Genomic DNA, 144,179 nt, shown 5'->3' on the forward strand with positions numbered 1-144,179 from the left:
AGACTTCTGAGTTCATGATCATTCGTTAATATTATAGACTAACTATGTGCCATAAAGGAAAAGTATAAATTAATTTGAATTTCATAAAAATAAAAATGTTTGAATGGCAGTCTACCATAACAATATACAGACACGAATAAAAGGTACATGGAATATAGATACAGAGTTAAATAAGAAATTTACATTTTATTAAATGATGAGCAAAAGTTAGACAAAATAGCATACAAATCACGTCAAAGAAAACTCAAACTCAGTAATTTCCCTTATGGTGGGAACATGTAAATTAAAACACAGTGAGACAATGCTTCAGGATAAATCCTTATTTAGACAAAGGTGGGAAGAAATGGTGAATTACCACAGAGTCAGTGGGCGTATGAACTGGCAGCACTATTTTGACATCTATCAATAATACTGAGTAAAGTCAAGATATGCATGATCTATAACCAAGAAATATTTTGTATAAATATAGGGAGATGACTTCTCATTTAATAAGGTAATGTGTACACATGTCTCATACTTTAGTATTTTTAAGTATCTTGGAGTATAAATAACCTAAGTATTACAGAATGAACAAAAAGCATATTTCAGTTGGTTGGTATACTGATTAATATATAACATACTTATTACATAAGTGCATAGCTATGTATATGAACATTATTAACAGCTAAATAGAGGATTATATTACATGATATTTGCGTGCATTTTAAGTAATATTCAAAAGTCCTTATACTTTAGACACCTAAAGCATGTCATATGTAATTCACAATATTATTTTATTGAGTGAGAAAAAATGAATAAGGGAAGTTGTACATGCATGTGCAAGCCTGAGGACCCGAGTACAAAATCTTGGCATCCACAGTACTACTCTGTAATCCCAACATTGAGAGATGGAGTCAGATAGATCCGGGGGTGCACTGGCTAGCCAGTCTTGCCATGCAATGACCTCCTGGTCCACTAACAGATATTATCTTCAAACAAGTAAGATTAAAAGCAATGGAGGAAGACTTCCTATTATTAACCCTCTGGTGTTCACATGCCCCTATGTGCTTGCGCGCATACACACACACATACACACACACACACACACACACACACAAACACATATACACACACATACATACATACACACAAACACACACACACAAACACATACACACACACATACACATACACACACACAAACACATACACACACAAACACATACACACACAAACACATACACACACAAACACATACACACACAAACACATACACACATACACACACAAACACATACACACACAAACACACACACACATACACATACACACACACATACACACACATACACATACACACACACACATACACCACCACCACCAGCATCACCCACAAATATGCCTACTACTACTACTACTACTACTACTACTATTACTAAACTGAAGCAAATTCTTCTGGTAGTTGTACAATCTTGCTGAAAGCAAGGGAATTATATTGTTTGTGATATTTTTTGGTATTTTTGTATGTGTTTTAATGTGATTTGATGTTTAATACTAAATCTAGGGAGAGTATAACAGTATAAGTAACAAAGCATCTGCCTTAGTCACTGAGAGCATGAATTTTAGTCCTTGGGCAAAGGCTGTCATGCTCAGAAAATATTTTTCCTCGCTGTTGTTTGTTTGTTTGTTTGTTTGCTTTTGCCTAGTCTTCAGCCCTGCATGGAATACACAGACAATGACGGTTTAAGACAAATACATAGTTACCTCAAATGGGAAATGAATGACCTTATAATCTGGACCCAAATGCCATGAAAGGAAGAAAGGAGAAACATAGCTAGATCTTTCTTTTCATGGTGTGGCTACTCTTCCATCACACCTTTCTATGATGAATTGGCTGAAGACAAGAGTAAACCAGATCCTTGCTGTTTGTCTTTTACTTAGGCTAGGTACCCATCACAGCAAGGACAAAAGCAAGGAAATCCCACCTAGGAAAAGCTCCTTACTCTTAATTACTTCTATTCCCCTTGGACTATGTACTGAGGATTTTCTTCTGCTCCGCCCATGAAAATTAACCCCTTCGTTAACTTCCTTTGCATTGCATTCCCAGTACTTAGGATACAGCATTTAAAGAAAAGAAACTCTTGGCAGCTTTTTGCTGAAACTTGCGTTGAACTGCATTTTGTTCTAGAGTTCCCTGCAAGTCCTGCCTTCTAAAAGTTGACAATTTCATTAACAGGGAGATTTTAGAATAATGTAATCAGTTGTACCAAGTGAACACTGAGAATCGGCAGAAGTCAGCCTGAATTGATTTATGAAGCTTCCAGGAGGAAGGAAAGGGAGTTGATGGCATATTCCCCAAACTTCCTGTCATAAGCAAGTTACCTCAACATGTAATTTTTCTTCTCCTGTTAAAATTGAGATGACACTTGGAGAGAATGTGGTAAGCATATACTATATACTACATGGTGCACTATCAATCTTTGCCTATGATTTACATTGTGCCCCTGTATAAGGTGTACTCAAAATATTTTTGTATAAAGAAAAATGTCTGGCTTGCATTTTTTATTTTAATTAATTCCTAAATTGTTCCTAGGAAACATTAAAGGAACTTGTTTTCCTTCACACTTGCAGAGAGGGACAGTAGTCTTCTATTTTTGGCATTGTTTGTTCTTTAAGATAAGACAGGATCTCCCATTGCCCAGGCTAGTTTCAAACACATTATGTATCTGAGGTTGACCTTGTGCTAGTGATTCTCCTGCCCTCGCCTCTAGTGCTGGAGTTACTGGCAGGTGGCATTGCATTGCACCTTATTTTGTGTTCTAAAGGGTCCAAAAATGCTAACCGAATTGGAGAACAAAAGAAAAGGAAAGTTATTGGTAGTACTGACAAAGTTGTGCCACCATGGAGAATAAATTCAAACCCAGCAAGAATAGTAGCTACAGGACTCCAGGCAACTACAGGAAGAAAAGTTCTATGTTGAGGCAAACCCTTTCTGAAAAACGACAGTGCGGAAAGAATCACAAAAAGCTGTGGAAGTAGTATTCGTGAGAGTGTGAGGAGACAGGATAAAGGGGATGAGACAGATATGTTGCCAAGGCTGCTGTGGCTCCTTAAGCACAGTTCTTGTAAATGAGAAGCTCCTTTCTGACTTGCAGCTACAGTCACAGGTAGTGAGGCACATTTCCTCAGCCAAGAGGAGAAGGAGATTAAAGTAAAAGCATTACATAAGGAGAAAGACAATCCAAGATGAGACAGCTGCCAAGGACCTGGTGCACACTTCCTGTTCCTGAAGCAAAAGGCATTTCTAGAGAAACAGCTGCAGTGAGCCAGACAGGATGTAGTTGGGAGGTAGCAGAACGAGGAGCCGAAGAGGAAGGCACAGACATTGGAGCTGACAGCCAGGCAAGCTCATCTTGAATTCTGCCTGATGTCAACTGACAGATGCAGGCAGGAATTACAGGGGAAAGGGAGTTACAGCAGCTCCTGCAGAAGTACTGAGTTGGAGCCTACAGGAAGGTAGTTAGGGGAAGCAGAAGCAGCAGCTGAAAGAGGGATGGAGGAACCTTGAGAAGGATTGACTACAGAGTTTCTGTTTGACCATGATTGGTCCACAGAGATCACATGGATCTAGGCTGACCATTCTGAATCTAATCATAATCAGGACTTTGGTTTCCAGACGCTGGCCTTTCCTTAATGTCATATTCGAAACTTCCATAGACTTGTACTTAGGGAACATACACTTTTCATAAATATGACAGGCTGTAAAAAAAACCCAATAATTATTGATCTGTGAATTTTCAGAAGGTTGTTTGATTCCAGGTTTTGCTAATGTTCCTAAAAGGTTAGAGTCATCTTTCTCTTTTCTAGAAATCGTTACTCATGGAAAAGAATTTTAAAATAACTTCTCATTTTATTCATATGTAAAACCAGCTAATTAAGACAAAAATCTCCTCGGTGAGTCTTTAACCTGTATTTTAACTCTTTTGTGTGAAATATGATCTTTGATTTTTAACAGTATTGTTTTTTTTTAAATAAGCTGACCAGTGATAAAGTAGGTATATGTTGATGGTCTGCCATCCTCTGGGAGGAGGTGGTGGTGACTGGCTGCATTTGAGTTCTCAGAGTTTTGAGCAATGTTTTATTCATGTGACTATGTTTGGAGATGACTCTCAGTATAGTTTAAAGGCGATAGTCTTTCCTCCCAGGTTTTTGTATTGCCTTCGGAGCATTAAGAAACATCTCTAACTTTCTTACAGAGTCCATAAGCTCCTGTCACAGAACTCTGGATGGGTGCCCCCAAACTTAGAAGCCTTTCTGGTAAATACTTGACTGTTTCTGACATTAAGGATTTGAGTTCTATTCATGAAGAGAATTTGTTTTTACAAGTTTTGATATAATGGTTGAACATCAAATACTGAGAAAATTGCTCTAAAATGAACCCAAACAGCTTCTCCCCTTCTAAAGTTCCATTTTGTCTCCCACTCTCCATTGTATAAATCAAGTAAATAAATTCAGAATTCTTAGGAAATTACAACTGGAGAGAAAATCCAGCATGAATTCAAGTAAAGACAGAAATGCCTAGGGCTGGACAGGTGCTTCAGTAGTCAAGAGCACATAGTCGTCTAACAGAGGCTCCTACTTAAGTGCCTAAGACCTGTATCAGGCAGCTGACTACATACTATTGTATTCGTCTGATGCTCTCTTGTGATCTCCAGAGGCACCTACACAACACAATACAGCACAACACACACACACACACACACACACACACACACATGCACACATGCACCCACTTAAATTTAAAACTAAATTATTAAAAACAGAAAGAAAAACTGGCAAAGAAGATTTTATTTAGAGATACTGTGTGTCAGGCAAACATATATGTTGATTCTTTGGTGTTAATTTCACAAAAGGGGTAAAGATACATGAAGGAGTATGGATGAGGACAATGACACATGCTCAGAAAGTGAAATATGTTTACTTGCATCGAATCATAAATATTCTGAGGAAACTCTCTTTGATCATGGTTCAGTAATTTTTTAAGTAAGGTTTGTTTACTTATTTTTTGCACATTACTTTACTGTAGCTATCTTCAGACACACCAGAAGAGGGCATCAGATCCCATTACAGAGGGCTGTGAGCTACCATGTGGTTGATGGGAACTGAACTCAGGATCAGTAAGTACTCTTAACTGCTGACCCATCTCTTCAGCCACAATTAAGTAAGCTTTTAATGTATTGCTTGATATTTTATTTAGATGTTACCCTTGGATCTTGTCAGAGTTTAGTCAGTTGAACAAATTTCTCTCAATTTCATAGTTAGATTGTATGGAATTTTAGAGAATATTTCTTTGACAGAACTTCTTGTCCATTCTATTCTGGTATTTCTTGCCACATTAAATTTAATTTCTTAGAGAAGTGTCTTTATTCATCTATGCTATGCTCATCAAATATGGTCTTGAAGATCCAAAGACCAAGTTTCCACATAGCCTACAATGCCTGCAACCACTGTGGGTCTCTACCATGGCCACAACCTCACAATGCCCTTCTGATTCACCTTGGATTCTGTATGATCCGATTCATGCTAGCTTTGTAACTCAGAAAGTCTATTCGGTGGACAGGGATAGAAATATTCCCCTTGGGAGAGTGACTCACTTTTTCACAATGCTCACTGATGCAATTCTGAGTCAAAAAGCTTGAGAATTCATGGTGTCAGGCAGAGACTATACTGTGGGATGCCACACAGCTCAATCCTTCTATTAAAAGTCCAATATTGTCCTACTAGGAAGAACAGATGTTACATTTGTTGTTAGGCAAAGACAAAGAGTTAACTTGTCTCCAGTATTCAACAGATTCTGGTAACAATAACATTAATTATCAGCAATCAAAATAAAGGGTCTGGAAGATTGCCTTATTTTCTTTTTTATTCTATTTCATAATTCAAATAAATAAAAATTATTATCATATTTCCTAATGAGTCGCTTTGGATTACTTAAGGCAATTTTGTTGCACATAGATGAAATATTTCTAAATGTTGTTATATTGGAAATATTTGGAATAAGCAGGAAAACAAAGCTTTGGGCATTATATGCAGTGTAATATGCGTAATAAGATATTTACACATTAAATTATTTCCTATAAAGGATAGGAATTATTGTATTTTTGACTGTTGGAAAGAGATCTACCATTCTCTATTGTTGAAAACAGTGACTGAAAATTAGAAAATTGACAATAATGATACTAAAGAAACTAAAACAAAGGAAGTAAGTTACTCCTCATTGATACAATTCATATCCCATGTCGATTCAGGCTGCGAGAAATGGCAGCATGGGTTTAACTTTGGGGCTGCAAGCATTTCCCAAAATGGCATGCATTTGCAATTTCCCCCACAATTTTAAGATGTAATAAGAAAATATCTGTTTGTCTGCACAGGGTGGAAGGCCACTTTGCAGTGGTCAACTTTCTGGTCTTGTTTAAAATTTGAGACAGTGCAATAAAAAAGAACTGCGCATTGGGATGTGGGTTGAGAAGTTCTTTGAGGTACTGCAGCTGGCAAAAAGAGAACTACATCATGTTCTTCTCAAATAGGCTTCTAAGACACAGGCACATGGAGGCGATGACAGAAGCAGCAGGAGACTTCCTTACACTCCACACTTGCCAAAACTCACACTGCCAAGCATTGCTTGTCGACTAGACTGTTCTCACATTTAATTTTAAGACAATGATTTTTTGACTTCAGAGATATTGCATACACTGTATGCTGCAGCGGTATGTACTAGTCACTTCTTAGACATTCTACTCTGAGCAACATGGAGCTCTAATGGATTGAAATAATGATAAGAATTTCCACCCAGTGCTGGTCCAGTGCCAAGCTCTACATCACATGCTTTATAAATTTAGTCTCATTAATGCCTTGTTACTAACTCTATCTAGGTTTTATATTATCTATAAGGGATACATGTAATAACATACCAAACATGTAGAGATCTTTTATTAAACTTTTTATTATATAGTTCCTTACTTATATTTCAAAGGTTATTATGCTTCCAAGTTTTCTGTCCATAAACCCTCATTCCCTCCCCTCCCCCTACCCCATACGGGTATTCCCCCTATACATCCCCCTTATTGTCCTCCCCCATATTCCCCTGAACTGGGGGTCCAACCTTGGCAAAACCAAGGGCTTTCCTTTCCACTGGTGCCCCAACAAGATTATTCTCTACTACATATGCAGTTGGAGCCCTGGGTCAGTCCATGTATAGTCTTTCAGTAGTGGTTTAGTCCCTGGAAGCTCTGGTTGGTTGGCATTGTTTTTATGGGGTTGCAAGCTCCTTCAACTCTTTCAATCCTTCCTCTAATTCCTCGCAAGTGGGTCCTATTCTCAGTTCAGTGGTTTGCTGCTAGCATTGACCTCTGAATTGGACATGCTCTGGATGTGTCTCTCAGGAGAGATCTATATCCAGTCCCTTTCAGCATGCATTTTCTAGCTTCATCAATCTTATCTAGTTTTGGTGGCTGTGTATATATATATGGGCCACATGTGTGTCAGGCTCTGAATGGCCATTCCTTGAGTCACTGCTCTAAACTTTGCTTCCATATCCCCTCCTATGAATATTTTCCCCCTTTTAAGAAGGAGTGGGAGCATCTGCATTTGAGTCATCCTTCTTCTTGAGCTTCCAGTGGTCTGTAGATTGCATCTTGGGTAATTTGAGATTTTTGGCTAATATTCACTTATCAATGAATGCATACCAAGTGTGTTTTTCTGTGATTGAGTAAACTCACTCAGGATGATATTTTCTAGTACATTGCATTTGCCTTTGAATTTCATGAAGTCATTGTTTTTGATAGCTGAAGAGTACTGCATTGTGTAGATGTAACACATTTTTTTAATCTATTTCTCGGTTGAAGGGCTTTTGGGTTCTTTCCAGCTTCTGGCTATTATAAATAAGGTTATTATGAACATAGTGGAACATGTGTCTTTCTTGTATGTTGGAGCATCTTTGGGTATATGCACAAGAGAGGTATAGCTGGGTTCTCAGGTAGTAGTATGTCCAATTTTCTGAGGAACCTCCAGACTGATTTCCAGAATGGTTGTACCAGTTTGCAATTCCACCAACAATGGAGGAGTGTTCCTCTTTCTCCTCATCCTGGTCAGCATCTGCTGTCATCTGAGTTTTTTATTCTGACTGGTGTGAGGTAGAATTTCAGGGTTGTTTTGATTTGATTTAACTGATGACTAAGGATGTTGAACATTTCTTTAGATGCTTTTGGGTCATTTGATAATCCTCAGCTGAGAGTGTTTTGTTTAGTTCTGTACCCAAATTTATGCAATATGTTTCTACAAATCCAGCTCTACAAAGGATAATAGAGGGAAACTCCAACACAAGGTGAGAAACTACACTTTACAGAAAGCAAGAATATAATTTCCTTGCAATGAAACCAAAAAAGAGACAAACATAATTCCACCTCTAACAATGAAAATAACAGGAAGTGACAATCACTATTCCTCAATATTTCTCAACATCAATGGACTTATTTCCCCAGTAAAAAGACACAGACTAACAAACTGGATATGTAAAGAAGACCCAGTATTTTGCTGCATGCAGGAAATATACCTCAGAGACAAAGACAGAAACTATCTCAGAGTAAATGTCTGAAAAACAATTTTCCAATCAAATGGCCTGAAGAAACAAGCTGGATTTGCTATTCTAATATCAAATAAAATTGACTTTCAAATAATAGTCATTAAAAAAGATAAGGAAGGACACTTCATATCATCAAAGGAAAAAATCCACCAAGATGAACTCTCAGTCCTAAATATCTATGCTCCAAATACAAGGGCACCTACATTCATAAAGGAAACCTTACTAAAGCTCAAAACACACATTGCACCTCACATGAAAACAGTAGGAAATTTCAACACCCCACTTTCATCACTGGACAGATCATAGAAACAGAAATTAAACAGCGATGTAGAGAAACTAACAGAAATTATGAACCAATTGGATTTAACAGATATTTATAGAACATTCCATCCTAAATCAAAAGGATATACCTTCTTCTCAGCACCTCAGGGAACCTTCTCCAAAACTGGTCATATAATCAGTCACAAAACAGGCCTCAACAGATACAGGAAGATAGAAATAATCCCATGCATCCTATCAGATCACCACACTCTAAGACTAGTCTTCAATAATAACAATAGTGACAAAAAGTCCACATATACATGGAAGTTGAACAATGATCTACTCAATGACAACTTGGTCAAGGAAGAAATAAAGAAAGAAATTAAAGATTTCTTAGAATTTAATGAAAATGAAGATACAGTATTCCCAAACTTATGGGACACAATGAAAGTGGTACTAAGAGGAAAACTCATAGCTCTTAGTGCCTGCAAAAAGAAACAGGAGAGAGCATATATCAGTAGCTTAACAGCATATCTTAAAGCTGTAGAACAAAAAGAAATAAATAAACCCAAGAGGAATAGAAGGCAGGAAATAATCAATCTCAGAGCTGAAATCAACCAAGTAGAAATGAAAAGAACTATACAAAGAATCAACAAAATCAGGAGATGGTTCTTTGAGAAAATAAACAAGATATATAAACCCTTAGCCAGACTAACTGGAGGTCACAGAGAGGGTATCCAAATTAAGAAAATCAGAAATGAAAAGGGAGACATAACAACAGAATCTGAAGAAAATAAAAAAAAATCATCAGATCCTACTACAAAAGCCTATATTCAACAAAACTGGGAAATCTGGAGGAAACGGACAATTTTCTAGAGAGGTACCAGGTACCAAAGTTAAATCAAGAACAAATAAATCACCTAAACAACCCCATAACTCCTAAGGAAATCATTCAAAATCTCCCAACCAAAAAGAGCCCATGTCCAGATGGGTTCAGTGCAGAATTCTATCAGACCTTCATAGAAGACTTCATACCAATACTATCCAAACTATTCCACAAAATTGAAACAGACAGACCACTACCAAATTCCTTCTCTGTAGCCAAAATTACTCTTATACCAAATCCACACAAAAACCCGACAAAGAAAGAGAACTTCAGACCAATTTCCCTTATGAATATTGGCGCAAAAATACTGAATAAAATTCTTGTAAACTGAATTCAAGAACACATCAAAATGATCATCCATCATGATCAAGTAGGCTTCATTCCAGGGATGCAGGGATGGTTTAATATACGGAAATCCATCAATGTAATCCACTATATAAACAAACTCCAAGATAAGAACCACATAGGCATTTAATTATGCTGAGAAAACATTTGACAAAATTCAAATCCCTTCATGATAAAGTTCCTGGAAAGATCAAGGCCCATATCTAAACATAGTAAAAACAATATACAGCAAACAAGTAGCTAACATCAAACCAAATGGAGAAACTTGAACCAAGCCCACTAAAATCAGGGACTAGACAAGGCTGTCCACTCTCTCCCTACTTATTCAATATAGTACTCAAAGTCCTAGTCAGAGCAATCGGACAGCGAAAGAAGGTCAAAGGAATACAAATTGGAAGAGAAGAAATAAAATATCACTATTTGCAGATGATATGATAGTGTACTTAAGTGACCCCAAAAGTACCACCAGAGAAACTACTTAACCTGAGAAACAACTTCAGCAAAATAGTGTCAGAGTATAAAATTAACTAAAACAAATCTGTAGCCTTCCTCTATTCAAAGGATAAACAGCCTGAGAAAGAAATTAAGGAAATGACACCCTTCACAATAGTCCCAAATAATATAAAATATCTTGGTGTGACTTTAACTAAGCAAGTGAAATATCTGTATGACAAGAACTTCAAACCTCTGAAGATAGAAATTGAGAAAGATCTCAGAAGATGGAAATATCTCCCATGCTCATGGATTGGCAGGATTGATATAGTAAAGATGGCCATTTTGCCAAAAGCAATCTACAGATTCAATGCAATCCCCATCAAAATTCCTACCCAATTTTTTATAGAGATAGAAAGAGCAATTGGCAAATTCATTTGGAATAACAAAAAATCCAGGAGAGAGAAAACCATACTCAACAAAAAAGAAATTCGGAGAGAATCACAATCCCTCACTTCAATCAGTATTACAGAGCAATTGTGATAAAAACTGTATGGTATTGGTACAGAGACAGGCAGGTATATAAGTGGAACAGAATTGAAGAACCAGAAATTAGTCCACACACCTATAGTCACTTTTTTTTGACAAAGAAGGCAAAACCATCTAATGCAAAAAAGATACCATTTTCTGCAAATGGTGCTGGTTCAACTGGAGATCAGCATGTAGAAGAATGCAGATCTATCCATGCTTATCACCCTGTACGAAGCTTAAGTTCAAGTGGATCAAGGACCTCCACATCAAACCAGATACATTCAAACTAATAGAAGAAAAGGTGGGGAAGAGTCTCAAATACATGGGCACTGGAGAAAATTTCCTGAACAAAACACCAATGGCTTATGCTCTAAGATGAAGAATCGACAAATGGGACCTCATAAAACTGCAAAGCTTTTGTAAAGCAAAAGACACTGTCATTAGGACAAAATGGCAACCAAAAGATTGGGAAAAAAATCTTTACCAATCCTATATCCTATAGGGGCCTAATATGCAAAATATACAAAGAACTCAAGAAGTTAGACTACAGAGAGTCAAATCACATGTAGAGCTCTTAATCACAAGTATCTCATGGTAGAAGGTTGTGGTTCTCAAAAGTGCTTGCTATTCCTCCTTGACATATTTGATTCTTTTCCTTCCTGATAAAGGGTTGGGTTATATTTCTTATATCCTTGATGTCAGACATGGCTATATAATAAAGTTAAGATTTACTTTAACTACTTAAATGTGATGAAATGTTTTGATAGTTATGGAAAGAAGCCTGTTGGGCTGGTATATGTTGTTTCTTTTATTCCTGATAATAATAGTTGTATAGTGGTATAGTAAGAACTGCATTACCTTTGGTCCTTGTTAAAGGTCTTTTGCCACATATGGTTCATGATTCATGTCAATATAGAGCAAAATCACTTGCATTGACATAATGAAAGCTAACATGAACAAAATGTGAAACCTTTCTTGTTTTGCGCTGTTGGGTGTGTCCTGGTGCATTAGAATTACAATCATAGTATTGGGGACCCAGGTCCTATATTCTTCTTTACTTTAGTGGATGTGACCTTTATTTCCAAGCATTCTTCATAGAACAAGATGTATCTGTTAGTCCAATTGATGTATTAATTTGTGAGAGATTAAAGTACGGATAAGTTTGGTCATGGTATTGTTCTTTCTGTTAACCCATACTTCTTTTTTTTTTTTTTTGGTTCTTTTTTTTGGGAGCTGGGGACCGAACCCAGGGCCTTGCGCTTCCTAGGCAAGCGCTCTACCACTGAGCTAAATCCCCAACCCCTAACCCATACTTCTTTACCGCTTTACTGTGTCCCAAGTCATTTCCATTGTGTCTCATTTTGTATAATTTACTGATTTGATACACATAAGAAATATATTGATGGTCTTTTTGATGTAGAAGTGACCCTATAGTTGGTTAATTTGTACTTTTTTTTTTTTTTTTGGAGACTGGAGAACTGCTAAGGAAAACCTATATATCTCTTGGAAGATTGTTTATAATTTCTATTACCCATTCCCCTCATAATTGGTGATTCAGACTCCCATTGTCAGGTGTGAACTTTGAACATATTTAATACATTTAAATATTACATTTCAAAGTAAGTTATACTATAGAGGCATTTCTCGCTGGTATTCTGGTACTCAAATACTTGTCCCAAATACATGTGTGACAGACTGCAGAGGAAAATGTAAATGCATGCATGGAACAATTTCCCAGTTTTCTTAGCTTCTGAGAGTGCTTCATCCTGTCACAGTAATTATTTCCACTGATATGACAATATTTTGAATCCATGAGTAATGTGGAATGGGGTATCTTTTGTATTTTGTAATTGGTGAACCCCTGTCTCTTTTGTAAAATTACTTTTATATTTTACACCGTAGTCATTACTTCCCTTCCTGTCTACCCACCCACAGTTCCTCACCCCATTCTTCCTCCTCCCTGTCTCCAAGAGGATGTCCCTCCACCCAGGCTTTCCCACTCCCTGGGACCGCAACTCTCTCCAGGGTTCAACACCTCTACCACTGAGATCAGACCTGGCAATCCTCTGCTCTAAATGTGTCTGGGGCCTCAGACCAGCTTGTGTATGCTTGTTGGTGGCTCAGTGTCTGAGAGATCTCAGGTCCAGGTTAGTTGAGACTGCTGGTCTTCCTATGGGGTCCCCTTCCTCCTCAGCTTCTTTCAGCCTCTCCCTAATTCAACCACAAGTGTCCCTTACTTCAGTCCATTGGTTGGGTATAAATATGTATATCTGTCTCTGTCAGTAGCTTGTTGGGCCTCTCATAGTCAAAAACCCTGACCCAGAATTGTCTATGTCTGAAAGAACTTCAGGGATGAAAGTGGAGAAGAGACAGAGGGAAAGGCAATCCAATGACAAGTCCAACTTGGAATCCATCTCAAGGGGAGGCTCCAAAGCCTGACAATATTACTGATGCTATGGTGAACCTCTCTTATAGAGCAGAAAAAGCATCTGTTAATATTTAATAGTAAGTAATTGTACAATGTGATTTGACTTATGACATTAGAGGGTACATGGACTACTTAGCTTAGTTCAAAGCAGCTTCACTTATAAGCAATTTACAGTAGCTCGAGCTCATATTTTTAACACTTTGGCTCTATGGCAACTATGACAGTTATTTCTTCTGTTCTTCTGTAAGCACAATTCAGTGCTCACCCATATCTGGAGAAGTATGAGGTGTGACAGAAACTAGAGGAGTGATTCATTTGATTTTTTTAATATTAATTTTAAACATGTCATATATGTGTACTGCATTTATACTATGTTCCCACCCCTCCAGCCTCCTCTGTGTTCCTCCCTCTCAAATTCATTGCTTATTTTTCTTTAATTAATGTTGCTACAGAGAGGGAGGGAGAGAGAGAGAGAGAGAGAGAGAGAGAGAGAGAGAGAAATATAACTTGCTGAGTCCCTTTAGTGTTGTTTGTATGTAGATGATTTTGGTGCTACTTAGTATTAGATAATCGATTAGGTGATTTATTTTAATTTTTGTTGTATAATTCCAATGAATTTCCCGGGTGTCATGTTATTGAAAATCTGTGCTCAAACCAAAGTTTGAGTCTTTGACTTCAAGGTGACATTAAAGAATAGAAATAAATATTTAAATCATTATGTAAATTAGGAAATCATAAGGTTCAAACTCAGGCTGTCAGGCTGGGAGGCAAGTGTCTTAACCCACTGATCCATCTTGCCAGCTCATTTAATATTTTATAGTAATTATACAAAATAATGATTTTATGATACATGTATATTGTTGAGTTTTACTCATGTTCGCCCCTCTAAAACTCTGCCTTGTCACTTTCTCCACAGTTGTGCTAATCTCCTTCCACTCAAATATTCCCACAGTTGCTTTCATGTCACTGTGTCTTTCTTCTTAAGTGTGTGTGTGTTTGTGCGGGTCATGCTCAGGCCAGAGGTCAATGTTAGCTGTCATTTCAATAGCTCTTCTCTTTCCCTCTTGAGACAGTCATTCACTGATCCAGAGTTTGATGAGCCAGCTAGCCTGACTGTCTCAAAATCTCCAGCACTCAGGTTATAGTCACTTGGTAGGGTTCAAATGCAGGTCTTCACACTTGTGAGAAAAGCATCTTACTTCTTTAGCCATTTCCCGACCCATTTCACTCTTCAATAAAACTACTATATATCTAGAGACTCAGATTCTGTGGACTAAGGTAAACACTAAGTCATCTAAAATTTATTGTTTGCCTTCTTTATAAAGGGTTCTGTGTATGTATGTAGAAATGTTGAGCTACGTGTTATATTAATTAAAACATGGAAAGTAAAAAGGACTGCATAGTTAGTAACTAATACCTTCTAGATGAACTTATCTTTCAAGTATTTATACACTAATTAACATGTGCCTCTTTTTTTGAAAAAAGTTTTATCCTGTATTTAGATCACATCTTTCTGTCATCTAAGCCCTTCCAGATTCTCCCCAACACCTTAATGTCGCAACTTCACATTCTTTACATTACAAAGGAAATAACACTGAAATCATGGACTCTATTTTGTGTTGGATAATTGCACTTTATCATGAAGCCTGCCTTAATATGTGGTTCCTACACTCAGTGTCATTTTCTGGTGGAAACTGCTCTTTCCTCTCCAAGTATGCGTGAATTGAAAATGACTTCTTGGTTATGTATGGACTTAGTAATATAAAAAATCTCTGATTTCATTTCCAGTTTTCATCAAATTTCTAGTCTTTACAAATAAAACTTCTTAAAGGAACTGCTGTAGTCACTGTATATACTTAGTCATCTCATGTTTTCTCTCAGCTCATTCTCTGATGTCTGGTCCATGACACTATGAAAACTATTTCCAGGTCAACAGTCAACAGTTTCTAAATTAGGCCCATTGGTTAATTTGTCAGCTATTCTCCATCGATCACTGTTTGACCCAATTAACCATTTTCTTCTCATTGTATCTTTTTGTCTGGCTTCTTGGATCTTAATATTTCTTCCAGTCTACAATATCTTTACTTTAAGTATCCTGGCTCTCTTATTCTCTGTCTATACACCATTCAGGGAATGATTTAATCTCTCACTGGAATAGTTACTTTCTTTCATTTTTTAATCCCCTAACACACATACACATTTAAATCTAAGTTACTTTAACATCATTTTATCAGAGCAAACATGTTGTTTTAGTATTTTTGAGTTTATTCCTTTTTGTCTTAACATAGTTATTACTACTTGCATCATTTTATATTGCCTTGAACTAGTTTCTTTAAAAAAATCATCTTAATTTTCCCCAAATATATCACTCAGTTTGTTTATCTTGGTCATATCCTCTATTCTCAGTACTTCAATCATTCACATTTCATTCCTTACATCTAGTTTCTATCTTCATTTTTACACTCTGTTATCTTATCCAAGTGTATAGCTTTCAATATTCTCTGGGTTCGAATAATTTCCAAGTACTTTAGAACTTTGCAGAAGCACATTCTCAGATAAGGATTCAAATTTAACAAACTATTTGGAAAATGATCTGAAAATACTTTATTTGAAACTGGAAAAGTTAGAGAAGTAACATAAAAAAGAGGGGAATAAAGACATAGGTGAGATAGCTGCTACTGTAGGCAAATAAAGACAGATTCCAGTAGAGAACTCTAGATACAAATATGTGGTACTTTATACCACCTCTGAGACAATGAAATTCTCTATCACTTCTAATCCATCATGTATATGGTTAATCCAATGACAGAAATTTCCCTAATGCTGAGGGCAAAGTGCCAACAATTGGAAATTGTAGTAGATTACTCTCTTATATCAGACATGTGACATTTACCTTTGTGTTGCTTTTTATACTAGTTGGTCTGTCTCTTGTATGCTTTTTCTGTGTCAATTTCATTCTATAAGATTTTGTTATGTATGTTGGACCCTATGTCTTGTCATTTTTCTCCTCTAAACCTGACCTGTTTTTATTACTTCATCCCAATATGGATACAAGATATATAATTTCTATCTGCATCTGTTCTCATGCATAGATATGGAAACAGAGATTTCTAAATAGTTTGCTGCTATCTCTTCAGACCTAGAAAATTCTTGGCACTGACCAAACCTGGAAGGGAAAAAAAGGATGTGGGAAGCAATCTTGATAGTCTAAATGTATTACTTTCATAGCTAGTCAAGATAATTTTTCATATAAAAATTGGGCTGCATGTATAGATTATGTAGGTAAATATTTCATATAAGCAATGTGTACATGAAATTATGTACTTTGGTATATATTACCAACTTAAGAGAACCAATCAACATAATAGATTTTGAAATGTGTTTGCCTTTTTTGTGACTTGTTAGTTAAAAAAAATTGTATTTTAAAAGGAGTAAACATTTTATTGAAACAATACTGTGATAGAAATTTATAAAAACACTGCATCAGATGTTTTTTTTAAGATTTATTTATTTATTCATTTATTTATATGATCACACTGTAGCAGTCTTCAGACACAGCAGAAGAGGGCATCAGATCCTATTACAGATGGTTGTGAGCCACCATTTGTTGCTGGGAATAGTATTCAGAACCTCTGGAAGATCAGTCAGTGCTCTGAACCGCTGAGCCATCTCACCAGTCCCAGATGTTATTTTATAATATTTCTAGTGGTAAATATAATAAAAGAGAGCATGCTGTTTATTTTCTTTCCTTAAATATAAGTTACATATGAAATGTTCACAAAATATTAGAAACTAAAGGACATAACAAGCCAGTTAGAAGGATGTAGTGCAAATTCTAAGACCATAGTTTCTCTACTGGGTACCATGCAATTCCATTTATCTTTATCTTTTGGTTTAGTGTGGAATTTCTAAAATATTTTGTTTGATATTTTAAAGATGACAGTTGGCATTCTCCAGAGAAAAAACAAAAAACAAAATAAAAAATGAGAGTAATTAATTCATAATACTACATATTGCCCTATAAAGCAGGATGTAGGAAATAGTGTTATATGAACAGTTGATTAAATATGCAGATATGAGCAGCAAGTTTTATGCATACGTTAATATATCCTTTATAGAGGACATGCTCATTGTGATGAGTTTTGGAGCTGAAATAGGCATCTTAGATAGGATCAAAATTAAACTCAGAGCTACAGGACATTAAGAAAGTACCAATAGCAAATCTCCAGACTCACTGGGGAACTGCACATTTCAATTTATCTTGAATCAAGTATAATTAAAGAAGAATCATCAAAGAAACAACCAATGTTTCATGAAGAGCCTTCATATCCGGCAAAATACTTGCTTTTCCTACTGAAACACATCGAAATTTTCAAGGAATGGAAATATATTTTTATATTTGAAATATATATGTAGGGATATGTGTAGATTAGATTAGATTAGAAAGTATGCTGAATAATAGTACAATTTCTATTATTCAATGTAACAGTAATAAGTATTAAACTAATGCATTTTTACGGGGGCGTTGGGCTAAGTAGTTAGTAGTAGTAGTAGTAGTAGTAGTAGTAGTAGTAGTAGTAGGAATTGTTTGACTTAGGAAGTAAGTGATAAGAAATAATACATAGACTTTATTAACTTTTGAAATGTAGTGATAACTACTTTAAAAAGAGATTCTACATCGAAAAAGGTTGCTAGTTGGTGGAGGTAAAGGATCACGTGATATATGATGTATGATATGACATGATATGATATGATAGCCAACTGGAGAAATGTTCAGTTGAATGTATCATGTAACATTTGAATAGGTGCTCAGGAGGGAGTTAGTTATTCATTTCTATTATGATTATGAAGGTATTGGTCCAATATAGTTTTGGATATCCTTAGAAAATTACTAGCTCTTAAGGTTTATGCTTGAAAAGTTCACTGTGATGAGTAAAAGTGTGGGAAACTAAAGTTCCAGAAAATTCATCTTACACAGAAAATAAATACTTTTTCTGCTCCAAGCGACCTAGCTGGTGGACTCAAGACACACAAAGGCAGAAGCCCTCTGGGACCGGTCACTTCTGGTTTCTGGCTGTGCCTGGAACTAATATCAACTGATCCAACACCCAAATTCCATGGGGGAGAGAGCTGAACACCAAGAAGTTCAGACACTCCTGAGACAGCAGGACAGATGGCCAATTCTGCCCAACTTTCCCACATCTGTACCCAAAAGGAAACTACATAGTGCTTCTGTATACAGAAAAATAGGAACAGTCAGCAGCAGGAACCTGCATGGTCCGGCTGCACCAGAAACTGAACTGAACAGGCCACATAGCTTCCTGCACCCAAATCCCATGAGAGAGCGGGCTGGACCCTCAGAAGTGTGGATACTCCTGAGAAATTAGAGGCGATTACTCTCTGTTCACATTCGCGATCCAAGTGGAAATTGCCTAGTGCCATCTGGGCCCCCTCAGCACAGGGACCTAGGAACAGTAAGGGGCATGACATTTCGGGCTACTGCTTGTAATTACAGCTGATAGCCAGTTACTAGGAGTGCCTACACACCTGAGAACAGAGCTCTCTGTTCTCAGATCTGGCTGAAAGAAAAGAGGTGTACAGTAGTGTTAACACACAGGCCTACAGGAGGGTCAAGCACTGTCAGAGTCAGCAAGACAAGCTAGCACCAGAGACAACTTGATGGCAAGAGACAAGCACAGGAAACTACACAACAGAAAACAAGACCACATGGTATAATCAGAATCCACCTCTCCCACCAAAGCAAATACTGGATATCCAAACACACTGAAAAAGTAAGATTTAGATATAAAATCACATTTTATGATGATGATGATGACGATGATGGAGGACTTTAAGAAAGACATAAATAAAAGGAAGCAAATACACCCAGGAGGAATAGAAGGCAGGAATTAATCAAACTCAGAGCTGAAATCCACCAAGTAGAAAGAAAAAGGACTATACAAAGAATCAACAGAACCAAAAGCTGGTTCATTGAGAAAATCAAACCTTAGCCAGATATCCAGAGGACAAAGAGAGTGTGTCCAAATTAACAAAATCAGAAATAAAAAGGGAGACATAACAACAGAAACCGAGAAAATTCAAAAAATCACCAGATCCCACTACAAAAGCCTATATTCAACAAAACTGGAAAATCTGGATAAAATGGACAATTTTGTAGACAGATACCAGGTACCAAAGTTAAATCAGGAACAGATAAACCATTTAAACAACCCCATAACTCCTAAAGAAACAGAAGCAGTCATTAAAATCTCCCAACCAAAAAGAGCCCAGGTCAGATGGGTTCAATGCAGAATTCTATCAGACCTTCACAGAAGGCCTCATACCAATACTATCCAAAATATTCCACAAAATTGAAACAGACAGACCGCTACCAAATTCCTTCTATGTAGCCAAAATTACTCTTATGCCTAAACTACAAAAGACCCAACAAAGAAACAGAACTTCAAATCAATTTTCCTTATGAATATTGAGGTAAAAATACTTTGCAATACTTGCAAACCGAATACAAGAACACATCAAAACAATCATCCATCATGATCAATTAGGCTTCATCCCAGGTATGCAGGGATGGTTTAATATACGGAAATCCATCAATGTAATCCACTATATAACTAAACTGAAAGATAAAAACCACATGGTCATTTCATTAGCTGCTGAGAAAGCATTTGACAAAATTTAACACCACTTCATGATAGAAGTCCTGGAAAAAACATGAATTCAAGGCCAATACCAAAACATAGTAAAAGCCATATACAATAAACCAGTAGCTAACATTAAACTAAATGGAGAGAAACTTGAAGCAATCTCACTAAAATCAGGGACTAGAGAAGGCTGACCACTCTTTCCCTACTTATTCAATATAGTTCTCAAAGTCCTAGTTAGAGCAATCAGACAACAAAAGGAGATCACAGGGATACAGATTAGAAAGGAAGAAGTCAAAATATCACTATATGCAGATGATATGATAGTATATTTAAGTGATCCCAAAAGTTCCACCAGAAAACTACTAAACCTGACAAACACCATCAGCAAAGGGGCTGAGTATAAAATTAACTCAAAAAAATCAGTAGCTTTCCTCTACACAAAAGAGAAGCAAGCTGAGAGAGAATTAGCGAAATGACACCCTTCATAATAGGCCCAAATAATATAAAATACCGTGGTGTGACTTTAACCAAGCAAGTAAAAAAACTGTATGATAAGAATTTCAAGGCTCTGAAGAAAGAAAGTGAGGAAGATCTCAGAAGATGGAAAGATCTTCCATGCTCATGGATTGGCAGGATTAACATAGTGAAAATGGCCATTTACCAAAAGTGATCTACAGATTCAATGCAATTCCCATCAAAATTCCAATCCAATTCTTTATAGAGTCAGATAGAACAATTTGCAAATTAATCTGGAAAAACAAGAACCCCAAGATAGCTAAAACTATCCTCAACAAAAAAAAGAATTTCAGGGTAATCACTATCCCTGAACTCAAGCAGTATTATAGAACATGTTGATAAAAACTGTATGGTATTAGTACAGAGACAGACAGATAGACCAGTGGAAAAGAATTGAAGATGCAGAAATGAACCCACACACCTATGGTCACTTGATTTTTTAACAAAGGAGCCAAAATCATTCAATGGAAAAAAAGACAGCATTTTCAGCAAATGGTGCTGGTTCAACTCAAGGTCAGCATGTAAAAGAATGCAGATCGGTCCATTCTTACCACCCTGTACAAATATCAAGTCCAAGTGGATCAAGGACATCCACATAAAACCAGATACACTCAAACTAATAAAAGAAAATGTGGGGAAGAATCTCGAACAAATGGGCATTGGAGAAAATTTCCTGAACAAAACACCAATGGCTTATGCTCTAAGACCAAGAATCGACAAATGGAATCTTGTAAAACTACAATGTTTCTGTAAGGCAAAAGACACTGTTGTTAGAACAAAATGGCAACCAAAAGATGGGGAAAATCTTTACCAATCCTACAAAGGATAGAGGGCTTACTTCCAAAATATACAAAGAACTCACGAAGTTAGAATGCACGGAGACATATTATCCTACTAAAAATGGGGTTCAGAGCTAAACAAAAATTCACAGCTGAGGAATATCGAATGACTGAGAAGCACCTAAAGAAATGTTCATCATCTTTAGTCATAAGGGAAAGGCAAATCAAAACAACCCTGAGATTCTACCTCGCACCAGTAAGAATGGTTAAGACCAAAAACTCTGGTGACAGCAGATGCTGGCAAGGATGTGGAGAATGAGGAATACTCCTCCATTGTTGGAGGGATTGCAGACTGGTACAAATATTCTGGAAATCAGTCTGGAGGTTCCTCAGAAAATTGGACATTGAACTGCCTGAGGATCCAGCTATACCTCTCTTGGGCATATACCCACAAGATGCCCCAACATATAAAAAAGACACGTGCTCCACTATGTTCATCGCAGCCTTATTTATAATAGCCAGAATTTGGAAAGAACCCAGATACCCTTCAACAGAGGAATGGATACAGAAAATGTGGTACATCTACACAATGGAAAACTACTCAGCTATCAAAATCAATGACTTTATGAAATTCATAGGCAAATGGATGGAACTGAAAAATATCATCCTGAGTGAGGTAACCCAATCACAGAAAAACACACATTGTATGTACTCATTGATAACTCGTTATTAGCCCAAATGCTCAAATTACCCTAGATGCACAGAACACACAGAACACATGATACTGAAGAAGGATGACCAAAATGAGGATGCTTCACTTCTTCTTTAAAAGGGGAACAAGAATACCCTTGGGAGGGGATAGTGAGGAAAAGTTTAGAATGGAGGCTGAAGGAACTCCCATTCAGAGCCTGCCCATATGTGGACCATACATCTACGGCTACCAAACTAGATAAGATGGATGAAGCAAAGAAGTGCAGTGTGATAGGAACCAGATGTAGATCTTTTCTGAGAGACACAGCCAGAATACAGCAAATACATAGGCAAATGCCAGCAGCAAACCACTGAACTGAAAACGGGACCCCCATTGAAGGAATCAGAGAAAGGACTGAAAGAGCTTGAAGGGGCTTGAGACCCCATATGAACAACAATGCCAACCAACCACAGCATCCAGGGACTAAGCCACTAGCAAATAATATACATGGACTGACCGTGGGCTTCAACTGTGTAGGTAGCAATGATTATCCTAGTAAGGGCACAAGTGGAATGGGAAGCCCTTGGTCCTGCCAAGGCTGGACGCCTAGTGACCGTAATTGTTGGGAGGGCAGTAATGGTGGGAGGATTGGGAGGGGAACACCCATATAGATGGGGGAGGAGAGTGGTTAGATGGATGTTTTCCTGGAACACGGGAAAAGGAATAACATTTGAAATGTAAATAAGAAATAACAAATTTAATAAAGATTGAAAAATTTTCCAATTACTTACAAAAAACAAAAGAAAAGAAAGACATAAATAACTCCCCTAAAGAATTGCAGGAAAAGACAATCAAACAGGTGAAGGGATTGAGGAAAACCATCCAGGCTTTAAAAATGGAAATAGAAACAATAAAGGAAGCAAAAGGGGAGTCTACCCCGGAGATAAAAAACCTTGGGTAGAGATCAGGAGACATAGAAGCAAGCATCAACAACAGAATACAAGTGATAGAAAACATTGACACAACCCTCAAAGAAAATGTAAAATGCAAAAAGCTCATAGCCTCAAACATCCAGGAAATACATGACATAATGAGAAGATCAATCCTAAGGATGATAGGTATAGAAGAGAGTGAAGACTCCCAAACAAAAGGGCCAGTAAATATCTTCAACAAAATTATAGAAGAAAATTTCCCAAACATAAAGAAAGAAATGCCCATACAAGATGCCTACAGAACTCCAAATAGATTGGACCAGAAGAGAAATTCCTCCCATCATATAATAGTCAAAACACCAAATGCTCAAAACAAAGAAAGAATATTAAAAGCAGTAAGGGAAAAAGGTCAGGTAACATATAAATTCAGACCTATAAGAATTACACCAGATTTTCACCAGAGACTATAAGAACAAGAAGATCCTAGGCAGATGTCATACAGAACCTAAGAGAACACAAATGCCAGCCCAGGCTATTATATCCAGCAAAACTCTCAATTAATATAGATGAAGAAACCAAGATATTCCATGACAAAACAAAATTTGTACATTATCTTTCTATAAATCCATCTGTACAAAGGATAATAAATAGAAAAGCCCAACCCAAGATGGGAAACTACACCCAAGAAAAAGTAAAAAAGTAATCTCCTTGCAATGAAAACAAAAGGGGAGAGACATAAACATAATTCTACCTCTAATAACAAAAAAAAAACAGGGAGCAACAATCAATATTCCTTAATATCTCTTAACAGTAATGGTCTCAATTCTCCAATAAAAAAGCATAGACTAACAGCCTGGATATGTAAAGAAGACCCAGCATTTTGCTGCATACAGGAAACACACCTCAGAGACAAAGACAGACACTGCCTCAGAGAAAAAGGCTGGAAAAAAAGTTCCAAGCAAATGGTCTGAAGAAACTACCTTGAGTTGCCATTCTAATATTGAATAAAATCAACTATCATACAAAAGTCATCAACAAAGATAAGGAAGGACACTTCCTACTCATCAAAGGAAAAATACACCAAGATGAACTCTCAATCCTACATATCTATGCTCCAAATGCAAGGGCACCTACATTCATAAAAGAAACCTTACTAAAGCTCAAAGAATACATAGCACCTCACATGATAATTGTAGGAGATTTTGACACCCCATCCCTATTAATAGACAGATCATGGAAACATAAATTAAACAGAGACATAGAGAAACTTGTAGAAAGTATGAACCAAATAGATATTTAACAAATGTTTATAGAAAATTTCATCCTAAAACAATAGGATAAAATTTCTACTCAGCACCTCCTCATGGTACCTTTTCCTAAATTGACCATATAATCACTCACAAAACAGGCCTCAACAGAAATAGGAAGCTAGAAATCCTATCATACCACCAAAGACTAAGGCTGGTCTTCAAAAAGTACAGAAATCCCACATATACATGGAAGTAAAACAATGCTCTACTCAATGATAACTTGGTCAAAGAAAAAATAAAGAATGAAATTAAAGACTTCTTAGAATTTAAGGAAAATGAAGACACAATGTACCCAGACATATGGGACACAATGAAAGCAGTGCTAAGAGGAAATCTCATAGCTCTGAATGCCTGCAAAAAGAAACAGGAGAGTGCATACACCAGCAGCTTGACAGCACACTTAAAAGCTCTAGAATAAAAAAGAAATCAAATACACCAAAGAGGAGTAGAATGCAGGAAATACTCAAGCTCAGGGATGAAATCAACCAAGTAGAAACACAAAAAGACTATATAAAGAATCAACAAAATTAGGAGCTGGTTCTTGAGAAAATCAACAAGATAGATAAACCCTTAGCCAGACTAAACAGAGGGCAAAGAGAGTATCTCCAAATTAACAAACTCAGGATTGAAAAGTGAGACATAACAATAGAATCTGTGGAAATTCAAAAAAAAATCATCAGATCCTACTACAAATGCCTATATTCCACAAAGCTGGAAAATATGGAGTAAATGGACAATTTTCTAGACAAATACCATGTGCCAAATTAAATCAGGAAGAGATAAACCATCTAAACAATCCCATAACTTCTAAAGAAATAGAAGATATTAAAAGTTTCCCAACCAAAAAGATCCCAGGACAAGAACTATGTAGTGCAGAATTCTATTAGACCTTCACAGAAGACCTCATATCAATACTGCCCAAACTCTACCACAAAATAGAAAAGGATAGAGCATTACCAAATTCCTTCTACAAAGCCACATTTATGTTTATACATAAACTACACAGTGACCTAACAAAGAAAGAGAAATAAAGACCAATTTCCCTAATGAATATTGACACAAAAATACTCAATAAAATTCTCTCAAACCAAATCCAAAGAACACATCAAAATGATCATCCATCATGAACAAGTAGGCTTTATTCTAGGGATGCAGTGATGGTTTAATATACAGAAATCCATCAAAGTAATCCACTATATAAACAAACTCAAGAAAAAAAAAACACATGATCATTTCATTAGAAGCTGAGAAATCATTTGACAAAATTCAACACCACTTCATGATAAAAGTCCTGGAAAGATCTGGAAATCAGGACCCATACATAAACACAGTAAAAGCCATATACAGCAAACCATTAGCTAACATAAAACTAAATGGAGAGAAACTTGAAGCAATCCCACTAAAATCAGGGACCAGGCAAGGCTGCTCACTCTCTCCCTACTTATTCAATAAGTACTTAAAATGATAGCCAGAGCAATCAGACAACAAAAGGAGGTCAAAGTAATACAATTAGAAAGAAAGAATTCAAACATCACTATTTGCAGATGATAAGTTAGTATATGTAAGTGACCCCAAAAGTTCCACCAGAAAACTACTTAGCCTGATAAACAGCTTCATATATTGGCTAGGTATAAAATTAACTCAAACATATCAGTAGCCTTCCTTTACTCAACAGATAAGCAGGCTGAGAAATAAATTAGAAAAATTAAACCCTTCACAATAGTCCCAAATAATATAAAATACCTGGGTTTGACTCTAACCAAGCAAGTGAAAGATCTGTATGACAAGAACTTCAAACCTCTGAAGAAAGAAATTGAAGATCTCAGAAGATGGAAAGATCTCCCTGCTCACCGATTGGCAAGAGTTATCTGATAAAAGTGGCCATTTTGCCAAAAGCAATCAACAGATTCAATGCAAACCCATCAAAATTCCAACTCAATTTTTCATAGAAATAGAAAGAGCAATTTGAAAATTCATCTGGAATAAAAAACCCAGGATAGCAAAACTATACTCAACCGTGAAAGAACTTCTGGAGGAATCACCATCTCTGACCTCAAGCAGTATTATATAGCAATAGTGATAAAGACTGTATGGTATTGCCACAGAGACAGGCAGTTAAATGAAACCTGGAAAGTGAAATAGAATTGAAGATCCATTAATGAACCCACATACCTACAGCCACTTGCTGTTTGAGAAAGGTGCTAAAATCATCCAATGGAAAAAAGATAGCACTTTGAATAAATGGTGCTGGTACAATTGGAGGTCAGAATTTAGAAGAATGCAAATCTATCCATTTTTATTGCCCTGTACAAAGCTTAAGTCCAAGTGAATCAAGGACTGCCACATGAAACCAGTTATACTCAAACTAATAGAAGAAAAAAAGTTTGGAAGAGTCTCAATCACATGGGCACTAGAGAAAATTTCCTTAAAAAACCACTGGCTTATGCTCTAAGATCAAGAATCGACAAATGGGACATCATAAACCTGCAAAACTTCTGCAGGCAAAGGACATTTTCATTAGGACAAAACAGCAACCAACAGATTGGGAAAAGATCTTTACCCTGATAGAGAGCTAATATCCAAACCATGCAAAGAACACAAGAAGTTAAGACTCCAGAAAGCCAAATAAGCCTATTAAAATGGGGTACAGAGCTAAACAAAGAATTCTCAGCTGAGGAATATTGAACGTCTGCTAAGTACCTAAGGAAATGCTCAATATCCTTAGTCATCAGGGAAATGCAAATCAAAATAACCCTTAGATTCTACCTCACACCAGTCAGAATAGCTATGATAAAAACTCAGATGACCCCAGATGCTGGTGAGGATTTGGAGAAAGAGGGACACTCCTCCATTGTTGGTGGGACTGTAAATTGGTACAACCACTCTGGAAATCAGTCTGGAGATTTCTCAGAATGTTGGACATAGTACTACCTGAGGACCCAGCTATACTTCTCCTGGGCATAAATCCAAAAGATGCTCCAACATACATCAAAAAACATGCTCTACTATGTTCATAGCAGCCTTATTTATAATAGCCAGAAGCTGGAAAGAACCCAGATGCTCTTCAACAGAGGAATTGATTCAAAAATTGTGGTACATCTACACAGCTATGGAAAACAAGGACTTAATGAAATTCATAGGCAAATGGATGGAACTGGAAAATATCATCCTGAGTGAGGTTACCCAATCACAGAAAAACACACATGGTATGCACTCACTGAGAAGTGGATATTAGCCCAAAAGCCTGAATTACCCAAAACACAATTCATAGACCACATGAAGCTCAAGAAGGAGGATGACCAAAATGCAGATGCTTCACACCTTCTTAAAAGGGGAACAAAAATATTCATAAGAGGGGACATGGGGGAAAATTTGGAGCACAGACTGAAGGAATGGACATCTACAGCCTGTGCCACTTGTCATCCATATGCATACAGTCACCAAGAGTAGATAAGATGGATGAAGCTAAGAAGTGAATGCTGACAGGAACTGGATATACATGTCTCCTTAGAGACACAGCCAAAGCATGTCAAATACAGAGGTGAATGCTAATAGCAAACCGCTGAACTGAGAATGGAACTCCCGTTAGGGCTATTAGAGAAAGGATTGAAAGAGCTGAAGGGGCTTGCAACCCCATAAAAACAGCAATGCCAAACAACCAGAGCTTACAGAGACTAAACCACTACCGAAAGACTATACATGGACTGAGCCATGGCTCCAACTGCATATGTAGCAGAGAAATGCCTTGTTGGGCACCAATGGAAGGAGAAGCCCTTGGTCTTGCTAAGGTTTGACCCCTAGTGTAGGGGAGTATGGGGTGTGTGATTATGGGTGAGGCAACAGCCTTATAAAGCAGGGAAGGGGCTGAAATAGGCAGCTTATGTCTGGGAAACTGGGAAAGGGCATAATTTTTGAAATGTAAATAAAAAAGTCCAATAAAATTTTTAAAAACAAGAAAGAAAATTAATACTTAACAGAAAGGAACTAGAATATCACCAGGAGGGAATTGGATGAACACTGACTTTTGATTATTATGTTGTTTAGACTACAGAAGAATGGAATTAATAGGGAGCTGTATGTATAATTCCAATGACCAGGAGGCATTGAATTCTGCCGTTTGCAAATTGAAGAGACAGGAAAATTAGTAATGTTATTGAGTTAGAGTTTGGGAGGCTGAGAATGGCAGTGTGTCAGGGATGATAGCATAAATATTGTTTTGAATTTGAGAAATTGCCTTGAGTCTGAGAAATAATAAGCTCCAGTGTCAAATACAGGAGAAAAGATGAATGTCCACAGCTTAGACAGAGAAGAGGACTTTCCGTTTTTCTTTCTCTTCATTCTATTCAGTCTCTCAGTAGACTGGACAATGTGATTCGATGCTAATGATAACAGATCATCTTGAACTTCATTTGGCTTTAATGTGAGTTTTTCCTTGAATTACAATCAGAACTATGTATAAAAATACTATTTTAACCAGATATGTGTACTCTCTTAGATTTGGCAGCTTTATACATAAAATCATCCATCAGATATTTGCTTTGCCTGGTGTTCCTTAGAATGTCAACAAGCTTCTGAGAATACAGTGTGTCAGCACAATGAAAGTACTATGCTTGTTTTAGAATAGTAATTCTTCCAATAATATCTCAAATTCAGTAATTTGAGGTGTTACTTTTCCATTCAAGCTTGCTCTCTCTCTCTCTCTTTTTCTGTGTGTGTCACTCTCTTTCTGTTTCCCAAACCCAGTATATCCATATCTATATCTATCTATATCTATCTACCTATATAAATGTATATATATATAATTTTGGTTAAACGTGATGTTAATCCTAGTGTCTGCTGTTATGATACCAAGTAAAGTACCTGGGATACTGAGAAATTCCTCGGAATCCTATGTTGCCACCAGATGAAAGAAGAAACAGATATATCCCAGCATATGTGCTGCACTAGGTGTGAGTAAAAGCTTGTAGAAATTCATATGCTGATGCATAAGAGAAACTTTCAAGGTTCTAGTAATCTGCTACATGCTGTGACATCATTTCCAATATGAAATATAAATGAATATATTCCATAATTACTATTACCAAGAAGGAAATAAAGCCACTTGTAGGTTACATTTGAATTTGGGAGGCATGATTTCAGACTTGAAAATACTTTGACTAAGATACTGAAAAAAATGTTGGGGATTTAAACAAACCTAACAGGCAAAGCATTTAAAATAAGTCAGTGTCATTGTGCAAAACACCCTAACATTGTGATCAAACTTGGCAGACCTTGGTTATTACATTTTATATCACGAGAAATACATGTGAAACTCTACATGAAATACTAAAATACAAACTTCATCATTTCTAGAGTAGAGCCACTGTCTCTACAGCTGCCAATTCTAAATACTTCACAGGAAAACTGACCAGCATTTTGTTACATCTGGGTACATATCATATGTGACCATAAGACACAATATGTAATTGTTGCTAGGCTATTTTTAATCATGAACTATTTACCTCAGACATAATTTCAAAAGACATTTGTGAATGTAATAATGGGATGGTAATTAATAAAAGAGAATTGGTATATGTACGATGGGCATTTGGCATGAAGAGAAACAGATAAGTCAAATTATGTGTGCATGAATATGGAATTCAATCTCATCTCATTTACTAATGATGAATTAATTATCCTCTTAACCCCAAACTCAAAACTGTTTGATAATATGCTTTCAAAGCACACTGGCAAGATATTGACACAAAATTTGGGGTAGTAACCAACCACTATATGATTGTAATTAAAAGCTACTCTACAGATGGAACCCATCCCAAATATTGCCCAAGTAACCAAGAACCTGAAATGATATAGGCTATGTACCTAGAGTAAAATCAAGTACAACTGTTCTTCTAAAGAAGTGTAGCAATATAATAATTCCTAATTTTGCATCAATCGTAGATAGATATAGTACTGAGCCATCATCTGTGAAGCTTACCTTGTACATGACAACAAATTCCAAAACTCACAATGGACTGATATGTAGACAGTTAGAGACTTTGGATCTCTCAGTCCTAAATGGAATGGCTCCATATCCAAAATACATGGCTTCAGGCACTGAGAGAAATAGACACAAGCCCCCATACCTACCCCATATGCTGTTTTTAACTGCTAAACGAGATAAAAGGAGACATTTGTTTTATCATATGGAGACCTATTGGATTTATAAATCACACTTTAAAGCAGGCGTCATGCCCAGCAGTAGATGGCCAATGCAATGCACACTCAATGGTATTTTCACAGTCTTTTTGCCTCCTGAGGATTCCCTGGATTTTTCTTAACCTAACAAACGTTTGCAGGTATATTTTAGTTTCTCATTATACTTTTATGGATTTTGTTTTTTTTTTATAAAACATATGTTTACTATTTTCTTATTCTTCATCTTTTTTCTGTTTTTGTTCTATTTTTATTTTTATTTTATCTTAATATTATAATATTTGGCTGTTTGTATTCTAATGAAAGAGTAAGAACAGGTGGAGATTTTGCTGAGTAAAGGAGTGAGTAGGAGCTGGAAGGACTTTAGGGAGAGGAAACAATCAGAGTATGGTGTACGAAAACATCTATTTTTCAATAAACTAAGAAATGGGTGAAATGAAATGTTGCTAAAAGTTTCAAAAACTAGTAAGTTCTACACCCGCACTATCCAGTGATTTTATTATACTTCATAGTATAACAGATCTTAATTTTCTAACCATCTAGAAGCAGAAATATATGTGGTTATCAATGAGTTAGTTAAATGAAATTTGGTAAGCATATCTTAGTATTGATAAATCAAATGATTATAGTATATTCTTAAAGAAATTCTACTTTGTAACAGTATCTCAATAAATGAGAGGGCAAAGGTGATCCGGAGGAAGATTAAAGTGTCATCTGGATGGCAAGAGACCTGCAGATAGGCTGGGAGAAGGGGTTTACTGTTCATATTTCACATAACCACCCATCATAAATTGGGAACCAAATCCAATTTTAAAGCTTGCTTCCTAGGATGGTGTTAGTCAGACTTAATGTGACTTAGCCCATACCATTGCTATCCAAAAGAGCACTTGATAAGGGAACTGACAATAGTGAAGAGCAAGCTGTGTGCAGGAGCAAAAGCATGGATTCCCACTCATCGAAGATCATGAAGGAGCTGCCACTGCCATTGTAGCATGTCAATCAAAGTAGTATGATAATCAATCCATGCAACAGAAACCAAAGCCAGCCCATAGAAAGTGTCGTTCTCCAAGGAAATCAATTAGCCACCTTGCCACTTCATGGCAGGTAAGTTCATTTTGGTCAGAAGTAATAGACTGAAGTTTATATTTATAAAATATAACTTTTATTCTCACAGATTATCTGCCAGCACTATTAACTGAGGACATTTAGGACAGTTGTTCTATGATTAGAACTGTTGATTGAAAGGATGACTTATATGCTATATTGATATCTTAGATGAGTTAATCTTCAGGAATGGGGAAAAGATAGTATATAAAAACTTGCTGTTATTTTTGGTAAGTGAATCATCGACCACTATTCAGTGATTCATCTCCGGTAGCAAGAACAAATTGGCCTAGACACCAAGGGACTAAATTATGAATTACTGTGTTCTCCATGCTATATGATATGGTTTAGAATGGGGTTAGTCTCTAAAGGGGAAATAACACCTCCCCCAAAAGTCTACTGTCAGAAATGAATTACTTCTTTTGGAGATGTTGCACTTGACTTTCATATCTATATCTATATTTATATCTATATCTATATCTATCTATATATGTATATACATAATTTTGATTAATGCACAGAGACAAATGAGTCTATTTAGTTTTTAACATTTAGATTCTTAATATGGACAACAATATTTTTTTTTAACTTGAGTATTTCTTATATACATTTCAAGTGTTATTCCCTTTCCCGGTTTCCGGGCAAACATCCCCCTCCCTCCTCCCTTTCCTTATGGTGTTCCCCTCCCAACACTCCCCCCATTGCCGCCCTCCCCCCATAGTCTAGTTCACTGGGGGTTCAGTCTTAGCAGGACCCAGGGCTTCCCCTTCCACTGGTGATCTTACTAGGATATTCATTGCTACCTATGGGGTCAGAGTCCAGGGTCAGTCCATGTATAGTCTTTAGGTAGTGGCTTAGTCCCTGGAAGCTCTGGTTGCTTGACATTGTTGTACTTTTGGGGTCTCGAGCCCCTTCAAGCTCGTCCAGTTCTTTCTCTGATTCCTTCAACGGGGGACCTATTCTCAGTTCAGTGGTATGCTGCTGGCATTCGCCTCTGTATTTGCTGTATTCTGGCTGTGTCTCTCAGGAGCGATCTACATCCTGCTCCTGTCGGTCTGCACTTCTTTGCTTCATCCATCTTGTCTAATTGGGTGGCTGTATATGTATGGGCCACATGTGGGGCAGGCTCTGAATGGGTGTTCGTTCAGTCTCTGTTTTAATCTTTGCCTCTCCCTTCCCTGCCAAGGGTATTCTTTTTCCTCATTTAAAGAAGGAGTGAAGCATTCACATTTTGATCATCCATCTTGAGTTTCGTTTGTTCTAGGGATCTAGGGTAATTCAAGCATTTGGGCTAATAGCCACTTATCAATGAGTGCATACCATGTATGTCTTTCTGTGATTGGGTTAGCTCACTCAGGATGATATTTTCCAGTTCCAACCATTTGCCTACGAATTTCATAAACTCGTTGTTTTTGATAGCTGAGTAATATTCCATTGTGTAGATGTTCCACATTTTCTGTATCCATTCCTCTGTTGAAGGGCATCTGGGTTCTTTCCAGTTTCTGGCTATTATAAATAAGGCTGCGATGAACATAGTGGAGCACATGTCTCTTTTATATGTTGAGGCATCTTTTGGGTATATGCCCAAGAGAGGTATAGCTGGATCCTCAGGCAGTTCAATGTCCAATTTTCTGAGGAACCTCCAGACTGATTTCCAGAATGGTTTTACCAGTCTGCAATCCCACCAACAATGGAGGAGTGTTCCTCTTTCTCCACATCCTCGCCAGCATCTGCTGTCACCTGAGTTTTTGATCTTAGCAATTCTCACTGGTGTGAGGTGAAATCTCAGGGTTGTTTTGATTTGCATTTCCCTTATGACTAAAGCTGTTGAACATTTCTTTAGGTGTTTCTCAGCCATTCGGCATTCCTCAGCTGTGAATTCTTTGTTTAGCTCTGAACCCCATTTTTTAATAGGGTTATTTGTTTCCCTGCGGTCTAACTTCTTGAGTTCTTTGTATATTTTGGATATAAGGCCTCTATCTGTTGTAGGATTGGTAAAGATCTTTTCCCAATCTGTTGGTTGCCGTTTTGTCCTAACCACGGTGTCCGTTGCCTTACAGAAGCTTTGCAGTTTTATGAGATCCCATTTGTCGATTCTTGATCTTAGAGCATAAGCCATTGGTGTTTTGTTCAGGAAATTTTTGGACAACAATATTTTAATTATAAATTATTTGATCAAGTCAGAATAGTGTGCTGACTTTACAGCGTGAGACCGTATGCTTTCCCTTTGATTTTGTTGAATGTATTTAGACAAAGAACTTGAATTTGGAGGAAGAAGATCTCTGATTCAAAGCAGTTAAATGCTGAAATACTTGAACTATCTTACTTTTTTCTTACTCCAAAATTCGATGAGCTTAGTTATTATTTTTCTGACTCCTTTTAGAACTTTGGCATCATAGACACCATTTACAAAAGGTGTCAAAGAGTGAGGTGCTTATCTATATAATTCAGCCCCAAATTCCCCCAGACAATGAAAATGTGTCTGTGATCTGAGTTATGTAGAAAATGGCTACAATTTTATCTCTGCCAAGAACATTATTAGTCATAGATACTTCGTGATAATGGCTATGTTTTTTCCAAAGTTCTATTTATTTTGTGGTGGTTAAGCTTCTGTTTTTTAAATGTCTTATCTTACAACTATGTCTTCTAGTATCTAAGGTAAGTCAAATAACTAAAAGACTAGTTTTGATCTGTTAACTTTCTTATAACAACAAACAAAAAAATTGTCCATCTAGTTAATATAATTAGTAAATGAATCACATTTATCAGATAATTATCTTCCAAACTTCATGCTGCAGAAATAAATCAGTTCCATACATGTTGAGAATGATTGTAATGTGAGCAAATTTTAGTCATACATCTATGAACTTTGACTGTGATTTAGATATATTATAATCTCCAGAAGTCAATAGAAGCATATTTACATATTTTATTAAAGTCTCTTTGGCCATGGGATTCGACGAGATATTTTCTTTAATTGTTTGGATTTAATTACTTAGTAATTATGAATAATTGATGTAGATATGCCACATTGGGAGTAGGACCAATTCAAGGTCAGTGATAATGATTGTTACCAACAGTTGTTTCTGAATAACCTTCAAGATGATAAAAACAAAAAGGAAAGTATATAGTCCTAAATATGGATAATAGCTGGTAGCATAGTACATAATTTCTGTTAATATAATGAGTTTTTTCATCTTTTTAGTAAATAGTTGAAATTGCATAAAAGTAACCCAACATTGCAATATCTAATGCCTTTATATTTTCTTGAGAAATGAATGATAAAGTACAAGAGATATTAGGTATAACCTAGAATATCTTTGTATGCAAAAATAAGAATTATATGAAAATCTAAATATGAATTTGACAAATATAGTGCTGTCACAGTTGTTTGAAGAATTGGGGATTTGCAGATTGCTAGCTAATAGGATAACCTTTTTTTAGGTGCATACATTGAAGATGATCACAAAAGAAGTCAATGTGTTTGCCCTTTCTTTCCTTATTGTGTTTCTAGCATCTGGTATCATGCATATATAGTTATAGTTCACTCCCTTTGTCGAATGAATATGAGCTACTTTTCTGCATATTTTTTTCAATGCATTTTCTCTGTCAGGTTTTCTGTGCCATGTAAAGAGGAAGATGTTGAGTTGAGATAGAAAATCACAAAGCTGAAAGGCAACATATTTAAAAGAGTGAATCCCAGTTTGGGCAGATAAAGATTAAGTACCCTGATGTATATGTAACTCATAATATACCAAACTACTACTGGGTTCCCTTAACATAACCTGGAAATATTTCCTTTGAGTCTCTTTAACCTCCATAACTGAATAGTGCCCCCTTCTTCCCTCATTCATCACAAACACAGTGATGATTCTCTATAGCAGACCCAAAATTACAAATTTGCTCTTGTATTTAAAATATGTTCTTTCTGTGTAATTTAGGAGCTCAAGATGATGATAGTGTTCATAGAAACATAGGAAAATGTTTAACCTTTGTGGTATGGTTTGAGTCAAAGTTTCCGTTATAGATAGATGGTGGAACTCTTTATGTTCTGGACATTTCAAGTAGAAAGCAATCTCTAGAACCTTCAGGTTTTCTGGATCATCAACCATTAGATATCAAAACTTTGTATTCCCTGCTTATGCTCTATGGACCACATGCCTTATAGCATAGCTATGTTTGAGGGCCAACATGTTTACACATGCTAGCATCATAGTTTAGTTTTAAAGGCTGTATGCCACTGACTTATAGCAAAGAAGATGGATCTCATACACCTGTGTTCCAAGTCATAGGCAGACAGCTTGGCATTTTATATGGCTGTATTCTCCAGGGACTTCACTCATATTACACTGGGCAGAATGTTTCAAAAACTTTGCTTTAATTTTAGAAAAACCACAGGTATTGACCATTGAAAGCCAGTTTTTATGTGTATGAGGCTTAATAAAAGATTATCATTGGTAAGATGAATAAAGACCAGTCTTAGTGTGACACCAATATTAGATATTACTTAAAATTATTATAAAATTCTAACAATTAGGCGACCTCTAGAACCTTCAGGAGTTTTCTTGAGCATCAATCCTTGGATATCATAATGTTGTATTGCCCTATTTACCCAAAGGATAATAGGTTAATTTCATACAGATCTTGGGAAATTTAAAAGGATTATATCTGTTTAATATTTGGGGGAAAGCAAAGTGAACTAGATGTCTAAAAATGAGCTGGCACCATGACTTTAAATGTGGCATATAAGTGTAATGATAAACTTAAAGCAAAGCCAGAAGAAAAATTAATGACTGATATTCAATTTATAAACAGAGAAAACAGTACCCATGAGGGAGAGGAAGATAAGATACAGAAGTCAGGCAACCAGGAGAAGTTAGTATTTTAACCATCAAGTAGAGAGGGGCTGTGATGATGATCATGATTAACACACCAATCATTTAAAAGAGTTTGTTCAAATAAGAGAATGCTGACCACATGATTTAATGATCAAGGAGGTTCTTTACAATAGTTAAAATTAGCTTTTGGAATACTCAAGGTCAGAAATTCAGTGAGTTTTTTTTTAATTTATTTAATACTTAATAATAATTCTTTGGTTTCCGGGCAAACATCCCCCTCCCCCCTCCCATTCCTTATGGGTGTTCCCCTCCCAACCCTCCCCCCATTGCCGCCCTCCCCCCAACAGTCTAGTTCACTGAGTTGTTTTAATGTGAATGTATATTCTTTTAAATTGTGTGACTATGCCAGGAAGGACATTAGGATGTAGCCAGGGGAATATGTATGTTTGATAAAGATCACTATCATAGACACTGAAGGAAGTCATTTTGGAGGGGACTAAAACTATAAAATGGAAGTTAGATTAATCAGATGATTGAATTGCAGAAACGCAATTAAGAGAGCTGGGCTAAGAGCATAGAGACTATGCAATACATATAGAATACAGAATACCAAGAGACTTGTTTTGGTTAGGAAAAAGGCTTCCTCCTGTTAGAGGAAGGAAAAACAAAGGAAGCTAGGTAGGATAGGAGACATAGAGTGAGAGAAGTATTTGTTTGTAGTTTCACAATAAGAAACAAAACTTTGTTGGGTGCATTCTGTCCTTGTGAAGTAAAGGCTTATATTTTCTTGTGTAATAAATAGTACATTAGACAGAAAAAATACAGCAAATTTTCTGCTGAGGAGGCTCACATAGAGTTTATATTTAATTTTAGAATCATGAGGAATCATTATTAAATTTTGATCAAATTCCTAAGATAACCCTTCAAAATTTTATCCAAACATACTGCATTTCTAAAATTACTATGTGACTCCATGAGAACTGTGGCATAGTAATGAATCCTCTATTTCTGCACCTGTCTTTGAACCACTGAGTTTTCCAAATCTCAGCTGGAGGAATCTGACTTTGAGTATCTAGTTTATAGAGTGTTTGGAAGCAGTTTTTCCAGTAGCTACTTTAATTTAGAGGAAATAATAACTACTAAATTTAAGCACTGTTTGTATTTTCAAATTCTTTCACATGTGCCTTCTTTTTGTTTTGCAATGAATTCAGGGAGTTACATGAAAATACAGAAGAAAAGAGTAAGTAAAAAAAAAAGTTAAAACCAACCCTTTGAATATTCCAGAATGAACTGGACACATTTGGAGAAATGATCAATAATGATGCTGATGACTCATTAAGGGAGAACCTTGGCTATATAGACTCTAGTGATGCTACTTAATCAAAAACAAATTGAGAAGAATTATTCATAAACTCAAAAGCACATTAGGATGTATGAGCTAGTGAGCTGTAGATGTTGTTGATGGAAAAACAACATTTAGTATGTCGTATGTAGTCTAGACTATTTGTGATGGGAATAAATATCTGTGTGAGAGAGACTGAATCCTAATTGAAGTCACTTTTCTTAAATTATAGAAGTTACTTGTGGAAGAAACAATAGAAATCTAAGTTTTATAGTGCCTAGGTTAATCACTTTTTCCATTAAATTAGGCATTGTGCCAAAGGATTATGAAGGAAACTAAAAAAAAAAAATCACAGACTTAAAATGAGCCAGTACAGCAAACCACAAGAGAAATAAACTGAGTTATCAGAAATTTATATGGCATTAATGAAATATTTTAGGTTGAATCCATGTGCCTGGGCCATTCAAAACATCATTTTTTTTCTCTTGCCAACGTTGCTAGTTATGCAAAGAATTAGAGTGCAATTTTTAGAGCAAGACATAACTTAATTCTCTCTCTTCTGTGATCTAAGTGGAATGCATTATTTTACTCCAAGGTAGCTGAGCTTATATTAATCCAGGTCTACAGATGATATTTTTCTAAAATTTTATCCTCATTTTATTACCTTTCAAGATGACAATGTTTTTGAACCTTCTATTCATCACTTGACATTCTGTTTTCCAGTTAAAAATGCTTTATATAGCCTTCTTTTTTATTCCAATACAAAATTCTTCATATAGCCATGTCTAGGGTAATTTGTCATTGATATATCTGTAAATATTTCTATATTTTGGACATTTATTCATAAACATTTCTTTTTTTTTTTCAGTCCTTCTTTTTTTTTTTTTTTATTAACTTGAGTATTTCTTATATACATTTCGAGTGTTATTCCCTTTCCCGGTTTCCGGGCAAACATCCCCCTCCCCCCTCCCCTTCCTTATGGGTGTTCCCCTCCCAACCCTCCCCCCATTGCCGCCCTCCCCCCATAGACTAGTTCACTGTGGGTTCAGTCTTAGCAGGACCCAGGGCTTCCCCTTCCACTGGTGCTCTTACTAGGATATTCATTGCTACCTATGGGGTCAGAGTCCAGGGTCAGTCCATGTATAGTCTTTAGGTAGTGGCTTAGTCCCTGGAAGCTCTGGTTGCTTGGCATTGTTGTACTTTTGGGGTCTCGAGCCCCTTCAAGCTCTTCCAGTTCTTTCTCTGATTCCTTCAACGGGGGACCTATTCTCAGTTCAGTGGTTTGCTGCTGGCATTCGCCTCTATATTTGCTGTATTCTGGCTGTGTCTCTCAGGAGCGATCTACATCCGGCTCCTGTCGGTCTGCACTTCTTTGCTTCATCCATCTTGTCTAATTGGGTGGCTGTATATGTATGGGCCACATGTGGGGCAGGCTCTGAATGGGTGTTCCTTCAGTCTCTGTTTTAATCTTTGCCTCTCCCTTCCCTGCCAAGGGTATTCTTTTTCCTCATTTAAAGAAGGAGTGAAGCATTCACATTTTGATCATCCATCTTGAGTTTCGTTTGTTCTAGGGATCTAGGGTAATTCAAGCATTTGGGCTAATAGCCACTTATCAATGAGTGCATACCATGTATGTCTTTCTGTGATTGGGTTAGCTCACTCAGGATGATATTTTCCAGTTCCAACCATTTGCCTACGAATTTCATAAACTCGTTGTTTTTGATAGCTGAGTAATATTCCATTGTGTAGATGTACCACATTTTCTGTATCCATTCCTCTGTTGAAGGGCATCTGGGTTCTTTCCAGCTTCTGGCTATTATAAATAAGGCTGCGATGAACATAGTGGAGCACGTGTCTCTTTTATATGTTGAGGCATCTTTTGGGTATATGCCCAAGAGAGGTATAGCTGGATCATCAGGCAGTTCAATGTCCAATTTTCTGAGGAACCTCCAGACTGATTTCCAGAATGGTTTTACCAGTCTGCAATCCCACCAACAATGGAGGAGTGTTCCTCTTTCTCCACATCCTCGCCAGCATCTGCTGTCACCTGAGTTTTTGATCTTAGCCATTCTCACTGGTGTGAGGTGAAATCTCAGGGTTGTTTTGATTTGCATTTCCCTTATGACTAAAGATGTTGAACATTTCTTTAGGTGTTTCTCAGCCATTCGGCATTCCTCAGCTGTGAATTCTTTGTTTAGCTCTGAACCCCATTTTTTAATAGGGTTATTTGTTTCCATGCGGTCTAACTTCTTGAGTTCTTTGTATATTTTGGAAATAAGGCCTCTATCTGTTGTAGGATTGGTAAAGATCTTTTCCCAATCTGTTGGTTGCCGTTTTGTCCTAACCACAGTGTCCTTTGCCTTACAGAAGCTTTGCAGTTTTATGAGATCCCATTTGTCGATTCTTGATCTTAGAGCATAAGCCATTGGTGTTTTGTTCAGGAAATTTTTTCCAGTGCCCATGTGTTCCAGATGCTTCCCTAGTTTTTCTTCTATTAGTTTGAGTGTGTCTGGTTTGATGTGGAGGTCCTTGATCCACTTGGACTTAAGCTTTGTACAGGGTGATAAGGATGGATCGATCTGCATTCTTCTACATGTTGCCCTCCAGTTGAACCAGCACCATTTGCTGAAAATACTATCTTTTTTCCATTGGATGGTTTTGGCTCCTTTGTCAAAAATCAAGTGACCATAGGTGTGTGGGTTCATTTCTGGGTCTTCAATTCTATTCCATTGGTCTATCTGTCTGTCTCTGTACCAATACCATGCAGTTTTTATCACTATTGCTCTGTAATACTGCTTGAGTTCAGGGATAGTGATTCCCCCTGAAGTCCTTTTATTGTTGAGGATAGCTTTAGCTATCCTGGGTTTTTTGTTATTCCAGATGAATTTGCAAATTGTTCTGTCTAACTCTTTGAAGAATTGGATTGGTATTTTGATGGGGATTGCATTGAATCTGTAGATTGCTTTTGGTAAAATGGCCATTTTTACCATATTAATCCTGCCAATCCATGAGCATGGGAGATCTTTCCATCTTCTGAGGTCTTCTTCAATTTCTTTCCTCAGTGTCTTGAAGTTCTTATTGTACAGATCTTTTACTTGCTTGGTTAAAGTCACACCGAGGTACTTTATATTATTTGGGTCTATTATGAAGGGTGTCGTTTCCCTAATTTCTTTCTCGGCTTGTTTCTCTTTTGTATAGAGGAAGGAAACTGATTTATTTGAGTTAATTTTATACCCTGCCACTTTGCTGAAGTTGTTTATCAGCTTTAGTAGTTCTCTGGTGGAACTTTTGGGATCACGTAAATATACTATCATGTCATCTGCAAATAGTGATATTTTGACCTCTTCTTTTCCGATCTGTATCCCTTTGATCTCCTTTTGTTGTCTGATTGCTCTGGCTAGAACTTCAAGAACTATATTGAATAAGTAGGGAGAGAGTGGGCAGCCTTGTCTAGTCCCTGATTTTAGTGGGATTGCTTCAAGTTTCTCGCCATTTAGTTTAATGTTAGCAACTGGTTTGCTGTATATGGCTTTTACTATGTTTAGGTATGGGCCTTGAATTCCTATTCTTTCCAGGACTTTTATCATGAAGGGGTGTTGAATTTTGTCAAATGCTTTCTCAGCATCTAATGAAATGATCATGTGGTTCTGTTCTTTCAGTTTGTTTATATAATGGATCACGTTGATGGTTTTCCGTATATTAAACCATCCCTGCATGCCTGGGATGAAGCCTACTTGATCATGGTGGATGATTGTTTTGATGTGCTCTTGAATTCGGTTTGCCAGAATTTTATTGAGTATTTTTGCGTCGATATTCATAAGGGAAATTGGTCTGAAGTTCTCTTTCTTTGTTGTGTCTTTGTGTGGTTTAGGTATAAGAGTAATTGTGGCTTCATAGAAGGAATTCGGTAGGGCTCCATCTGTTTCAATTTTGTGGAATAGTTTGGATAATATTGGTATGAGGTCTTCTATGAAGGTTTGATAGAATTCTGCACTAAACCCGTCTGGACCTGGGCTCTTTTTGGTTGGGAGACCTTTAATGACTGCTTCTATTTCCTTAGGAGTTATGGGGTTGTTTAACTGGTTTATCTGTTCCTGATTTAACTTCGATACCTGGTATCTGTCTAGGAAATTGTCCATTTCCTGAAGATTTTCAAATTTTGTTGAATATAGGTTTTTATAGTAAGATCTGATGATTTTTTGAATTTCCTCCGAATCTGTAGTTATGTCTCCCTTTTCATTTCTGATTTTGTTAATTTGGACACACTCTCTGTGTCCTCTCGTTAGTCTGGCTAAGGGTTTATCTATCTTGTTGATTTTCTCAAAGAACCAACTTTTGGTTCTGTTGATTCTTTCTATGGTCCTTTTTGTTTCTACTTGGTTGATTTCAGCTCTGAGTTTGATTATTTCCTGCCTTCTACTCCTCCTGGGTGTATTTGCTTCTTTTTGTTCTAGAGCTTTTAGGTGTGCTGTCAAGCTGCTGACATATGCTCTTTCCTGTTTCTTTCTGCAGGCACTCAGCGCTATGAGTTTTCCTCTTAGCACAGCTTTCTTTGTGTCCCATAAGTTTGAGTATGTTGTATCTTCATTTTCATTAAATTCTAAAAAGTTTTTAATTTCTTTCTTTATTTCTTCCTTGACCAGGTTATCATTGAGTAGAGCATTGTTCAATTTCCACGTATATGTGGGCATTCTTCCCTTATTGTTATTGAAGACCAGTTTTAGGCCGTGGTGGTCCGATAGCACGCATGGGATTATTTCTATCTTTCTGTACCTGTTGAGGCCCGTTTTTTGACCAATTATATGGTCAATTTTGGAGAAAGTACCATGAGGAGCTGAGAAGAAGGTATATCCTTTTGCTTTAGGATAGAATGTTCTATAAATATCCGTTAAGTCCATTTGGCTCATGACTTCTCTTAGTCTGTCTACATCACTGTTTAATTTCTGTTTCCATGATCTGTCCATTGATGAGAGTGGGGTGTTGAAATCTCCCACTATTATTGTGTGAGGTGCAATGTGTGTTTTGAGCTTTAGTAAGGTTTCTTTTACATATGTAGGTGCCCTTGTATTTGGGGCATAGATATTTAGGATTGAGAGTTCATCTTGGTTGATTTTTCCTTTGATGAATATGAAGTGTCCTTCCTTATCTTTTTTGATGACTTTTAGTTGGAAATTGATTTTATTTGATATTAGAATGGCTACTCCAGCTTGCTTCTTCTGACCATTTGCTTGGAAAGTTGTTTTCCAGCCTTTCACTCTGAGGTAGTGTCTGTCTTTGTCTCTGAGGTGTGTTTCCTGTAGGCAGCAGAATGCAGGGTCCTCGTTGCGTATCCAGTTTGTTAATCTATGTCTTTTTATTGGGGAGTTGAGGCCATTGATATTGAGAGATATTAAGGAATAGTGCTTATTGCTTCCCGTTATATTCATATTTGATGTGAGGTTATGTTTGTGTGCTTTCATTCTCTTTGTTTTGTTGCCAAGACGATTAGTTTCTTGCTTCTTCTAGGGTATAGCTTGCCTCCTTATGTTGGGCTTTACCATTTATTATCCTTTGTAGTGCTGGATTTGTAGAAAGATATTGTGTAAATTTGGTTTTGTCATGGAATATCTTGGTTTCTCCATCAATGTTAATTGAGAGTTTTGCTGGATACAGTAATCTGGGCTGGCATTTGTGTTCTCTTAGGGTCTGTATAACATCAGTCCAGGATCTTCTGGCCTTCATAGTTTCTGGCGAGAAGTCTGGTGTGATTCTGATAGGTCTCCCTTTATATGTTACTTGACCTTTTTCCCTTACTGCTTTTAATATTCTTTCTTTATTTTGTGCGTTTGGTGTTTTGACAATTATGTGACGGGAGGTGTTTCTTTTCTGGTCCAATCTATTTGGAGTTCTGTAGGCTTCCTGTATGTCTATGGGTATCTCTTTTTTTAGGTTAGGGAAGTTTTCTTCTATGATTTTGTTGAAGATATTTACTGGTCCTTTGAGCTGGGAGTCTTCACTCTCTTCTATACCTATTATCCTTAGGTTTGATCTTCTCATTGAGTCCTGGATTTCCTGTATGTTTTGGACCAGTAGCTTTTTCCGCTTTACATTATCTTTGACAGTTGAGTCAATGATTTCTATGGAATCTTCTGCTCCTGAGATTCTCTCTTCCATCTCTTGTATTCTGTTGGTGAAGCTTGTATCTACAGCTCCTTGTCTCTTCTTTTGGTTTTCTATATCCAGGGTTGTTTCCATGTGTTCTTTCTTGATTGCTTCTATTTCCATTTTTAATTCCTTCAACTGTTTGATTGTGTTTTCCTGGAATTCTTTCAGGGATTTTTGCGATTCCTTTCTGTAGGCTTTTACTTGTTTATTAATGTTTTCCTGTGCTTCCCTAAGTGTGTTCAGGTCTTTCCTGAAGTCCTCCAGCATCATGATCAAATATGATTTTGAAACTAGATCTTGCTTTTCTGGTGTGTTTGGATATTCCATGTTTGTTTTGGTGGGAGAATTGGGCTCCGATGATGGCATGTAGTCTTGGTTTCTGTTGCTTGGGTTCCTGCGCTTGCCTCTCGCCATCAGATTATCTCTAGTGTTACTTTGTTCTGCTATTTCTGACAGTGGCTAGACTGTCCTATAAGCCTGTGTGTCAGGAGTGCTGTAGACCTGTTTTCCTCTCTTTCAGTCAGTTATGGGGACTGAGTGTTCTGCTTTCGGGCGTGTAGTTTTTCCTCTCTACAGGTCTTCAGCTGTTCCTGTGGGCCTGTGTCTTGAGTTCACCAGGCAGCTTTCTTGCAGCAGAAAATTTGGTCTTACCTGTGGTCCCGAGGCTCAGGTTTGCTCGTGGGGTGCTGTCCAGGGGCTCTCTGCAGCGGCAGCAACCAGGAAGACCTGTGCCGCCCCTTCCGGGAGCTTCAGTGCACCAGGGTTCCAGATGGTCTTTGGCTTTTTCCTCTGGCGTCCGAGATGTGTGTGCAGGGAGCAGTCTCTTCTGGTTTCCCAGGCCTGTCTGCCTCTCTGAAGGTTTAGCTCTCCCTCCCACGGGATTTGGGTGCAGAGAACTGTTTATCCGGTCTGTTTCCTTCAGGGTCCGGTGGTGTCTGTGGCAGGGGTCCTGCCGCTCCTGGGCCCTCCCCCACGGGAGCCCAGAGGCCTTATACAGTTTCCTCTTGGGCCAGGGATGTGGGCAGGGGTGAGCAGTGTTGGTGGTCTCTTCCGCTCTGCAGCCTCAGGAGTGCCCACCTGACCAGGAGGTTGGGTCTCTCTCTCACTGGGTCTGGGAGCAGAGAGCTGCTGCGGGCCGGGATCCGCGGGTGTGGGACTTCCGGTAAACACAGAACGTGCCCGGTTCTAGAGAAATTCTGCTTCCGTGTGTCCCAAGCTCACCAGGCAGCTTTCTTGCAGCAGAAAATTTGGTCTTACCTGTGGTCCCGAGGCTCAAGTTCGCTCGTGGGGTGCTGCCCAGGGGCTCTCTGCAGCGGCAGCTCATAAACATTTCTTAAAATCTATTGGTTAATAGCTCTGTCAATACTGTAACACAGATAAATGAGAGTGGACAAAGTTCAAATGCTCAAAAATCTGTTTGTTTATGACCTAAGATGACAGAAGATCTAAAACCATAACTATGATGAGTCCCATGATCAACAATCGTGTCATGCTAATTTGTGAGAAGAAGCCCCAAAGAAATCATTATGTGATAGTAATCTGTGAAGTGATTGTTAAGCAGTAGATTTGCCAATTACTAAAGAACTTTAAGTAAGTTATATCAACTTGTATAAGGAATAACTAACCAAAGACAGGAGTTTTTCAAAGTCTTCATTTTAGAATTAAAATTTGGGAGAAATTTAATGAGATTCTTATTTATAATTCAGAATAAGAATCAGATGCATGAAGCCACATAACTTCTTTATTTACTCTGTATATTAAAGTGAACAAATTAGTTTTTCTTTATTACTTTTCAGAGCTAAGGCAAGGAAAATGAAAAGGTTAAGAGAATACATGAATGCATGCTTTTTCAGTTTTATTCACCTTTCATGCAATGTTTGTTCCTGAAGTAAATGTTAACAGAAAAAATACAGTCTATAGAACTGTCTTGTACAGAATTGGAGACCGTTGGCCTGAAGTACCAGAGAAATGAAAATCCTTTGACCCTTTATCCACCAAGAATTGGATTCTTGTCATAGGCTAGCTATAGAGAAAAAGCTGAAAACCTTGGGTAGACATGGCTTGACTTGGTAATTCGCAGTTTAAAAGAGATCGATTTAAAAAAATGTATAAAAATCAAGACCAGAATAATGGTAACTAGTAGATTTCTACAAGGTAGATGGCAAGTAAAATTAGGTAGCATCTGGCAAAAACTTTCTACAAGTCTTGTTTGATTTTATTTCTGATGTCACTTTATTTCTTTGTTTAGATATTCAATATTATATTATGCTTTCCCTGAGGTATTTATTTACTTATGGTAGTATAATAGAATTTTAAAACATGTAAGGGTTTGCTGTTTGTCCAGCATGATTTGAATGTACATATAAATAACATGATGGCTTTGTGTTTTAGTTAGGGTTTCCATTGTTGTAAAGATACAACATGATCAATTCAACTTTTATAAAGAACAAAGTTTAATTGGGGTTGGCTTACAGGTTCAGAGGTTCAGTCTATTTTCATCATGCTGAGAGAAGTGGCAACATCTTGGCTTGCATAATGCAGGAGAAGGTGCTGAGAGTTCTATATTTTGATCTGAAGGCTGACTTCCAGGAAGCTAGAATGAGGGTATCTAAGACCACCTGGACAGTGACACACTTCCTCCAACAAGGTCACGCCTCCTAATAATGCCATTCTCTGGGCCAAACATATTCAAACCATCACACAATGTATAAGAAAAGACTGAAGGACACCTGTTTGGAAGAGCCATTAGGAATAGAATTTATTTTTTTTTTGGTGGCTACTAAGATTCACAGGTAGACAGATTGCTAAAATTTTTTAACCCGTAGACCCCAAACAGTCGTTTTATTGGTTTTAACAATTACTCCATTTCCGGATTGTACTCCCTTCCTGTGTATTTAAGACTGTGTGCATGTTTGGAATTAATATTATTCTCCTTTTTTTCTGTTTAGGTCAGTTGAAGCTACTTAAGGATTATTTTCAGAGGCTTATCAAGAGCCTCTTGGCTCCTTTCACTTGTTTTCTTTCTAGTTACTACTGGGCCATCTGCAGGGGTGATTCCGAATATTGATGATTTCTTTAGCAGTCAGGCTCTCCACAAAAATATTTTGTTAACTACAGTGTTACTCTTACCATTAACAGCACTGGGAGATTAGCAAAAGTTATAAAATTTCTTTAGAAGGTATCAATTATTCCCCATGAACTGCTCAACTGGAGGAAGGATGAATATGAACAAAAATATTAACATGAAACCACTTCCAAGACTTTCTTATTTATTTTTATTTGATCACATTTTTCTTAATTGAGACAATCAAGTATAGTCTTCCTTTGGGAATACATATTTATCCTAAATATTTTGAAGAGATATTTCCCTGTTTTGGCTTACTTTGTTTAATTGTTTAATTTAGTTGTTTAATTTAATTTGTATAATGGCATTAGGAGTACAGATATTTTATATTTTGGTAAGTTCTAGTTCATCTATTTTTTAATCTTGTGGATGATGTCTTAGAATTATAAACCCAGATACCAAAATATTTTGTAAAATATTATTTAGAAGCTTTATGTAACTAGAGTTTTATATTTAGTTCTTTGTCTCATTTCCAATTAAATTTGGGATGTTTAGAAAGAATATATGTCTAATTTGTTGAGTTTTTAAAATATATATTGGATATTTGCCCTCTATTGGATGTAGGGCTGGTAAAGACTTTTTCCCAATTTGTTGGTTGCCATTTGGTCCTGTTGAAGGTGTCCATTGCCTTACAGAAGCTTTGCCATTTTATGAGGTCCCATTTGCCTACTGTTGATCTTAAAGCATAAGCCATTGATATTCTGTCCAGGAAAATGTCCCCTGTGCTCATGTGTTCGAAGCTCTTCCCCACTTCCTCTTCTACAAGTTTCAGGGTATCTGGTTCATTGTGTAGGTTCTCAATATGCTGGGACTTAAGTTTTGTACAAAGAGGTAAGAATGAATCAATTTGCCTTCTTCTACATGCTAACCACCAGTCTAACCAGCACCATTTGTTGAAAATATTGTCTTTTTTTCCCACTGGACGGTTTTAGCTCCTTTGTCAAAAATCAAGTGACTATAGGTGCATGGGTCCATTTCTGGGTCTTCAGTTATATTCCAGTGATCTACCTGCCTGTCTCTGTACCAATACCATACAGCATACATACTATTGTTCTGTAATACAGTGTGAGGTTGGGGATGGTGATTAAGCCAGAAGTTCTTATATTACTGAGAATAATTTTCACTATCCTGTGTTTTTTGTTTTTTTCAAATGAATTTGAAAATCCCTCTTTCTCCTGCGAATCAAATAATCCAATTAAAAATAGGATACAGAGCTAAACAAAAAATTCTCAATTGAGGAAAATCACATGACTGTGAAACACCTAAAGAAATGTCAACATCCTTAGTAATCAGGGAAATGCAAATCAAAACAACACTGAGATTCTACCTCACCATTCAGAATGGCTAAGATCAAAAACTCAGGGGACAGCAGATGATGAAAAAGATGTAAAGAAATAGGAGCATTCTTCCATCTTTGGTGGGATTACATACTGGTACAAGCACTGTGGAAATAAATCTGGTAGCTCTTCAGAAAATTGAACATAGTAATAGCTGAGGACCCAAGTATGCTACTCCTGAGCATATACCCAAAGGATGTTCCAACATATAACAAGGACACATGCCCCAGGATTTTCATAGCAGCCTTATTTATAATAGCCAGAAGCTGGAAAGAACCCAGATGTCCTTCAACAGAGGAATGGATACAGAAAATGTGGTACATCTACACAATGGAGTACTACTCAGCTACTAAAACAGTGGCTTCCTGAAATTCATAAGCAAATGGAAGGAACTAGAAGATATCAACCTGAGTGAGGTAACCCAATTGAGTTCTTGATACAATAGAACATACATGGTATGCTCTCACTGTAAGTGGATAATAGCCCCAAATCTCAGAATACCCAAGATACAATTTACAGACAACATGAAGCCCCAGAGGAAGGAAGAAAAAAGTGTGGATGCCTCAGTCCTTCTTGGGGAACAAAATACTCACAGGAGGAAACACAGAGACTAAAGGAAAGGCCATACAAAGAATGCCACACCTGAGAATCCATCCAGTATACGGACACCAAATCCAGACACTATTGTAGATGCCAGAAAGTACTTGCTGAGAGGAGCCTAATATAGCTGTTTCCTGAGTGGTTCTGCCAGAGTTTGACAAATACAGAGATGGATGCTCACAGCCAACCATTGGACTGAGCATGGAGTCTCCAATGGAGGCAGTATAGAAAGGAAGACCCCACAGGAACCCCAATAGGAAGACCAATATCAACCAACCAGACCCTCCAGGACTCCCCGGGACTTAACCACCAATCAAAGAGTACACATGTAGAGACAGAGGGCTCCAGTAGTATATGTAGCAGATGATGGCCTTTCAGGCTTCAATAGGAGGAAAAGCCCTTGATCCTGTGAAGGCTTTATGCCCCAGTCTAGTGGAATGCCAGGGCAGGGAGGTGGGATACTGTATGTGGATGGTTGTTGGATCACCCTCATAGAAGCAGGGAAATGGAGGATGGCATAGCGAGGTTCTGGAGGGGAAAGGGGATAACATTTGGAAGGTAAATAAAGAAAATATCCAGTTTAAAAGAATAAAGAAATAAGTATGTAAATCTATTTAGAAAGCTGAAGGATCCTGTTATGACTTCTTTACTTTGTTAATATAGTGAGTTGTGTAGAGTTCTTCTAAGGGTTTAACCACACTAATTTTCCTGAGATAAAATCAACTTGATTGTGGTGTGTGTGTTGCAGGAAGAGGGGAGTAGTTGGTTTTTAGTATAATTTCTTCTTAAGATTTTTTGACCAATGCTATGCAAGATAGTACACACCTTTGATTCTACCACTCAATAGGTAGACCTAGGTGAATCTGTGAGTTTGAAGCCAGTTTTTACCATGTTCCATGACAGCTCACACTAAATAGCGAGATCCTGTCTCAAGCAAACAGAACACTTTCAGCACATAGTTTCTTAAGAAATATTTACATCTAATTTGGTAACTTTTTAATGTTTTTGGTAACATGGTGATAGAGTTCTATTACATTGAATTGGCCAGTAATTCCTTTTCTACTGTCTGTCAGATTTATATAGAATTGAAATCATACTTTAAATGTGTTTGTTAGAATCCAAAATTCAAATAAAGTTGGACTTCTATGTGTGATCTTTAACTATATAACTACTTTAGAAATATACTGCTGTTTTTCCTTTCTTTTCTTTTTTTCTTTTTTAATGAATTAGATGACTTGATATTTTGACGCATTTTAATTTCAGCTTAATTATTATAAAATATATTTACATTACCCCTTGTATGTGTTGCATATACAGTGATAAAATCACCCATCTGTATGCTACCTAGGCTTATTATTCTTTCTTTTTTTTAAGAAACTGCCTTTCTTTTTTTTTCTTTTTCTTTTTCTTTTTTCTTTTCAGGAGCTGGGGACCGAACCCAGGGTCTTGCGCTTGCTAGGCAAGCGCTCTACCACTGAGCTAAATCCCCAACCCCTAGGCTTATTTTTCATTTCTCTCTGATTTTTCTAGATAATATTTCATCATTTGTATAGATCTTTAGGCATTATTTCCTCCTTCCTTCCTTCGTTTGTTCTTTCTTTCTTTCTTTCTTTCCTTCCTTCCTTCCTTCCTTCCTTCCTTCCTTCCTTCCTTCCTTTCTTCCTTCCTTTTTCCCTTTTCCTCTTAACTCCCACAATTTTCCTTTCTCACTGAATTTTCCTCATTTTTCCTTTTTGTATTTTCTTATATTTCTCTCTCTCTCTCTCTCTCTCTCTCTCTCTCTCTCTCTCTCTCTCTCTCACACACACACACACACACACACACACACACATACACACACACATGCACACACACACAATTTTTCAGATCAATTCTATTTTTGTTTTGTGTTGTTTTTATCAAGATAGTATATCTCTGTGTAGCTCTTGCTGTTCTTTAACTTGCTCTATACACAAGGCTGGCCTCAATGTCAGAGATCAGTCTTCTTCTGCCTCTGGAGTATTAGGATTAAGCATGCACCACTGTCAACCAGTTATGACTTAGCTTTTAAGCAGTAAGACAGGTCCAGTTTTTCTTCATATGCATTTCCTTTCTGCTTTCTTGATTTCATTTCCACCCAAATGCTGAGTGTAGAATTAGAGTTTTCAGCAATTTAAAATTTTATTAAAATACTTTCTGTTGAGAAGCTCCCCTTTCACCATGGAATCTTGACATAACTGATTCTCTAATTTTATTTTTCCCCCTCTCATTCTTTTTTATTAATCTTATGTGAGATCTAGCTTAACTTTACAAATCTGATACTTATTTTATTTTACTGCCATAGTTATAGCTTTATTTATGGAAATAAATAGGTTTTGAAAGGTGCTGTGTACTAGCCAATCAACTTATTCACTCTGTGGAAATTTTGAAAGGAATTATTTTAGAATCTTTTTAAATACCTTCTTAATACCTTCTTAAGATAATTTCATGTAAGGCTGGTTCATTTTAATCTATTTTATAGTAGTCTTTAGCAATAAAAATTGCTTATTAAATATGCTAACACAGCTTAATAAATATAAAGATAAGAAATTATATATTTCACAAGAAAATGTGCCATGACCTGATTTACAGACACACATAATAAAACACGGACAACTAATTTTCTGTTACAATTTATGAACTTTAGTAGAATTTTATTTGAAATATTGGTAGCCACTGATATCAAATAATTTGTTTCTACAGAAATTAGTGCAAGAATTTGTTCAAAATCTACTAATAACTTAAAATTTAATAGTATTTTTACATTTTTGCAGTTTCCCCTCTATTTTCTCCAATATTTGTCACCTCCTTTCTCATGCAGGTCTACTCCCTTTTGTCTTTCTTAGAGAAGAATAGACTTCTAATACGTAACAACAAAGGATAACAAAATAAGATATAAGATAGAATAACGACAAAGCTCCATCACATTCCTGTTGTATAAAGCAAACCCACAGAAGAAAAGATCCCAAGAGCAAGCATAGGAATCAGAGACCCACTCATTATCTGCTGCAGGAGGCAGCTTCTCTAGTGCTGGCTGAGTAAGAGATTGATCTTTGAGTATAGCAGAGTTTTATTAGAAGTGTTTTATCATTATCCTTTGTTGATTTGTTTTGTTTTTGTTTAAGATTAGTAGTGTTTTCTACACTAGATCTTTGAGTTTCTAGTTAATTTCTAGTTCTAGTTCCTCTAAGCAGACATGGGTTCTATCTTGTAGAATGGAATTTAAGTCAAATTAAATATCTGGTTTTTCTTATAAGCTTGTGCCACCATTGCCACAGAATATTTCAGGCAGACAGTATTGTAGATCAGAGAATCTGTGGCACTGTGGTGGTTAGTTAGTTGATTTGTTTATTTTAATTTTGGGAGCCTGCAGAGAACTTTCCCAAGGCCAGGATACTACAACATAGTAGTGAAGGTTCTGTGTAGTTACTAACTTAAACTCTCCATGTTCAATAAATTGTATAGGTGTTGTCTTTAATAATGGGGTCTTGCCATCAGATCGTGAAGAGCAACCTACTGTCTTGGAAAAAGTCTGGGTTGTTTGGAGATTTCCATGTGGCCCTTTAGGTCAACAACTCCATTGGACATATATTGGAAACATTGCTTGGTGATAATTAGTGGGCAGTTATGACTGTGCCTAACTCCCCAATTATTTAGAGACTTAATTATGATTTATTTTGTATATTTTATGAAGTTTTCATTGCACTAGGTTTCCAAATTACCCTTCAAATTCCCCTCAGTTCTAGATGTCTGTTCCCATATTACTTTCCTCGAGGTCATCTCAACACCCCCTCCTTCCCTAATCCTCCCTTCTAATCCCATTCAGGACCCTTCTTTTCCAGTCTACCCAGGAAATCTATTTTATCTTCCCTTCCCACGGAGAAGCAGTTCCCTCCAGTTCCTTCCTCTACACTTAACTTTTCTGGGTCTATGAATTATTGTATGGTTATCACTTATGTAATGACTAATATCCACATATAACTGAATACACATACCATATTTATTCTTCTGAGTATAGGATACCTTACTTTCATTGACTTTTTCCTGTCACATTGGTTTTCTTACAAATTTCATGATTCATTTTTAAACAGCCAAGTAATATCCAATTATGTAAATGGTACCATATCTTCTTTAACCATTCTTCTGTTAAGGGGCATCTAAGTTGTTTCTAATTTTCAGCTAGTATGAATAGAACAGCAACAAACATGGTTAAGCAAGTGTCTTTGTGGTAGGATGAATATGTCCAAAAGTTGTATAGCTAGAACCACTGTATTGATTTCCATACTGGTTGTTTAAGTTTGCACTCCCTTCAGCAGTGGATGAGTCTTCCTCATATTTCACAATCTTTTTACCATTAACTATCATGTGTATTAGTGGTATTAGTTATTATGACACGTTTAAGATGGAATCTCAAGGCAGTGCTGATTTGAATGTCTCTGATGGTTAACTATGTTAAAAACTTCAATTCTAAGAATCTATGCCTCAAACACAAGGCACCTAAATTTGTAAAAGGAACACTACTACAGCTTTAAGCACAGATTTACTCTTCTACCCTGGTAGTGAGAGACCTCAACGCTCTAGAAAGAAAATTGAATGATGACGAAGATGAAGAAGAAGAAGAAGAAGAAGAAGAAGAAGAAGAAGAAGAAGAAGGAGGAGGAGGAGGAGGAGGAGGAGGAGGAGGAGGAGGAGGAGGAGGAGAAGGAGGAGGAGGAGGAGGAGGAGGAGGAGGAGGAGGAGGAGGAGGAGGAGAAAAAGAAGGAGGAGGAGGAGGAGAAGGAGGAGGAGGAGGAGGAGGAGGAGGAGGAGGAGAAGAAGAAGAAGAAGAAGAAGAAGAAGAAGAAGAAGAAGAAGAAGAAGAAGAAGAAGAAGAAGAAGAAAGGAAGGAAGGAAGGAAAGAAAGAAAGAAAGAAAGGAAGGAAGAGAGAAAGAAAGAAGAAATCTCACCCAAAGACTAGATAGCAAGAAATAATTAAACTCAGGACTGAATTTTTTAAAAAAGGAACAAAGAGTTTGTGAAATAAAGAGTTGGTTCTTTGATAAAATTAAAAAGATCAACAATCTCTTATCCAAATTAACTAATGGGTAGAACGAGAATATCCAAATTAGCAAAGTCAGAAATGAAAAGGAAGACTTAACAAGAGACATCGAGGAAATCCTTAAAATCATAAGAACGATTCTTTAAAAAACTTGCACTCTACCACATAGGAAAATCAAAAAGAAATGGATACTTTTCTCAATGGGTATAATTTATGAAACTTCAATCTAGTACAGATAAGCTATATAAACAGACCTATGAATCCTAGTGAAAATCCCCAAACCAAAACAGAACAAGGGAAAAATGGTCTTTGCACAGAAATTTACCAAAACTTTAAAGAAGAGATAATGCCAAACACTCCTCAAATTATTCCACAAAATAGAAACAGAAATAACACTCTGCAAATTATTTCATGAGACCAGTTACCCTGATACCCAAATCACATGATGATACAACAAAAAACGAGAATCCCAGAATATTTTTCCTTATTATAGACCAATTTTCCTAATGAATATTGTAGAGTAACAGGTCAATGGCAAATCACTCTGTGTCTGGATTACCCCCAAGCTCTGGGACTTGGAAATTCCCATCCTGTTACTCAGCATTAATTGCCAAACAGTGTTTCAGCGTTAGTGATTAAGCAATACTTCCAGCTGTGCTGTACTGTTTTACTTAGCTCACTGTGCATATTCCAAAAGCTCACTTTTTAAGCTTCAAATACCCTATAATAGTCTGCCCCTAAATCCAGTCCAGGGCTGTCTCTTTTCCCATTCAGAAGCAGCCACCATTCTGTTTTCCTCCCCAGTAAATCTTTTCTGTGAAGTTTCTCGGGTAGTATAACTTTGTGATATTTCTTGGCTCACAACTGGCAAGATACTACTGTATGAGGAAAAGACAAAAGACAAAAAACAAAAAACAAAAAAAAACCTTTCATTTGGAACCTTAGATAGGCTCTCCTTTTGCTCACTCCAGCTTACTCTCTGGGTCTTAGTTGCAATGGAACCCTATCCCTCACCCTCAATATAACTGCAACAGACTCACAGACTCACTTTTTTCTCCTTAATCACTCATCCACTCATCACTAACTGACCCACCAGAGGTCAGTTAGTAAGTTTCCCCTTCAGTGTCAACACTTTCCTGAATCTAATAAATTGACTTTGGGGAGTCTAGCATCCTTCTGATACTCTGGAAAGTGGTGGTCCTTCCCGCCATGGTCTTTAGAGTTATAGCTAGCCTATTTTACAGACCCTGGCCCTGGCCCTGGCCCTAGCCCTAGCCCTGGCCCTGGCCCTGGCCCTGGCCCTGGCCCTAGGTAAGGGTGTCTCCTCTCCCAATCACAGTCTTTATGGCCCTTTTCACAGCCTCCACTACCCCATCCTCAGAACTTCAATGCTTCAGCTTCCTTAAGCCCCACTGGGCATTGGGACTTTTCCTTCCACCTTCATTTTCTGGCTCCCATTTAGAGCTGCCTATAATCTCACAGATACTCTGTTCCCTTGTGATTTTCATGACAATACAGGACTCAATTCCATTTTCCCCCCTCTGGATGACACCTTGTTCCTGAGCTTGGGTGTTTGTTTGTTTGATTGTTTGTTTGCTTTGCCTTCCGGCATGCTTTCAGGCTTGGCTGAACTTCCTAGTATCAGGTCTTGTATCTCTTCAAGTAGTTAGGCATGCGTCTGTTCAGTAAGGGGACAATCCCAAGAGAGTTTGATCCTTTATAGTCCTCCATAAGTCCCGTTATTGCCTTCAGGCTGCTACAGGCTGCTGTGACTGTTTTTCTCCCCTCACGTTACCCATGAAAATGGTGTCATCTACACCCTCTCACCTCTGAGTCCCCTTAAAGATATCTCTTAGAAAACCTCCAGCCTCTCCACTTGGCACCTAACATCAGAGACTCCAAACTTACTTTATTAATCAAATTTGACCTTAATATTCCTTATATAACCAACGCAAATGGCCACCTAATGCCACCCTAGGTCCCAATATTATTTGGGACTTTTACAACTACTGTGAATCATAAGAGAAATTAGTCCATTCCTTCCTTGATTTCTAGCTTTCCTTTATCTCTTCTCAAAAACTTATTTCTCTTTTTTCCTATTAACCTACCTAGCTTCTCCTAGCTATGAAGCCCAAATCACTTCCAATCCAGTTAACCAGCCTCAAGCCTCAGTTTCTTCATTTCTTCTGGCCCCTGTGGTCTCCTGTTCTCCCTTTCCAGTGATAGATTGGTGTAATCATCCCTTTCTGGCACCTACTTTTAGCCCACTGATGGCACTTAATTTTTCTGCTACTTACTTTTGCTGCACTATAGGAACCCCTCTATTTCCCTCTACCTGATGTAATTTGGCAATGGTTAACCTTTTGGGGGAGATTGTTCTGGTAAACACCTTGGTCACTGTCCTTCTCTCATTGAGTGATCTCTCTTTAGGAGAAAAGAGATTGGGATATTATGCTTCCAATCCTTCCAATATGTCACTTAATCTTACTACCTCATCTATCATACCTGATTTTCATTAACAATCTTCTCTCTGAAGAATGCTGGAGGGTCTGGGACAAGATTAGGGTACATACAGATGAAATTCATCACAAAAATGCTACTCACACAATCGGGGTTGAGGCAGTCCCTGATCATGGCTACAAGTGGAACTACAATAATATTAGAGGCATAAATTTTTGAGGATTTATGTATAAGGATAAATGTATAATTTCACCCTGGGCAGTCTCTCTAAGGTTGACCTTAAATCAAAAAGTTATAAAAAAAAAACCCAAAAGGTCATATAGGACAAATAATGAAAATCAATCTCAATTCTTAGGGCAATTTGTAAAAATCTTGTTACAAAATACCAAACTAGATCTCAAAACACCAGATGAGAAACAACTCTTTATGACATATTACTTATCTCAGAGTTTCCCTCACATTAGGGACAAACTGAAATACCTAGAGTGGGTCGAAATGACCACATAGAAGTAGTCCAACCAGTGAACTTTAAGGTGCATGTTGGGAGATATAAAAATCCTTGAAACAAAATGCTAAATAAACTGTCAAGGTTATGTTTCCTCCAAAAACATGAGACCCTCTGGGCCCCTGTTTCACATGCTTTCAGGAAGGCTATTGGGTCCAAACTTGTCAGACGTTGTATGAACTATCACAATCATGTCCAAGGAGGACATTGGACTGTAGGTTGTCCATGACTCACTCAGCACAGGGACATTAGGCCAAGATTGCTCTCTATCAGACCTCTTAGGCTTGGCTATGGACAACTTATGAGGCCCAGGATATCTTGGACCAACTACCACTATTTCCAACAGGGAGTCATGAATAGGCACCATAGTTTCAGGGAGACCATGATATTAGAATCATCTACTTGGTGCTGATGGAATTGAGGAAACCCACTTCTCATTCTCATTCCCCTATTATCATGACAGCCGTATCAACCTCACCAAATCCCAGTTTCAACTTTGGGGATATCTCACTTACCTACTGCTCTCTAGTGGTACCAACCTGTCCTATTCCCTTGCTGGAGAGGGACCTCCTAGTCCAAGACCAAGTGGGAGCCTCTGTTAACCACACTTCCTCCATAATTTGGTGCCATGCTCATTGGCCATACTTCTTCTCCTTCTCAAAATCACACAATCTTTTCCTTGCTGCATCCCAGGTGGATCCCTGAGTCTGGACAGCTAAAACAGTTTTATCACCAAACACCATTCTCCTCTTATAATCTCACTAAAAAAACAAATTCATTTCACTCTCATCAAGGGAAAAAGTGAGACATTACCTAACTCCCTGGTTCTGGCTGCTTTGAAAGTTTTATTTTATTTTATTTTATTTTTTTGTTTCTTGTGTGTGGAAAGTTCTGTGTCTTTAGGGGTGTAACTCTTGTGCCACATATAGGAACTGAGAGGGAAATGGGTCAGGCTTAGTTAAATATAGTATTGATAGTATGATCACATGTTTTGTTTCTGATTGTTCTCTTAAGTATGTGGGTTTTCTGTGTTTATTGGTTCTGTCTTTTATTTTTCTGCCACTTCCAGCTGCAAAGATATCACCATTAATGCCACCTGCCATATATGGTGTGATGGCTAGGGCTCAGAATTTATCTTTAGGCTTTCTGGTTACTAGATTAATTTCAGCTGGGATTCAAATATCTTTGGAGTACAGATAATATTAAAATCATGTTATTCTTTTAGCTTAATTGGGAATCTGGCTCTGCAGTTGGGCTATGGCTTTCCCTCTTCTAGATCCAAGCATATTTTTGAAAGTTTTTCTGCAAAATATGTTTAATATAGATCGATGGAATTAGAATAACCTGATAAAGTACTGACTACAGTTAGCAGTCACAAGATCAAGATTTTAAGTTTTCTTTGATTGTCTCCTAAGTAGACTTATAGGTGCTTCTTATTGTGCTTAAATTCTTCTCTGTTCAATCTATATGCCCAGCTTTCTGGATGGAGGATAAGTAAAGGTTCATGCTTTTTAACTGAAAGTTTTGCTTTGACTCAAAAATAATGGCAGGTATTAACCTCCTTTTCTACAATGTCAATTTTAGAATAGAGTACAAACACTGGATATATATATATATATATATATATATATATATATATATATATATATATATATTGAAGGAATCCTAGATCAAATGGGTCAAATATGTATGTCCTATGTTTCCCTACCTGCTTTTTCCTGAGTGTATTACATCGCTCTCCCTTGGTCTTAGGATACCTTTATTCTCCAAAATACCAAGACTGTGGGCCTGAAAGTACTAAATGTATTATTTCTCTTTAAGTTACTTCTGCCCCTGGTCTATAACTATTTTAGCAGTTTCCTGCTCAACTGTTAGACACCATCTAGGATTCAACTGCAGACTACAAAGTGCTCCAAATGGCTGTAAGCCCTGTTCTTTCTGAAAGCCAATGTGAACCAGTCCAGCTGAGAAGATTGCTCCCTGTTTCTTCAGATGGGCCAGTTAAACATATGAATGCACCATTGCCTGAATCCCCTTCAACAATTTGACTTCCATTTCAGCCTTTCTGGCTCCTGAAACTGATGTCCTAATTTCAGCAGAATAGTTACAGAAGAAAATACATTACCCTTATCCTCCACAAAAGAGTGGGATATTAGGTGAAAAGGAAGCTTACTGGCATAGGGAACAAAATGCCTACCTATAGTGCTTATTGTTATACCTGTTAAAATCTAACAGATTAAAATGTTAAAATGAAATAATCCCATTCAATCAAAAGTTAGATTCATTCATTGAAATAGTTCTACAATATGATAGAGTACATTGCATGCTTATCACAGGATAAGGAAGCAATTTCTGGCCTTAAGAAAAAGTCTTATTTCTATGCAACACACCTATAAAGCATTAGTTAAATTGGCAAGGGTTATATGTACTAAGAGTGGAGAAGCGTGCTGTTTACATCTTTATCAAGGAATAATACCTCTTGTCAACCAGTTATAATCAAAGTTTAAATCTGACAACTCCATATGGGTCTCAAAAAACAAAAGAAACAGTTCAATTACTCTGGCCCATGGATTGTTGATGGTCCAATATGGAATGGATCTGGGATAATGTCTTTCTTAACTCCTGTTTGCCTCCATTTCCTCATTCTAGATTTCTTCAACAACAAATTCAAAAGATTTCTAGCCAGACATTTAATCAGTTGTTATTACAGCATTATTAGGCTCTACTTATGGAACTAGAGGCCTATGACTCCTGATTGTGCCCTGATAGTGAAGAACAAGCTTGCCCCCGAGGAATTCAGAACCCTCTTACAAAAGAAAGTATATTAACAATAGCATTGCCGTCTTTATCCCATTAATTATCTATAGTAAACAATAACAGGAGAAATGTAGGGTATTAGGAAGTGGACCATCTCCCTGCCCTTGGCCTTCTCACAGACTAGGAAATACCTTTAACAGTCAAGTAATGTTTCACAGTTAATATCTTTCTTTGTTAAGGTTTCAATTACTGTGAAGAAACACCATAACCAAGGAAACTCTTATAAAGAAGAGCATTTAATTGGGGCTGGCTAACAGATTCAGAGTTTCAGTCTAGTATCATCATGGCAGAAAGTACAGCATTGACCAGACAGGCATGGTTCTGGAGGAGCTAAGAATTCTATATCTTTATCTATGAGCAGACTGACTGTCTCCAAAGCAGCTAGGATAATGGGTATCAAAGCCCACCCCACAGTGACACACTTTCTGCAAGAAGGCCACACCTCCTAATAGCGCCACTTCTAAGGCCAACCATACTCAAATCATCACAATATCCAAGCAAGGCTTCTAGCTGCACTATATCTTTTCACTTGCTCAGTGCACATGCTCCAACAACCTTATAAAGCCCTACCTCTTCGTCCTTAACTGCTCTTCCTCTTACCTTTTAGAGGCAGCAACCATTCTGTTCTCATCAATAAATTTCATGTGTGAGGTTTATTTTGTGGTGTGAATTTATGATATTCCTTGGCTTCTGATTGCCATGATACCCTTATGTCAGAAAAACTCATTCAAATTCAGATGCAAAATAATTGATAAAATATTTGCAAATGTAATCTAAGTACACATCATCCATCTTGATCAAGTTGGGTTTATCCCAGAAATTCAGGGATGCTTTCATATACAAAATTAATAAATGTAAATAAATAAATGCCATATAAACTGAAAGAAAAATGATCATATTTTTAGATGCAAAAAACGATTTGACAAAATTCGATATCCACTCATGATAAAAAGTCCTTTAAGGTTAGGGATGCAATGGACTTACATAAACAAAATGAAGACAATTTACAGAAATCTCATAGCCAACGTCCACTTAACCTAGAAGGAACTCAAAGGAATTCCACTAAAATCTGGAATAAGACCAAGTTGTCCACTCGGTTCATATCTATTTAATATAGTACTTAAAGTCGTAGCTTAGTTGTTGACAGGAAAACTCAAAGTATCATTTGAAGATATTAATATAAGTGACCCTAAAAATTACACTAGTGAACCCTTACAGATAATAAACAGTTTCAAAAAAGTAGCTGGATAATTAAAATCATTCACAAAAAACTAAGCAGCTCTCCTTCATACAAATGGTATTTGGACTGAAAAGGAAGTCAAGGAAACCACACCTTTAAGAATATTGAAAAATTTTACATTTTCATGAATCACCAAATTAACATAGTAGAAAGTCCAACCATCCTACCAAAATGAATCTACAGAATCAATACAATCCCCATTAAAATACAGCATAATTCTTCTCAGACATTGAGAAAATAGTAATCAGCACCATTTGGAAAAAAAATAAGATAGCTAAAAAAATCTTGATCAATGAAAGAATTGCTAGATGTCTTAGTATTCTTAATTTCAAACTGTACTACAAACCCATAGTGATAAAATAAAACAAAGGCATTGGCATTAAATCAGACATGCTGATCAGTGGAATGGAATTGAGGATCCAGAAATAAATCCACATATATGTGGACACTTTATTTTAAAGAAAGCAGAAGTACACACTAGTAAAAATACAGAATCCTCAAAAATTGTACTATTCAAACTGATGTCTGCATGTATAGCAGTTGCAAACATCACCCTGCAATAAACTCAACTCCAAATGGACCAATAACATCAACATACAATCAGGTACTTTGAAAGTGATGGAAGAGAAAGTGGGGAATAGCAATAGACTCTTTGGCCTAGGAGAAGTCATTCTGGACAAAACACTAATAGGCCAGTGAATTAAGAACTATTAAAAACGGTACTTCATGAAACTGAACAGCTTCTGTAACAAAAAGGACACTGTCATCTGGACAGTGGGAAATGATTTTTACCAAAAATTAATAGATTTAACAAAAGTTAATAGATTCTAATATCCAAAATACTTAAACTACACCAAGAAACAGCATATAAAAGTTCAGTTGTAAATGAAGTACAGATCTAAGCAAATAATTTCCAATAGAAGAAGTCCTAAAGCCTGAGAAACACTTAAACTTATAGTTTAGAAATGTCAAATTTACGCTAGTCTCCTGACTGCAAGCATAACAGAGTATCATTAATAGTGTCAGGATTGGTGCTTGCCAATGGAGTGGATCTTATGATGGGCCAGTTATTAATGTGACGTCCCCTCAGGTCTCTACCCCATCTTTGTTCCTGCACACCTTGTATACAGGGCAAATTGTGGTTTGACAATTTTCTGGGTGGGGTGGTATCTCTATCCCTCCACTGCAGATCCTTCCTGGCTACAGAAGGCGGCCACTTCAGGTTCCACTGCTAGGATTCTCAGCTAGAGTCATTCTATACATTCCCAATAGCCTCCCCTATCCTAGGTCTCTGCCAAGACCTAGTTATGCCACCCCTGTCACAGCTGCCAATTCCGTTCATTATCCCAGCTTTCTGGCTCTCTTTCCTACCTTTCTCTACAGCTGATCCTGAATGACACCCCCTACTACTCTCTCCATCCCCTCTCCCACCCAGTTACCCACCTCTATCTACTTACTATGACTATTTTATCCTACTTTCTAAGAGAGACTCAGGCATACTTGCTCGATCCTTCTTTCTTGTTTACCTCCTTGTCTGTGGAGTGGAGTATGGGTATCCTGTACTTTATGGTAATATCCACTTATCAGTAAGTACGTACATAATGCATGCACTTTCGGGTCTGGGTTACCTTCCTCAGGATGATATTTTCTAGTTCCATCTGTTTTTCTGCAACACTCAGAGTGTTCTTGTTTTCAATGGCTGAATGGTATTCCATTGCGTAAATGAACCACGTTTTCTGTATCCTTTCCTCTGTTGAGGGACACCTTGGTTGTTTTCAGTTTCTGGCTATTATGAATAAAGCTACTATGAATATAGTGGAGCATATATCCTTAGGCTATGGTGGATCATCTTTCAGGTGTGTGCTCAGGAGGGATATAACTAAGTCTTCAGGTAGAACTATTCCCTATTTTCAGGGAAACTGCCAGATAGCTAGCAAAACTGTCTTCTGAGAGGCTCCTTCTAGCAGCTGATCGAGATAGATGCAGAGATACACAGCCAAACTTTGGTCAGAGCTCAGGGACTCATATGGGAGATTTGAAGGAAGGACTGAGGCCTCCAATAGGGGTAGAAACTCCACAGGAAGACCAACATTGTAAACTAACCTCGACTATTGGTGACTCTCAGAGACTGAACCAGCAACCAAAGAGCATACATGGGCTGGACTTAAGCACCCCTGCATATATGTAGCAGATGTACAGCTTGGTCTTTAAATGGGTATCCCAACAACTGGAGTTGGCGCTGTTCCTACAACTACTGCCTGTCTATGGAATGGGTTCTTCTGCCTGTGCTGCCTTCTCCGGCCTCGGTGAAAGAGAATGGACTTAGCTCTGCAGAGACTTGATGTGCTAGTTCGGAGAGATATTCAAGGGGACTTCCATCTTTTCAGAGGAGAAGGGGAAGGGGATTCAGGGAGGAACTGTGTGTGGGTGAGACCAGGAAGGAGCAGCAAACAAGATATGAAGTGCGTAAAGTATTAACTAAAAAAATAAAGTAAAAATTTCAAATTTATACTCAGTGAGGAAGATTTTACATAGAATAAACTTACATCTAAGAAGCACAACTTTAAGTATTCAAGACAAATAATGCGTCAGTTCTAAACACCCTAAAGAAAACATACAGTAGTTTTGCTTTTTAAATTGTATATTCAAACTCCAGTGGGGTTACTTCAGAGATGATGAATGCAATAAGGTACAAAAATTATCAAACTCTACATGAGCAAGCCAAGAGTTAGTAAATCTAGAACTGAATTTAAGATTTTGCACTTATCATTTGCTGCCAGTTTTACACTGTCACAAAGTTCTGTAATTCGTAACTCACAAATTTGTTAGGGACTAAGTAGTCCTTTGCATGAATTAGCCAATACTGGGTTAGGAGAGTCATTGAAGTGTCCCTTTTCAATTATTCTGTTCAATGATAACAATTTCATGTCAGGAAATCGTGAATTTAGGGTTGGTTATCTTCATAAATGCTATAAAGTATATTCTTTCTCTAAATCTTGAGAGAGAGTTGTTAAATTTCACCAACCCAACACTGACTATAGCCCTGAAAAAATCTTGAACTATTTTGTATCTCCATCTTGAATGCAAAAACTTTGGATCGCATTTCAAATTAAAGACAAAGAGTCACCAGGTGTACTGAAGGATTTAGGGAAAAAGGGCATTCCTGAAATCATTGTAAAAAGGGAAAAAGATGGTGATTTTTTAAAGGCTTTCTAGTTTCATATGCAACTGTTATTGCACCGAGAAATGTCAAAAGTGAGATGACTATCAGGCAATGCATGAGTGCTTTGTATGCCGTCTGTAGAGGATGGATTTCATTATCCTGCAGGATAAAACTGTAAGTTCACAAATTAGGAACAGTAGCAAGTGTCCTTTATTTTACATAGGTTTGTTAATACTTCAAATGACAGGGCTGAACAATCAGAAGAAAAAAATCTAGAGATTTTAGGAGAATTGCATGGATCCAATGGTGTGATGGCTGTAAATGCAAATGAACTCTAACCTTACATTACAATCAACTTTAAAATTTTCCTAATGCTGATCAAGGTGATGGGGACCTTCATGACATGTTGTTTACATGTTTGCACTCATTGTATTTTCTGACAAATAAATCTGTGTAATATGGCTTTAAAAATAAATATTTTGGGTATATTTCCTATACCAAGATTTATATAAAACCCAACCTCTCTCGACACAAAAGTAGCTGTGAACTCTGAATTCACTTTTGAAATGTTTGTGAAGCCATTTCTAGATACAAGTTTACTTCAGATTCTTTTAAACTGTCCAAGAGTGAGACATTTTCATTTCTCGCTAGAGATCAAAAAAGAACCCACAAGATTGTTAATTAGCCAAATCATCCTTCATCCCAAAAAGTTAAAGATTTTCAAGCCAATTAAAAAAGACTCACAAAGTTACACTCCGGCAGATTCCGATAGTTGGAATTTTGGGTTGACAGGATATATGCCTTGAGTGTTCATAGCACGGTTGCAGCACACAGCCAGTGACAAAACACAGCAGATATAACACCACTCATGCTGTGCAACTGTGTAGCATCATCCTGGGAAACAATTGCTCACTTGCTACTGCGCATGCTAAGTCTCTTCCAATATGGGCTTAATGAGTTTCTCATATATAGAAGCACTGAAAGTCTAAAAGGAAACGAGCATGCATATTTGATTTATTAGAAACTTAGCATTCTCTATGCTGTTTTACTTTCATGTGTCTGAATATATTATTAATGCCCAAACTTTATTTTCTTTGTTGTCTGTGCTTAGCACTCAGTCAGATTTTATGCCTTATTATTTTATTCATACTTTACAGTCCTTAGTTAAGTGCTATTGTGTCATATGAATGACTCAATGACAGTTTCACCCCATGTTTCTGTCTCTTGTGGGTTATTATAAATATACCTGATGTATCTGCATTCACTTCTATTAGAATTTTGTTCATATCCATAGCTTCAATGGTCTTTGTGATGTTATACTTTAAGTACTCAATTCAGCCCTATCCCTTTGCTCAACTTTCATCGGGAAATATTCATTTTCCTCTGCTCTCAACTCCAATCATTAAACCATTGGCCTGTGTTACTTGCTTCTAAAGATTCCAGCCTACATATGTTCAAGCATCAAGTATTACAAGTATATTTTCTTTTTATTTATTGACTATTTTATGTATTTACATTTCAAATATTATCCCCTTCCCTAGTTTCCCCTCCAGAAACCCCTATGCCATCCCCCTTCCCCTGCTTCTATGAGGTTTCTCTCCATCAACCCACACTCTCCCACCTCACCCCCTTGCTTTCCCCATTGCTGGGGAATCGAGCCTTCACAGGATCAAGGGCTTATTCCATTGATGCCAGACAATGCCATCCTCTGCTACATATGCAGCTGGAGCCATGGATCTGTCCATGTGTACCATTTGGTTGGTTGTTTAGTCCCTGTGAACTCTGGGGTGTCTGATTGGTTAATATTGTTGTTCTATGTTATGGCAAACCCCTTCAACTACTTCAGTCCTTTAATTCCTCCCTTGGGGACACCGTGCTCAGTCCAACTGTTGGCTGCACATATCTGCCTCTGTATTTGTCATACTCTGGCAGAGCCTCTCAGGAGACAATTATATCAGGCTCCTGTCAGCAAGAACTTCCTGACATTCTCAATAGTGTCTGAGTTTGGTGTCTGTATATGGGATGGATCCCCAAGTGGGGAAGTCTCTGGATGGCCTTTCCTTCAGTCTCTGTGCCACACTTCTGTATTTCTTCCTGTGAGTATTTTGTTCCCCCTTCTAAGAAGGACTGAGCATCCACACTTTGGTTTCCCTTCTTCTTGAGCTCCATGTTGTCTGTAAATTGTATCTTGGGGATTCTGAGCTTTTGGGCTAATATCCACCTATCAATGAGTCCGTACCATATGTGCATACTGCATGTGTTCTTTTGTGATTGAGGTACCTCACTCAGAATATTTTCTAGTTCCATCCGTTTGTCTATGAATTTCATGTAGTCATTGTTTTTAATAGCTGAGTAGTACTCCATTGTGTAAATGTATCACATTTTCTATATCCATTCCACTGTTGAAGGTCTTCTGGGTTCTTTCCAGCTTCAGGCTACTCAAAATAAGGCTGCTATGAACATGAAGGACTGAAGCATTCACACTTTGGTCTACCTTCTTCTTGAGCTTCATATGGTCTGTGAATTGTATTTTGGGTATTCTAAGCTTTGGGGCTAATATCCATTTATGGATGAGTGAATACCAGGTGTGATCTTTTGTGGCTGGGTTACTTTGTATATTCAGATTTCATGGGTACATATATTTATTCACCAAGCTTGTTTAAAATGTATTTAAATTTGCTTTATGTAACGGGAAATCAAACCTATAACCTGACAAGTGCTAGGCAAGTCTCTACCACTAAGCCATATCCTCAGCCAGTTGAAAGATTATGGCTTTCTCTCTTTAATTTATCACTCTCAGTGAATATATAGACCACCATAACTTACTGTTTTATTTCCTTCAGTCTATTATTCGAATTGCGGTTCACAGTTCATAGATAAATCTTTTAGGGTGTATTTTCCTCCTTTCATTCTGATAAATCCTAGCCATCAGTGGCAGATTCTGCATTCCCATGGCCAGCTGTCTACTTGGTTCTTAATCTGTGCACAGTATATACCAGTCTTTTCACAGTCTTGTAGAATAAATTCTACTTATCTTCCAGTCCACCTACATTTCCTTGTTGAATGTATGGGTTTGATTCTCAAAATGATTTTCACTCTTATTTTATAATATTGGTCAATAACTACTTTCAATGTTCTGTTGCACATCACCTAATTGTAGAAATAAATACTGTAGTTACAACCTAATTTTCAGAGAAGTACTGAAATGATGAATAAGAACACATAAGAAAGCTTTATAGTGAAGTTTTAGATGTAGATTCTGGAATGTTTTCCCCATTCAATTGAGAGTTGCTGGTTTCTGCAGAAATATGACTATTTTCCAAGGCAATGAAATGGAAAAAATCTCACTTAAAGGTTAAAATTTTGGGAGACATTGGTATTAAGCTTTACACTTATAAAATTCACATAAAGTAGAGGTTCCTATAATAAGACCATATACGAAGACTTCAATGTAGATTATTCTTTGTGTACTACTTAATAGTAACTGTCAACTTGAAATAGCTGAGAATACCTGAAAAGAAAATAATTGAGTGATTGTCTTCACCAAGTTGAGCATGTCTAGGAGAGATTTTTCTTGACTTTTAAATGAATGTAGAAGTAATTAGTCTAGTGGGTGTGTAACTCTTTACCAGTCAGATGGCCTTGTGCTATGTGTGGAAGGTAGATGAGTATGAACCTGACTGAGCAAGGGAACAAACTATCAAGTAGCATCCCCCCCCCCCAGGGTTTTAGCATCCAGCAACCTACCTTGAGTTCCTGCCTTAACTTCCTTCAGTGATTGATTTTGGCCTGGAAATGGAGCCAAACCCAACACCCTTTCTTCCCCAACAAACTTTTTCTTAGAGTATTTTATTAGAGAGACTAAATAAAACTATAATAATTATGTTAGTCTCCTTTTGCTGTTATAAGAAAACATATGAAACTGAATATATTTCAATTCTGGAGTTGGGAAAGTCCAAGATTCAGGTATTGGGACTGTGATTCAGGTATTGGTATTTGCTGAGGGCCTTTCTATTATGCTCTTTGCTTACAGAATGAGGAAAAGCAAAAGGTAGGGGTGGGGCAACACTGTGAACTTGCATGGTTGAATTAAAATGAGCAAAGCACCTTTTCTTGCATCTAATCTCGCGTATAAGGCACCAATTCACTTTAAGCCCTCACTTTTTAACGTCATCAGAACTAAGATTATATTTCACTAAGAATGCTCCAGGGACATATTTCAGCTAGTTTGCTTATACTTTTATTTAGAGTTTGAAATTTGCTATGTTCACTTGACTTACACTTGTAATAATTCTTTTTAAACCTGTCATACTTTTTATTTCTAGGTATGTGTTCATGTTTCTTAACACTCAACTTTATGATAAAAAAAGTAACTTTAAAATCCATGGCTAATTTAGAACTGACAGCAGCTTAGTACAAGAAGGAGAATTAATAATGTTACAAATGAAGCAAAGCAAGGAAATCCAAGATGATTTTAATATATCCACATGATCAACAAAGTATGTATAACGTTATTGAGCTACTGCAAATTGAGTAAGAGCTGCCATGGCTTCGAGTTTGGACATTAAGGTTGACTTTCTGGTATTAATTATACAATTTTTTACTTCATTTGATGCTTCTTAATTTTTACTTTTCAGCATTATGATTGAACCCAGTTCATTTTGTCCTTTGATTTTTATTAATTATTTGAAAATTTTCATATACTATATTCTAATTATAGTTTCTTCTTCAACTTTTCTCAGTTCATTTCCACCTACCACTCAACCCACCCAACCCAAGAAAACAAGCAAACACAAACAACAAAACCCAAACAAACCATTATGAAAAAACACAAAAATAAAGTAAAACACAAAGATACACACACACACACACACACACACACACACACACACACATACACACTCACAAACACTCATTTATAAACAAAACCTATGAAAACACCAAGTCAGAAACCATAATTTCTGAGCAAAAGCTCAGTATGAAAAGATGCACAAACAAAGCAAAAAGGAACAAAATACAGAGTTTATTTTGTGTTGGCTATGTGCTGCTGGCATGGGGCTTACTCTTCAGTGTAGTTAATATATCCAAAGATATTCCATTGATGATAACTAATTTTCCTTTTCAAGCCAATTCCAATTGATGATAGCCCTTTGGGTGGGCTTTGGGAGCCCATGGCAACTTCCTCTCTCAGTGTTAGAACCCACCCAGCTTGAAAGTGTGCATCTTCTTCCCATGTTGCAATTGTCTCATATCCATATTAGTTCTGTTATATCTAGAAGACAATGTTTCTGTGGAGGTATTCATCCCCCTTTCTCTTTCTGTCTCCTGTTCTGCACAGTTCCCTGGGCTCTGAGGGAAAGGCTTTGCTGAGGACATCTTCGTTTATAAGTGATTGTTCTAAAAATCTCTCACTCTCTATACATTGTCCAGTTGTATATCTCTGTAGTAATTTCTGTTTACTATAAGCCTAAACTTCTCTTATGGTGGCTTGGCAAGGGAATAATTTATGGCTGCAGCTGAATATTGTTAGGAGTCATTTTATTATAGCGTGAATCTAGTTTTTATGCCTTTTAAACAAATGCCCTACTTCTGAACTGCTCCCTTCAGCTCTGGATTTTTGACAAGATCTCACTACATAAATCAAGCTGTTTTTAAGCTTGTTATGAGATCAGACTACACTCAAGTTCACAACAATCCTGCTTTATTCTACTGAATACATTTGGCTTTAGAACTTTTTTAATCTTCCAGTTGCATCATGTATAGTGTGGTATCATTTTTAGTAAATTGAGACACTAGTCTAACAAGTAAAACTAAAGGTTTAGTCCATCTCTTACTAAAGTCTTGATCTATTCAATCATTAGGCAATTCTTTCCGCAATTCTTTCTCTTTCTAAATATGGATGAGGGCCTTCATTACAAAGTTCTCATAAGGAATCCATAGTTTAAAGGTGCTTATTACTGATACTGACATAGGTTATCAAATGAATACTCACCGCTATCTTTATATTTCTCTTTATGTAATTGTTCTGTCAATTTATAATTACTATTTAATATTATTATTCATAATAAATATATTTCAAATGTTTCCAAAGATCTACAGCCATCGTTTGACAATATCAAATATTGGGACAGGATTTTAATGAAAACTATGACATTCTATACATCATGCATACACATACACACTATAAACATATATGTATGCACACACGCACATATACATATGAAGAGAAAGATAGGAACTAAAAATTTTAACCATAAAATGATAAAGACAATATTCCTATTCTAAAAGGGAGTACAAGCATAAGAAGGTATTTGATCTAAAGAAAACTGAAATTCACCATGACAACCACTGCATCCTAAAGCCTCATATCTCCCACCTTGGGGCTTGGGATAGCACCATCTATGCTTTTGTAGCCTTGGATAGCTTTGCTTCTCTGGCTTTGTTTTTGAGATGTGTGCAGCCTCTCTTTAGTTAGCTCCACTCAATAACCACAACTTTCCTCAATAAATAGGTTTTACTTAAAGTATCTCCAATATCATGAAGTATCACTTGTACATTATTCAGAGCTATCTAAATAGACTAATAGAATGAATTTATACATACACAAGATTGATTTTATTTAAACAACAATGATAGAGGGTATATATGGTGTGTGTGTGTGTGTGTGTGTGTGTGTGTGTGTATTAGAGTCTCACAGACTCCTAATAGGAGCTCTGATTCTGCTACACAATGCCTAGTATCAGTGGCTTCTAGAACCTTGAAACATTTCTCCATGACCATCTGACTTTTGTATGTTATATGATAGCAAACAGAGCACATTGTTTATGATAGTGTCAACTTGAAATGTATTCGGGCTTTTGAGACAAGAGTTATAGCAAGTTCTGTGTGCTTTTGAGGATCAACTTGGGCCAAAACACCCACTAATAGGTGCTTTCTAAAAAAAAAAAATGCAGAAGTTATATTCTCAGTTTTGGCTCTATCTTTTTAAATGAATTTCTATTTCTGATGCTGGAGCCTTCAATGGGTGAAGCTTACCACCAGAGGAACCACTTTTTGGGTTCCAGTGCTTTGTGTGTGGCTTCTCCTTCACGACTCCAATGTATTTGGCAGTTATAACCATTTTTTGTTTGTTTATTTTTGTTTGTTTGCTTTTTCTGCCTTCAATATGTGTGTAATTGTAGACATGGTACTGCCCTTTTGCTAATAAAACTATCCACTTTATTTTCACCTTGCTTTGAATTTTAATAAAATTCTCTAAAATGGAGCTAGCAACATTCACGGCATAGCCTGAAGCTATGTGTTTCTACATTTTCCTCCAACAAGGTCGTTTTTTAATTGTACAGTTCTGCCTCACTCAAAGTATCAAAACATGGTTAAAATTAAGTTTGATTTTTCAGGTATAATATGATTTGCTTGTCTTCGAATTTGTTATAGAATCTTTTTTTTCCTTCTGAAACACTCTCCTTTTCCAAACTCTCATCAAAATAACACATTAAGTTCTAGTTTTTTAACATTAGTTCTTCTCCAAAGTTCTCCAAATTCCTCCCACAAATTAGTTCAAAATGCCTGTAAGCTACACATGGTTAGGCTTATTATAGCATTCATCCTGTTTCTTAATACTGATTGATTTTGGTGTGATAGAATTCTTGGCAAACACTTTGAAAGGGGAAAGGTTTATTTAGTTTGAGGCTATATTCCATCATTGCAAGGAATGCATGGTAGCATGAAGAGCTCAAGTATTTAGTGGAATTGACTTGATGCTGCACACTCACATTTCCATAGATAAAGGAGAGATGGGACCAGAAGTAAAATTGCAACATAACCCACAGGCCTCCAATAACTTACCTCCTATATTTTGAATGTTCTAAAACTTGCTCAAATAGAGCTACCAAGTGTGGCCTAAATACTCAAATACACGCATCTGTCAGAGATCGTTCTTATTCATACCATATATTAATAAATTGTTTAATATTAAAAATTTTGAGAATCTTAGACTTATAGAAATTATCTCATTGGTAAAAAAAGCAATAGAAGGCACAAGAGTATTAGAGAGGTGTCAGTAGTCAAATACATAAAAATCGAAGTGTTAGATGAATAGCAGATTTTTAATAATTTACAGATGATATATTGTATGTTAGTGTTTTTAGAGAAACAAAACCAAACCATGTTTGTTTATACATTTATTAGTATGTACACAGGCATGCAGGATACAGCATTTTCATCAATTTTATAATGGTCACTTCATAAGATGATATCATTTATTAATCTTATACTATTCTTACTGTGCTGTGCTCATATCAAAATCAGGTAAGGCTTGTTCATAATGGGGTGGGTAATATGATATATTCAGCATACTGATTCGTATGGTGATATTATTCTGAAACTTCCCTATACACAGATTTAGGTTAATGCTTCACCAAAGATATGGCCAATCTCTCTGTGAGTCAAATTAATGTATCAGATTAATTATCACACCTGGTTATGTTAAGTACTTATTCTTGTTTATGTCATTTGTTAAAATCTCTTGAGAGTTACATTTATAGATATGAGTAGCTATCTTTAGAATTATTTTCAGAAGAGTTGTTCTCATTTTAATAGCTTAATTCTTGGATATAAGATGCAATGTTAAAGTCAATGAAGAATGTTTGTTTCTACCTGGTGTTTTCTTTCTAGTACAAATTTATCTTTATTGTGTTTCAGCTCTTGCGTTCAATATTATTATTTAAAAATACTCATAGTTCTGAATTCAGAATAAATACATAACTTAAATATAGTAACTGTGGGCTGGTTAGATAACTCAATGGTTAAAATTGTTACCAAGCCTGACGACTTAAGTTTGATCCCTGGGACTCACCAGAACTCCTACAAAGTTTCTCATGTCTATCACAGTACCCTATTATCCATATACTCACATATGTAAACAAACACACATGGAAAAATAAATATATAAACTACACTTTAAAAATAACTAGTCATATAGTGAGAAATGTATCCTATTCTCTAAATTTGTATGCTACTAATAAACGAAGGATTGGCTCAGACAAATTAGTTTATTTTTATATGTCCAGTGTTAGTATTCTGTCTAAGCTCCACCCATACAGTTACCTGGCAACAGTGAGGTATTCTCCAACCCAAAGTTACTTGGACTTGGCATTGGACCTTGTCAAGCCAGGTATGCTTGACACTAGAAAAGGGGATACTTGCCCCATCCTCACTCTCTTTCCCCTTTGGCACTTCTCTTCCCATCTTCCCATCTCCCCAATTCTCTCCACATGCTCATGGACAACATCTCCTCTATGCCTATCCTTCTCTACTCTTCTCTCTCTCTCTCTCTCTCTCTCTCTCTCTCTCTCTCTCTCTCTCTCTCTCTCCCTCCCTCCCTCCCTCCTACTATTCTCTTAACTCCCCTCCCCAAGGCCTGAACAAACTCTATTCTATACTCTACCATCTTGTGGCTGGTCCCACATGCAGAAGGGGTGTCTCAGCATGGGCCTGCTAAGGCACCCCCTTTCTCAGACTCCCATAGAACATACTGCCCCTCCTTTATCTTTTATTAACACAGTATCCAGTATATATAGTGCAACAGGAAACAAATGATCCACATCAAATGAGGAATTTTCATGTTCTACGCAGATCATTTTATTGGACCTATGTGGTTCCTGGTTATATAGCCTAAATCCCTTTGAAAGATGTGAATTTTTTCAATGCATTCACATTATGAGCCTTACATTGTTTATAAACATTTATTTTATTATTTTTGAGAATTTCATATGTAAGTACTCTATTGCCATAATTTCTACATCAATTTGTTGTCCCTTCAATTCATTCTCCCCTTACACAGGTCTTAGGGACAGTTTCACTGTCTTATCGACAAGAGACTATCTTGTATCAGACATCTTGATCTTTTCGTTTTTACAATTATTCCTTCCTTAACAAAGCATTATGTTGCCTGTGCCTTTGCTGTAATATAGCACTGCAGGTGCATCCACTGGGGCTGGTCCCCAGAGTCTACACAGACATGCCCCAGCCACTTAAAATCTGCATTTTGACAACTTGTTACCTCTGTAGTAGCTGTTGCCTGCTTGGAAAAAAGAGTGTTTTTTGATGGGAGTGGGGGTAAGAGCTACACTTAAGTAAAAGTTACTTTTATTTGCAAGATATAATTGTCATCTCAGAGGCTTTCTGCTGAATAAGATCACTCTTTCTAGTTAGTTTTGAACTCTGACTGGCTGGTTCAACTGAGCCAGTCTGCTTCAAACACCTTTCTAAGCTAACTGACTCAATCTAACTTCTCCAGGCTTCTTACTGAATTTCCCTCCTTTGAAAAATCATCCACTGATTTCCACAAACTGAACTCCACTCACAGCACTGACTGCATGGATCAGAACTGATCAAAAAGAATTGAATAAATGAAATGGAACTCAAAGACATTCAACTGATTGACTCCTCTTTTTCCCTGAAAAGTAGCTACCCTTTCCTGTGCTGTTTTTGTGAGAGAGGGGTGTATATTATCTCTGATTCATTCTGTCATATCTTTCTTTGATTCATCACTCTGTCTGTCCCTCACATAGACATCACTTTCAATCATGGCTGCTTTCATATATAAACTAAATTTTAGGGATTAAAGGTAGGGACTAAGGTTGTGTCTGCATTCCAGCTAGATCATATAGAGCTAGAAGGTCTTTGAATGTGATCTATTGCCAGAGCAGTCACATTGCTGGATTAAAATTCCTCTGCACAAAGATAAGCCTTTAAAATATAATTGGAATTATTCTACTTTAAGGAATTACAATTTGTAGGTTTCCCTTGAGAGTCTATCCTCTTACCTGTCATAGGTGCTCAGCTATGTCTATAGTCCTAAGCATGAACTCTGTACTATTAAGTGGGATGTAAATCCAATTAGACAGCTGTTGGTTACTCCAACAATAACATTGAACATTTGAGAACATCTTGCTATGACAGCCAGTGTTGTTGTTTAGGCTTTGCTTGATTTTCTTGATGGCAACTAGTGTGGAACCTTCAGGTGCTATGAGAACTGGTTCTAAGGGAGGAGGCTTCCTAGTCAGTTGCATGTCCATTCCTCCCAAGTCCTATGCCTAAAGATTTTGGTACATTTATGAATATCTTACCTTCAAGTTCTGAGAGGCACCAGAGACAATAACAAAAGCCTCTATTGTTTTGGGATGAAAATCATTCAAGTATTTTATAGTATGTTGACAAAAGCATAGAAATTTTGATGTTAGTCATGTGTATCAAAGGAAATGTATTGTTAACAGTATTTAGGTTAGGGTCTTGATCATTCATAAGTGACATCATGAAACTTCTGCTCAGAACTTGAAAACTTTGGGATAATTTACATCTTAACAATTTTCAGCTTATAAACCTAAACTTATTATTTTCTGTTCATACATGGACATATATGGGCAGAGATGCAAACAAAATCTGGTGTCCTTGTCCATTAACAAAAAACCATCCTTATGGCTGCAGTATGTTTAAAAGGTGAAAATGCCTTTTTCCTTTTCTTAAATGGCAGGCATTTAAAAGGGCAAATCTGTAAAGTCATACATAAAGTGAATAAAAACTTTCAGAGGGAAGCAATTTAGATTAAATAAGCTTTTTATAAGCCATTTTCTGGGATTTGTGTATGCCATTAAACATCCATGCTATTGCTCTGACACACCTAACTCCTAGATTATAATAGATGCATCAACTCTTTGGCATGCCAAAAAAGACCACATTCAATTCAATTTACTTCTCAAAACAGATTTTTTTCCCTCTTTCACAAGACACTGCGATATTGTGACTATATTAAAGGTTATGTGTTAGTGGTAAATTATTTTGAAATATTGGTTGTGTTGCCTTGGCAATTTCATTTTCCAAATTTGCCTGACGTACAAGAGGCAAGATCATCACACTAATGCTCCATGGTCCATGGCAAATCTGCAATTTCCTGAATATGCAGCAGCTGCTGCTTCCCTGGGATTCATCTCCACACAGCCCCATACTCTATTCACATCTTACTGGCACATTTAGCTAAAACTGCAAGACACAGTGGGATAGGAGGGAATTAATCAACGACTGTGATCACGCTTAGAGAACACAGAGGTATCTAACATTTAACCCATTGACATCTCTTCTAGACTTGAAACCTTTCCTTTGAAACTTATAAGAGGAAAAAAAAATCTCAAGAGATTTATATGTGCTATTCAATGTAACACCAGCAGTTAACATGAGGAATTTATCTTGACAAGTGAACACCAAGTTGTGTAGACATTCTATATGTAAGCTACATCATGCTTTGGATATAGACACATTCTTGCATAGCTTCACGTGGCATGTTCTTCTCCTGCTTTACTTCCCCACACAGCATAATCTTCAATGATTGGCTGTAAGAAAAGAGTGTGAAATTCCGTCAAATTCTAAGCCAAATTCTAAGCCAAATTCTAAGCCAAATTTTATTCTGGCTTGATAGAGTTTCTAAGTGGTTCATTTTGTTACAGTCTATTGTTTCCCCATTGCTGCCTTTTAAATTATAAGTAAATACAGTTTACTCACCCTGGTACATGGATGAGTAGATTTTGACAAATACAAACTTGTGAATCTGCCAACACATTAATAATGGAAAGCAGTCCGATCACTGTCACAGTTTCCTTATAAAGAAATTGCTTCTTTGCAGTTCCCTCTCCTGGCTTACTTTCTGGAAACCACTCTTGAGCAGTTTATATTCTTATAGCTTTGGGATTTAGGGCTCTTAACAAGGAAGGTAAATTATGTAGCTTTTTGGATGTGAGTTGTCTAAATGCATCTCAGATCCATTCATGTTTTAGTGAAAGTCAGTTCTTTGTTTCCTATTTAGTCAAGCTGCTCCATTGTACAGGTATATCAGTGATTGTTAGTTGAATAGTTGAACATCTGGATCCTTTCCAGTTCAACAACTCTGACTAGAGATGGTACATGTGTGCACATGCTTGATGGATGCAATATTTCACTTATTTTTGATAACTATTTGACAATGGGTTCCTAAGCAGTTAGATCGATGTGTGTTTAATATAAGAAAACTCTTGCTAGGACTCACAGATTAGGACTGTAATCCCAGCTATAGTAATTGTGGCAGGAGGTTAGTGGATTCATATCCTGACTCCATACAAAGTGAGTTCATGGTCAGTGCAACTCTGCCTTCCAATGAAAAGTGATATAAGGACTGGAAATGTAACCCCATTTTATTGTGCTTTCCTAGCTTGAGCTCTTCAGTGAATTCAGCCTCCAATAAAACAACCACTGAAAGAAAGAAAAAATGCTAATTGGGTTGCCTAAGTGAAGATCCCAGGTCTTCCATACACTTCCATACACTTGCATGAATTTGATCTGGACAGTATTGTAATAGATGTGTTTCACCTATAATTTAGTTTAATTCTCATTCTCTTCTAGCAGCTAGGATGTGCAATAGCATTTTATCTCCTTTTCTTCATGTATACTTACTCATTGGGGTTTACATTTGTTAAACTTGTTAATTCAGTTTTTTTTTTTACTGTTTATTGTTTATTTTTAAGCTAGATGAGCTCACAACACAAATTTATTTTCTAGGATTGATTTTTATTTCATGTTTACATGTATGTCTGTGTGAGAGGGAGGACCAAGAAGGAGAGGCAATGGCTGGAATGTAAATAAATAATTTTTAAAAAGTTAAAGAAATAATAAAAAGAACCTTTTTTTACTGACTGTGGGTTATACATACTCTGTGTATTGCAAGTATCTAGGGATGCTTCAGATGAGTTAGCCTGTGTAAGTACAAACTTCCGTTTCCTTTTACATGAATATGAGTTGAAATTTGAGGCATCACAGACACACACACACACACACACACACACACACTCGCACACACACACACTAACACACACACACACTTGCGCACACACAAACATGTACAAACACACTCACATACAAACACACATACATACACTTTTCTATTTTGAAGAATTTTCAAAGTTACTTTGTCAAGTCTCCAAAGCTCCCAGTAGAACCTTGATTCAACTTATGATAAATTGATAAATTTATAGATCAATTTTTAGAAATAGAGAGTTTTATAATCTTGAAAGTGCTTAACCAGGGACATTATAAGTCTGTCTATTAATTCATACTTTCTTTTTATTATTCTCAGTCGAGTATTCCATATAGAGCTCCTGCAGATGTCACATGAAATCTATCCATCGACATTTCTTAATTATGTTAATGTCTTACACCTTCTCTCAGTTATTCAGCAGTACATGAGTTTCAGGTCATCAAAAATGACCAAAGAAGTATAGATGGGAGTGAATCACAGTGTTCAGATACATGGAAGCCTGGCTATGCAAGGAAGTCTCTGGGTTATTGATTCTGTAATAGCTCAGAATTTGTTTCTTTATTATTATTTATCATTTGATAATTTCATACCTATGAAAAATGTGTTTGCATTATATTATTCCTTATTCACTATATCTTCTGAAATCTTCTTTTCCTGACCAGGCTTCCCTCCTTTCTTTAAAAAAATTATGTTTCCTATTTTTGGACATTATAATATGATTTTGCCATTTGTCCTTCTTTTTCTTCCTTCCAAACCCACTCCGGTATGACTGATGCTCTGGTTTTCGTAAAAACATGTCATTTTTGAAATTACACTATGTGAATATGCATTCTTCACCTGTCATTTTTAAAAAAATCATCTAATTTCTTTCTTTAACATTTGTCATCTTTTAAATGTAATAACAATTATCGACTTCATCAAAGATTCTGCAACTATTAATTATAGGCTCTCATGATCTGGCTGGTTGATGTTCCTTCATAGAAGTAATGGTTGTGTCATTAAGACCTCATCAGGGCTTCCAGCCATTCCTTTGTATATCTAACTCTTAACTGTGTAATTCGTCTCAGGCTGCATGTAGCTTTCTGGTTTCAGGAGGTTAATAGAGTAATATACTCAGGAAGGAAATTTTACTGGAAGAGGATTTAATATATGTAATTATATGAAAATTGTGATGTATGGTGTGGTGAGACTTTTCAGTGGTGGGGGTACTTTGTGGCCATTTCCATTCCTATAAGTAAAACTCTAATTTATCCTCTGATTCAAGTAAGCCCAATCAACTCACTGGTTCTCTAAGTTAAACTTTGCTGAAGCCTTTAGTCTGTCATTGGTGTCCTGTTTGGGGTGAGTACACATTTGTCCGCATCTTCTGAAGGAACATTCAGAACAAATTGTAATATAAATTTTTCACAATTTTTAAGCTTAAAGACAAGGGGTGAATTTTCCTATTTTTACATAAATAAAAGAAGTTGTGTTTGTGGAACACACAAGAAATTAGCTATTTCTTGATATTTCCTACCATGATCACTTCACTTTTCATGGTTGTGCCTTTTACCTGAATGGGAGCCTTTCCTTGTGAGGGTTCACTATGATCCCAAATTGTTTCCCTAGGTGGGAAGGCACCATCTTGTTCTTGAATATCTTTTTATTCCCATCTTTATTAACCTGAGTATTTCTTATTTACATTTTGATTGATATTCCACTTCCTGGTTTTCTGGCCAACATCCCCCTAACCCATTCCACTACCCTTCTGTATGGGTGATTCCGTCCCCATCCTCCCCTCATTACCACCCTCCTCCCAACAATAACGTTCACTGGGGGTTCAGTCTTGGCAGGACCAAGGGCTTCCCCTTCCACTGGTGCTCTTACTAGGATATTCATTGCTACCTATGGGGTCAGAGTCCAGGGTCATTCCATGTATAGTCTTTAGATAGTGGCTTAGTCCTGTAAGCTCTGGTTGTTGGCATTGTTGTTCATATGGGGTCTCAAGCCCCTTCAAGCTCGTTCAGTCCTTTCGAAGATTCCTTCAACAGGGTTCCCGTTCACAGTTCAGTGGTTTGCTGTTGGCATTCGCCTCTGTATTTGCTGTATTCTGGCTGTGTCTCTCAGGAGAGATCTACATCTGGTTCCTGTCGGCCTGCACTTCTTTGCTTGATCCATCTTATCTAATTGGGTGGCTGTATATGTACTGGCCACATGTGGGACAGGCTCTGAATGGGTATTCCTTCTGCCTCTGTTCTAAACTTTGCCTCTCTATTCCCTCCAAGGGTATTCTTGTTCCCCTTTTAAAGAAGGAGTGAACCATTCACATTTTGGTCATCCTTCTTGAGTTTCATGTGTTCTGTGCATCTAGGGTAATTCAAGCATTTGGGCTAATAGCCACTTATCAATGAGTGCATACCATGTGTGTTTTTCTGTGATTGGGTTACCTCATTCAGGATGATAATTTCCAGTTCCATCCATTTGCCTATGAATTTCATAAAGTCATTGTTTTTGATAGCTGAGTAATATTCCATTGTGTAGATTACCACATTTTCTGTATCCATTCCTCTGGTGAAGGGCATCAGGGTTCTTTCCAGCTTCTGGCTATTATAAATTAGGCTGCTAAGAACATAGTGGAGCACGTGTCTTTTTTATATGTTGGGGCATCTTTTGGGTATATGCCCAAGAGAGGTATAGCTGGATCCTCAGGCAGTTCAATGTCCAATTTTCTGAGGAACCTCCAGACTGATTTCCAGAATGGTTGTACTAGTCTGCAATCCCACCAACAATGGAGGAGTGTTCCTCTTTCTCCACATCCTCGCCAGCATTTGCTGTCACCTTAGTTTTTGATTTTAGCCATTCTGACTTGTGTGAGGTGAAATCTCAGGGTTGTTTTGAATTGCATTTCCCTTATGACTAAAGCTGTTGAACATTTCTTTAGGTGTTTCTCAGCCATTCAGCATTTCTCACCTGTGAATTCTTTGTTTAGCTCTGAACCCCATCTTTCAATAGGGTTATTTGTCTCCCTGCAGTCTAAGTTCTTGAGTTCTTTGTATATTTTGGATATAAGCCCTCTATCTGTTGTAGGATTGGTAAAGACTTTTTCCCAATCTGTTGGTCCTTTGCCTTACAGAAGCTTTGCAGTTTTATGAGTTCCCATTTGCTGATTCTTTATCTTAGAGCATAAGTCATTGGTATTTTTTTCAGGAAATTTTCTCCAGTGCCCATGTGTTCGAGATGCTTCCCCACTTTTTCTTCTATTAGTTTGAGTGTATCTGGTTTGATGTGGAGGTCCTTGATCCATTTGGACTTAAGCTTTGTACAGGGTGATAAGCAAGGATCGAGCTGCATTCTTCTACATTTTGACCTCTAGTAGCACCAGCACCATTTGCTCAAAATGCTATCTTTTTTCCATTGGATGGTTTTGGCTCCTTTGTGAAAAATCAAGTGACCATAGGTGTGTGGGTTCATTTTTGTGTCTTCAATTCTATTCCACTGGTCTATCTGTCTTTCTTTGTACCAATAGCATGCAGTTTTTTTTATCACTATTGCTCTGTAATACTGTTTGAGTTCAGGCATATTGATCCCCCCAGAAATCCTTTTATTGTTGAGGATAGTTTTAGCTATCCTGGGTTTTTTGTTATTCCAGATGAATTTGCAAATTGTTCTTTCTAACTCTCTGAAGAATTGGATTGGTATTTTGATGGGGATTGCATTGAATCTGTAGATCGCTTTTGGTAAAATGGCCATTTTTACTATATTAATCCTGCCAATCCATGAGCATGGGAGATCTTTCCACCTTCTGAGGTCTTCTTCAATTTCTTTCTTCAGAGAAAGAAATTCTTTCTTCTTGAAGTTCTTATTGTACAGATCTTTTACTTGCTTGGTTAAAATCACCCGTAGGTATTTTATATTATTTGGCACTATTATGAAGGGTGTCATTTCCCTAAGTTCTATTTTGGCTTGTTTCTCTTTTGTGTAGTGGAAGGCTACTGATTTATTTGAGTTAGTTTTATACACAGGCACTTTGTTGAAGGTGTTTATCAGGTTTAGTAGTTCTCTGGTGGAAATTTGGGATCACTTAAATATACTATTATATCATCTGCAAATAGTGATATTTTGACTTCTTCTTTTCCAATCTGTAGCCTTTGAATTCCTTTTATTGTCTGATTGCCATGGATAGAACTTAAAGAACTATATTGAATAAGTAGAGAGAGAGTGGGCAGCCTTGTCTAGTCCTTGATTTTAGTTGTATTGCCTCAAGTTTCTCTCCATTTAGTTTAATGTTAGCTACTGGTTTGTTGTATATGGCTTTTACTATGTTTAGGTTTGGGTCTTGAATTCCTATTCTTTCCAGGACTTTTATCATGAAGGAGTGTTGAATTTTGTCAAGTGCTTTCTCAGCATCTAATGAAATGATCATGGGGTTTTGTTCTTTCAGTTTGTTTATATAATGGATTATGTTGATGGTTTTCCATATGTTAAACCATCCCTGGATGCCTGGGATGAAGCCTATTTGATCATGGTGGATGATTGTTTTGATGTGCTCTTGGATTCGGTTTGCCAGAATTTTATTGAGTGTTTTTGCATTGATATTCATAAGGGAAATTGGTCTGGAGTTCACTTTCTTTTTGGGGTCTCTATGTGATTTATGTATAAGAGTACTTGTGGCTTCATAGAAGGAATTCGGTAGCACTCTGTCTGTTTCAATTTTTGTGGAATAGTTTGGATAGTACTGCTATGAGGTCTTCTATGAAGTTCTGATAGAATTCTGCACTGAACCTATCTGGACTTGGGCTCCTTTTGGTTGGTAGGCCTTTAATGACTGCTTCTACTTCCTTAGGAGTTATGGGGTTACTTAAATGGTTTATCTGTTCCTGATTTTACTTCGGTACCTGGTATCTGTCTAGGAAATTTTCCATTTCCTGAAGATTTTCAAATTTTGTTGAATATAGGCTTTTGTAGTAGGATCTGATGATTTTTTTAATTTCCTCTGGTTCTTTAGTTATGTCTCCATTTTCATTTCTAATTTCATTAATTTGGACACACTCTCTGTGTCCTCTCTTTATTCTGTCTAAGGGTTTATCTATCTTGTTTTTCTCAAAGAACCAATTTTTGGTTCTGTTGATTCTTTGTATGGTCCTTTTTGTTTCTACTTGGTTGATTTCATCTGTGAGTTTGATTATTTCCTGCCTTCTACTCCTCCTGTGTGTATTTGCTTCTTTTTGTTCTAGAACTTTTATGTGTGCTGTCAAGCTGCTGATGTATGCTCTCTCCTGTTTATTTCTGCAGGCATTCAGCGCTATGAGTTTTCCTCTTAGCACAGCTTTCATTGTGTCCCATAAGTTTGGGTGTGTTGTACCTTCATTTTCATTAAATTCTAAGAAGTCTTTAATGTCTTTATTTCTTCCTTGACCAGGTTATCATTGAGTAGAGAATTGTTCAACTTCCATGTATATGTGGGCGTTCTTCTCTTATTGTTATTGAAGACCAGCTTTAGCCCATTGTGGTCTGATAGGATGCATGGGATTATTTGTATCTTTCTGCATCTGTTGAGGCCTGTTTTATTACCAAAGATATGGTCAATTTTGGAGAAAGTACCATGAGTTGGTGAGAAGAATGTATATCCTTTTGTGTTAGGATAGAATGTTCTATAAATATCTGTTAAGTCCATTTGGTTTATGACTTCTCTTAATCTGTCTATGTCTCTGTTTAATTTTTGTTTCCATGATCTGTCTATTGATGAGAGTTGAAATCTCCTACTATTATTGTGTGAGGTGCAATGTGTGCTTTGAGCTTTAGTAAGGTTTCTTTTATGTATGTAGGTGCCCTTGTATTTGGAGCATGGATATTTAGGATTCAGAATTCATCTTGGTGGATTTTTCCTTTAATGAATATGAAGTGTCTTTCCTTACCTTTTTTGATTACTTTTAGTTGAAAATCGATTTTTTCGATATTAGAATGGCTTCTCCAGCTTGCTTCTTCAGACCATTTGCTTGGAAAGTTGTTTTCCAGCCTTTTACTCTTTTACTCTGAGGTAGTGGCTGTCTTTGTCTCTGAGGTGTGTTTCCTGTAGGCAGCAGAATGCAGGGTCCTCATTGCCTATCCAGTTTGTTAATCTATGTCTTTTTATTGGGGAGTTGAGACCATTGATGTTGAGAGATATTAAGGAATAGTGATTATTGCTTCCTGTTATATTCATATTTGGATGTGACGTTATGTTTGTGTGCTTTTCTTCTCTTTGTTTTGTTGCCAAGACAATTAGTTTCTTGGTTTTTCTAGGGTGTAGCTTGCCTCCTTGTGTTGGGCTTTACTATTCATTATTCTTTGTAGTGCTGTAGAAAGATTTTGTGTAAATTTGGTTTTGTCATGGAATATCTTGGTTTCTCTATCTATGTTAATTGAGAAGTTTGCTGGATACAGTAACTTGAGCTGGCATTTGTGTTCTCTTAGGTTCTGTATGACATCTGTACAGGATCCTCTGGCTTTAATAGTCTCTGGTGAGAAGTCTGGTGTGATTCTGATACTTCTGCCTTTATATGTTACTTGACCTTTTCCCCTTACTGCTTTTAATATTCCTTCTTTGCTTTGTGCATTTGGTTTTTTGACTATTAAGATTTTGAAAGGTCCTTTGTCTTTTTGTGTTCCTCCTCTGGCTGTGGGCTAGTGGATACCAGGATGAGGCTTTTGTTCCCACTTATCTTTTCAGTTTTGAAATACTTTGTTTCATTGCAATTTGATCCATCCAGCATTACTCTTCTTTCTTCAGAAAAGGCAGATTATTTTAACAGGACTCCCTTTTGTTTTTATGCCATCTACTATTCAAGGTTTGTGGTCCCATTTAATTCTTTACCTCAATTTCATCTGTAATGATTAGTTTAAATCGTTCACTCTATTTCATTATTTGATTGGTATTTAGTGATTTCTCTCAAAGAAAATCATAGAAGGTTGAATTTTCAGGTGAGCTCTTCTTGTTTCATTGAATTTCCTTTGTTTAGTGTCTTTAGAATCTTATTTTCTCAGGAACTAGTATTTCCAGATTCTTGTTCACTGTATAAAACAGGAGCTAAAACAATGGAAGGATCTGGTGGAAAGAACAAAAAGTGAAGAGAAAAAGAGATGTATTGCAACACAAAGCATTTGAGAGCAATAAGAAACACAGCTTGTAGATAGTTGGGCTAGAAAAAACAATTCATAGAATGTGTACAGTATGAAGGTTTACTTTGATTTCTTTTGTTTGCTTCTTTCTTCTCTTTCTTTTTTGTTTCTTTTTATTTTGTTTTCGTTTATTTTGTTTTGTTTACTGCATTGTGTTTAACCAAGGAATCATTGAACTGAAAGGGTTTTTTATTAATGTTTATCACATGATTTTCATACGATGAAAGAACCAGTTGCTGATACACTTAGGCAAAGAGAAGGCATGTCTCCTAGAACACTGCTACCTAAAAATTGTTTTCACAAGGTCTAGGAAAAGAAAACTCTAAAATGATATTGTATACAGGTGATTCAAATAGGAGCAGTATTGGTGACAAGAGGCTGTTCTCCAGGGGCATACTTGCTTCTAGATGGGGTGGAGTTAACAGTCTTGATGATTTTGTATATGAACAGGTACAGTGGTTTTGGCTCTTTCTGAATGGTAGGATTTAAGATGGTGTCAACACCAACTGACTTTTTTAACTGATTAACTTATCTCATCCTTTTCTCTAGTTCTTTAGTACCTGAAATTTGGTCATTTTACAATTTGTCTTTTATTAAAGGTAAAGTTGTTTCTCAGAACTTGCTTCTTATTGCTGGGGCAGGTTTATATATTGGTACACTGCTCTATAACACAGTGAACCACATTCATTAGCAGAAGTTTATGTAGTTTTGTTTTTTTGGTTTCTGACTTACATTCTGCATTATAATGTGCAAACTATATGTATCAGAATGGAAATTTTATACACATAAGACATAGACAAGCAGTTAAGCTTATATCAGGCTAATACAGCCAAATTAAGCTGGTACAATATTAGCCTGGTTCCACACCAATAGCAAGTTAGTAAGTTATTCCAGCATTTCAATTAATTATTAAGGAGAATACTGGCACAATCTCTAGACATTCCAAATAAGCAGCTCATTTTATGAGATCTTACATTTAAGTAACTGAGCCTATGTGGAAATTTTTGCTTAAATTTCCAGCACTGGAAGATAGAGACTGAAGAATCCTGGGAGCTCATTGGGCAACCAATCCATCCAATAAATTAGTTCCATGAGAAGCAATAGAGATTTGCCTAAAACAAACGAACACATAAAATAAAAAATGACAAAAATGGTACTTAGTATTGACCTCTGTTCCCCAGACATGCGTGACCAAATGTAGGTACCTACATGCAATGTAACACCCCCAAGATCTACTGAACATACAACCCAAACAAACCATATGAAACTACTGGAATATAGGATTATTGTTATTTGTTGCAGTAAAATAAGCCTAGTTTGATTGTTACACCTCAACTTTTTTCTTTAACACATGGCATAAGAATGTAAAACCTATTTTGCACTGAGTATAAAAAAAGTCATAAGAGAGAAAGGGAGAGGAAATTCAGAAATATCAGACTCATTGATTACTGGCAAAGTGGAACATGAGTGAGTGAGGACTATTTAGTACATAAAATAATGCATCTTTTTCTTATGAAATTTGTTTGGAAAATATTTACCACAAAATTTTATCAATGATGCCTCCAATGCCTCTATTTATTTTGACCAATGTATAAATCAATAAGCATTTTATTTTTAGCATCATTTGCTTCCCATTTTTCTATGCACATCTTAGTTCTAAGTAGTTCACAGACAACACAGATGTTTAAATTTGAGAGTATTGTCTGATTTTGGCTTTGTTAGAAGCTTCAATTTTAAAATATCTCATGCACATAATGTCTGACGTTTGCCATCTGTACTTATTGGAGCAGTATTACCCACCTTATGAAAACAAGACCCAGATCTCTTGATCAATTTCTACGTCAAAAGAGAGTACATACGTTATAACTCTTCTTTAGGGGTAATAAATACATGTACCGCTGAAATGGCATTTGTGCATCATTGTGAGATTCATCCCTATCAATGGATCAGTGATGAGCTAGAACTATATATCAGATCCTTTGTGCTGAATCGGTGATCAGAAGCACCATTTTCCGTGTTACAAGCCTATAACTTTGTTTGTAAACTGGAAGATATACTATTTAATCTCATAGAATAATTCAACGTGAGGCAGCATATAAAGCTCTGCTCTTGTCTTATAATAGAAAACCAAGCAACAGATGAGCCCTTAACATCAGGTTTCAGTTACAGAGATCTCTAATATTATCTTGGGTTGACATTTCCATTGTAAATTTAGGATTCACTAGAATGGCGATATTTTTAACAGAAGGCTGATGCTAATGAATTATCCTATGTCAATTCACCCTAGGATATTAGGATGAGCCTTGCTCACTGTGACATTGTTATGTCAGGCATTCCAGTAATTATCATGGCATTTGCATTTTCTGTAGTTGTTTGCCTGTTGATTAATGATGCCATTTTCTCCTCCACGTTTGAACTCTGATATTATCTTGCTCATTTTCTATTTTTGTTAGTGTACCTTTGCTGGCTGAAACTTGTTAATCAGATAGTTTTCCTTGGAGAAATTCTTCTTATAATTCAGTGTCAAATTATTTATTCATGATTCTTTCAAACTTCCTGTTTGTAGTAATTGTGCCTTCATCACCCTTGTAGAGATGTTAGACAAAAATAAATATGTCAATCTTGTCAGGTGCATGGTAGGTTTTGGGGTTTTATTTGGTAGCTCTCATAGCACAAGGATATAAATTGCATTGACCATAGACAAACTAGGATTTGATTCATTTTTCTTCCTTTTCTTTATTAGATACCTGGGTGCTTGACAGTTGTAAGCATACACTGTGTCACTGAACATCATCCCCAGTCCAGGCTGGTTAATTTGTTCTTAATATTCATGATTTGGGGCAGGCAGATTTGAATAAGCTTACTGTTTTGCAAGCTAGTTTTCTACTGAGAAGTCTATTAGTAATAATTTTTTGGATTCAACTTACTGTAAATAACTGGTTCATAAAAATATTATCTAGCAAAATTGCTTAATTCTCCATGTAGCTGCAACTTCCTACAAACGTAAAGAAATCTATTCATCAAATAGTTTTCATGGATTTGTGATATATGCCACTATTCCTGGGGAAGTATGAAGAAATGTTTATTCTTCTAAGAGAACAAACTTAGATAGATGAAAGGATATCATCAAGATCCAGCCAATCTTATTGGATTAGCAATATGGATGAGGTGTTACTTAGAGGAGCAGAGATTGATCAAAGGGAGTTGGCCTCTGCTTCTTTCGGGCTACTAGGCTTATCTGCCTCTTCTGGTAAGCTAGGCTGCTCTGAGTCTCTTAGGCAACATAGCTCCTATCTGTCTCCTTCATGGGGCCTAGTAGGAGCCTCTCAGGAGTTTGCATACACACAGGGAGTGATGGACCCAGTATATAAGGTCAGTTTCAGGAACTTCTTAATCTTTTGAGTTGTTTGATATCTGAGATTGGTGAGCCTTCCTGTAGGATGAAATCCTTCACCTCACGTTAGACTATCCGTCTCCTAAGTTTCCCTCCAAGATGGAGGGTTATCTGAGAGGAGATTGTGGTTAGAACAGTCAGAATAAAGCCTTGCTTTTTTACCAACCATTTTATCCTATGTACTAATATCTGCTTCCCGTGGATTGGCAGTTTTCAGTTTTTACAGTTTGTAGTCTTCCATCATCTACATTCACTTTCATTTTTAAGGCAAGTTAAAGTTCATTTTAATCCATTCTTTCATGTTTAAGATGTATTATTAAACATTATGTTCTAGAATTTATACTTATACGTGCCTGTGAGAAAAGATATCCTAGATGATTTTGTATGCACATATGACATATATTCACTTGTTCCTTTTATAATTATTAGATAGTTTCTTTGTATATCAATGTTTAGTTGGAGTTTATGATTATAGTAGAATACATTAAAATTTCACTCTAATGAAGTAACTTTTCTATTCATATATCTATCTCCAATAACTAATTATAAAACTTTTCATAGGAGCTTGACATTTTAACTTTGATAAGAAAAAAAGACTTTTATAATTTAAAGCTATAATTAACCTATGTTCTCTTGGCTTCTAAAAATCAGCCAAATTTGTACTTACTTTTGTAATCTTTGGGTGTTAATACTCAACAGTGTGAGGTTTCCAGTTCAGGAAATACAGATAAGAATTTCAGTAATTAATAATTCCCAGAGCTGAAGTTGGGACTCAGTTGTTAGAGTACTTGTTTAACATGCACAAAGCCCTGTGTACCTGATCCCAGACACTTAAAAAACTGGGCATGGCAGATAATGCCTGTTGTTCCAGCTGTATGGACTTGGAATGGAGAAGAACAGAAGCCCAAGTCATGTTCAACCTCACAGGGAGCTCAATGGTAGATTGGAATAAGTAGACCCTGTCTCCAAACAAAAGCAATAAACAAAATTTTCCAAAGGAAAATACACTAGCTCATTTTTTGTTCATGTTTTGTTTGGGTTTTGGTTTTATTGTTGAATAGAAAAAAATAAAACAAAAAAACAAATAAAGCAACCACCCAATCAAACCAACCTCAAATTTTATATATCTTGAGGTCCTAACATAACAGCTAACTTCTCTCTTATTTTTTTGTGTTAAGATTTACATCTATGAGGGGTTGGGGATTTGGCTCAGTGGTAGAGCGCTTGCCTAGCAAGCGCAAGGCCCTGGGTTCAGTCCCCAGCTCCGCAAAAAAGAAAAGAAAAAAAAAGATTTACATCTATGAAAAATTGTTTTCTCATAGTATTGGATGTCATACTGGTACAGTTTAATCTTGAATACTTTTAGAATAATGTATGTTTGGCATTTGCTTCTGTATGTGTGTGTACATGTGTGTACATGTGTGTGTTATTGTGCAGACTTGTGTAAGCTTGAACTGCCCCAGTGTTTTCATACATTATTTTTAAGCTTCTGACTATTTTTTGAGTTTTTACTGGACAATTGTGATTCCTATATTACATATTTGTTTTTGTTGCTTTGCCCTTTCCTTAGGACATGTCTGAATTTTTGTTTTTGTTGTTGTTGTTTGTTTTTTGTTTTTCCACAATTTTTAAAACCTAAATTGGGTTTAATTTTTAATCCAGATCTTAGCAGTTTTGGAGAATGGTGACATCACTCCTTTTTTCTTCTATGACCATCTCTTTCAGGAGTGTCACATGTATGTCAAATATCCTTCACAGAAGCTCCTCATTCCCCTTCTCGTCTCTTTCTGTGTTATAACTGGAGTAATTTCTTCACATTCATTTTTGTTCTATATTTTTTTAGATGTGACTAACCTATGTTCAATTCATTAGGTTTTTCAAATGTAATGACTGATTATTCAATTTCATAACAATTTTATTTTGTCTTATAAATGCTGTTATATTAGGTGTTGTAAATAACTCAGATTTATTATTCTAGATTTATAAAGTTTGTAGGATAAATCTTAATAACTCAAACTTAAAACGAGTTGTTTCATTGTGAATTTGTAACTTGGACTTGAACTTATGTCAAGTGTCTTGTTTTATAATGAACAAGCATACTATTCTGAGGACGGCACTCTCAAGAATTGTTTTGGGACTGGACAGTGTAGGCCTTGCATCAAGATCTCCAAGGTTGTGTTCTGTTTGTGTCTATTTTGTGGAATAATTTGAACACTAGTGGTATGAGGTCTTCTATGAAGGTCTAATAGAATTCTGCACTAAGCCCATCTGGTCCTGGTCTCTTTTTCATTGGGAGACTTTTCATAACTGCTTCTATTTCTTTAGGAGTTATGGGGTTGTTTGGATGGTTTATTTGGTCCTGATTTAATTTTGGTACCAGGTATCTGTCTAGAAAATTGTCCATTTCCTCCAGATTTTCCAGTTTTGTTGAATATAGGCTTTTGTAGTAGGATCTGATGATTTTTTGAATTTCCTCAGATTCTGTTGTTATGTTTTCCTTTTCATTTCTCATTTTGTTACTTCAGATGCTCTCTCTGTGACCTCTGGTTAGTCTGGCAAAGGGTTTATCTATTTTTTTGATTTTCACAAAGAACCAGCTCCTGGTTTTGTTGAGTTTTGTACAGTAAATTTTGTTTCTACTTGGTTGATTTCAGCCTTGAGTTGGATTATTTCCAGCCTTTCTTCTTGGGTTTATATATTTCTTTTTTTCTGGAGCTTTTAGGTGTGCTGTCAAGATGCTGATGTATGCCCTCTTCTGTTTCTTTTTGCAGGCATTCAGAGCTATGACTTTTCTTCTTAGCACTGCTTTCATTCTGTCCCATAAGTTTGGGTATGTTGTATTTTCATTTTCATTAAACACTAAGTAGTCTTTAATTTCTTTATTTCTTCCTTGTCCAAGTTTTCCATGAGTAGAGTGTTGTTCTACTTCCCTGTATATGTATGTGAGCTTTCTGTCATTTTTGTTGTTATTGAAGACCAGCCTTAATCCATAGTGATCTAATAGAATGCACGAGATTATTTCTAACTTCCTGTATCTTTTGAGGCCTGTTTTGTGACTGATTATATGATCAATTTTGGAGAAAGTACCATGGGCTGCTAAGAAGAAAGTATATCCTTTTGTTTTAGGGTGGAATGTTCTATAAATATCTGTTAAATCCATTTGGTTCATAACTTCTGTTAGTTTCTCTATGTATCTGTTTAATTTCTGTTCCAATGATCTGTTCATTGATGAGAGTGGGGTGTTGAAATCTTCTACTATCATTTATAAGTACAATGTGTGATTTGAGCTTTAGTAAGGTTTCTTTTATGAATGTATATCTCTTGCATTTGAAGCATAGATATTTAGGATAGAGAGTTCATCTTGGTGGATTTTTCCTTTGATGAACATGAAATATCCTGCTTTATCTTTTTTGATGACTTTTGGTTGAAAGTCAATTTTATTCAATACTAGAATGGCAACTCCAGCTTGTTTCTTTGGGACATATGCTTGCATAGGTGTTTTCCAGCCTTTACTCTGATGTAGTGACTGTCTTTTTCTCTGCAGTGTGTTTCCTGTATGCAGCATACTGCTGGGTCTTCTTTATGTATCCAGTCTGTTAGTCTATGTGTTTTTATTGAAGAATTGAGTCCATTGTTGTTGAGAGATATTAAGGAATAATGATTGTCTCTTCCTGCCATTTTCATTGTTAGAGGTGGAATTATGCTTGTGTGTTACTTTTTTGGTTTCATTGTAAGGAGTTTACTTTCTTGCTTATTATATGGTGTACTTTGTCTTCTTGTGTTGGAGTTCTCCATCTTTAATTCTTTGTTCCTTCTATGAAGCCACAATTACTCTTATAGCTAAACCACACAAAGACCAAACAAGGAAAGAGAACTTCTGATCAATTTCCCTTATGTATATGGACATAAAAATACTCAATAAAATTCTTGCAAACTGAATTCAAGAACACATCAAAAAGATCATCCATCATGATCAAGTAGGCTTTATCCCAGGGATTCAGGGATGGTTTAATATATGGAAATCCATCAACATAATCTATTATATAAACAAACACAAAGACAAGAAGCACATGATCATTTCATTAGATGCTGAGAAACTCATTCGACAAAATTCAACTCCCCTTCATGATAAAAGTCCTGGAAAGATAAGGAATTCAAGGGCTGTACATAAACATTGTAAAAGCAATATATGGCAAACCAGTAGCTCACATCAAACTAAATGGAGAGAAATTTGAAGCAATCCTACTAAAATCAGGGACTAGACAAGGCTGCCCACTTTCTCCCTACTTATTCAATATAGTACTCGAGTCCTAGCCAGAGCAATCAGACAAGAAAAGGACATCACAAGGATAAAATTGGAAGGGAGGAAGTCAAAATATCACTATTTGTGGATGATATGATAGTATACTTAAATGACTCCAAAGTTCCACTGGAGAACTATTTACCTGATAAACAACTTCAACAATGTGTCAGGGTATGAAATTAACTCAAACAAATTAGTAGCCTTCCTTTACTCAAAGGATAAACAGGCTGAGAAAGAAATTAGAATGACACCCTCCTCTATGGTCCCAAATCACATAAAATATCTTGATGTGACTTTAACCAAGCAAGTGAAAGATCTGTATAACTTCAAATCTCTGAAGAAAGAAATTGAAGAAGATCACAGAAGATGGAAAGATCTCCCATGCTCATGGATTGGCAGGATTAATATAGTAAAAATGGCCATTTTGCCAAAAGCAATCTACAGATTTAATGCAATCCCCATCAAAATTCCTACTCAATTCTTTACAGAGATAGAAAGAGCAAATTGTAAATTCATTTGGAATAACAAAAAAAGCAGGATAGCAAAAACTATACTCAACAATAAAAGACCTTCTGGAGGAATCACCATCCCTGACCTCAAGCAGTATTACAGAGCAATAGTCATAAAAACTGTATTTGTAAAGAGACAGGCAGATAGATCAGTGGAACAGAATTGAAGACCTAGAAATGAACCCACACACCTATGGTCACTTGATCTTTGAAAAAGGAGCTAAAACCATCCAATGGAAGAAAGATAGCATTTTCAACAAATGGTCCTGGTTCAACTGTAGGTCAGCATGTAGAAGAATGCAAATTGATTCATTCTTATCACACTGTACAAAGCTTAAGTCCAAGTGGATCAAGGACCTCCACATCAAACCAGATACACTCAAAGTAATATAAAAAAAGCAAGGAAGAATCTCAAACGCATGGTAAAAATTTCCTGGACAGAACACAAATGGCTTATGTTCTAAGATCAAAAATCAACAAATGGGACCTCATAAAACTTTAAAGTTTCTGTAAGGCAAAGGACACTGTCCTTAGGTCAAAACGGCAACCAACAGATTGGCAAGAATTCTTTACCAATCCAACAACTGATAGAGGGCTAATATCCAAAATATACAAAGCTCAAAGAGTTAGACTCCAGAGAGCCAAATAAATCTATTAAAAGTGGGGTACAGAGCTAAATAAAACATTCTGAAGAATATCGAATGGCCGAGAAGCACTTAAAGAAATGTTCAATATCCTTAGTCATCTGGGAAATGCAAATCAAAACAACCCTGGGATTCCACCTTACACAAGTCAGAATGCCTAAGATAAAAAAAACTCATGTGACAGCAGATGTTGGTGAGGATGTGGAGAAAGAGGAACACTCTTCCATTGTTTGTGATACTGCAAACTTGTACAACCACTCTGGAAATCAGTTTGGGTGTTCCTCAGAATATTGGGTATTCCATTACCTGGGGACTGACCTATACCTCTCCTGACCTATACCCAAATGATGCTCTAACATACAACAAAGACACATGCTCCACTATGTTCATAGCAGCCTTATTTATAATAGCTAGAAGCTGGACAGAACCCAGATGCCCTTCAACAGAGGAATTAATTTAAAAATTGTGGTACATCTACACAATGGAGTACTAGCCAGTTATCAAAAACAACGACTTCATAAAATTCATAGGCAAATGGAATGAACTAGAATATATCATCCTGAGTGAGGTAACCCAATCACAGAAAAACACATTTGGCATGTACTCATTGATAAGTGGATATTAGCCCAAAAGCTCGAATTACCCAAGATGCGATCCACGGACCACAGGAAGCTCAAGAAGAAGAATGACCAAAATTAGGATGCTCCCACTCCTTCTTAAATAGGGGGAACAAAAATTTCCATAGGAGGAGATATGGAGGCAAAGTTTAAAGCAGAGATTGAAGGATTGGCCATTCAGAGCCTGCCCCACATGTGGCCCACACATATACAGCCTCCAAATCTAGATAAAATTGATGAAGCTAAAACATGCATGCTGAAAGGGACTGGATATAGATCTTTCCTGGGAGTCACATCCAGAACATGCCAAATACATAGGTGAATGCTAGCAGCAAACCACTGAACTGAGAACAGGACCCATTTTGGGGGAACTAGAGGAAGTATTGAAGGAGCTGAAGGGTCTTTCAACCCCATAAGGACAACAATGCCAATCAACTAGAGCTTTCAGGTACTAAACCATTACCCCCAGACTATCCATGGACTGACCCAAGGTCCAACTGCATATCTAGCAGAGAATAACCTTGTTGGGGTACCAGTGGAAGGGGAAGTCCTTGGTATTGCCAAGGTTGAACCCCCAATGTAGGGTAATGTCATAGTGGGGTGGTAACGTGAGTAAATGGGGAACACTCCTATGGGAGAGGTGTATGTGACAGGGGCCTTATGGACAGGAAACTGGAAAAGGGAATAACATTTGAAATGTAAATAAAGAAATATATATAATAAAAAATGAAAAGAGATCTCCAAGGTCCTTTTGACAGGTGTCGAGTATCCAACTTCCTTACCTCTATGTTTCCTGCTGCTGTGGCTTACAATCTAATTCTCCTTGATCTGACACCAGTTAAATACTGAAGTGTATAGCTATACATATGCTTTTACAGCCTTAATCCCTTTTCTGTAAATCTATATTCATTGGGTTAAGTTCTGAAGTTTTTTCCATAACTCTTCCAAGATTTTTAAGGATCTATTTCTCTCTGGAATTCTTTAATGTGTCTCTTGCTTTTCTCTTTCTGAATCCTCCTCTATCCTTCCTCTCTTCTCTGTTTATCATGTGTATGAGACATTCTTCCACATCAAAGCATTGGTACACACTCCTCTGGTCAAATGTCCTTTCCTACGTAAGTATGCAGTATACCCACATATGACTGCTCTTTGAGACCTTCCTTGGCCTTGTCTGAAACTCTGCAGGTTTGTTCATATTTGCTTCACCTTCTATACCCTTTCTGTGTCCATTTATAATTTCACATTTTAGTTTTTGTGGATCTCTTCTATACTAGATCTTATTTATCTTGATTATGTTCCATTCTCAGTCATGGTCTAACACAGGACTTGTATTTACTTTCTTCTTCAATCAGCCATCAATTGTATTCATGTTTGGTAGAGTTGATTCTTTCTAATTTTTCTTGAATTAAGAGATAAATATAATGTCTTTTGCAATGGAAATGATAAATACAAAACAATTACTAGAAGCATATTAGTCAGAGGATCCTTGGCTTTCTTTTTTACTGAATCCACTTTACATTTGCATTCATATCTACTATTCTGTACTATTTACAACCACAAACTTAACTTACAAAAGTATAATTGTGACGGGTCACATAACAGTTGTCACCATTGGCCATAGAATTCATATCCAGGACCCACAGATTCCTTGATTATAATTTCTGTTGAGGGATTAATTCTTTAAGGATCTGTATGTAATCTACAAAATAGAAACGGAATACCAAATTATAGACTAAAATTGTTGTAAAGTAAGAGTGTCTACAATATACCTCTAATGAAGTGCTCAATCACTGAAAGTTTTACATTTTACTGAATTATTAAAACAGCCGGGAACTCTATATTTGAGATATTTGTTTATCTACACAAGAGGAAATAGCACAAAAAGATTAAAATGTCTATGTCCTTAACATGATCTTATTGCATGAAACTTACAGTGAACACCTAAGCTGTAAGTTATCAGATTTCACATGCACTTTACTATCTTCATGCTGAACATTATATTCTCAGAACGTCTTCCTTTTGTATAACTTAACTTTGGATTAACTCATTTTTTCTTCCATTCAATTCTTAGATACTTCCACTTTATGTTACTTCTAAGAATTTGATCTTTTTAATTCTATGTGTAAATGATATCATTTATAATTAACTTTCAATTTTCTTTTTTTTTTTGATTTTTTAAAAATTTCTTTATATACTTATTTTAATTTATCTTTTACACTACAGATTTTATTCCCCTTCAGATCCACCCCCTATCTCCAACCTGCCCCCCTCCAATCCATCTCCAGAAGGATGTCCCCACCCCACATCCCCAATCCTACTAGACTTCTAAGTTTCCTGGGGTCTCCAGTCTTTTGAGGGTTAGCTTCATCTTCTCTGACTGAACCCAGACCCGGGAGTCTTCTGCTGTATATGTGTAGGAGGCCTTATCTCAACTGATGTATGCTGCCTGGTTATTGATTCAGTGTCCAAGAGATCCCAGTGGTCCAGGTTATTTGAGATGCTGATCCTCCTACAGGGTTGCCCACCTCCTCTGCTTCCTCTAGCATTTCCCTAATTGAACCAGAGGGGTCAGCAGCTTCTGTTCATTGGTTGGGTGCACATATCTTCATCTCTTTTAGTTGCTTGTTGGGTTTTTGGAGAGCATTCATGGTAAGTCCCTTTCTGTGAATATCCCATAATTTCAGTAATGGTGTCAAGTCTTGAGGCCTCCTTTTGAGCTGGATCCCACTTTGGGCCTGTCACTGGACCTTCTTTCCTCAGGCTCTTCATTTCTGTCCCTGCATTTCCTTCAAACAGGAAGAGTTATGGGTCAGAGTGTTGGCTGTGGGATAGCAACCCCATCCCTTACTTGATGCTCTGTCTTTCTGCTGGAGATGGAACTTCAGTAAGTTCCCTCTCCCCAGGTTAAGACCTTTCATCTAGGATCCCCCCTTTGAATACTAAGAGTCTCTCACTTCTCAGGTCTCTGGTACATTTTAGAGGGTCCTCCCAAACTCCGTCCTCCCAAGGTTGCCTGTTTCCATTCTTTCTGCTGGCCCTCAGGGTTTCAGTCCTTTCCCCCCACCTAATATCAGATCACATTGTCATCTCTCCCTACCCCATCCTCTTTTCCTCCCCTATCCCTCCCCCCACTCCTCCCCCAGTCCCATTGTGGTTGTTTTCTTCTCCTTCCAAAGTAGAACTGAGGTGTCTTCACTTGAGCCCTTCAGCTTGTTGAACTTTTAATGCTCTGTGGACTGTCCTTGGGTATTCTGTATTTTCTTTATTTTATTTTATTTTTTATTTTTTGGCTAATACCCACACATTAATACCCACACATTTCCTTTTGGGTCTGAGTTACCTCACTCAGGATAACATTTTCTAGTTCCCTCCATTTGCCTGAAAAAACTCAAGACATCCTCATTTTTAATAGCTGAGTAGTAGAATTCCACTGTATAAATGAACCACATTTTCTGTACCTATTCTTCTGTCATGAGACCTCTGGGTTGTTTCCAGCTTCTAGCTATCACAAATGCCCCTGCTATGAACATAGTGGAACCTGTGCCCCTGTGGCATTGTGGGACATCTTTGGGGTATATTCCCAAGAATGATACTTCCAGGTCTTTAAGTAGGTCTATTTCCAATTTTCTGAGGAACCTCCAAATTGATTTCCAGTGTGATTGTACCAGTTTGCAATCCCACCAGCACTGGAGCAGTGTTCCTATTTCTCCACATCCTCACCAACATGTGTTGTCACCTGAGGTTTTGATCTTAGGCATTCTGACTGGTGGAATCCCAGTCGTTTTGATTTGCAGTTCTCTGATCACTAAGGACTTTGAACATTTCTTTAGGTGCTTCTCAGTCATTCAAGAGTCCTCTGTTGTGAATTCTTGGTTTAGTTTTATATCCCATATTTTGATTGTTTTTTTCATGGTAGGTTTCTTGAATTCTTTATATATTTTGAACATTAGCCCTCTATCAAATGTGGGATTAGTGAAGATTTTTTTCCTAATCTGTAGGATGCCGATTTGTCTTATTGACTATGTCCCTTGCCTTATAGAAACCTTCCAGTTCCATGAGTTCCCATTTATCAATTCTTTATGTTACAGCATGAGCCACTGGAGTTCTGTTTAGGAATTTTCTGCCTGTGACAATGAATTCAAGACCCCTTACCACCTTCTCTTCTATTAGGTTCAGTGTATCTGGTTTTATCTTGATGTCCTTGATCCACTTGGACTTGAACTTTGTACATGGTGAGAAATATGGGTCTATTTTCATTTTTCTATGTATAGACAGCCAGTTGGACCCAGCACCATTTATTCAAGATGCTTTAGTTTTTCAATTATGTATTTTTGATTTTTTTTGTCAAAAAACAATGGTGTATATGTGTGCAGTTTTATTTCTGGGTCTTTAATTCTATTCCATTGATCAATCTGTCTCTGTACCAATACCCTGCAGTTTTTATTACTATTGCTCTGTAGTAGAACTTGAGATAAGGGACAGTGATTTCCCCCAGACGTTCCTTTATTATTAAGGATTGTTTTAGCTACTCTGTGTTTTTTGCCTTTCCAGGTGAATTTGAGAATTGCTATTTCCACATCTTTGAAGAATTGTGTTGGGATTTTGATGGTGATCATATTGAATCTGTAGACTGCCTTTGGTAAGGTGACCATTTTTACTATCTTAATTCTGCCAATCCATGAGCATGGGAAATCTCTCCATTTTCTGAGATCTTCGATTTTTTTCTTGAGAGACTTGAAGTTCTTATCATAAAGATCTTTCACTTGTTTGGTAATTTTTTCCTTTCTGTTTCTGAATCATTTCATTTAAATACTTTTTCCAAGTTCAAGTTTATTGTCACAAATGGTGGATCTTTATTACAAGGACAAGTCATATTTTCTTACCCATCTATTAGTTAGTAAATACTCAAGTTGAGTCAATTTCTTGGCTACTGCAATGTACAGAAGTATAAATATCTCTTTGTCATATTGATTATATTAATATAAAATATATATCAAGTGGTAGATCGTTCAACAGTTTTATTATTTCCTTTATTTTCACGAGATGTAGATAAAAAGAGGATGGTCCTGAGCTGTATTTCTCAAGGCTTTAGCAAGGACCCTGGTGCTCAATGTATTCTTAGTTTCCTCTCTCTGATAAATCACCAGCCAATAGACCTCCTAACAGCATAAAAAACTGTGCTAACTTGGGGGAGGGGGAGATAATGGATGTGAAGCACTTGGTTTCATACCCTACTCAGTCTGTTGGGTAACATTTTCACTGGGCTTGTAGACTTTTATTTTTAAACTGGGTATATATATTTACATTTCAAATATTATTCCATTTCCCACTTTCCTGTCTATAAGCCCCCTATCCCCTCCCCCTCACCCATAAGGGTGTTCTTCCCATCTACCCCCCCCCCCCGTTACCACCCTCCTGACATTTCCCTTCACTGGGGATCCAACCTTGGCTGGACCAAGGGCTTCCCGTTTGACTGATGCCCAACAAGTCCATCCTCTGCTACCTATGCAGTTGGAGCCCAGGGTCAGTCCATGTATAGTCTTTGGATAGTGGTTTAGTCCCTGGAAGCTCTGGTTGGTTGGCATTTTTGTTCTTATGATATTGCAAGCCCCTTCAGCTCTTTCAATCCATTCTTTAATTCTTCCACCAGGGCTTGTGGACACTTATACAGCACTTGTTGAGAATATTGTACAAATTACCCTTTTGCTTTGCTTACCTGTTATCACCTATATTATTTAGCCAAATAATGTGGACATGATTCTGTATAGTAGTGGTGTTTTGAGAAAGAAATATAAGGTGTTTGTCTTAATAAATTGAGACTTTTTTCATGATAATTATTAAGCAATTGATAGCAAAGGAACCCTCTTAACAAAATTTTCTATTAGAATTTATGGTAATTATCAAAACTGAATCAAATAAAATGGATCAAATAATTTCTACAACACTCAAGGACAAGGTACCCACTGTCCCTGAGAGATCCAGTTTCTTAACAACTTTGCTTGGCTGAAAGCTCTGCATGAGGTTTTCAGCTAGGGAATTTCTCAAATACATTTGTTGCAGCCATTTTCCAAAGGTCTTCAGCTCTACACTGGAGGGCAGATTTAAGAATTTGGAAATAGCCACCCAATTAGACAAGGTGGATGAAGCAAAGAAGTGCAGACCGACAGGAGCCGGATGTAGATCGCTCCTAAGAGACACAGCCAGAATACAGCAAATACAGAGGCGAATGCCAGCAGCAAACCACTGAACTGAGAATAGGACCCCCGTTGAAGGAATCAGAGAAAGAACTGGAAGAGCTTGAAGGGGCTCGAGACTCCATATGTACAACAATGCCAAGCAACCAGAGCTTCCAGGGACTAAGCCCCTACCCAAAGACTATACATGGACTGACCCTGGACTCTGACCTCATAGGTAGCAATGAATATCCTAGTAAGAGCACCAGTGGAAGGGGAAGCCCTGGGTCCTGCTAAGACTGAACCCCCAGTGAACTAGACTATGGGGGGAGGGCGGCAATGGGGGGGGGTTGGGAGGGGAACACCCATAAGGAAGGGGAGGGGGGAGGGGGATGTTTGCCCGGATACCGGGAAAGGGAATAACACTTGAAATATATATAAGAAATACTCAAGTTAATAAAAAAAAAAACACTTCAAAAAAAAAGAATTTGGAAATCTATTTGTTTAAAACAGCTTTATCCTCAGAGTTAAATGGGAACACCCTTAAGAATGATTATTAATTCTAATAATATTTTTTTGTTTTAGATTTCCTTTTGTGAATGAAACTGATTATAAGATTGAGCAATATGGCAAATGCCTCTCATTTTTTCTATTCTTACTCTGTTTCTCCTCCCAGGAAGCATAAAATATATAACAAGGAATAGCAATGTGTCCTAAAGTCAAGGTCCATCCATGTTCAAAGGCTGTTGACACTGAAGAAGTTTAAAGCATAAGCAATCCATTTGAAGAGTCAAAGCCACTAATATTGGCAGGACTTAGAAACTGCAGGGCAAGGATACCAATTACCATGTACATCTAAGTATACTGTAACTGGACACAAGACAGGAGGGTGGAAATATAGAGGACAAGTAGCAAGCAAATGAATTAGTTCTTGAAATTATCTTCACGTGAACTAATAAAAATACAGTAAGATAGTTTTTATTTGGCAAAACCCAGGGTGAAAAATAAAATAGTTCAAAGCCAGAAAGCCCTGATGACAGTAAACAAAACCAAGCAAGTTGTTCTTAGATAAATTGTTTATTATTGTTTTGCTTTGTCTGTGCATGTGTGTGTGTGTGTGTGTGTGTGTGTGTGAGAGAGAGAGAGAGAGAGAGAGAAAGAAAAAGAGAGAGTGCACATGCATGTTTGTGTGTGTTTGCGTGTATGTGTGAGTGCACATGCGTGTGTGTGTATATAAGTGCACATGCATGTTTGTGTGTGTTTTTATGTGTCTGTTTGTGTGTGTGAGTACACATGCGTGTTTGTGTGTGTGTGTATGTGTGTGAGTGCACATGTGTGTGTGTGTGTGTGCTTGTATAATTGAATGTGAATGTGAAGGCTGTTCATCATCACTGCAGGGTCTTCCATTATTCTCCATTTTCTCTTTATTTTTAAGAAAGAGACTCTCATGACTCCAGCCACATATCCAGTGGAGGATGGCATTGTCCAGCCAATAAGAGGAAAAGCCTTTGGTCCTGTGAAGGCCTATTTCCCCAATGTAAAGGAAGGCCACGGTGTTGAGGTGGAGTGGGAGCATCCTCATAGAAGCAAGGGGGAGGGAGTATGGGAGAAGGGGTAAAGGGAATAACATTTGAAATGGAAATACATAAAATATCCAAAAAATAAAATTTAAAAAGAAAGGAAGGAAGGAAGGAAGGAAGGAAGGAAGAGATAGACTCTCAGTGAACACTAGACTAACTTGCCACAAGCATTAGGAATCTTCCTATCTCTCCTTCTCTGGTGCTTAGTTTACAGGAATCACCACCATATCCAGCTTTTTATATGGTAGCTGGATATCAAAACGTAGGTTCTGCCACCTCCCTGGCCTCTATTGTGGCCATTTCTTCACTATACATACTGCCGATGTGATGCTTATGATCTCATACTCAAACTTTGTTAGCCTTGTTATCATTCTTCCTGCTTTGAGCATTTCAGACCTGAAATTCTATTACAGACTTTTAACACCGTGGGATAATATGATTTTTGCATGATTCTATTAAATTTAAAATTACAGATCACCAGAAAGTAAACTCATGAAGTAGGGATTTGGAGTTCTATTTGTTTTCCATTTCCAAACTTTAACACAAAGCTCGCTACACATTAAGAGTTTAATAAATGTTATTTAGCTCTATAATTGTGTTCTGTTTTCCTACGGAATGGGCCATGGTGGCGTAATTGCAATATGTTTCCAAATCTTATTGGCATCATTGTTTTGCTGTCATCTGTGGCAATGTTTCAAAGATTCAGATGTGTTTTCACACTTCATTTCACCCTGTGAACAGTCTATCCTTTATTGGATCGCCATAAAGAAGTAACTTAGGGAGGCAGCTGTTCTCCATTAGTCTCCCATACCCTCTCACCAAAGCTTAATATTGCCCTTCCTTCAAAGGCAGGCTAATCTCTGGAGCTTAGCGCATGAGTGGCAGGAGTGGAGGATGGGCATGGCTGTCACTGAGTGGAAAACACAAAGCAGTTTGCAGAGGGGTACTTAGAAGCCTCATGATTCCTACTGTAACCCAGAAAGATGAGCAATTTCAATGTGTTCACATCACACTGAAAATTTTCTGCATGAGAATACTTTCTCATGACCCACTGGTAAAAAATGAAGAAATACAGGGGAACTCATATCTTTAGTTTGCCTGAATAAAATAATAGATGGAAAACTCTTTTATGAAGCAGGTCACATTGAAAGTAATGGCAGTTGGATCAGCCTGAGTTCATAAAGGTTACTATTTTATATTGCAGGGGTGTTACCATGTGTGTAATTTGAATGCCACTGCTTAGTGCATTGCTAGGAATCATCTTGCCTGTTTGTAGACGCAGGATAGGGTTGATTAGCTTGCTCCCAGGTACTAGAGCTTTGGCCTCTGTTTTACTTTGTCCCAAGTGCTGTGACCTTTTCTGCTGCTCAGAAGACTGACAACTGGCATCTGTGTACTCCAGATGCCTCACCACACTGCAGAGCTCTTCATGTGGCTGAGACTGAGAGGTGTTGTTCCGACTTTCAAGTTCTCATTAAAGGGATTGAGATGGAAGGTTTTGCCTTCTGAAATCAAACACTTTAACAAGACAGCACGGCAAAGTGTTTAAAACTTGTTTAGGTGTGAGAAATCTTCCTGAATTTGAATCTTACTGCCTCCACCCCCCCAATTTCTAAGGCAGCTGATTATATCAGGACATTTTCTTTGAAGTTACAAGAATATCACTATAGCTCAGGAAGTCTCCACTTTCCATGACTTAGCATTTCCCGCATTTCTTCCCACAAAATCATCACTTAGGAAATGATTGCACTATGGTTTGGGAGCCCAGACATTACTGCTCCACATGTAAGCGATTACCAAAAATTTTTACTTTTTAATCATTTCTCTGGAATCTTCCAGAAAATCCTGAATTGTTCTATAAACATACTGAGAATTTAGCATTGGCTTGAAAAAGGAAATGGCTGCTGTGTAATCCCTGATATATATAGAAAAAATCTGTAAAAAAAGATTATAAAATTGAAAAAGATGACACTCAGACACACCAAGGAATAAACAAGTGATGCCACACATAGTCATATTCATACACACCCAGGAGGAAAAATGATCTGAAGAAAGCATGTTTACAGTAGGCTATTGGCAACTCTCATCTTTGAGAAAATTCTGCACTGTGTGTTTGACCCTTCACATGAATACAGGGAAGTTCAAGAGATGTGCAGATAGAGTTAATCTTAATTAAAGGCAACAAATGCTAAATAAAATATCAAAATTTAGTGCAGCTAATGATTACACCAATTCTTCCTACCGTTGCCCTCAGAACTTGATGATATTGTCTTATATAAGTAATATTATACATAACATTTTTGTTTCATGTCAAGTATTTCATCTACTGGCCTCATGTAGAGACTATAAAATTCTACTTTCTAATCTGTGTTCTGAAATACATATTGTACTGAGCAAATTAAGAGACTGAAAAATGTACTTATGTTGATCTTCTGCTACTGATAGCATTTTGGATATAGTCGAATATAAATGTCTTAAATTAACCAAGTTTTGCAGCTGTATTACCGTTAGGAAAACTAATTTTTTTCTGTGATTCCACGACTTCACTCAGAAGGTTTAAAAGATATTATGGTCTTTGGAGATGCATGGGTCTTTAATGTATAACAGCTGTACCTGAAAAATTTGCTGGCTTAGTGACTACACATTCTGTTGAGCCTGAAAAACAGGGTGAAAAACACACAAAACAGAGTTTAAGCTTTAAGCAAATGGTCTGCAAAATCTCACTTTTGACTTTTAAATCATTTTAAATAGAGGAAAAAACAAGCAAACGAACCAACCAAACCAAAAGCAATGACAACCAAGAGCAAATACATTGGAAGATGCACTTAAAGGTTACTTAATGTCACATGCCAACTACTGTGGTGGCTGCCAAGCTCAAAACTTAGTAGAGAATTCAGAGCAGAGGTTTCTCCAGTGTGTGGAAAAGAGCATCATTTCTTGTGACTATCCAATCTAGCATCAACTGGGGACTGATTATCTCTCTGAAAAGAGCCTTTATATTTAGTAGACTGTCTCCTTCTGAGCTGCTAATTGGTTGTCCTTGAGTGATAATCATGCTTGACAGACACTGTAGTTGTCTCAGCCCTAAAACATTATGTCATTGTCAGATAAATGTTGTTTTCTTTATGCATTTGTGTCATTCAAAACAAACATAACTTTCACATTACAGTACTAACTTCTTCAGAAAAGATTTAGTCTCTGAACTGTACTTATTATGACTTCTAAAGAGAGATTTAGAAGGAGAAAAACTATTTTTAAAGAATCCTTTTATAATGTATGAGATAAAAGAAATCATTATACACTTGAAAACTACATCTGAATACCATTAAAATAGAGAGAGAGAGCTGGCCACTTACAAACATATTCTGCTTCAATGTATGGGTTAATATAATAAAGACAAAAATGTAAGTGTGCTTCAATCTTTGTATATTCAACTTCAGAAGCTCCAAGGTGGATAATGTACCTTCATGCACTCAATTATACATTCTATTACACGAACTGGGACCATTCTGGAGGAATAGTAGAGTGAAATTCAGCTCATCACTTGGATAATGAGGTCTAGGATGCAGAAGAGAAACCGAACAAACTAAGTTAGAGTTGAAGTGGTATGAGTTATTTGATTGTAATTTATGTAGACTTCAATTTTCTAAGACTTGTCCAAAAGAACATGTGAGGAGAGCTTCCATTAATCCAACCTCTAACTGTGGGAATAGATGGGTAAAATAAAATAGTTTGAATGCAAGACTAAATATTTTGCTAACAAGATCTAGTCAATAGTGTTATTTTTTGGATATTTTATGTATAAAATTTCAAATGTTATCCCCTTTCCCAGTTAACTCTAAACCTCCCCCTGCTTCTATGAGGATACTCCCACTCTGCCTATCCACTACCAACTCAACAACGTGGCAATCGCCTGCCTACACTGAGGAAATGAGCCTTTACAGGACCAAGCACTTGTCCTATAGATGACAATGTCATCCTCTGCTACATATGCAGCTGGAGCCATGGGCCCCTCCTTGTGTACACTTTGGTTCATGTTTTAGTCCCTGGGAGCTCTAGAGGGGGTTTGGTTGGTTGATATTGTTGTTCTTCCTATGAGGTTGCAAACCTCTTCAGTTCCTTCAGTACTTTTTTGAACTCTTCCACTGTGGGCTGCATGCTCAAACTGATGGTTATCTGCAAGCATCCTCATCTGTACCAGTAAGGATCTGGCAGATCTTCTCAGGAGTCATCCATATCAGGCAAGCTCTGAAGACATCCATTCAGCAAGCACTTATTGGCATCAGCAACAGTGACTCGTGGCTGCATATGGGAAGAATTCCCTGGTAGGACAGTCTTTGGATGGCCTTTTCTTCAGTCTCTGTTCCACTCTTTGTCTCTATATGACCTCCTGTACTTTGTTACCCCTAATGCAAAGGACTGAAGCATTCACACCTTGGTCTTCCTCCTTTCTTTTCTTTTTTTCTTTTTTTTAGTTTTCAACCGGCATGTTTTTATTAATGAGGTGAAATGGAAGCAGTCAGAACAGAAAATTACGGAATGGATCAGTTGTTTCTTTACTGTGGTTATCTGTTAAGTTGTACAGGGCTGGTGTATATGTTTCTGTCTAAGGGTCCTGCTCAAAAGATCTTGGAATCCACTTGGGAAGCAACTTAGATAAAGGTCGTTGCTATGTCATTTATGATACAGTCCCTGAGTGGTTCTATGTCCCTCGTGGTGGTGGTATCCTATCCCCCTATCTGAAATGGGGTTGACATCGGGTGACTTTCTCTTTGCTGCAGTGACTTCTGTATGCCTGTGATACGACAGGTACGTAGGAAATGTGTTCAGGATGTACCGTGGACTTCTCCTTTCTTTCTTCTATGTAAAATTCTAAAGCATAGTTTTGTAACTGTGAAATGCTATCTGTGATTCCATTTTGTCTAACTAGCACCAATTATAGGTGTAAGCCGGCATCAACACAAACGCTGACTTAGAGTCGCCTTCTCCTTCTGGGTGCACACTGTGGCCCGGACCTGGAGGAATTAGCCCCAAACCATTGCCCCGTAGCTACTGTGCGGATTTGAAATTTTTTTTTTCAAAGAGCGCTCTCAGCTGCTGCTCAGTGGTGGCTTCCTTCTGCTGCATCAGCTCTGCTGCCCCTTTCGTCACTCCCCAAGCATCCGGCTTGGACATCGAAGGCCTGCCGGAAGCTATTCGAAGATTCTGCCAGTATTCCTTCCTGGCCCTTGCCCTGATCCAGGGTGGATCGAACGTCATGCAGACCTTCACTTTCTATGCAATTGAGGACAAGCTGGAAAACCGAGGGAACTCCGTGGCAGAGAAGATATCTGGGCAGAAGGTCAATGAAGCTGCTTGTGACATTGCATGACAAGTTGCTGACGAAGGGGATGCGTTGGTTGCAGGAGGCATGAGCCAGACACCTTCTTACCTTAGCTGCAGGAGTGAGACCGAAGTTAAAAAGATATTTCACCAACAGCTTGAGGTCTTCATGAAGATGAATGTGGACTTCCTCGTTGCAGAGTATGTTGAACATGTTGTAGCCGTGTGGGTAGTAGAGGCCTTAAAAACACCAGGGAAGCCTATAGCAGCTACCACGTGCATCGGACCTGAAGGAGATCTACATGGCGTGTCTCCTGGAGAGTGCGTGGTACATGTGGTGAAAGCAGGTGCCGCCATTGTCGGTGTGAACTTACACTTCTTCGACCCCAGCACCAGCTTGCAGACAATAAAGCTCATGAAGGAGGGTTTGGAAACTGCTCGGCTGAAGGCTTACTTGATGAGCCAGCCCCTGGCCAACCACACCCCTGACTGTGGCAAACAGGGATTTATTGATCTCCCAGAACTCGCCTTTGGATTGGAATCCAGAGTTGCTACCAGATGGGATACTCGAAAATACGCCAGAGAGGCCTACATCCCGAGGGTCAGGTACATTGGCGGCTGGTGAGGATTTGAACCCTACCACATCAGGGCTATTGCAGAGGAGCTGGCCCCAGAAAGGGGATTTTTGCCACCAGCTTCAGAAAAACATGGCAGCTGGGGAAGTGGTTTGGACATGCACACCAAACCCTTCCTCTTTCTTGAGCTTCATATGATCTGTGAATTGTATCTTGGGTATTCAGAGCATTTGTGCTAATATTCACTTGTCAGTGAGTGCATACCATGTGTGTTTTTGGGTTACCTCACTGAGGATTACATTTTCTAGTTCCATCCATTTGCCTAACAATTTTATGAAGTCATTGTTTTTAATAGCTAAGTCATACTCCATTGTGTAGATGTACCACGTTTTCTGTATTCATTCCTCTGTTGAAGGACATTTGGGTTTGTATTTTCCAGCCTCTGTCTGTTATAAATAGGCTGCTATGAGCACAGTGGAACATGCGTCCTTGTTATATGTTGGAGCATTTTTTCGGTATATGCCCAGGGGTGGTATAGCTGGGTCCTCAGGCAGTACTATGTTCAATTTTTCTAAGGAACTGCCAGACAGACTTTCAGAGGGTTGTACCAGATTGCAATTGCACTAAAAATGTAGAAGTGTTGCTCTTTCTCCACATCCTTGCCATCATCTGCTGTCACCTGAGATTTTAAATGAATGGATATTCTGACTGTGTGAGGTGGAATTTCAGGGTTGTTTTTACTTGCATTTCCCTGATGATTAAAGGATGTTGAACATTTATTTAGGTCCTTCTTGGCCATTCCACATTGATCAGTTGAGAATTCTTTGTTCAGTTCTATACTCCATTTTTTAATGGGTTTATTTGGTTGTCTGCTGTCTAACTTCTTGGGTTCTTTGTATATACTGGATATTAGTCCTCTATCCGATGTAGGATGGCTAAAGATTGTTTCACAATCTGTTGGTTTCCATTTTGTCCTATTGAAAGTGTCCATTACCTACAGAGGTCCCATTTGTCAATTCTTGATCTTAGAAAATAAGCCATTACTTTTCAGTTCAAGAAACTCTCTCCTGTCTATGTGTTTGAGGCTATTTTCCACTTTCCCTTCTATTAGTTTGAGTTTATGTGGTGTCATGTGGAGGTCCTTGATCTACTTAGACTTGAGCTTTGTACAAAGAGAAAAGAATGGATTGATTTGCATTCTTTTACATGCTGACCTCCAGTTGAACTTGCACCAATTTTGAAAAGGCTGTCTATTTTCCATTGGATAATTTTAGCTCCTTTGTCAAACATCAAGTGGCCATAGGTATGTGGGTTCTTCTCTGGGTCTTAAATTCTATTCCACTGATATATGTGTCTGTCTCTGTACCAATACAATGCAGTTTATCACAATTGCACTGTAAAACTGCTTGAGGTCAGTGATGGTGAGTTCCCCAGAAATTCTAGTTTTCACTATCCTGGAATGTGGTTCCAAATGAATTTGAAAATTACTCTTTCTAACTCTCTGAAGAATTCAGTTGGAATTTTGATAGGCATTGAATTGAACCTGTAAATTTCTTTCTGCAAGATGGCCATTTTTACTATTTTAGCAGGGCCAACACATAAGCATGGAAGATCATTCCATCTTCTGACATTTTCTTCAATTTTTCATCAGAAACTTGAAGTTCCTGTCATACAAATCTGCCACTTGCATGATTAGAGTCACAGCAAGGTATTTTATAATATTTGTGACTTTTGTGAAGGGTGTCGTTTCCGTAATTTCTTTCTCAGCCTATTTATTCTTTGAGTACTGGAAGGCTACTGATTTGTTTGCATTAATTTTATGTCCAGCCAATTTGCTGAAGTTACTTGTCAGGGTTAGTAGTTCGTTGGTGGAACATCAGGTGTCACTTAATTATACAATCATATCATCTGCAAATAGTGATATTTTGACTTCTTCCTTTCCAATTTGTATCCCTTTGACCTCCTTTTGTTGTCTGATTATTCTGACTAGGCCTTCAAGCACTATATTGAGTAGGTAGGGAGAGAGTGGGCAGCTTTTGCTAGTTCCTGTATTTAGTGAGATTGCTTCAAGTTTTTCTCCATTTAGTTTGATGTTGGCTACTGGTTTGCTGTATATTGCTTTTACTATGTTTAGGTATGGGTCTTGATTTCCTGATCTTTCCAAGACTTTTAGCATGAAAGGGTGTTGAATTTTGTCAAATGCTTTCTCAGTATCTAATGAGATGATCATGTGGTTTTTTTGAGTTTGTTTGTATAGTGGATTATGTTGATAGATTTCCATATACTGAACAATCAGTGCATCCCCCAGATGGAGCATATTTGTTCATGGTGAAAGATCACTTTGAGTTGTTCTTGAATTCAGTTTGCTAGAATTTTATTGAGTACTTATGCATTGATATTCATAAGGGAAACTAGTCTGACATTCCCTTTCTTTGAAGGGTCTTTGTGTGTTTTAGGTATAAGCATAATTGTGGCTAAAGGAATGATTTGGGTAGTGTTCCTTCTATTCTCTTTTGTGGAGTAGTTTAAAGAGTATTGGTATCATGTCCCGTTTGAAGGTCTGATAGAATTCTGCACTAAACCCATATAGTCCTGGGCTTTTTTTTTTTTTTTTTTGGTTGGGATACTATTAAGGACTGTTTCTATTTCTTTAGAAGTGATGGACATTTTACATAGTTTATCTGATCTTGATTTAACATCGTATCTGGTATCTGTCTAGAAAATTGTCCACTTCATACTTTCCAGTTTTGTTGAGTTATAGCCTTTTGTAGTAGGATCTGATGATTTTTTAAAATTTCCTCAGATTCTGTTGTTATGTCTCCCATTTTATTCCTGATTTTGTTACTTTGGATATGGTCACTGTGTCCCCCAGTTTGTCTGGCTAAGGGTTTATCTATCTTGTTGATTTTCACAAGGAACCAGCTCCTGGTTTTGTTGATTCTTTTTGTAGATCTTTCTGTTTCTACTAGGTTAATTTCACTTCTGAGTTTGATTATTTCCTGCTACCTACTCCTCTTGGGAGTATTTGCTTCTTTTTATTCTAGAGCTTTCAGGAGTGCTGTCAAGCTGCTAATGTATGCTCTCTCAAGTTTCTTTTTGGAGGCACTCATAGCTATGAGTTTTTCTCCTAGCATTCCTTTCAGCGCGTCCCATAAACTTGGATATTTTGTACCTTGATTTTAATTAAATTCTAAAAAGTCTTTAATTTCTTTGTTTCTTCCTTGAACAAGTTATCTTTGAGTAGATCATTGTTCAGCTTCCTTGTGTATATGGGTTTTCTGTTTTCGTTGTTATTGAAGAACAGCTTTAGTCTGTGGTGATCTGATAGCATACATGAGATTATTTCTATCTCCTTGTATCTGATGAAGCCTGTTTTGTGTCCAATTATATGGTCAATTTTGGGGAAGATATCATGAGGTTCTGAGAAGAAGTTGTATTCTTTGGTTTTAGGATGAAATATTCTATAAATATCTATTAACTCCATTTGGTTCATAACTTCTGTTAGTTCCTTTATGTGTCTGTTTAGTTTCTGTTTCCATGATATTTCCATTGATGAGAGTGGGGTGTTGAAATCTCCTACTACTGTTGCGTGAGGTGCAATGTGTGCTTTGAGTTTTAGTAAGGTTTTTTTTCTTTTTTTTTTCTTTTTTCTTTTTTTTGAATATAGGTGCCCTTGCATTTGGGGCATAGATATTCAGTATTGAGAGTTCGTCTTGGTGGATTTTACCTTTGATGAATTGGAAGTGTCTTTCCTTTTCCTTTTTTAATAACTTTTGGTTGAAAGTCGATTTTATTTGATTTTCGAATGGGTATTCTAGGTTGTTTCTTGGGACCATTTGCTTGGGAAAAAATTTTCTGCCTTTTACTCTTATGTAGTAAAAGTATATCACTAAAGTATTTTTCCTGTATACAGCAAAATGCAGGGTCCTGTTTAATTGTCCAGTCTGTTAATGTATGTCTTTTTATTTGGGAATTGAGTCCATTAATATTAAGAGATGTTGAGGAATAATGATTGTTTCCTGTTCTTTTTGTTGTTAGATGTGGAAGTATATTTGTTTGGATATCTTCTTGGGTTGGTGAAAAAAAGATTACTTTCTTGCTTTTTCTAGGTTGTAGTTTCCCTCCTTGTGTTGGAGTTTTCCATTTATTATCCTTGTAGGGCTTTATTTGTGAAAAGATATTGTGTAACTTTGGCTTTGTCATGAAATAGCTTGGTTTCTCTATTCAAGGTAATTGAGAAGAGCAGCTCGGGCTGGCATTTGTGTTCCCTTAGTGTTTGTATGACATATACCCAGGCTCTTCTAGCTTTCATATTCTCTGTTGAGAAGTGTGGTGTAGTTCTGACTGCTCTGTCTTTGCATGTTGCTTAACCTTTTTTCCTTACTGCTTTTAATATTCTTTCTTTGTTTTGTAGTTTGGTGTTTTGAATACTATATAATGAGAATAATTTCTTTTCTGACACAATCTTTTTGGATTTCTGTATGCTTCTTGTATGTTTATGGACATGTCTTCCTTTAGATTGTTTTCTTTGTCTCTCTCTGTCTTTCTTTCTTTCTTTCTCTCCTTCTTTCTTTCTTTCTTCCTTTCTGTGTGTGTTTTGGTTGTTCTCACTCTTAGGATCACAAGCTCACAGCAGGGACAACTTCCAGTGAGAAAAAGCAAGACATACTAACATAACCAGATGGTGAGACGCAAGCTCGAGGACCTAAGCAACAGAAGCCAAGGCTATGTGGCAGAAACAGAACAAAGTTCTCTCACCACAGGAAGTCCTGAATAGCCCAAGACACATGAACAAGACCTAAAAGTCTCTTTACTATAATCTGGTTTCTAGTTATAGAAAAAATATCTATCTAAACAAACAAACAAATAATCTATATGATGGAAAAATTTGTTGACAATGAAAGTAACTTTCCTCATTTTGAATAATTTTATAAAATATAGGACTCTAAAACCAGAAGGACCATGGCTGTATTGTAGTGCTTATAATACTGAATTATGTATTTTTCTGCTTTCTATGTCTAATGCCTGATAAGTAGTGACTTAAAGGAAGAAAAGTTTATTTTGGTTCAAGGTTTAGGATATACAGTGAATACAACATGGAAAAAAAGAAAAAAAAAATGAAGGTGCTGATTGGCTTCATGGTAGAATGAGTATATGCCTAGGATTGCTTACCCTACATCTTGGTAGAGCTAGATGCATAGTAGATAGGAAACTGGTCCAGCATAGAGAACATCAAGGCCTGTGTCTAGTGATGCCTCTTTTTCTCTGTCTCTCTCTGTCCCTCTGTCTCTGTCCTTCTGTCTCTGTCTCTGTCTCTCTCTGTCTCTCTCTGTCTCTCTCTGTCTCTGTCTCTCTCTCTCTCTCTCTCTCTCTCTGTGTGTGTGTGTGTGTGTGTGTGTGTGTGTTATTTTGTTTTTTAAGCTAGTGTTTCTCTGTTTAACCATGGATGTCCTGGTAATTGCGTGTAGACCAGGCTAGTCTTAAACTCAGAGATCTGCCTGCCTCAGCCTCCCCAGTGCTGGGATTAAAAGCATGCGCCACCACATCCTGGTTATTATCTGTTTATAAAGGACCTCCTATCATTTTTACACATTCTCAAAACTGCACATCTGGTTTGGTAGCAATTATTTAAACATATGAACTTGTGCATGCACACTCCTTATTCAAAACCAAGGAGATAGTAGTATTATAAGGGGCAGTTTTATCAACAAGATTGGATGGAGAGACCCTAAAGGCACAAATGTACTTGTGTTAATGATAATGCCCTAGTTTCTTTTTTATTGCTGTGATGCAGTTACCCAAGAAACCCCACTTGAGGATAATATTTTGCTTCACAGTTTGAAATTATAGTCCATATAGTAAGGGAAGCATAGAATAGAAGCTTGAAGATAGCAAGTCATATCAGCAGTTACAAATAAAACAAATTTATTTTTCTCCATTTATACAGACCATCAGTCCATCCAGAGATTTATCCACATCAGGCAAGTCTATCTCATTAAATGAAAGCAAGGTAAAATTTCACAAGCATGTTTATGAGCCCACTCAAGTGATTTGAAAGGGCATTTCTAGAGAGGGTTAGGTCAAGTGGGCTCTAATATAATAAGATACAATCATTGATAAAATCAAAATTTAAACAGACTATTGAGAGATCACACAGCAGTGAAAGGTGAAACCTAGTTGCAAGAAGTAGGGAATATTTTGAAGAATGTATTTAACCCAGACACCTTCTCATTACTCTTTTTCTTGTTTTTGGTTTCTATAAAGTAAAGAAATCCCCTGTAACATACCTTTCTGTTAGAATAGTCTACTTTTCAAACAAGCCTAATAATAATCATCTAGCCCCTTGAACTGAAGCCTGCAAAACCACCACCACAATCTGTCCTTCCTTCTTCAAATCAGTTTCATAAGGATTTTATCACAGCTATGAAAACATGACTAATATAAACATACTAATAAGACAGAGGTTATGTCTATTTGAAACTACTGTAAGTTTAATATATTCATTGCAAATCATAGAAAAGCCACTAAAACCAATGACAAGGGAAGCAAAGATAAGCTTATAGAGACACATGAAATAATTCCATTAAAAATAAAGCAATTCAAGAAATGTAAAACAAAGAAGAATATGGCCATAAGCAAATTGAATAACGAGGACACAAAATGAAATTGTAACTTTAATCTTAACAGTGACAACATTGTATTAAATGTAAGTATTTTAAAACAACTAAATAAAACAATGTCTGACTCAAGTAGGGTAAAAGAGCAAGAGGCAATAAATATGACTGTGTGATATAAACTCATTAAGAATTAAAATATACATAAGTAAAAGTCTACAGAATGAAAAGTGTAGCAGGTAAAGTTACCCAAACAGAACTTACTTGGCTGTATTCGCCAACAATGTAAACTTCATGGTAAGGACAGTTATAGAGACCAGGACAGATTACATGTTGAAAGAATAAATGTTTCACAAATGACAATACAATATATTCATGGAAATTATGATACTTCAAAACCGAGAAAAGAAAAATAATGTGGTGGGATGGAAACTGGGAAAATATACCAATAATAATTACTGTTGAATAACTACAATACTTATTTCATTATACTCAATTAAAGAAGAAAAAAACACTGCCAACAATATTCACAACATGACATCTGTATAAAATATATATCCTTTTCTCCAATTTTGGAAGATTTATCCCAATGCAGCATTTTCTGAGCCATAGAATCTCTTAATATGACTAATATAAAACATTGTTATATATAAAATATTCTTTATTAAACACTACATGCATTATATAAACAAAGAGATATTCACTTAGAAAATATTTCATCTAAAACCATGGTAGCTATAAAACTATAGCTATAAACATTTGTGAACACAATGAAAAAACAGCTATGGATTAAAAATAAATCACAAAAGAAATTATAAACTAAATTAAAAATAGTCAATATCATGTCATTATATATGGCATTATATATAAGAAGTCAGTGCTTAAAAATTCTAATAATGTTTATATTTAATTTTTAAAATATGTTTTAATTAAATTGTAATTATATCACTTTCCACTTACCTTTCAGATGGCTACACTAACTCCTGATAGGCTTCAAATTGGCAGTTCAGAAGACTAGGCATTAATCTCTGTTGCAAAGACCTGGATAAGTCCAGGTAAGTACTGGCAAGTTCAGGTGTCAGATGCCATCTTGCTACTTGGCCTGAGACCAGGACAATATGTCAGCAGCAGTTTCCAGACTTCCTTAGCAACAGTTTCTAGCACCAGTTTTCAGCCATCCAGGCCCCAGCAACGGTTCTGGAATGCCCTTAGAAATAGAGCTAAGATTAAGATAGAGGTTACCCATCCCTTCAGGAATTCCCTTAATGTGATTTCAATCTAGCTTGTGAGCTCACTTTGGGGTCTCTTCATCTTTGTAGATAGTAGAAAACAGCATGCTGGACATCTGCAAAATAAAACTCTCTGCGTTTAATACTATTTGTGTCTGGGATATCCATCTTCAACGAATCATTGACACATACCTTTCCTCAGGCCATCCCTTCTTATGTCTTATACTTTTATTCCCACTCTAATTGATACCCTATTTTTCTTTCATGGTGACTGTTACACACACACACACACACACACACACACACACACACAATGAGTCTGTTTTCATTGTGTGAAAATGATTTCGTGACTGACAAAATTTATTTATTTTTTTCTGTTTCTTTTATAATTTTTTGTACTTAATCAATTTACATCTTGCTCACTGCCCCCACCCAGCCACCACCCTTACAATTTTTCTCCCTCCCCACTCTCCTTTTTCTCTGAGAGGTTGAGGGACCCATGGACATGCCCACATCCTGGCACTTCAACTTTGTGCGAGGCTAGGTGCTTACTTTCCCATTAAGGACAGACAAAGTACCCCAGCTAGAAGAACATATCCCACGTATAGGCAATAGTTTTTCAGATAGCCTCCTAATTTTTATCATTAATTATTATCCAAAATGCAACTCCCTTTTTGGTCCTCCCCTGCAGAGTTATTATTAATACCTTTCCTTTTCTCCTCTGAGAGCTGCCCCATCCCTCCTCGCTATGACATCAAGTATCTCTCCCTTATTGAGGTCATAAAATTTCTTTAAATTACTAAATTTCCCTTTTTTTTACATGATGTTTTTTGAATTTCTTGCTTCAAATCCTTTTTCCATTCACTATTCTGCCATTCAATCTGTTTCTATTGCTCTCAGTTTGTTATATCAAGAACTTTATTTCCATCCTAGTTAGTTGCATTCCAATACAATGGAAATTTCTCTAACATGTTTTAAAGACTGCAAACATTTGTATAGTTATTTTTTACAGTTTGTGTAGTTATTTATCTTATTAAAATACAGTGCTATATCTCTGGTCAAAGAGATGCTTAGGTCTAAATAAGAATGGATAAAGATGGACCCGCGGATCCCGGCCCGCAGCAGCTCTCTGCTCCCAGACCCGGTGAGAGAGAGACCCAACCGCCTGGTCAGGTGGGCACTCCTGAGGCTGCAGAGCGGAAGAGACCACCAACACTGCTCACCCCTGCCCACATCCCTGGCCCAAGAGGAAACTGTATAAGGCCTCTGGGTTCCCGTGGGGGAGGGCCCAGGAGCGGCAGGACTTCTGCGCCTGAGACACCGCCGGATCCTGAAAGAAACAGACCGGATAAACAGTTCTCTGCACCCAAATCCCGTGGGAGGGAGAGCTGAACCTTCAGAGAGGCAGACAAGCCTGGGAAACCAGAAGAGACTGCTCCCTGCACACACATCTCGGACGCCAGAGGAAAAAGCCAAAGACCATCTGGAACCCTGGTGCACTGAAGCTCCCGGAAGGGGCGGCACAGGTCTTCCTGGTTGCTGCCGCTGCAGAGAGCCCCTGGGCAACACCCCACGAGCGAACCTGAGCCTCGGGACCACAGGTAAGACCAAATTTTCTGCTGCAAGAAAGCTGCCTGGTGAGTTTGGGACACACGGAAGCAGAATTTCTCTAGGACCCGGCACTGTCTGTGTTTACCGGAAGTCCCACACCCGCGGATCCCGGCCCGCAGCAGCTCTCTGCTCCCAGACCCGGTGAGAGAGAGACCCAACCTCCTGGTCAGGTGGGCACTCCTGAGGCTGCAGAGCGGAAGAGACCACCAACACTGCTCACCCCTGCCCACATCCCTGGCCCAAGAGGAAACTGTATAAGGCCTCTGGGCTCCCGTGGGGGAGGGCCCAGGAGCGGCAGGACTTCTGCGCCTGAGACACCGCCGGATCCTGAAAGAAACAGACCGGATAAACAGTTCTCTGCACCCAAATCCCGTGGGAGGGAGAGCTAAACCTTCAGAGAGGCAGACAAGCCTGGGAAACCAGAAGAGACTGCTCCCTGCACACACATCTCGGACGCCAGAGGAAAAAGCCAAAGACCATCTGGAACCCTGGTGCACTGAAGCTCCCGGAAGGGGCGGCACAGGTCTTCCTGGTTGCTGCCGCTGCAGAGAGCCCCTGGGCAGCACCCCACGAGCGAACCTGAGCCTCGGGAACACAGGTAAGACCAAATTATCTGCTGCAAGAAAGCTGCCTGTGAACTCAAGACACAGGCCCACAGGAACAGCTGAAGACCTGTAGAGAGGAAAAACTACACGCCCGAAAGCAGAACACACTGTCCCCATAACTGACTGAAAGAGAGGAAAACAGGTCTACAGCACTTCTGACACACAGGCTTATAGGTCAGTCTACCCACTGTCAGAAATAGCAGAACAAAGTAACACTAGAGATAATCTGATGGCGAGAGGCAAGCGCAGGAACCCAAGCAACAGAAACCAAGACTGCATGCCATCATCGGAGCCCAATTCTCCCACCAAAACAAACATGGAATATCCAAACACACCAGAAAAGCAAGATCTAGTTTCAAAATCATATTTGATCATGATGCTGGAGGACTTCAAGAAAGACATGAACACACTTAGGGAAACACAGGAAATCATTAATAAACAAGTAGAAGCCTACAGAGAGGAATGGCAAAAATCCCTGAAAGAATTCCAGGAAAACACAATCAAACAGATGAAGGAATTAAAAATGGAAATAGAAGCAATCAAGAAAGAACACATGGAAACAACCCTGGATATAGAAAACCAAAAGAAGAGACAAGGAGCTGTAGATACAAGCTTCACCAACAGAATACAAGAGATGGAAGAGAGAATCTCAGGAGCAGAAGATTCCATAGAAATCATTGACTCAACTGTCAAAGATAATGTAAAGCGGAAAAAGCTACTGGTCCAAAACATACAGGAAATCCAGGACTCAATGAGAAGATCAAACTTAAGGATAATAGGTATAGAAGAGAGTGAAGACTCCCAGCTCAAAGGACCAGTAAATATCTTCAACAAAATTATAGAAGAAAACTTCCCTAACCTAAAAAAAGAGATACCCATAGGCATACAAGAAGCCTACAGAACTCCAAATAGATTGGACCAGAAAAGAAACACCTCCCGTCACATAATTGTCAAAACACCAAACGCACAAAATAAAGAAAGAATATTAAAAGCAGTAAGGGAAAAAGGTCAAGTAACATATAAAGGGAGACCTATCAGAATCACACCAGACTTCTCGCCAGAAACTATGAAGGCCAGAAGATCCTGGACTGATGTCATACAGACCCTAAGAGAACACAAATGCCAGCCCAGGTTACTGTATCCAGCAAAACTCTCAATTAACATTGATGGAGAAACCAAGATATTCCATGACAAAACCAAATTTACACAATATCTTTCTACAAATCCAGCACTACAAAGGATAATAAATGGTAAAGCCCAACATAAGGAGGCAAGCTATACCCTAGAAGAAGCAAGAAACTAATCGTCTTGGCAACAAAACAAAGAGAATGAAAGCACACAAACATAACCTCACATCCAAATATGAATAAAAAGGGAAACAATAATCACTATTCCTTAATATCTCTCAATATCAATGGCCTCAACTCCCCAATAAAAAGACATAGATTAACAAACTGGATACGCAACGAGGACCCTGCATTCTGCTGCCTACAGGAAACACACCTCAGAGACAAAGACAGACACTACCTCAGAGTGAAAGGCTGGAAAACAACTTTCCAAGAAAATGGTCAGAAGAAGCAAGCTGGAGTAGCCATTCTAATATCAAATAAAATCAATTTCCAACTAAAAGTCATCAAAAAAGATAAGGAAGGACACTTCATATTCATCAAAGGAAAAATCCACCAAGATGAACTCTCAATCCTAAATATCTATGCCCCAAATACAAGGGCACCTACATACGTAAAAGAAACCTTACTAAAGCTCAAAACACACATTGCACCTCACACAATAATAGTGGGAGATTTTAACACCCCACTCTCATCAATGGACAGATCATGGAAACAGAAATTAAACAGTGATGTCGACAGACTAAGAGAAGTCATGAGCCAAATGGACTTAACGGATATTTATAGAACATTCTATCCTAAAGCAAAAGGATATACCTTCTTCTCAGCTCCTCATGGTACTTTCTCCAAAATTGACCATATAATTGGTCAAAAAACGGGCCTCAACAGGTACAAAAAGATAGAAATAATCCCATGCGTGCTATCGGACCACCACGGCCTAAAACTGGTCTTCAATAACAATAAGGGAAGAATGCCCACATATACGTGGAAATTGAACAATGCTCTACTCAATGATAACCTGGTCAAGGAAGAAATAAAGAAAGAAATTAAAAACTTTTTAGAATTTAATGAAAATGAAGATACAACATACTCAAACTTATGGGACACAATGAAAGCTGTGCTAAGAGGAAAACTCATAGCGCTGAGTGCCTGCAGAAAGAAACAGGAAAGAGCATATGTCAGCAGCTTGACAGCACACCTAAAAGCTCTAGAACAAAAAGAAGCAAATACACCCAGGAGGAGTAGAAGGCAGGAAATAATCAAACTCAGAGCTGAAATCAACCAAGTAGAAACAAAAAGGACCATAGAAAGAATCAACAGGACCAAAAGTTGGTTCTTTGAGAAAATCAACAAGATAGATAAACCCTTAGCCAGACTAACGAGAGGACACAGAGAGTGCGTCCAAATTAACAAAATCAGAAATGAAAAGGGAGACATAACTACAGATTCAGAGGAAATTCAAAAAATCATCAGATCTTACTATAAAAACCTATATTCAACAAAATTTGAAAATCTTCAGGAAATGGACAATTTCCTAGACAGATACCAGGTATCAAAGTTAAATCAGGAACAGATAAACCAGTTAAACAACCCCATAACTCCTAAGGAAATAGAAGCAGTCATTAAAGGTCTCCCAACCAAAAAGAGCCCAGGTCCAGATGGGTTTAGTGCAGAATTCTATCAAACCTTCATAGAAGACCTCATACCAATATTATCCAAACTATTCCACAAAATTGAAACAGATGGAGCCCTACCGAATTCCTTCTACGAAGCTACAATTACTCTTATACCTAAACCACACAAAGACACAACAAAGAAAGAGAACTTCAGACCAATTTCCCTTATGAATATCGACGCAAAAATACTCAATAAAATTCTGGCAAACCGAATTCAAGAGCACATCAAAACAATCATCCAGCATGATCAAGTAGGCTTCATCCCAGGCATGCAGGGATGGTTTAATATACGGAAAACCATCAACGTGATCCATTATATAAACAAACTGAAAGAACAGAACCACATGATCATTTCATTAGATGCTGAGAAAGCATTTGACAAAATTCAACACCCCTTCATGATAAAAGTCCTGGAAAGAATAGGAATTCAAGGCCCATACCTAAACATAGTAAAAGCCATATACAGCAAACCAGTTGCTAACATTAAACTAAATGGAGAGAAACTTGAAGCAATCCCACTAAAATCAGGGACTAGACAAGGCTGCCCACTCTCTCCCTACTTATTCAATATAGTTCTTGAAGTTCTAGCCAGAGCAATCAGACAACAAAAGGAGATCAAAGGGATACAGATCGGAAAAGAAGAGGTCAAAATATCACTATTTGCAGATGATATGATAGTATATTTAAGTGATCCCAAAAGTTCCACCAGAGAACTACTAAAGCTGATAAACAACTTCAGCAAAGTGTCTGGGTATAAAATTAACTCAAATAAATCAGTTGCCTTCCTCTATACAAAAGAGAAACAAGCCGAGAAAGAAATTAGGGAAACGACACCCTTCATAATAGACCCAAATAATATAAAGTACCTCGGTGTGACTTTAACCAAGCAAGTAAAAGATCTGTACAATAAGAACTTCAAGACACTGAAGAAAGAAATTGAAGAAGACCTCAGAAGATGGAAAGATCTCCCATGCTCATGGATTGGCAGGATTAATATAGTAAAAATGGCCATTTTACAAAAAGCAATCTACAGATTCAATGCAATCCCCATCAAAATACCAATCCAATTCTTCAAAGAGTTAGACAGAACAATTTGCAAATTCATCTGGAATAACAAAAAACCCAGGATAGCTAAAGCTATCCTCAACAATAAAAGGACTTCAGGGGGAATCACTATCCCTGAACTCAAGCAGTATTACAGAGCAATAGTGATAAAAACTGCATGGTATTGGTACAGAGACAGACAGATAGACCAATGGAATAGAATTGAAGACCCAGAAATGAACCCACACACCTATGGTCACTTGATTTTTGACAAAGGAGCCAAAACCATCCATTGGAAAAAAGATAGCATTTTCAGCAAATGGTGCTGGTTCAACTGGAGGGCAACAGGTAGAAGAATGCAGATCGATCCATGCTTATCACCCTGTACAAAGCTTAAGTCCAAGTGGATCAAGGACCTCCACATCAAACCAGACACACTCAAACTAATAGAAGAAAAACTAGGGAAGCATCTGGAACACATGGGCACTGGAAAAAATTTCCTGAACAAAACACCAATGGCTTATGCTCTAAGATCAAGAATTGACAAATGGGATCTCATAAAACTGCAAAGCTTCTGTAAGGCAAAGGACACTGTGGTTAGGACAAAACGGCAACCAACAGATTGGGAAAAGATCTTTACCAACCCTACAACAGATAGAGGCCTTATATCCAAAATATTCAAAGAACTCAAGAAGTTAGACCGCAGGGAAACAAACAACCCTATTAAAAAATGGGGTTCAGAGCTAAACAAAGAATTCACAGCTGAGGAATGCCGAATGGCTGAGAAACACCTAAAGAAATGTTCAACATCTTTAGTCATAAGGGAAATGCAAATCAAAACAACCCTGAGATTTCACCTCACACCAGTGCGATTGGCTAAGATCAAAAACTCAGGTGACAGCAGATGCTGGCGAGGATGTGGAGAAAGAGGAACACTCCTCCATTGTTGGTGGGATTGCAGACTGGTAAAACCATTCTGGAAATCAGTCTGGAGGTTCCTCAGAAAATTGGACATTGAACTGCCTGAGGACCCAGCTATACCTCTCTTGGGCATATACCCAAAAGATGCCTCAACATATAAAAGAGACACGTGCTCCACTATGTTCATTGCAGCCTTATTTATAATAGCCAGAAGCTGGAAAGAACCCAGATGCCCTTCAACAGAGGAATGGATACAGAAAATGTGGTACATCTACACAATGGAATATTACTCAGCTATCAAAAACAACGAGTTTATGAAATTCGTAGGCAAATGGTTGGAACTGGAAAATATCATCCTGAGTGAGCTAACCCAATCACAGAAAGACATACATGGTATGCACTCATTGATAAGTGGGTATTAGCCCAAATGCTTGAATTACCCTAGATCCCTAGAACAAACAAAACTCAAGACGGATGATCAAAATGTGAATGCTTCACTCCTTCTTTAAATGAGGAAAAAGAATACCCTTGGCAGGGAAGGGAGAGGCAAAGATTAAAACAGAGACTGAAGGAACACCCATTCAGAGCCTGTCCCACATTTGGCCCATACATATACAGCCACCCAATTGGACTAGATGGATGAAGCAAAGAAGTGCAGACCGACAGGAGCCGGATGTATATCGCTCCTGAGAGACACAGCCAGAATACAGCAAATACAGAGGCGAATGCCAGCAGCAAACCACTGAACTGAGAATAGGTCCCCTATTGAAGGAATCAGAGAAAGAACTGGAAGAGCTTGAAGGGGCTCGAGACCCCAAAAGTACAACAATGCCAAGCAACCAGAGCTTCCAGGGACTAAGCCACTACCTAAAGACTATACATGGACTGACCCTGGACTCTGACCCCATAGGTAGCAATGAATATACTAGTAAGAGCACCAGTGGAAGGGGAAGCCCTGGGTCCTGCTAAGACTGAACCCCCAGTGAACTAGTCTATGGGGGGAGGGCGGCAATGGTGGGAGGGTTGGGAGGGGAACACCCATAAGGAAGGGGAGGGGGGAGGGGGATGTTTGCCCGGAAACCGGGAAAGGGAATAACACTCGAAATGTATATATAAGAAATACTCAAGTTAATAAAAAAAAAATTCAAAAAAAAAGAAGATAAACATTTTAATATAAATATTATAACATTCAAAATTAAATCTATCATCCTTTCAAAAAAAAAAAAAAGAATGGATAAAGATGAAGCAATCCAATTAAGAAACTTAGAAATAATTTATTAAAGAACCATCCCCCATCCCACCAGATCTAATATTGTTAAATGAATATAACACTCAAAGTATAGCATAGATTCTGTGCAATTACTTTCAAAATCATCCTGGTCTTCTTACGATGATTCTAAAATTGATTTAAATGAATAAAAATATGAAAATAGTATACCAAAATCTGTGTCTAGTTTCATGAGCTTCACTTTAAACTTTCAAGTTCTCCAAAACTGTTCATATTGTGAGGGCCTTTTTGAAAATTGATATAAAAGCAAACTAAAGTTGGGTTTTTTAGAGTTCTCTAAGCATGGAACATAGTCAAAGTTGTTTGGTACTTGGGGAGATCTCTTGTACTGAGAAATAGACTATAGTCTTTTCCTTGTAATTTCTGCCACCATTTCGCTAATGGTGTTTTTTTAGTAACTGTTGTGAAAATTAGAACATATTTCAAAACTACAGTCTGTAAAATTTAGTGTATAACTTTTAATATATATTTGGGCAGAGTACAGTCTTGACAATCTTGCCTGTGCTCGTTTACTCCACTCTGTTGGCTTTGTTTGACTAGTGATAAATTTAATTATCCATTTGTGCAGTAAGTACCAACAGATCTAATGAGATCATGCCTTAGAGAATTGTTTCATGGAAACAAGAAAATATCCAATGAGAAATCATAGAGGAAACTGCTTGAAAACATAAAAAAGAAAATTTAAAGCATATTCACTAACTTTTACAGAAATACAGTGCAAATAAAACAATATTCATAAATTATAGGGTTCAAACAAACTTCTAACTAAATTTATTGATAAACCTTGCACACTCATGAAATAAGCCATGAATATAGTACAGAACCTCTCTAACCTCTTCTTGTCATGATCTTCACATAAATATCATCACAAATTTGACTTTTATCATATAGATTAGCTCCTATAAAAGCAAACTTCAAGTAGGGAGTATTTTTGTTTTTCTAGCTTCACATTATGCTAGTGTGCACATTGTCAGTTTGCTCATTTTTTAGTGCTAAGAATTATTAACTTGCATCATATCCATTACTCATTTTCTATATCTAATTATTATTATGTAGATTATTCTCTATCTAGTGGCCTTATAGGTTTCGCCTATTGGAAAATTATAAATGTTGGCATTAACCATTTCATATGAATATTTCACAACTCACATTTCTTTAATAGTGTCACCTTTTTATATTTTGATATTTGTACATTCAGCTTCCTATGATTTTGCCACTTACAAAGTAACATTTTAAGTTATATTTCTGCCATCAGGTCAGAAGAGGTGAGTTATTTCACAGACTTGCTTGCTTACAATTTTTAATTTTCATAGTTCTCATTGTTAGTTTTAATTAAATAATATATTATAATTAATAATTTATAATTTTTATTTTACAATTTTAGAATATTCACATATTTGATTTATGATATTCTCAATCATTATATTAATTACTTGTCTGTTTTTTTGATAAGAGAGATAACCATAACCACATAAAAGAGGATGCTTTGTGTAGCTTACACTGCCAGTGAATTAGTTGTGCTGAATTAGACATAATAGCTGCAGAAAATGTTTATCTTACATCCTCAAACAGAGATTAATTTTGGTACTCGGGTCACTGTTCACTTTTTTTAAATTATTTACTTTTTTAAAATCTTATAATATGACTACATCATTTGCTCCTTTTGTTTTCTCTTCCTAAACATTTCCCTATACTCTTTCATGCTTGATCATTTTTCAGTAATTATTGCTGCATGCATGTATGAATATACATATATACTCACATGTACATATGAACACATATTTGTGTATATATGTATGTGTGCATTTATCTAAATATAATGTCTATTTTCAGGAATGACAACTTGAATTGAATAACCACAAATTGATATACTACAAAGGAATCAGCAAGCACGGAAGATGAGTGGAGGGAGGGAAGCTTACGTGCAAAGTTAAGGATCCACAGGTTTAATGAGGATGGACAGAGAGGTGCGGGGAGAAATGGAGGTCCTCCTGGGATAGCAGGCTGCTCAGAATAGCTCGGTTTGTTCCAGAGGACTCAACAAGCAAGGAAGATTGGTGGGCGAAGGACAGCTTACCTATATGGTTCAGGTTCAGCAACAATACCAACCGGTCAGAACTTCCAGGGACTAAGCCACTACCCAAAGACTATACATGGACTCACCCTGCGTTCCAAATTCATAGGTAGCAATGAATAGCTTGATAGAGGCACCAGTGGAAGGGGAAGCCCTTGGTCCTGCCAAGGCTGGACCCCCCAGTGAACAGGATTGTTAAGGGGAGGGCAGTAATGGTGGGTGGATGGGGAGGGGAACACCCGTATAGAAGGGGAGGAAGAAGGATTAGGGGAGTGTTGGCCTGGAAACCTGGAAAGGGAATACTATTTGAAACATAAATAAGAAATACCCAGTTTAATAAAGATGGAAAAAAAGGTTAGAGGAGAAGTGGGGGGGGGGGGGAAGAATGGAGATTCACCTTAGGGAAAGATCACCCATGCTCATTAACACTGCAAAATGGTCATCTTACCAAAAGTAATCTACAAATTCAATGCAATCCCCATCAAAATTCCAAAACATTTTTATCGACCTTGAAATAGCAAATCTCAACTTCATATGGGGAAACAAGAAATTTAGGATACCCATAACAATCCTGTACAATAAAAGTTCTTCAGTAAAAATCACCATTCCCTGACCTCAAGCTATAATGCAGAGCAGTAGTAATAAAAAATGCATGGTAGTGGTTAATAGAATCAAATCAAAGGCCCGAAAATGAACCCACAAACCTATGGGAAGTTGATTATTGATAAGGAAGGCAAAAATCATACAATGGAAAGAAAAAAAGTATCTTCAACAAATGATGCTAATCTAACTGGATAACTACATGTAGAAGAGTGAAAGCAGATTCATATTTATAACCCTAAACAAAACTCAAGTTCAATTGAATCAAGGACCTCAAAATAAAACTGGATATACTAAATCTCATAGAAGAGAAAGTGGGAAATAGCCTTGGACACATTGGTACAGGAGACAGGTTCCTGAATAGAACACCAATGGCTCAGGTTCTAAGATTAACAATTGATAAATGGGACCTCATGGAACTGTTAAACTTCTACAAGGCAAATGACACTATTAATAGGACAAGTCCAGAGATTGGGAAAGGATTGTCATCAACCCTATAGCTGACAGAATTTTTCATAATAGGCAAAATTTACAAAGAACTTAAAAAGCCAATGGAGAAATCTTGAAGGCAAGAAGCACTTAAATGTTCAAAGTCCTTAGTCATCAGGAAAATACAGATGAAAACAACTCTGAGGTTCCATCCTACTCCCATCAGAATGACTAAGATCAAAAATTCAAGAGATAGCACAAGCTGACAAGGATGTGGACCAAGACGAACACTCTTCCTTTGATAGTGGGAATGAAAGCATGTAAAACCACTTTGTAAATTATTTTCATAGGTTCTCAGAAAATTGGGAATAGGTCTACTTCAATACCCAGCTAAACCACTCCTCGGCCTATCCCCCAAATATGCAGTCCTTTACCACAAGGATATTTGCTCTACTATCTCCTACTGGTTTTAATCATAGTAGACAAAAACTGGAAATAACCTAGATGTCCTTCAAATAAAGAATGGATAAAGGAAATGTGGTGCATTTACACAATGAAATATGACTCAGTTATTAAAAAAACAAGGACATTATGAAATTTGCAGACAAATGGATGGAATGGGAAAATATTCTGAGTGAGGTAACCCACACATAAAAGGACATGCATGGCGTGTACTCAATTATAAATGTATATTAGTCATAAAATGCAGGATACCTGTGTTATACTCCACAGGCCCAAAGAAGCTAAACAAGAAGGAAGGCAAAGGCAAGGATGCTTCAATCTGACTTAGAAGGGAGAATAAAATAGTCATAAGAGGCAGATGGAAAGAGGCAACTGGGTGGGAGAAGAGATGGGAAGAAGAATGAGGGTTTTAGGATCAAGTATCAGAAAGGACAGGAGATATGGCCAGATGGTTATAAGAATAAATGTAAATCTGCAACTAATTTGTCTGGGAGATTTAGGAGGCCATCTCTAAGAACAAACAGATACCTAGGATAAAATAGGCACCCAAGAATCAATGGGGGTGTCCTTAGCTGTAACTCATAACATGGGGGATATGGAATCTGAAGAGACCACCTTCGGTAGCCAGGCAATACCCTCAATGGAATGATAGGAACACCATCTCATCCACATAATTTTGACCCCATATTTATCATTTAAATGCTGGGACAGGGCAGGGAGCAGAGCCTGAGGGAATAACCCAACCAATAACAGATTCAACTTGAGACCCATCTCATGGGCAAACCAATCCCTGACACTATTAATGATACTCTCTTAGGCTTGCAGACAGGAGTCTAGCATGGGTATCCTCTGAGAAGCTTCACACAGCAGCTGACTCAGACAGATATACACACCACAGTCAAACAGTGGATGAAACCTAGGGAGTCATATGTAAGAACAGGAAGAAGGGTTGTGGACTGTGGAGGGGATAGGGGCTCTATAGGATAACCCACAAAGTCAAATAACCAGGAACTTTGGGGCTCTCTGATACTGAACAACCAACCAAAGAACATATATGAGCTGAACCTTGACCTCCCTGCACATATGTAGCAGATGTGCATCTTGGTCTTAATGTGGGTCCTGAACAACTAGATCTGGACTATTCCAAAAACATATTCCATTCATGGAATATCTTCTTCTAGCTGGGATGCCTTGTCTGGCCTCAGTAGGAGAGGATGTGCCTAGTCTCACAGAGACTTAATGTGCCAGGGTTGGAGGAAAATCCTCCACCTGCACAGTTGAGAAGGGATTGCAGAAAGATTGTGTGTGTGTGTGTGTGTGTGTGTGTGTGTGTGTGTGTGTGTGTGTGTGTGTGTGTGTTTGTGTGTGGCGGGGGAAGTGATGGTGAGGGGGGCAGTGAGCTGGAGGTAAAGTGAATAATTAAAAATTAGTATAATCTCCTGGGAACCCTATTTCTCCTATTTTTTTTTTTTTGCATTTCTTAGTTGCTTTTACTCCTTTTTGTATGGTTGATGTCTCAGTGGGGGTTCTCAGCCCACTGTGGCATCTCTTTTGTAATTATTTTTATTCAATTAAGAGCATATGATCGTCTTTCCATTTCAATAAGTTCATTCAGAATTGTTTGTGACTATATATAAAATGTTGTCTCCTAATACGAGATCTTGTCAAAGTTACAATTAGTATTAGCTACCATATTGATGTAGTTATATTTTATGACTGTTTTATATTAAAATGTGGATGGATCTCTAACTAACTTCTCAGTCTATAAATTCACTGAATTTTAAAAGGTAAAACTAAATGTTCCAGGAAAATACTTGTCCAACTCTACCAAAATACATCCAGTGGCTCAGTTCTGAATGTTCCATTTGAGAAAATATCACTGGACCTGGATAAACTTAGGAGGATTTTTATGTATTTCTTTTTTTTCCTTTTTTCTTTATTAACTTGAGTATTTCTTATTAACATTTCAAATGTTATTCCCTTTCCCGGTTTCCAGGCCAACATCCCCCGAACTCCTGCACCTCCTCTTCTATACAAGTGTTCCCCTCCCTGTCTGCCCCCCATTACCGCCCTCTCCCCAACAATCACGTTCACTGGGGGTTCAGTCTTAGCAGGACCCAGGGCTTCCCCTTCCACTGGTGCTCTTACTAGGATATTCATTGCTATCTATGAGGTTAGAGTCCAGGGTCAGTCCATGTATAGTATTTAGGTAGTGGCTTAGTCCCTGGAAGCTCTGGTTGCTTGGCACTGTTGTTCATATGGGGTCTCAAGTCGCTTCAAGCTCTTCCAATCCTTTCTTTGATTCCTTCAACGGGGGTCCCGTTCTCAGTTCAGTGGTTTGCTGCTGTCATTCACCTATGTATTTGCTGTATTCTGGCTGTGTCTCTCAGGAGAGATCTACATCCGGTTCATGTCGGCCTGCACTTCTTTGCATCATCCATCTTGTCTAATTGGATGGCTGTATATGTATGGGCCACATGTTGGGCAGACTCTGAATGGGTGTTCTTTCTGCTTCTGTTTTAATCTTTGCCTCCCTATTCCTTACCAAGGGTATTCTTGTTCCCCTTTTAAAGGAGTGAAGCATTCGCATTCTGGTCATCCTTCTTGAGTTTCATGTGTTCTGTGCATCTAGGGAAATTCAAGAATTTGGGCTAATATCCACTTATCAATGAGTGCATAATATGTGTGTTTTTTTGTGATTGGGTTACCTCACTCAGGATGATATTTTCCAGTTCCAACCATTTGCCTATGAATTTCATAAAGTCATTGTATTTGATAGCTGAGTAATATTCCATTGTGTAGATGTACCACATTTTCTGTATCCATTCCTCTGTTAAAAGGCATCTGGGTTCTTTCCATCTTCTGGCTATTAAGAATAAGGCTGCTATGAACATAGTGGAGCATGTGTCTTTTTTATATGTTGGGGCATCTTTTGGGTATATGCCCAAGAGAGCTATAGCTGGGACCTCAGGTAGTTAAATGTCCTATATTCTGAGGAACCTCTAGACTGATTTCCAGAATGGTTGTACCAGTCTGCAATCCCACCAACAATGGAGGAGTGTTCCTCTTTCTCCACATCCTCGCCAGCATGTGCTGTCACATGAGTTTTTGATCTTAGCCATTCTCACTGGTGTGAGGTGAAATCTCAGGGTTGTTTTGATTAGCATTTCTCTTATGACTAAAGATGTTGAACATTTCTTTAGATGTTTCTCAGCCATTCGGCATTCCTCAGCTGTGAATTCTTTGTTTAGCTCTGAACCCCATTTTTAATAGGGTTATTTGCCTCCCTACGGTCTAACTTCTTGAGTTCTTTATATGTTTTGGATATAAGCCCTCTAACTGTTCTAGGATTGGTAAAGATCTTTTCCCAATCTGTTGGTTGCCCTTTTGTCCTAGCCACAGTGTCCTTTGCCTTACAGAAGCTTTGCAATTTTATGAGATCCCATTTGTCGGTTCCTGATCTTAGAGCATAAGCCATTGGTGTTTTGTTCAGGAAATTTTCTTCTGTGCCCATGTGTTCGAGATGCTTCCCCACTTTTTCTTCTATTAGTTTGAGTGTATCTGGTTTTATGTGGAGGTCCTTGATCCACTTCGACTTAAGGTTTGTACAGGGTGATAAGCATGGATCGATCTGCATTCTTCTACATGCTGACCTCCAGTTGAACCAGCACCATTTGCTGAAAATGCTATCTTTTTTCCATTGGATGGTTTTGACTCCTTTGTCCAAAGTCAAGTGACCATAGGTGTGTGGGTTCATTTCTGGGTCTTCAATTCTATTCCACTGGTCTATCTGTCTGTCTCTGTGCCCAATACCATGCAGTTTGTATCACTATTGCTCTGTAATACTGCTTGAGTTCAGGGATATTGATACCCCCAGAAGTCCTTTTATTGTTGAGGATAGTTTTAACTATCCTGGGTTTTTTGTTATTCCAGATGAATTTGCAAATTGTTCTGTCTAACTCTTTGAAGAATTGGATTGGTATTTTGATGGGGATTGCATTGAATCTGTAGATCGCTTTTGGTAAAATGGCCATTTTTACTATATTAATCCTGCCAATCCATGAGCACGGGAGATCTTTCCATCTTCTGAGGTCTTCTTCAATTTCTTTCTTCAGAGGCTTGAAGTTCTTACGGTACAGATCTTTTACTTGCTTGGTTAAAGTCACACCGAGGTACTTTATATTATTTGGGACTATTATGAAGGGTGTCGTTTCCCTAATTTCTTTCTTGGCTTGTTTCTCTTTTGTGTAGAGGAAGGCTACTGATTTATTTGAGTTAATTTTATACCCAGCCACTTTGCTGAAGTTGTTTATCAGTTTTAGTAATTCTCCGGTGGATCTTTAGGGATCACCTAAATATACTCTCATATCATCTGCAAATAGTGATATTTTGACTTCTTCTTTTCCAATCTGTATCCCCTTAATCTCCTTTTGTTGTCTGATTGCTCTGGCTAGAACTTCAAGAACTATATTGAATAAGTAGGGAGAGAGTGAGCAGCCTTGTCTAGTCCCTGATTTTAGTGGGATTGCTTCAAGTTTCTTTCCATTTAGTTTAATGTTAGCGACTGGTTTGCTGTATATGGCTTTTACTATGTTCAGGTATGGGCCTTGAATTCCTATTCTTTCCAGGACTTTTATCATGAAGGGGTGTTGAATTTTGTCAAATGCTTTTTCAGCATCTAATGAAATGATCATGTGGTTTTGTTCTTTCAGTTTGTTTATATAATGGATCATGTTAATGGTTTTCCATATATTAAACCATCCCTGCATGCCTGGGATGAAGCCTAGTTGATCATCGTGGATGATTGTTTTGATGTACTCTTGGATTCGGTTTGCCAGAATTTTATTGAGTATTTTTGCGTCGATATTCATAAGGGAAATTGGTCTGAAGTTCTCTTTCTTTGTTGGTTCTTTGTGAGGTTTAGGTATAAGAGTAGTTGTGGCTTCATAGAAGGAATTTGGTAGTACTCCACCTGTTTCAATTTTCTGGAGTACTTTGGATAGTATTGGTATGAGGTCTTCCATGAAGGTCTAATAGAATTCTGCACTAAACCTGTCTGTACATGGGCTCTTTTAGGTTTGGAGACCTTTAATGACTGCTTCTATTTCGTTAGGAGTTACGGGGTTGTTTAAATGGTTTATCTGTTCCTGATTTTACTTCGGACACTTGGTATCTGTCTAGGGAATTGTCCATTTCCTGCAGATTTTCAAGTTTTGTTGAATATAGGCTTTTGTAGTAGGGTCTGATGATTTTTTGAATTTCCTCTGATTCTGTAGTTATCTCTCCCTTTTCATTTCTGATTTTGTTAATTTGGACACATTCTCTGTGTCCTCTCATTAGTCTGGCTAAGGGTTTATCTATCTTTTGATTTATTCAAAGAACCAACTTTTGGTTCTGTTGATTCTTTCTATGGTCCTTTTTGTTTCTACTTGGTCTATTTCAGCTCTGAATTTGATTATTTCCTGCCTTCTACTCCTCCTGGGTGTATTTGCTTCTTTTTGTTCTAGAGCTTTTAGGTGTGCTGTCAAGCTGCTGACATATGCTCTCTCCTGTTTATTTCTGCAGGCACTCAGCGCTATGAATTTTCCTCTTAGCACAGCTTTCATTGTGTCCCATAAGTTTGGGTATGTTGTACCTTCATTTTCATTAAATTGTAAGAAGTCTTTAATTTCTTTATTTCTTCCTTGACCAGGTTATCATTGAGTAGAGCATTGTTCAACTTCCATGTATATGTGGGCGTTCTTCCCTTATTGTTATTGAAGACCAGCTTTTGCCCGTGGTTTTCTGATAGGACGCATGCGAATATTTTTTTTTTCTTTCTGTATCTGTTGAGGCCTGTTTTATGGCCAATTATTTGGTCAATTTTGGAGAAAGTACCATGAGATGCTGAGAAGAAGGTATATCCTTTTGCTTTAGGATAGAATGTTCTTTAAATATCTGTTAAGTCCTTTTGGTTCATTACTTCTCTTAGTCTGTCTATGTCTCTGTTTAATGTCTGTTTCCATAACCTGTCCATTGTTGAGAGTGGGGTGTTGAAATCTCCTACTATTATTGTGTGAGGTGCAATGTGTGTTTTGAGCTTTAGTAAGGTTTCTCTTATGTATGTAAGTGTCCTTATATTTGGAGCATAGATATTTAGGATTGACTGTTCATCTTGGTGGATTTTTCCTTTGATGAATAGTGTCCTTCCTTATCTTTTTTGATGACTTTTAGTTGAAAGTTGATTTTATTCGATGTTAGAATGGCTACTCCAGCTACTTCTCAGACCATTTGCTTGGAAAGTTGTTTTCTAGCCTTTCATTCTGAGGTAGTGTCTGTCTTTGTCTCTGAGGTGTGTTTCCTGTTGGCAGCAGAATGCAGAGTCCTCATTGCATATTCAGTTTGTCAATCTATGTCTTTTTATTGGAGAGTTGAGACCATTGATGTTGAGAGATATTAAGGAATAGTGATTATTGCTTCCCGTTATATTCATATTTGGATATGAGGTTATGTTTGTGTGCTTTTTTTCTCTTTGTTTTGTTGTCAAGATGATTAGTTTCTTGCTTTTTCTAGGGTGTAACTTGCCTCCATATGTTGTACTTTACCATTTATTATCCTTTGTAGCGCTGGATTTGTAGAAAGATATTGTGTAAATTTGGTTTTGTCATGGAATATCTTGGTTTCTCCATCTATGTTAATTGAGAGTTTTGCAGGATACAGTAACCTGCGCTGGCATTTGTGTTCTCTTAGTGTCTGTATGACATCTGTCCACGATCTTCTGGCTTTCATAGTCTCTGGCGAGAAGTCTGGTGTGATTCTGATAGGTCTGCCTTTATATGTTACTTGACCTTTTTCCGTTGCTGCTTTTAATATTCTTTCTTTATTTTGTGCATTTGGTGTTTTGACTATTATGTGACAGAAGTAGTTTCTTTTCTGATCCAATCTATTTGGAGTTCTGTAGGCTTCTTGTATGCTTGTGGGCATCTCTTACTTTAGGTTATGGAAGTTTTCTTCTATGATTTTGTTGAAGATATTTACTGGTCCTTTGAGCTGGGAGTCTTCACTCTCTCCTATACCTATTATCCTTAGGTTTGATCTTCTCATTGAGTCCTGGATTTCCTGTATGTTTTGGACTAGTAGCTTTTTCTGTTTTACATTTTCTTTGACAGTTGTGTCGATGATTTCTATGGATTCTTCTGCTCCTGAGATTCTCTCTTCTATCTCTTGTATTCTGTTGGTGATGCTTGTATCTATGGCTCCTTGTCTCTTCCTTTGGTTTTCTATATCCAGGGTTGTTTCCCTGTATTCTTTCTCCATTGCTTCTATTTCCATTTTTAATTCCTTCAACTGTTTTATTGTGTTTTCCTGGATTTCTTTCAGGGATTTTTTGTGATTCCTCTCTATGGGCTTCTACTTGTTGATTTATGTTTTCCTGCGTTTCTCTAAGGGAGTTCTTCATTTCTTTCTTGAAGTCCTCCAGCATCATGATCAAATATGATTTTAAATCTAGATCTTGCTTTTCTGGTGTGTTTGGATATACAGTGTTTGCTTTGGTGGGAGAACTGGGCTCCGATGATGCCATGTAGTCTTGTTTTCTGTTGCTTAGGTTCCTGCGCTTGCCTCTCACCATCAGATTATCTCTGGTGTTACTTTGTTCTGCTATTTCTGACAGTGGCTAGACTGTCCTATAAGCCTGTATGTTAGGAGTGCTGTAGACCTGTATTCCTGTTTTCTTTCATCCAGTTATGGGAACAGAGTCTTCTCCTTTCAGGCGTGTAGTTTTTCCTGTCTACAGGTCTTCAGCACTCTGGCATTGCTTTGTCTTTCAATATTTTTTTGATCATCGTTGGTTTCACTGATGTTGGTCTTCACTGATGGCACTTTTGTATTGATTTGCCTTGTTTTCTTTGCTGATCTTCACTTCTCCTGACTTCATAGATAGATACATACCAAAGAACTTCTGCTGGTCTTTGGCTGCTTCTTGAATTTCCCCAGACTCATGATGATTGTAAGAACCTCAAGGTTTCTTCCAGATCAAGCTGCTGCTCCTGATGGATGATTAGTGTTTGCTGATTCACATTTGATATTTTGCTGGTGGACTGGACTTCTGACAATGAAGACAGGAATTGCCACAAAGAAATATTTCTAAACAACTCCACAACCCTTGTTTCCTCTAAACCTTTCTTTTCTCCTAATTTGTGTGGGCAATGGCCTAGAAGAGAGGATGAAGCATTAAACAACCATAATTAAAATATATTTTGAAAAATCTAAGACTACATAAGTGTTTAGTATTCTACTACCATTCCCTTAGCTTCCATAAACTTCTATTTATAAGAAACCAAAATTGAATTCAAAGGCTGTCATTGGAGAACTATAAATAACTGTGCCAATAATTAATGATGATCATAATAATGCATAGCTTACTATAGCTTTGACATTTGCAATTGCTGAATAATTTATAGACTGTAAGGTGCATATATATGGCATTTTCTGTCTCCATTGTGAAGTCAGTGAGCAAGCAAGGAACTGAAAGTTGTAACTTTCAATATACTTTGAGGTTTTAGTTTAGTCAGTATTTAGTGTTTTGCTAGAATAATGCATTTTTCCTATGCAATACAATTATGTGTATGATGCTGTGTCTAAGTCATAATCATTTAAATCTAAGAGATAAACATTTAAGTCTCAACATGTGAAAAAACGAATAAACAATTAAGATTTTTTAAAATGAATACATGTAAGTAGAATACTGTAACTAGGAGATAACTTCCCTTACTTCACTTTTTGCCACTTCTGTATTTTATTTATTTATTTATTTATTTTTGTGATCTTTAATCTACAACTTGGTTCATTCCCTCTTGGGTTTCTAGTGATGCTTTATTTCTTCTCAACAGTAGTGTGGTGGTTTGAATAGGTATGACTCCCACATTCTCATGTGTTTGATTGCTTGGTAGATAGGAAGTGGCAATATTAGGAGGTATCATCTTGTTGGAGTAGGTATGGTCTCGTTAGAGGAAGTATGTCTCTATAGAGTTGGGATTTTTGGTCTCCTATACTCAAGCTACGTCCACTGTGGAACACAGTCTCCTGCTGGCTGCAGATCAATATGTAGAACTCTCAATTCCTTTGCCAACACCATTTTTGCCTTCACACTGCTATGTTCCCATCATGACCATAATAGGTAATATAATCTATCAGATTTTTGTAATAACCAGTTAATAAATGTAACATATTTAATGAAAGTTTCTTAGTTTCTTTTAATTTCTGAACATTTTCCTGTGGAAACTAATATCTAAATATTTAAAGATACTATGCACACATATCAGAGAAAACATGCAGTTTATTATTCTGTGTCTGAGTTAAACTCATTCAGAATGACTCTGTCCAAATACATCTGTTTATATGCAAATTTCATATTAATTAACATCAGAATAATATTTCATTATTTAAACATGCCACCTTTCTATTATTGATTAATTAGTTGGTGAGCATCTAGGCTGCTTCCACATTTTAGCTATTGGCTATAGAAAACAATGAACTTGAATAAACAAATATATTCATGGCAAGATATAGAGTCATTTGGGAATATGCTTAAGGGTAGTAAAATAGAATTATGTGATGTATCTGTTTCTAGCATTTTTAAGAAACTCCATAGTGATTTGCATAATGATTGAACTCCCAGAAAGAATGAGTATCTCTTTACTTCCACAAATCCACACAAATATTTATTGTCCCTTTATTTTTCCCTTCCTTTTTTATCTTAGCCATTCAACCTGGAGTAAGATAAAATCTTAGAGTAATTTAATTTATATTTTTCTAATGGTTTAGTATGTTGAACAAATTTAAAAATATTTCTAAGCTTTTTGTATTTAATCTTTTGAGAACTCTTACTTTAGTTCTTTCCCCAATATTTAAGTGGGTTGTTTGTTTTCTCAATGTTTAGGGCTTTTTATTTCATTCTTTTATCAGATATTATCATGGGCAAGGTCTCCACTGAACAAAGTGATTTGGGTTTTATTTGAAAATTTCTAGATGCTGAAAGAAAGTATTGAAATCTTATACAATATCACTTAAATATTAAAAAGAAACAATGTAACAATGTTATTTATCATGAGGTTTTAGAGGATACAGACAGTCCATCTATCATGTTGTAGCCTAGACAACTTGGAAGTGATTTAGTTAGAACAGGAGCTTAGGTATAGATTTTATCCAACTATGAATATAGATTTGACCACAGTGTTTATCACTTTCAAAGTCATATATAAAGTTAGTTGTTTAGAACTTAGTTAAATGCATTTGACCTAATTCAGTTATTTAGGGTAAAAGATACCACCTATTAGTACACATCAAATGATTGTATTGTTTTACAGGGTTGTATTAAAATTAGTAACTGAAAATATGACTGATTAAATTCATCTTTAAAATATGACCTAGAGTGATGCTTTATTGAATTCTCTTTAGACATATGAAAGAAGTTTTATGAGAATTATTATACTTTTTGATAGTTGAGACTTTGGTTTCACTGTTTTGGTGTATTTAAAAATTCTAGTAAAATTTATATTATTTTAGTTCTGAATGGAAAGTTTTATAGCATGTAAGAGTCTAAATACAGGTCACCTTACGATCATAGATATGCATTAATAAAATATTTTTATCACATTTCACATTTCTTGCAATCATCCTTACACTGTTTCCTCTTATTGGTTTCCAATATTGGTTACAATATGGCTGATATGAAAAAAAGGATCATTTATTCATTGTCCATTTTTCTTCATAGCATGTGGAAAAAGAAAAAATATGTAGTGAACACAATCATATTATTTTTCACTAGTTCCCTCAGTTCTGAGTTAATGCATATAGCACATTATTACAAAGTAAATATAGTGACATAAGTTAATAGGTGCCTAGGTCCATTGAAATAACTTTGTAATTTGTGTATAAATGGTTCCTTGTTCCTGTATAAAAGATTTACCACAGAACTACACTAACTCATCTTTTTTTTATTCTGTTTTTTCTTGTGAAAATAAATTAATGAAAATAAAATGTAGAAAAATGCAGTTCAAAGGGCAGCCAGAAGAAAAGATGGATATATTTTTCACTGTTTATTCTTTAGTGTACTGATCAAATACATAAGTATGCTGTTGTTTTGTGGACCCCAGAGAAGACGAACATAGGAACATACCATGTACTCATGAGGATAATACAGCTATCATATCATTCTGCTTGTCACAATAATCATTCCCCTACTTTTGAGACATGTTTGTCTCATGCAATATGGTATTTGCTTTGTGTGGCCACGTGGATATGTCATGAGAGTAAGGACATTTGCTAATAAATCCTTTTTCTTTCTCTTTATAGATAACATTTAAGAAAAACTTACTTTCTTGCTTCGTAGGCTTCTTTCTTCGCAGTTATGTGACTCATCTGTGTTTTGGCTCCTAGGAATATGACTTTGAATCATGTTTCAATAGTCCTTTCCTTCTTTACTTTTAAGAACATAATAAATACTGTCTGAGAATTCTGTAACATGGTCAAGATACAGTAGTGAACATGACAGAAATGTTTTCTGAACAATCAACAAATCAGCACTTCTCAGATTTTTTTTTCTCTTTAAAGCATGTTGCTTACTCAAGCAGTATTACAGAGCAATAGTGATAAAAACTGCATGGTATTGGTACAGAGACAGACAGATAGACCAATGGAATAGAATTGAAGACCCAGAAATGAACCCACACACCTATGGTCACTTGATTTTTGACAAAGGAGCCAAAACCATCCAATGGAAAAAAGAGCATTTTCAGCAAATGGTGCTGGTTCAACTGGAGGGCAACATGTAGAAGAATGCAGATCGATCCATGCTTATCACCCTGTACAAAGCTTAAGTCCAAGTGGATCAAGGACCTCCACATCAAACCAGACACACTCAAACTAATAGAAGAAAAACTAGGGAAGCATCTGGAACACATGGGCACTGGAAAAAATTTCCTGAACAAAACACCAATGGCTTATGCTCTAAGATCAAGAATCGACAAATGGGATCTCATAAAACTGCAAAGCTTCTGTAAGGCAAAGGACACTGTGGTTAGGACAAAACGGCAACCAACAGATTGGGAAAAGATCTTTACCAATCCTACAACAGATAGAGGCCTTATATCCAAAATATACAAAGAACTCAAGAAGTTAGACCGCAGGGAAACAAATAACCCTATTAAAAAATGGGGTTCAGAGCTAAACAAAGAATTCACAGCTGAGGAATGCCGAATGGCTGAGAAACACCTAAAGAAATGTTCAACATCTTTAGTCATAAGGGAAATGCAAATCAAAACAACCCTGAGATTTCACCTCACACCAGTGCGATTGGCTAAGATCAAAAACTCAGGTGACAGCAGATGCTGGCGAGGATGTGGAGAAAGAGGAACACTCCTCCATTGTTGGTGGGATTGCAGACTGGTAAAACCATTCTGGAAATCAGTCTGGAGGTTCCTCAGAAAATTGGACATTGAACTGCCTGAGGATCCAGCTATACCTCTCTTGGGCATATACCCAAAAGATGCCTCAACATATAAAAGAGACACGTGCTCCACTATGTTCATCGCCGCCTTATTTATAATAGCCAGAAAATGGAAAGAACCCAGATGCCCTTCAACAGAGGAATGGATACAGAAAATGTGGTACATCTACACAATGGAATATTACTCAGCTATCAAAAACAACGAGTTTATGAAATTCGTAGGCAAATGGTTGGAACTGGAAAATATCATCCTGAGTGAGCTAACCCAATCACAGAAAGACATACATGGTATGCACTCATTGATAAGTGGCTATTAGCCCAAATGCTTGAATTACCCTAGATCCCTAGAACAAACGAAACTCAAGACGGATGATCAAAATGTGAATGCTTCACTCCTTCTTTAAATGGGGAACAAGAATACCCTTGGCAGGGAAGGGAGAGGCAAAGATTAAAACAGAGACTTAAGGAACACCCATTCAGAGCCTGCCCCACATGTGGCCCATACATATACAGCCACCCAATTAGACAAGATGGATGAAGCAAAGAAGTGCCGACCGACAGGAGCCGGATGTAGATCGCTCCTGAGAGATACAGCCAGAATACAGCAAATATAGAGGGGAATGCCAGAAGCAAACCACTGAACTGAGAATAGGTCCCCTATTGAAGGAATCAGAGAAAGAACTGGAAGAGCTTGAAGGGGCTCGAGACCCCAAAAGTACAACAATGCCAAGCAACCAGAGCTTCCAGGGACTAAGCCACTACCTAAAGACTATACATGGACTGACCCTGGACTCTGACCCCATAGGTAGCAATGAATATCCTAGTAAGAGCACCAGCGGAAGGGGAAGCCCTGGGTCCTGCTAAGACTGAACCCCCAGTGAACTAGTCTATGGGGGGAGGGCGGCAATGGGGGGAGGGTTGGGAGGGGAACACCCATAAGGAAGGGGAGGGGGGAGGGGGATGTTTGCCCGGAAACCGGGAAAGGGAATAACACTCGAAATGTATATAAGAAATACTCAAGTTAATAAAAAAAAAAAGAAAAAAGAAAAAAAAAAAGCATGTTGCTTATTTCTCAAATACCTTTCTTTTTCAGAATTACCATCTTAGGTTTTTTTTGAACTATGGAAAATCATAGTGTGTTTGTGTGTGTGTACCTCAATAGTCAAACCATAAATAATATATGAAAATAAATAAATAATTAAAAGTTGTACAAGAAGGGAACATACAAGTGGGAGACAGAACTTTGAATGGAATAATTAGTTGAAGCCCCAGGAGATTTTGTTCTTTAATTTCAAGACTCATCTAAGGAGAAAGGATAAAAAAGACCCAGAGAAGGATATTCTAATGACAGAAAATAGTGGATGCCATGCCCCTAAAGTTGGTAATTTTTATTTAACACTATGATTACTTAAAGACCCATTATGTAAACAACAGCAGTGAAAGCCAAGATTGGAAAAATATATAGCAGAGGGTTGTAGACCATTCTAAGGTATTAGGTATTCATTAGTCGTGCAGGCATAAAGTAAATATGTATATATTTATAATGTACGTGTGAGGAAAGATGTATAAGCAAATATATAATTTTATAAGATTATTAAAATCACTCTTGCTGCTTTTTAAAGTAATTGATTATTTGGAGTTAGGTTGTATGGTAGATTTAAATATAAATAGTAAATAAGAAGTTCAACCCAACAAATATTATATTCTATTCCAAAAAGAAAAAGTTAAGTAAAAAATATGAATCACAAAAGAGATCATAGGATAAATGTAAATAAACAAAGTTATGCTGTAATAAAAAGGAGTATACAGAAAAGTTTCTCTAGCTTTTATCTAGCAAAGACCGAAGATACAGAACCTCAACCTGATCGTCAATGAGATGGCCCTGATGAAAAGAGATAGGGAGTCACAATCTGAACAAGTCCACAGTTCTTGGAAGTTCAAAGTCCATTTGGAGGATTTGATGATGACAGTGAGTACTCCTGTGCATCCGTAAACATAAGGGTATTTTTGTCACTCTTGATGACCCCAGCACTTTACCAACCTCAGAGGCAAAAGAGTATGTGTATCCTGGATGCTGACCTCAGTGGTAGGACTGAGCTAATTTTTTTTATCTGATAAACACTTCAGTACCATCAAAACCTGACAGCTCTGGGGAGTACTTGTCTTCTGCAACTCTTCCTTCAGGCCATGCTTCATATTGAGCAGGTTTTGGAATCACTGAGAATAAATCATTTGTATAAAATATAGAGCTCCTTTGTCTTCTTTAATACCACAGCATACTTGGGTGATACATTTTAAATTTAGAATATATCCCAGGGAATATTAAATAAAAAATATCCAGAGCATGGTTGACCCATAAGCCTTAAAGGGAAGTGTAGACGACAGAGAGATACTCCAGGCTATCTATAAAAGAAGGCTCTTAAAGGAAAGGTTACATGTGTGTCTATCCAACTCTTCCTCTGTCTCAGTTCATCAATAGCATCAACCATAAGAAAGATGAGTCTTCAACTTGAACTGGACACTTCTTACACCTGGTAGATTACACTATTGAAAGGGCCAGATCAAAACCACTGCAATCCTTTTTCACTTTATTTTCTCCCCCTACATTTTGCTTCCACAGTACTTTCAATATTAGTTTTATCTTATTATAGTCTAAGATATTTACTTTTAATTTGTGTGTATCTATTTTATGTGTATATGCGTGTGGTGGGCATGGGTGTAAAGGGAAGCAAGAAGAGGGTTTCCACAGGGTTTTGAGTTTTGTATAGAAAACCGAACATAGATTTTGCGCATGAGCGGCAAACACTCTTAACAACTAAGCACATTTTATTCAATTTTTGAAAAGATATTCTTTATAATATTAATTTCTCTCTTTAAAATGTAACTTTATGTGCAATTTTCTCTATTGCATTCTTTTCTTGCCAGTTCAGAGCATTCTGTTTTTCATTCTTCTTATCATTTCCTTTATTTAACTATAACACATTGTCTCCCTTTCTCTTTTTCTTCTTCTTTTTCTATTTTTTGCCCTTTATTTTTTTCATTTACTAATTTTATATTTACTATCAGTAATCTGTCACTTTATAGTATGATTTCTGTCACTTTTTGTTCCATTGTTCTGTTACAGTGGTTGGATGTAATCAATTTTATGTGTACTGCTACATCTTACTGGTTTAATGTTATTACCACCGTAATGTATTTTTATTTTCTCTTTTGTAGACAGTAATATTTAAGGAGCCCAAAATCAAGCCAGAAGATGTGTCAGTAAAAACACATGTGCAAATCATAATACAAGAAATGTGAAAAATCAAGGCAATCTAATATTTTTAGATGAACATAATTCCTCAATTAGTGAATCTAAATATACTGGAACATTTGAAACATTGGGAAAAAATAAAAATTCTTATGAAAATGATCTATTGTTTTAAAAAGAATATAATCATTGAATAAAGTTAGGAAGTCAATATACAATGTGGATGAGAAAGTCAGAAAAAGAAGAGAAAGTCAGAAATCATGACAGGAAATGCAGAAAGGAAACAGATGTTTTGAAAAAATTGTGTTGCTGATTGAAAACTCAGTCTAATAAAAAACAGTGAAAA

General features: G+C 37.2%; 1 pseudogene; it reads left to right on the plus strand.

The window, feature by feature from the left end:
- The first annotated feature begins 3,225 nt into the window (after positions 1-3,225).
- Positions 3,226-110,894, plus strand: Bhmt-ps1 (betaine-homocysteine S-methyltransferase, pseudogene 1; annotated as a pseudogene).
- The last annotated feature ends 33,285 nt before the right edge of the window (positions 110,895-144,179 follow it).

Source organism: Rattus norvegicus, chromosome 5, assembly GCF_036323735.1.
Source record: "Rattus norvegicus strain BN/NHsdMcwi chromosome 5, GRCr8, whole genome shotgun sequence".
In the NCBI taxonomy this organism is placed as follows: Eukaryota; Metazoa; Chordata; class Mammalia; order Rodentia; family Muridae; genus Rattus; species Rattus norvegicus.